At 34.9% G+C, this 142,249-nt stretch overlaps 16 protein-coding genes and 2 pseudogenes across 20 annotated transcripts; 10 read left to right on the top strand and 8 right to left on the bottom strand.

The window, feature by feature from the left end:
- Positions 1–7,445: 7,445 nt before the first annotated feature.
- On the top strand, positions 7,446–8,592 carry LOC140840583 (uncharacterized; annotated as a pseudogene).
- Positions 8,593–9,238: 646 nt separating this feature from the next.
- Positions 9,239–12,930, top strand: LOC140841770 (PHD finger protein MALE MEIOCYTE DEATH 1-like). Its single transcript, XM_073209433.1, has 3 exons — positions 9,239–9,898; positions 10,051–10,294; positions 11,116–12,930. Exons 1-3 carry the CDS (start codon positions 9,604–9,606, stop codon positions 12,695–12,697), a joined length of 2,121 nt encoding a protein of 706 aa, XP_073065534.1. The 5' UTR covers positions 9,239–9,603; the 3' UTR covers positions 12,698–12,930.
- A 6,110-nt stretch (positions 12,931–19,040) lies between these two features.
- On the bottom strand, positions 19,041–22,116 carry LOC140841769 (uncharacterized). 2 transcript variants are annotated; one of them, XR_012120268.1, is made up of 3 exons: positions 21,653–22,116; positions 20,351–20,748; positions 19,041–19,468 (listed from the first exon to the last, which is right to left on the bottom strand). XR_012120268.1 is itself a non-coding variant. In XM_073209432.1 (3 exons), exons 1-3 carry the CDS (start codon positions 21,950–21,952, stop codon positions 19,317–19,319), a joined length of 690 nt encoding a protein of 229 aa, XP_073065533.1. In that variant the 5' UTR covers positions 21,953–22,112; the 3' UTR covers positions 19,041–19,316. The 2 variants fall into 2 exon arrangements, 1 of the variants encoding a protein (XP_073065533.1); XM_073209432.1 differs by having other exon boundaries at positions 20,511–20,748; positions 21,653–22,112.
- A 1,628-nt stretch (positions 22,117–23,744) lies between these two features.
- LOC140840582 (ubiquitin domain-containing protein 7SL RNA1-like) lies at positions 23,745–24,684 on the top strand. The gene has a single exon (XM_073207764.1). The coding sequence runs from the start codon at positions 23,790–23,792 to the stop codon at positions 24,582–24,584; it is 795 nt and encodes a 264-aa protein (XP_073063865.1). The 5' UTR covers positions 23,745–23,789; the 3' UTR covers positions 24,585–24,684.
- A 1,696-nt stretch (positions 24,685–26,380) lies between these two features.
- Positions 26,381–31,361, top strand: LOC140841768 (transmembrane 9 superfamily member 3). Its single transcript, XM_073209431.1, has 7 exons — positions 26,381–26,660; positions 27,537–27,577; positions 27,694–28,279; positions 28,364–28,501; positions 28,606–28,762; positions 29,867–30,351; positions 30,973–31,361. The coding sequence occupies exons 1-7, from the start codon at positions 26,515–26,517 to the stop codon at positions 31,190–31,192; spliced, it is 1,773 nt and encodes a 590-aa protein (XP_073065532.1). The 5' UTR covers positions 26,381–26,514; the 3' UTR covers positions 31,193–31,361.
- Positions 31,362–33,062: 1,701 nt separating this feature from the next.
- Positions 33,063–34,393, bottom strand: LOC140840581 (HMG-Y-related protein A-like). Its single transcript, XM_073207763.1, has 2 exons — positions 34,248–34,393; positions 33,063–33,744 (listed from the first exon to the last, which is right to left on the bottom strand). Exons 1-2 carry the CDS (start codon positions 34,296–34,298, stop codon positions 33,316–33,318), a joined length of 480 nt encoding a protein of 159 aa, XP_073063864.1. The 5' UTR covers positions 34,299–34,393; the 3' UTR covers positions 33,063–33,315.
- An 8,536-nt stretch (positions 34,394–42,929) lies between these two features.
- Positions 42,930–48,496, top strand: LOC140840580 (uncharacterized). The gene is made up of 17 exons (XM_073207762.1): positions 42,930–43,161; positions 43,245–43,391; positions 44,936–45,002; positions 45,155–45,276; positions 45,381–45,434; positions 45,531–45,647; positions 45,726–45,845; positions 45,954–46,089; positions 46,247–46,417; positions 46,516–46,671; positions 46,766–46,872; positions 47,036–47,129; positions 47,226–47,367; positions 47,448–47,604; positions 47,704–47,820; positions 47,890–48,016; positions 48,097–48,496. The coding sequence occupies exons 1-17, from the start codon at positions 42,956–42,958 to the stop codon at positions 48,340–48,342; spliced, it is 2,286 nt and encodes a 761-aa protein (XP_073063863.1). The 5' UTR covers positions 42,930–42,955; the 3' UTR covers positions 48,343–48,496.
- A 3,618-nt stretch (positions 48,497–52,114) lies between these two features.
- LOC140840579 (uncharacterized) lies at positions 52,115–55,541 on the top strand. The gene is made up of 12 exons (XM_073207760.1): positions 52,115–52,169; positions 52,347–52,469; positions 52,896–53,015; positions 53,115–53,250; positions 53,380–53,550; positions 53,669–53,821; positions 53,914–54,111; positions 54,198–54,339; positions 54,408–54,564; positions 54,657–54,773; positions 54,896–55,022; positions 55,187–55,541. Exons 1-12 carry the CDS (start codon positions 52,129–52,131, stop codon positions 55,424–55,426), a joined length of 1,725 nt encoding a protein of 574 aa, XP_073063861.1. The 5' UTR covers positions 52,115–52,128; the 3' UTR covers positions 55,427–55,541.
- Positions 55,542–65,303: 9,762 nt separating this feature from the next.
- On the top strand, positions 65,304–66,619 carry LOC140840578 (dof zinc finger protein DOF5.7-like). The gene has a single exon (XM_073207759.1). It carries the CDS (start codon positions 65,535–65,537, stop codon positions 66,522–66,524), a length of 990 nt encoding a protein of 329 aa, XP_073063860.1. The 5' UTR covers positions 65,304–65,534; the 3' UTR covers positions 66,525–66,619.
- Positions 66,620–71,101: 4,482 nt separating this feature from the next.
- Positions 71,102–74,924, bottom strand: LOC140841767 (AP2-like ethylene-responsive transcription factor AIL7). The gene is made up of 10 exons (XM_073209430.1): positions 74,600–74,924; positions 74,271–74,497; positions 73,597–73,999; positions 73,407–73,489; positions 72,734–72,742; positions 72,556–72,644; positions 72,218–72,291; positions 72,083–72,133; positions 71,886–71,962; positions 71,102–71,796 (listed from the first exon to the last, which is right to left on the bottom strand). Exons 2-10 carry the CDS (start codon positions 74,395–74,397, stop codon positions 71,387–71,389), a joined length of 1,323 nt encoding a protein of 440 aa, XP_073065531.1. The 5' UTR covers positions 74,398–74,497; positions 74,600–74,924; the 3' UTR covers positions 71,102–71,386.
- Positions 74,925–79,395: 4,471 nt separating this feature from the next.
- On the top strand, positions 79,396–82,904 carry LOC140841766 (protein ecdysoneless homolog). The gene is made up of 5 exons (XM_073209428.1): positions 79,396–80,615; positions 80,821–81,153; positions 81,771–81,904; positions 82,094–82,254; positions 82,513–82,904. Exons 1-5 carry the CDS (start codon positions 79,501–79,503, stop codon positions 82,684–82,686), a joined length of 1,917 nt encoding a protein of 638 aa, XP_073065529.1. The 5' UTR covers positions 79,396–79,500; the 3' UTR covers positions 82,687–82,904.
- A 503-nt stretch (positions 82,905–83,407) lies between these two features.
- On the bottom strand, positions 83,408–87,166 carry LOC140841765 (kinase-interacting protein 1-like). Its single transcript, XM_073209427.1, has 2 exons — positions 86,698–87,166; positions 83,408–86,189 (listed from the first exon to the last, which is right to left on the bottom strand). The coding sequence occupies exons 1-2, from the start codon at positions 86,789–86,791 to the stop codon at positions 83,569–83,571; spliced, it is 2,715 nt and encodes a 904-aa protein (XP_073065528.1). The 5' UTR covers positions 86,792–87,166; the 3' UTR covers positions 83,408–83,568.
- Positions 87,167–87,498: 332 nt separating this feature from the next.
- LOC140841764 (MLO-like protein 8) lies at positions 87,499–92,844 on the bottom strand (annotated as a pseudogene).
- A 13,067-nt stretch (positions 92,845–105,911) lies between these two features.
- On the top strand, positions 105,912–112,979 carry LOC140841763 (mechanosensitive ion channel protein 2, chloroplastic-like). Of its 3 annotated transcripts, none has more exons than XM_073209425.1 (13): positions 105,917–106,065; positions 106,167–106,226; positions 106,639–106,796; positions 107,776–107,899; positions 108,055–108,152; positions 108,230–108,343; positions 109,143–109,200; positions 109,609–109,758; positions 109,888–109,998; positions 110,256–110,423; positions 110,543–110,656; positions 111,244–111,300; positions 111,872–112,978. In XM_073209425.1, exons 1-13 carry the CDS (start codon positions 105,988–105,990, stop codon positions 112,661–112,663), a joined length of 2,082 nt encoding a protein of 693 aa, XP_073065526.1. In that variant the 5' UTR covers positions 105,917–105,987; the 3' UTR covers positions 112,664–112,978. The 3 variants fall into 3 exon arrangements, with proteins under 3 accessions (XP_073065527.1, XP_073065526.1, XP_073065525.1); XM_073209424.1 differs by having other exon boundaries at positions 105,923–106,065; positions 106,161–106,226; positions 111,872–112,979; XM_073209426.1 differs by lacking the exon at positions 106,167–106,226 and having other exon boundaries at positions 105,912–106,065.
- A 1,237-nt stretch (positions 112,980–114,216) lies between these two features.
- LOC140841762 (histone H3.3) lies at positions 114,217–116,338 on the top strand. The gene is made up of 5 exons (XM_073209423.1): positions 114,217–114,283; positions 114,840–114,911; positions 115,013–115,089; positions 115,172–115,262; positions 115,950–116,338. The coding sequence occupies exons 2-5, from the start codon at positions 114,840–114,842 to the stop codon at positions 116,118–116,120; spliced, it is 411 nt and encodes a 136-aa protein (XP_073065524.1). The 5' UTR covers positions 114,217–114,283; the 3' UTR covers positions 116,121–116,338.
- Positions 116,339–117,682: 1,344 nt separating this feature from the next.
- LOC140841761 (14-3-3-like protein 16R) lies at positions 117,683–119,601 on the bottom strand. Of its 2 annotated transcripts, XM_073209422.1 has the most exons (5): positions 119,022–119,601; positions 118,456–118,578; positions 118,109–118,225; positions 117,960–118,023; positions 117,683–117,701 (listed from the first exon to the last, which is right to left on the bottom strand). In XM_073209422.1, the coding sequence occupies exons 1-4, from the start codon at positions 119,496–119,498 to the stop codon at positions 117,973–117,975; spliced, it is 768 nt and encodes a 255-aa protein (XP_073065523.1). In that variant the 5' UTR covers positions 119,499–119,601; the 3' UTR covers positions 117,683–117,701; positions 117,960–117,972. The 2 variants fall into 2 exon arrangements, with proteins under 2 accessions (XP_073065523.1, XP_073065521.1); XM_073209420.1 differs by lacking the exon at positions 117,683–117,701 and having other exon boundaries at positions 117,716–118,023.
- Positions 119,602–120,013: 412 nt separating this feature from the next.
- LOC140841760 (uncharacterized) lies at positions 120,014–127,241 on the bottom strand. Its single transcript, XM_073209419.1, has 12 exons — positions 126,764–127,241; positions 126,318–126,521; positions 125,968–126,113; positions 125,578–125,846; positions 124,954–125,042; positions 123,532–123,679; positions 123,019–123,458; positions 122,349–122,860; positions 122,204–122,264; positions 121,848–122,120; positions 120,744–121,005; positions 120,014–120,564 (listed from the first exon to the last, which is right to left on the bottom strand). Exons 1-12 carry the CDS (start codon positions 127,148–127,150, stop codon positions 120,224–120,226), a joined length of 3,132 nt encoding a protein of 1,043 aa, XP_073065520.1. The 5' UTR covers positions 127,151–127,241; the 3' UTR covers positions 120,014–120,223.
- Positions 127,242–128,971: 1,730 nt separating this feature from the next.
- On the bottom strand, positions 128,972–138,974 carry LOC140841759 (uncharacterized). Its single transcript, XM_073209418.1, has 7 exons — positions 138,672–138,974; positions 138,513–138,601; positions 131,009–131,184; positions 130,507–130,594; positions 130,352–130,415; positions 130,120–130,189; positions 128,972–129,382 (listed from the first exon to the last, which is right to left on the bottom strand). The coding sequence occupies exons 1-7, from the start codon at positions 138,745–138,747 to the stop codon at positions 129,280–129,282; spliced, it is 666 nt and encodes a 221-aa protein (XP_073065519.1). The 5' UTR covers positions 138,748–138,974; the 3' UTR covers positions 128,972–129,279.
- Positions 138,975–142,249: the final 3,275 nt, after the last annotated feature.

Here is a 142,249-nt window from a genome sequence, read left to right as displayed (position 1 = left end):
AATCCGAACAAACTTAAATGAATCGAACTTAAGACATAACTTTTTTTTAATGTTAGTATTGATTTTTTAACTAAAGACAAAAATAAAAAAAAACAACGTCTTGAACCTACTTTAATAAATATACTTTCTAGAATATATTGTATATTTTCTGATTAGTGATTAAAATATTTCAAGAGAACCGAAAGGCAGCAATAATCTCAACCCCATAATTATATTATATTTATGTAATAAACATTAAATGTCGATGCGCGGCATTATACAATATTTTTATCGTATGTGTGGAAATGGTCTTGAATAATTTAGCATATCTTTCAAAACATTATTTGGATGATAGCATATGGTAAAGTCCAGACAAAATGACTAGATCTAATTATTTAATGATGACTAGATATATCTACTTTTTATTATTATATTTTTCTGTCCTTTTCTTTCTTTCTTTTTTTTTTTTTTAAAAATCTTTTATTTATGTAGATTGTACATCGGTTAGAGTTATATATATATGATAAATATGAAAATTTCAAAGAATCAACTTGTTTCTTGTTTCCTATGTCATATTTCAGCATTAGATTGGATTATTACAATTGCTCAGGATACTTTTTTTTAGCTTCTAGGGTATATTTCTTAGTTCAAGATCCCTCTTACTAATTGGAATCAAAGAATTAGTAGATCTGTTCCGACAAAAATAAGAATGAGATGAACTTATAATCTGATGATCGAGTCAATTCTATACCAGACCAGACCGGAATAAGGTTATATATATTCTCAAGGGATCGTTCGAGTGTATCTAAATAGATACAATGTTTACATATAGATCCCTTATTTCAACAAAGGAAGCACGTGCGAACAAAATTGAAATATATTTAAAATGGATCGTCCAAAATCTTATCTTTAAAAATAAATGAATAAATTAATATTTTGTGATTTTAATTAAAAAATAAAAATTGACTCGGGTTTACATAAAAGATTAATGGGCTCAATGTTGGGCTGGGGTTACATAAAAGATTAATGGGCTCAATGTTGGGCCTTTTAACCCCGAGTCAATTTTTATTTTTTCATTAAAATCACAAAATATTAATTTTAATCATTTATTTTTAAAGATAAGATTTTGGACGATCAATTTTAATCATTTTTTTTTTTTTTTTTGAGGGGTAAACTTGTAGTATTACTGCATCAAATCATCCATTACAAGTTGAACCAACCAAAAAGGAAAATTCCCATTCACCCATACAACAGGTGAAGAGGAAGAAAAAGCAAAACGAGCCATAATGTGTGCTACTTTATTAGCTGATCTATGTTCATGAGCAATTCCAACGATCACTGGTGCTTTCATATGCTCTATGATATCTGCCGTACATCTACCAGTGTAGCCAAGATCCTCCTGATTGGTAGTGACTGCTTGCACTGCCAAAAGGGAGTCCGTTGCGACTTGAGCATCTCGTAGGTCTTTCTCGTACAGGAGCTTGATACCTTCTCGGATGGCTAGGAGTTCACCGTGTACTACAGAGAGTGGTTGGTTTATTTGTTTTCCAAATGCCAAAAGCAACCGACCCTGAGAGTCTCTGACCACTCCTCCAACACTATATTGATGCCTCGATTGATTCACGGCAGCGTCAACATTAAGTTTGAGGGAGCATGAGCTTGGTGGTTTCCATTTCTTCTCCTTGCTGCCGCCCTCAATATGAGGAGTAATCTTCTCCTTCAGTCGAGCCCTTCGAAAATCCGTGAGCATAGCGGTGCTCCAAGATATATTCTCGGCCATTTGATACCTCCCATCTCCATGTAAGAATTTCTGCTTTTCTTTCCAGACTGCCCAGGAGTGAATTGCCATTTCCTCAAACTCTTCCTTAGATAAGTTTTCTTTCAGCCACAAGCAGATTTCCAAGGTGGTGGTGTGTCCTGCCCTTCGCAATAGGTGCTCGAAAGGGGTGTTCTTCCATAGGTGTTTAATAGCAGGGCAGAAAAACAGGCCATGGCAGGTGGAATCCATAGAAGAATTACATAGGCTGCAAGACTCACTTACCGGTACTTGATGCCTCATTAAGTTCAGTTTCGTAGGGATACAATCGTGCGAAATGCTCCACCAAAACAGTCGGATCTTAGGAGGGACAGCGAGGCTCCATATGAAAGCCCACCACGAATTCAAAGGGTGCGTCGACTGGTGTTCGGGGGGAGAGAACAGCCCCCTTTGGAGTCGGCAACCATCTCGCACCAAGTAATGCCCTTTCGCGTCAAAGCGCCAGAATAGCGAGTCGCTCTTGCCCCCTGCTGGTATTGGTATTTTGAGGATTTCTCCTGCAACATACGGGTTAAATTTAGAAGCAATTAGATCCACATTCCATTCACCGTCCCTTATTAAAGCATTCACAGTATGTTCATTTTCCCACGGAAACTCCGGTTTATTGATCTTTCCCTGCATTGTTGGAATCCAGTAATCCTCAAATATATGTATTGATTTTCCATCACCAACTCTCCATAACAGTCCCCTAACCAAAACATCCCTACTCCAGTGGAGAGATCTCCATATGTATGAAGGGTTATTACCGATGCCCGCTTCCAATACCGATTGATGCCTGTAGTATCTTCCCTTTAGCACTCGGGCAGCTAGCGATTCAGGGGAGCGAACAAGGCGCCAAAGCTGTTTAGCCAGTAAGGCTCGATTGAATTCAAGTAGCCTCCTGAAGCCAAGGCCACCTCTGCTCTTTGGGTTGCATAAGAAATCCCATGACTTCCAGTGCATTTTTCGCCTGCCATCCTCTGTTCCCCACCAGAAGTTTGCACATTCTCTTTCGATATCCTCACAAACCATAGTCGGTATTCTGAAACACGACATCGCGAAGCTGGGGATGGCTTGTAGGACTGACTTGATTAGCACCTCTTTCCCTCCTGTCGAGAAGCACTTACTGTTCCACCCTTGGATCCGTTTCGCCACCCTTTCAACCAGATATCTAAATTGGAGCTTTTTACTTCTCAGAGACACTGTTGGTAGTCCCAAATAGAGCTCATGCTGCTGTACGACCGGAATAGTCATAATGTTCTTGATTGTATCCACAAGCAAAGGGCTGATATTCGGGCTAAAGGATAGGGCTGATTTATCGTAGTTTATAATTTGCCCAGATGCCTTCTCATATAAAGAGAGACAATCTTTGACGCGTGCCCCTTCCTCCATGGTTGCTCTGAAAAATACCAGACTATCATCTGCAAAAAACAAGTGAGATACCGATGGGCTGCTTGTCGCTATCTTAACACCCTTAAAAAGGCCCCTGGCCTCATAACTAGCAAGGAGAGTAGATAATCCGTGGGCACACAGAACAAAAAGATATGGCGAGAGTGGGTCTCCCTGGCGCAGCCCTCTGCTGGGTTTGATTGGCCCAGCTACTTCCTGGTTGACTCTGAAGTAATAAGAGACAGAAGTAACACAATTCATCACCCTTGCAGTCCAGTAGTTATCAAAGCCCATCCGTTGCATCATCTGTTCCAAGAAACTCCATTCAACCCGGTCATACGCCTTACTCATATCTAGTTTTAGGGCAGCATAACCACTACGGCCGGTTCTCCTGCTTCTCATCCAGTGTAGGATTTCGAAGCCCACAATGATGTTATCAGTAATTAGACGTCCAGGAATAAAAGCGCTCTGTGAGCTTTCGATGATTTTTGAGAGAATAGGTCTAAAGCGATTAGTAATGGCTCTAGAGACGATTTTGGAACACACATTACACAGGCTAATTGGTCTGAAATCTTTCGGAAGGAGTGGATCTTTAATTTTTGGAATCAGAGTAACTAGAGTTTGATTCCATTCTTCTAGGGGAGCATTCTCATTGAGGACCTGGAGCACTGCTCTTGTAATATCATGTCCGACCACTTCCCAGAATTTCTGGTAGAATAGAGCCGGCAAGCCATCGGGGCCAGGAGCTTTATCAGGATTCATGTCAAAGAGAGCCCGTCTGACTTCCTTTTCCGAAAAAGGAGCGAGCAGAAGTTGATTCATATGAGCATCGACTTTTGGTTCCACCGTTTCTAAAATCTTTTCCATCCCTTCGGCCGTAGGGTGGCTGGATGTGAATAAGATTTCGAAGTAATCCATTACAACTACTGACATCTCCCGGTTATCTGTGCACCAGTCACCGTGGCCTGAAACCAATCCAGTTATAGTATTCTGGTTTCTGCGGGAAGAGGCTTTAGAATGGAACAGTTTTGTGTTACGGTCCCCATCCTTCAGCCAAGAGATTCTGCTTCTTTGTTTCCAATACATCTCTTCCTTAGTCGCCAGCTTCTCGATTTCTGCTTCCAACATATTGATCTGGACTGCATGGGATCGCCACAGTTCGCTTGTCCTAAGCCCAATTAATTTTTCTCTCTGAGTCCTAAGCTTTTTGGGAATCTGCTTTATCTTGTTGTTATCCCATCTGATTAAAGCATCTTTGCATGAGAGCATACGATCCAAAACAGAAGAGGTAGGACCTTTGGCTCCCCATCCACGTTCAACCACATCCTTGCACTCATCTTCCAATAACCATCCTTTCTCAAACTTAAATCTCGAGTTATATTGGCCATTCCTCGCTTGATTTTGAGAACGGTCCTCTCGTAGTTTCAGGCATAGAGGTCTGTGGTCGGAGTGAAAGAAATCCAAAGAAGTTACTCTGGCTGTTGGGAAGAGAAGGCGCCAATTCAAGTTTCCCACATATCGGTCCAGACGCTCAAACACAATGTTGTTGGAATCTCTTCTGTTCACCCAAGTGAAGAACTCACCATGACAGTGTAAATCCTGCAGTTCACATACTTCGAGGACATCTCTAAAGCTTTGCATTTGAGCCGGAGCCCTTTTGTTTCCTCCCAACTTTTCACTATCAAAACAGATTTCGTTGAAGTCTCCGCCGACAAGCCAAGGCAGCTCTCGCATCTCTAGGATACCCCGAAGCCGATGCAATAGCTCCCATGAGAAATGGCGTAACTGAGTTTCGGGTTGGCCATAGAATCCGGTGAAGCGCCACGCTCGATCAGTTTCTTGAACAAGACAATCAATGTGGCCGTTCGAATATGACTTGATCGACACAGTGATTGACTCTTTCCACAGTAATGCTAGACCACCACTTCTTCCTCGGCAATCGACCATAAAACATCCCGCAAATCCCAACTTATTTTTCCACCACCTACATTGCAACTCTCTCATTTTGGTTTCACAAAGAAATAAGAGAGTGGGTTTCTTTTCGGCGATAAGTCGCCCCAATTCCCGGAATGCCCGTGGGTTCCCAAGCCCCCGGGTATTCCAAGTTATGATATTCATGGTTGTCGGCGGGGTTGCAAAGCACACCCCGCCGATATATCAAGAGGACCCAGCGTCTCCTCTCCACTCTTCATCTTTTTCTTTATAGGACTTGTGTGTTCGTGGGATAATGAAACACCATCTGCTTGTGGTGTTCTCTTAGTTCCTGTTATAGAATTAGATTCCGAAGCTTCCATCTCCTCTACCCCTTTCTCTCGAGCCCTTCTCTTCCACTGTTTCGGACCAGGGGTTTTAGCATGTCTTAACTTCGGTTCACTAGCGCTCCCTGCAGCTGCTTTCGGGTCTGTTCTTGGCATGGCCGGTCTAGCGTGTATTGGGAGTTGGATGTCCTCCAGGGATAATGACTCAGCGTGTAGTGTTCTATTGTCAATGATGGGCTGTGTCTTGTTTGATTGGGTTACCCCTTCCTCCTGATGCTTGTCCAGATCATAACCATCACTTTGCACTATCTGATTTTCTCCCCCTTTTCTAATACTCAATGCAAGGCCCTCGGTGTGTTCCGTACCGTCTTGATCCCCCATATCTCTGTGGTTATTAGCCGATCGAGTCCCACTTCCCTTAGAACTTCTCCCGCCGCCTACATGCGAGGAGGCTCTCATCCAGTTGCCAAAAGTGAGGTTCTCCTTGTTTGCTAGTGGATCATCGCATTCTCTATGAGAGTGGCCCAGTCTTCCACACGCATAGCAAAAGTCCGGTAGTCTTTCATAAACCAGAAGGATAAACAAATCCTCCTCATCTTTCTTCGCATTAATGCGGATACACTTTCGCAGAGGCTGTGTAATTTTGATAATAACTCGGATTCTGGCAAATCTCCCCAGGAAAGCCCCGTTCTCACCCTTATCTACCTCCACCACTGTACCAATCGTTCTTCCCAATTTCAATAGCAGTTCCTCATGCAAGAATGCAAGAGGGATATTATGCAGTTGTACCCATATAGATATCTCATCAAAGGTCATAGATCTTGGGTTATTCCAGCCAGTAGGCTCCTTGAAAATACTAAGGTTTCTCGAGAAGTTCCATGGTCCTTCTCTTAACGCTCTAGCCCGATCACGTAATGACTGGAATTCAAATACAAAAGTATTGTCCCCTGTGGCTTCAATAATTATCCGTCTCTCTGCTTGAAGAACTCTTGGCATTTGTTGTCTGAATGCTTCCCTGTTAACGGCTTTCGACGATATCACTTTTGCCACCAGGCATCGTGACAGCCGTTCCTCGCCTATCTTGATATCAGCTTCTTCCAGGTTTACAATTTCATCCGGATCATTCTGGGACAATTTCAAATCGTTAACCAAGCGGGCAATCTCGTCTGGGTCCATGATAATGAGGAAAGAACAGCCAACACACGAATCAAACGATCGTGCGGATCCACCCTGTAGAAGCAGGCAGCCAACCCTAATAGGGTTCAGAAACTTGTGTGAGACGGTCTCACGGGTCGTATTTGTGAGACAGATCTCTTATTTGGGTCATCCATGAAAAAATATTATTTTTTATGCTGAGAGTATTACTTTTTATTGTGAATATGAGTAGGGTTGACTCGTTTCACAGATTAAGTTTTGTGAAACGGTCTCACATGAGACCCACTTTCGATGGCAAAAACTTGTGTGAAACGATCTCACGGGTCGTATTTGTGAGACATATATCTTATTTAGGTAATTCATGAAAAAATATTACTTTTATGCTGAAAGTATTATTTTTTATTGTGAATATCGATAGAGTTGACCCGTCTCACAAATTAAGATCTATGTCACATGAGACCCACTCTTTATCAATTAGATTATACTTTTAGTAAATTCATGTTTCATAATAATATTAATTTATATTTATCATATAATTTATCTGTGGTTCTAATCTATTCTTGATTATAAAATCATATATTAATTATGGTAATAACTTGTGTGAGACGGTCTCACGGGTCGTATTTGTGAGACGGATCTCTTATTTGGGTTATCTATGAAAAAATATTACATTTTATGCTAAGAGTATTACTTTTTATTGTGAATATGGGTAGGGTTGACTCGTCTCACAGATTAAGATCCGTGAGACGGTCTCACATGAGACCCATCCATTAATTATACATAAGATATTACTAAAATATCGTAAGAACAAAATAATTTTTTTAAAAAAATTAAATAACGAACTTTATTGAAGAAAATAATATTGAGAAAGAACCAGTTAATAATTGTGTAGAAAATATATAAAAATATCTCGCCGTACATTTTTACTAATTATTCTCCCAAGAAAAATTGTAGCGAATCAGCAGAAGAATTGAAATTTCTCTTACTGAAGGCGGAGAAATCTCAGTTTCATAGTTAGTCCCTTGTTTTTTCTTAATCTTATTTGGTCATTAATTTAGTTATCAATGTTTGTTTCAGTTTAAATTTCGTGTTGTATAATTTTCTTGATTCTGCAATTGAAGCATGTTTTATGAACTGTTACTGTTTAAATCAGAGAATCTGAATAGATTTTATTTGCTTTTAGCTTTGATCTCCTTCATTATCTGATGTGTTTCTTGATTTCTAATAAAGAATAATGAAAGCTCTGTTCTTGGCCAAAAATGAATCTCCGTCATCAACCTTTGCTGTTCCTGGTTGTTGATTTCTTTTAATCCCCGCAGTTAGAAAATTCTAAAATGGACTCTGAGATGACTTTACACAAAGGTGGATGCCACTGCAAGAGGGTAAGATGGCAAGTACGTGCTCCAAAGAGCGTAGTGGCCTGGCTATGCAACTGCACAATTTGCTCGATGAGAGGGAACATCATATTCATCGTCCCGTCACAGCAGTTTGAACTTGAAGAAGATTCCAAACAGTTCCTAACGACCTATACTTTTGGAACACACACGGCGAAGCACACATTCTGCAGAATCTGTGGCATTACTTCATTCTATATCTCAAGGTCAAACCCGGATGGCATAGCTGTTACATTCACATGTGTAGATCCTGGAACACTGGCACATATTGAGATCAGGAAATTTGATGGGACCGATTGGGAAGGATCATTTAGTCGGACAGGCATATCAGCATGTTCGAAAACGGATGCACCAAGTTAGTCGAAGAATGTTTATATAAGGACCTACATAATCATGGGCGGATTCCTACATGTCTGAATTTCACCGCTGAAATAAAATGTTTGTCTTCTGTTCGTATGAAATCCTGAATCTGCCTTGCCCCCATGATTGTATTGCTTACTTAAGTGCATCTGGTATTTTGTCCTTGTGCTATATACTATATAAGATTTGTAAGTGTAACCAGAATTTCACCTTAAATAATCTGATTACATATCATAATATACAGGTTTGGAGGTGTTTGAAAAATGGGAAAAGAGATGACATTTCAACAAAACTTTAGATAGAATATGGATTTTTCAAGATACACTATATGCAAATATATACACACACACACATATATATATATATATATATATATATATATATATATATATATGTGCGTGCGCGCACATAGCTTTTTTAAATCAGCCCGAATATCAACCCCGTCAAAGTCGCAGGTCTTAAATAATATATTGAGTAGGTCTCATGTGAGACCGTCTCACGAATCTCAATCTGTGAGACGGGTCAACCCTACCCATATTCACAATAAAAAGTAATACTCTTAGCATAAAATGTAATACTTTTTCATGGATTATCCAAATAAAGATCCGTCTCACAAAATACGACATGTGAGACCGTCTCACACAAATTTTTTTGTAATATATTATATATTAGAGTGTTCTTGATAGTATATATTTATTTACAAAATATATCAGTTGACTATAGATTCTGTGAAGCATACATTACATGTTCTTAGCAATATATTTTTATTTATCGATTAAACAATAATATCATAATTTTTTGCGCACGTTTCAAATTATAAGATCGGTTTCTGGTCGTAACTTCTCACATTTTTGGATAATTCTCATGCTAAATTCTTCTCACATTTTTGGATAATTCTCATGCTAAATTTTCTTTTAATCTCTGGTTTAACTGGCCACGGACCCGATTCGTCTCGTAAAGACTATGAGCTACAGGAACCGTACAAGCTTGCCTTAACCTCCTGTTCAAGATGAGTCTGCAAATAAATGGCCCATTTCTTGAAATACTATCATCTTCTGACCTCAAACTCAAATCAACCGCGCAATGCAGTTAAAATCCAACGGAAATTTTCAGAATTCGACTTCTTTACCAACGACTTGGACTACCCAAATCTTTTAAATCCTCAACCGTTTACCAAAATTTATCATTTCTGAAAGATTTAGAGCTATTTTTTTCCAGAGCAAAGCAATGAATTCTTAGGGAGAAGGGAAGGCACTTTTCACGAGCTTAAAGAATGGAGCCTCCATTTCTCGGTCTTCACACGAACAGAAAGAATACCAAAAAGTTTTATGGCTTCCACACGTTCGCGGAACCGGGCTGCCCCGTCTCTCTTAAAGGTGCCTTTCGCGATAATGTTCGCCACTTTCTTCGAGAATGTGCGGGGCTCGAGGATTACGACGTGGAGGGAATGCCCGTTTGGTGTACATTTTTGGTGTATGAGAGCAAGGGCGTTGTACTTCCTCTGTTTACAGTTGAAGAAAATGTGAAGCATTCTAACAGGCCCTTCTGTGATTACTGCCGCTGCGCTGGTTGGTTAAAAAAATGGAGTCCCTTTTGTTCATTCTATTGATTTTAAACCAGGCTTCGGTTAATTTGATCTGGGTTTTGAGTGATTTATGTTTGTGCAATGTGTATCTTGAGTAGGGTTTATGCTGTTTTTTTTTTCCTTTTCATAACGCAGGGTGGAGCAATCATTTCGTGTCAAAAAGAAAGTATCATTTTATAATTCCAGTTGATAATGAGTGGAATAAGTCACTTGACGATGGTGCTTTTGATCTTCAATCTCACCTCCTGCATGGTTTGATTCATTGCAATGGATTTGGGCATTTACTCTGCATTAATGGGATTGAAGGGGGTTCTAAGATCATCTGTGGTAGAGAACTCATGGATCTCTGGGACCGTATCTGCACAAGCTTTCGTGCTCGGTGACGAGATTTCTTTACTTTCAATTTATTCAATTTTACAATTTCCATTATGATTGATATGTGATCTGTATCTGAACAAGGTTACTTGATTGTGACTCCACGGCAGTGAACATCCAATTCTGATTGTCTTAAAAATATTGAGTTATGTATTTATGAAATCATGATAGATTTTACCATTCGAAATCTTCTCAGTTATAGGATTGATAATTGCATATAGCTAAAGTAGGTTGCATAGTTTGCTAGTTGTGAATACCAAGCTCTATAACAGATGTTAAATAGATAGAACATAATTCTTATTTATCTATGTCGGATCCCATAAGAGATCAAATGTAAGATTTTAGTTGATTGATATTGGATGTTCGTGTTAGGATCTTATGAACTGTTAATGAAGGAAGCTTATCATTGATTTATTCCTGATTATTCGAGTAGTACACAGTCCGCTAGAGAGATCATGGTTTCAACCTTTCCAAATTTACGGCGGATATTTTTGTATGATGTGATCAGACAAGGAAAAAATATAGAAACCAAAGAAATGTTTTGTTTCAGCATCATAATATGTAAATCTCAAGCTCCTGACAGAATTCTAATTGCAATAAGTTTGGCTATAGGATCACGAAAGCATTTATTTTTTATATGGTTTTAACTGTTAAAATATGTTCCAGAAAACAGTTGTCATATTGCAGAAGTGTAGTCATGCGACTTAATTGCTTTCGAGATTTTCAGAGTTCTCAATTGCTTCAGAAGATACAAGTACTTCATTGTCATATCAAGAGAACTTTTTCAGTTTCTTGGATGAAACATTCTAATAATTTGTTTTGTAGGAAAATCTCAGTGGAGGATTTGTCCAAGAAGCATATGATGGATCTCCGCCTGCTTTATGGAGTTGCTTATGGACATTCCTGGTTTGGTACATGGAAATACCAATTCTGTCATGGAAGCTTTGGCGTGAAGTGGCATAACTATGAAAAGGCTATAAATATTCTCTGCTCGTTAGAGCTGGATCAAGTAATTGATGATTTCAGTTTCACAAATGGATGCACGCTTATTAAACAGATTATCCACCGATACCGAAATCTTAGTGAGGCCAGTTTGGTTACAGTTCAAGATCTCTTCAGATTTATGCTTACTCTCAAGATGAAAACTCCTGCCGAAAAACGTGCAACCATTTCTGCAGCGATTTCACCATGTTCTGGGAAGAACTCACGCCTTTTTGCACGGGTCAAGGCTTGTTCCTGGAAAATTTCCACCGGAACTCCTATTAAGAAGTGCCCCTTTGCAAAAGAAAAATCCTCCAAATGCAGAAAATTTTCCAATCTTGCTGCTAATATGGATAGTAGATGGCCGTTTAGGAGACTCGAGCACGTTGCAGATGTCATTGTTGATGCCTTGAAGGAAAAGAGAGAAGCGAACAAAGGCTGTCGTATTGGGATGACCAGACAAGAGGTTCGTGATGCAGTCCGTCTCCATGTTGGTGATACAGGGTTGATAGATCATGTGCTGAAAGCCATGAATAATGTCATTGTTGGAAAGTACGTTGTTCGACGAGCTGTGAACCGATCCACTAAAGTGTTGGAATATAGCATTCAAGATCTCAACAGTGTCAAATTTGGGGAATCTCCAGCAACAGTTCCAAAGACGATTCATACATTTGGTAAAGTTCCTGGAAGAAATGTTTATGAAGATCTTTACTTGTTCTATACCTGTTTGTTCAGGGACTATCCGGAGTCTGATTCGGTGCAACTCGCTGTTCAAATCGTTCTCTGTAGTAAACTTTTTGTGAAGGAGTGGCATTTTAGAGATGAAGAGGATGACTTATTAAGGTTTGTTTGCAGATTAACGACTAGTTTACTTGACTTAAATACCGAACTTTTTCCGGATTTTCCTCCCCAGGAGTTCATTGTAGTTCCACCCTACTCTACCATTGGTGATCTAAAGCTAACAGTGCAAAATGCATTGAGGGACACTTACTTTGTGACAGAAAGACTAGTGGTGACTGATGTGGTGGAATTGGAGGGAATGGAGGATGATGAGGTTCTTTTTGGGATTATTGAGTCGGGTAGTGAGCTTTCGGTGAGGGGTTTTGGATTGGACAGTGAATCGGATTTGAGATACGAAGGGGGAGCTGAGAACTGGACAGTAAGATGCAAGTGTGGAGCTGAAGATGATGATGGAGAAAGAATGGTTTCATGCGACATATGTGAGATATGGCAGCATACTCGTTGCAATGGTGTCGAAGACACAGATACGGTGCCAAGATTGTTTGTATGTGATATTTGTTGCAGTAACCTTGCACCGGTACAGACACAATGTGGGCTTGGGTTCGAGTGGGATCAATCGTACAAGGTTCCAATGTTGCTGCCCCATATGCCTGACCTTAGCATGGGGTCACTGTATTGTAAATAGTTTTGATTCTTGAGAAATTCCCGAGTGGAAGATCGAAACCATTTTCGGGGACCTAAGTAGGCTTTTAAGACAAGTAACTACTGCATAGCTCATAATTTCTTGAATGACATCTTGTATGCATTAAGACTAGTAATTACTGTATGGCTCATCAAGTTTCTTGAATGTACATTTGTTTTGTAATAACAAAATTTCCTTTTAAAGGGAAAGAACGGTTTTGTTCGATGTTACCCGAATTAGTATACTATCCTTGAGGTACATCGATGGACAGAACAGTGATTTGACCCATGTGGCCAGTCAGGCCAGATCGTCTAACTCGCCTACCGGCATCGACTAGTAACGGAGGAAGATGTATGTATGCATCCTCTATTGGAATATTAAAATATTCACGTGGTCAATTTATTTATACGATACACTGCTATCTTTTTTATTATTATCATTATTATTATTTTATATTTTAGTTAAAAACTAGAGCTCCGACGTGATTCACATGTTTTGATCTTGAATGTATTAATCAAGAAAAACTCAGAAGCCAATTTTTATTTTAACTGCGGAATTAATGGCATATTAATATATCATGTCAAACTTTCTAAATTATTAATTATTAATAAAATTTATTTATTCAAACTTAAATGTAAAATACTTGATCGATTATTTCTTCCATTAGCAGTGACAATTAAATATATTCGCTTGAGGGGAAACAAGATTAATCGACATGTACATTGTGTTATCGTTTTTCTTGTGTCTAAATCGTAGCAGAAGTTTTAAATTTTATTTTGACAATCAAAATATTTGGATACTCGTATTGTTTAAATAGAATAAACATTATTCCAAAAATAGAATAAACATACATAGTATGTTGTTTGGTACATATGATATGATAAGTAAGGGATATACAGTATAAGGATAAATCAAGGATAAATATAATGATAAGATAATATGTTGAATGTTTGGTATGATTTTAACAAGAGTGATTAAATTTATATATTGACATGTAATGACAAAATTAACCCTATCACAAAAACTTATATTTCATTGTTATCTCAATTCTTAAATATATATATATATATATACATATATATATATATATATATATATATATAAGAATAATTTTCGTTTCTTTTGTCTTATTTTGGAAATTATTTAAACAATTTCTTTTCCTTTTTCAAAGGTGATCATCGATCAAATTTGATTTTTGCTTTTTTCTTTATTTTTTTATAATCTTTTTCATATCAAAGGGGCCTAATAACTATTTGTGTGTGTATATATATGTATTTATATATTTGTATATATGTATGTATTTAATAAACATTTAACATTAACTTAAATGCATTGAAATAAATGGGGGTAATTAATTAATTAGTAGTATATTTTATCATTAAATTAAAACTATCACACCTCTTACTAAGGATGTTTTATCCTTCTAAAAATATATTTATCAAGGACCCATGATATCATCATAGGTTTTTTAAAAACGTACCAAACGTGGGATAAGGCAGATAATTTATCAATCCCACCCTTATCCCGTGTACCACTTGGTTCCAACTACTACGACGGTATATATAAGCGGACGTAGTTCTTGTTGTAAATTCCTACGTACGTTCTTCAAGTCTCTTTTCTTCAATCTCTCAATCTGGTCAACGACTAGAAGATTAGTTCCTCTTCTAAATAGGAATAGAATATTTATAAGAAGTTTTCGTTGAGATCAAAAACTCGAGAGGCGACTGAAACCCTAAACTTTATTTAGGGGTGACCGAAATCTTGGAGGAGTGGGTTAAGGGAATTTCGAAACTCTTGGAATGAATGGAGGCTAGGCTAAGGTAAATTGGATGTTTGGGTGGGTTCATCGGGTGAGTTAATAGAGATTTTAAAGATGCATAAAATGAGAAATTAAGGATTTGAGAACTTGAAAATTATGATTTAGTTTGTCTTATAATAAAATTATAACACCCGAATATAATTTTTTTTATCATTCTTTAGAAAAAAGTAATTTATAAAAGATATATTTACAATAAAGATTTTTAAGAATTAAAAGTTCCGAATAATCAAAACAAAGAAATCATATGATCATTTCAACGTCTACGAAAGTAAAATTTATCGAATTGGCCAGGCGCGAATTTAACATCTTGTATATAATTCTCAAACTCAAAGAAAAGTCAAAGCAAAAAAATAACATCGGGGTGGGTCCAAAAGTTGGTTAGTTCGATTATGGGTGTGGGGGCAGTGCCCACACCCCATATGAGTGGTTGAGATTCCACCTCATGGGGAAAAAAAAAATTAAAAAAAAATAAAATTGGGCCAGAAAAAATTCTGACCCTTGGATGTACCCCTGCAGGCAGTGCCGGCAGGGGTAGGATGAAATAATCCCCAAAAGTTGAGGAGAATTAACGTGAACATTTAATAGGGAAAATATTTCAAAAAATTATACAAGATTATAATTTTTAATATAAGCAAGAGATAAAGTTAATAACTAATTTAAAAAACATATCTACTATTTTATTAAGTTTGAGACACCTAAATTAACTAACTTTGGTGTCATGGTCTGTTTTAATGATTATATATATTAATAAAATGTTAAAAACTTTAATACAAGTTATATGTATTTCAGCAGATAGAGTCATTGATTCTCAGGGTTTAGGCTATAGGTTCAATTCTCATTAAGATTTTTTTTATTCTTTTATTTTTTAATTTATATATCAAAATAGTCTTTCACTATTTCTTATAATTATATTTTGATTTTCATTTAAATATAAATCAAATGAATTATAAAAAATATTATACAAACACGTAACACGTGTGTCGGTGCACTAGTAGATATAAAATATATTTAAGAGAGAACGATGCAACTTCTCCGAAGCTCCTACCTGTCCGTTTGCAATTATTTGAACCTTGCATTTTGAAAGTTTATAATTTTCTCGTTATTATTAGGAAAGTCCCCACTTGATCAAGAAAAGCTAGAGGTTTGGTGAAGCAAAAATAATTCAATCGATTACTATTAATATTTTTTATTTGGATATAGGGAAACTTTTTCGAACCTTTCTTTGTATTATTATTAACTTGTAAATGTCAAGACATGGCAACGAGTGGAACAAATTTATAAAACTTTGAATTGATGTATTTGATTTTAGAAAGATTTTGATATATGAATCTTAAATGACACTCACCATAATTACTAATGAACATGGAGTATATTTGAAATGCACTTGATTTTTGTTCATCCAAACAAGATAATGAATAATTTGAAATCGATAGATTTGAAATTCATCGATCCAATCACAAGTATATTTGCGACATCATGCATTGATTTCTTTAGTCAACATATATAATATAATGTATATCATAATATATATATATATATGTGATTGTGCATATAGTTACGTAATAATGGAATCCATAGATGATGGCAACCACATGACTCGTGCATGAAAATATAATATGACATAATCATAAGGTAATTTTTTTTTAAAAAGTTCACAATGGGATGATATGTTTGAAGATCTGCCTTATAAATTGTCGGCCACGTTTTATTAAAGTGGCGGGACAAAATTAATTTCGTCAAATAGAAATGCAAGCTTTCGGGTTTGAACAAATATTCTCGCTACAAATGTCTATATAGTATCAATTATTAACTGATCACGTAATTTTCAAAAAAGGAACCTTAAATTGAATATGGTTTTGTAAAATGGTCGAAATGCTCTTGTAAGTTTGCTCATTTTGTGTTTTGATCGTAGAAGTATTCAATTTTGAGTTTTGATCATGTACATTATGTTATGTTTTGGTTTTTAGTAATTTTTCATTGAGTCCTGACGCGACACTGAAAATACTGATGTGGAATGCCATGTAAGCATTGCGGTTACAATGTAATGTCAGTATTCAATGACAAAAAAGCTAAAATCAAAACATAAGCTAGCTTATGACCAAAATCAAAATCGAATATAGGACTAAAATATAAAATAAGCAAACTTAGAGGACCATTAATTTTTCTAATTAGTAGTGATTAAAATTGAGAAAAACGAATTAATGTGCATGTATGCGACGTCGGTTAGACTTGACGCCGCCAAACAAAGAATAACGTCTTCACACTAGTAGAGAGATTTGAACATCCTTAGACTTTTCAAACCAAATACATAACCTCGTCAAAAAAGACTTTGTGGAAACATGCTATGAAGTTCACATGAACTTTGATCGAAACCCCCACCCACCTCCCCATTTTGTGTATATATAAATATTTGTCACATAAAACAGCACAAGATATCGGGGAAAAAAGGGAACAAAAACATGGAAAGGAAACAAAAGATTACGAAGTTAAATTACAAGAAACCAGGAAATTTCATGGGCAGTCAGCCCTGCAAGAAGCACCCCAAACACAAACAATCACCCGGGGTTTGCTCCATTTGCCTAGGAGAAAGACTTTCGAAAGTATCTAGTAGTACCAGAAGCTCTAATCTTGCAATATCAGCTTGGTCATCTTCTTCTAGTTCCTATCTTTCTTCTTTATCTTCGTCGAGTGACTCCTCGTATTTGTCTCCGGTAGGTGAATTATACTTGTCGTTTAGACTCCGAAGCTAGAAAATCCCTATTGGTTTTCAAGTATGTAGGCCAAAATGTCATCAAGAGTAGGTCGATGAACTTTGGGTTGCGAAGACGAAAAGAGGAGGGACGTTCCATTGATCAAAACAAAGGTATGAACATCGATATTAAACAAGGGTTTTGGTCGAAACTGTTGCAGAGAAAAGGATTGATGCACTCTACAACTATGAGAGAAAGGGTGATTATAAAAGAAGTTAGTTCTATAGTGTAGATTAATTAAGTTGTGGTTGACAAGTTTCTTTTTTTTTTTAAATAAAAAATCGATTAACTGTCAAGGTCAAAAATATGTGTAGATGGGTAAGGAGCCGAAAGAAACAGGATACAAGTACAGGGAAATCTTATACGTATTCATTAATTATTCTTTTTTTTTTTGAAGGAATTATTCTTTCTATTTGAAATTGATGTATTTATTCGTAAAAAAATTGTGTTGGCTTTGTAACATGGATGCCTGAAATTTTGATCAAGGGAAAGATTTTTCCTATTCTGTTATTTTTTATTACCATTTTCTTTTTCCTGATCTTTTCTTTATGGGCGCTAGCTATATTAACCTGATGAGACGCAGGGAAACTTTAAACCGTCGCTTCAGGAAGGCGATGCTTAGTTCCAGTTACGGTTCGTTAAACCGTCGTCGCTTTACTCTTTTAGCGATGGTTTTAGCAACGGTTTGACCGTCGCTAATTTTGTTTTTTTTTTTTTTGGTAGTGTTTGGATACAAATAAATTGCAATTCAGAAATTAACACTATTTTATACATGAACATGACCTAATACCTAATATAATAAGGTAAAAACTCGTGTGAGACGGTCTCACGGATCGTATTTTGTGAGATAGATATTTTATTTGGATCATCATGAAAAATTATTACTTTTTATGCTAAGAGTATTACTTTTTTATTATAGAGATCGGTAGGGTTGACCCGTCTCACAGATAAAGATTCGTAAGACCGTCTCACAAGAGACCTACTCATGAAATAATATTTTATTTAACATTACACAGTTTTAATATTATGTCATCTGTAGCATTCCCCAAACTTAAAAAATCTGTTTTTAAAAAAAGAAAAGAAAATCAGGCCTCGTGATCATAAACCATCTGTAAACTCGAGTATTTCTAATTGTAGTCGATACACGAATGAAACTTAAACCACTAGCAATAGCCATAGCTTGTCTCGATCGAGAGAACCAATTACATCCCAAAATTGATCGGCGTGAATAGTATGAGGTACAATAATTTAAACAAAAACGAATAAGTTATGCTTGAATTAATATGTTTCAAATTTCTTAGTTTTGTTACACAATCAAGAAAAACTTCTCTTAATATCAAGTTATGCAATTTGATGGATTTCAAATATACTCATGACTAATGTCGTTAGAGTTTCATCCATTAAATCTTTTCGCAAATCAAATCTATAAATTCCACCGCATAGTTTGAAAAGGATCCGATTTAACAACAGAATTTATATCAATGCGTTTGAAGCAGTTCTAGACAAAGCTACAATCATAGAATGAACGCACTAAATTTCATGGTTTTTCAGGGCTGATCATATCAGTCCCTTAATTAAATCTCAATATTAGGTCATGAATTAAATCTGAATAACGATTTTCCTTCCTATCACGAGGTTCTCGAGTGTGAGTTGGGTGGTTCTTTTGGAAAAATTGGAAAAGTTGTGAAGATTTTCACACCACTTCAAGAAATGGATCCTATGGGTACTTATTTATACAAGTAAAAAAATAGTGGGATATTAATTATAGGAATGCAAGTAACTAAACCATGCCTTAAGAGGCCGGTGATAATTATCTTAATATTTGTCACACATTTACAAGGACAAAAGTTTAAGAAAGAACATGGAACAAGTACAATTTTTATCCAAGCGCAAAACACAGAGAGCTGTTTTTTCCCTCGCATTTCGTACATAAAAAGATGAGCCATTTCACCAGCAGTATTATTGGCAAACGATCAAGAACACTGCAATACGAAGATAAATCTTACATATTGCATGCACATCCATATCCACACGATCATAGGCTAAGAGATCTTCAATCGGCTTTCTTGGATGAATTTTGGCTTGGGGCATGCCGACTATTAGAGTAAGATGAAACTGCAGAACCCGTTATGTAGAAGAATCGCTTTCCCAGACCGAGGCTTTTCTTAGCTGCCAGCCACAAGGTCCAAAAGAATCCAATCCAACCTGTTCATAGAATGATCAATGAGTATGAATCATACATGGAAAAAGATACAGATTCACTCCTGATTAAAACGCGAGTGAAATTGCAGTAAAGTCTTAACTTCGATCCAACAGAACTAAGCCGAGTGTTACCAAATGTAAGATATTATACGTCGTAAAGTCATCCTGTGATAATAAACTTGATTGTGTGCTCTCTACAATGATCTGATATGTTGTGTGAATTCAGTATTTTTTTAGCTAAATAAACCTGGTTGTATGCTCTAGAATTCTAGAGGACTTGAGTGCATAGATTTCAATGTTTTCTCCTTCCTCCTACAATCAAAACAAAATACTGTCTTCATCAATTGTCCTTACTTTGTCATCCAAATTTATGTTTTCACCCTCGGAGTATGAGACTAAATTTTGGCAAACTACCAATGCTGTGCCCAACAATTCAGAAATAAATAAGTATACATAAATACGAAAAACTTAACTCAGATTACCACTTAAAATACAAATATGTAATATGACATGGTCTGAGGTTCTCATTTATCACAATCTGAATATTTTTCATGAACTTCATTTCACTGACATAAAAATTGCAGGTCCCATTTTCTCTTCTTGTGGTTTTTGCAAAAGCTAGAGAGGTCGCTATATGCATGTGTATTTATCACGCAGTGATATGAACAGTTGAACTGATTGAGGATTTCTAAGTTGGCCAAGTAACATGCTATTGATGCCACAATGATTGGCAGAAAGGGCTAACTTAACCTATTTCAGCTTTATGTGATTTTTCCTACAATAATCTATCCAGGAGTGAAGAAGATCAATAGCTAATATCATGTAAATAAGCCATTTGCAGAATTGCCATTCTCGCTTTCTAAAATGCCAAGTATAGGTAGATACCTGGCAGCATTCATGACAGAACCTATAAATCTTCCCAAGTTTGCTTCATTCTATTTCTTAAGACACGACGGAAGGAGTGCAAAACAAGACTTGCTGTCTGCTGTCATTAGCTTTACTCAAAGTAATATAAAAGACAACAAAAACAGAATTGTACCAGTACCTGTAGCAATAAGAACAGCAATAACCGCAGTAATTGTGGTTGTGGAAATTACAAATACAGCCACAGCTAATGCCCCAACATAAATGGCTGCAATGCAGGTAAAAAATAGAGCCAAGAATCCTCCAGCTGCTGCTAAAGACATAAGAAGAGAAATCACAACAGCATTGAAGGTTGCTGCAACAAAGAAAAGGAGAAACACCGACAATCCTATCAAGGAGAGAAAAGCAATTGTCCCAACCTGCAGCAATTCAGCATCCAAATGAAAACATCATACTGAATAAAACAACATATTCTAAAAGTAATGAAACTTTTTTTTAATAACACGGCCGAGCAATAGGGAACAGGAGTCTAAGGGGACTCCAACGTTTATATATGTAGCTGAAACTCAGGTACTTTGAGGGGAATTGAGCCTTTCCTCTAAGATAGTATAAATCTAATCAAACCAAGGAAAGTCGTGATGAAGACTTTCCCACGAATGAAGTTTACTTAAGAACACCAGCTCCAGAATCCTATCATAAGCTTACTTGTTGAATGAAGTTTTGATAGAAAATACCAAATGACGCAAAAACAGACGAGCAATTGTCATGAGATCAGACAAGCTAATATTATTATCTCATTTAAATGTTAAAATACTTCTCAGCTCATGGAATTAAATAATAGAGTGTAGATGATGTAAGGATAATAAATTGAAACATATGAATATCATAAGGATATTGTAGAACTCCCAATTTCTGGCAGAAACAATGGTATGAAAACAATCAATTGTTGGGCTGCCAAAAGTTACAAGGTTTGTAATATCTACAGTTTTAAAAGTTTAGATTAGTGAAGTAGTAATTTTACCAAAAAAATTGAACAATAACTGCAAAACAGATTAGATGGTAGTGGTTGACTAAATGGAGCGGCAATCTGATACAATTAATGAAGCGATTGGCAAAGTCGTCACGAGTCATGGTCTGAGGGAGTAAAATGCAACGAACCCATTCTCATAAAAGGAAAATCACGAGTCTTGATAGCTTCTTACTAGAAAATTGCTAGACAGTCAATGAATTAAGCTAGCTAAACAATAACAGCGGCAAGATCATTAATTTAGTACCCAAATCCGGAAAGCAGCAGACAGAATGCTTAGGAACAAATATACTCACGGAGACTACGAAAAGCGCACGGAGAGGGCTGCCGCGGCGAGTCCAGGCGAGAATATGGGCAGCAGTGTTCCTCGACGCGTCGCGAAGCAGAGGGATATTATCGGAGAGGGAGGCTTTGATCCTCTGCAGCAGCGGTACCGAAGCGTACCCCGAATCTGAATCGGGGAAGAAGATGGCAGCAATCAAACGGTTGACAACTGTGTAGAGGGTCAAATCCGGTGCTTCTTGTTCACTATCCCGTGCATCGTCACCACCAATCGAGATCCCATTGGGCGTTTTAACATCATCGTACTCCGTCATATTTCTTCTCACACTCGCTGCGTGGATATCTGGAGACTAATAATCAAGGGTCATCAGTGTAGGATTGATTCCATTTTGGTGGAAATTTGGTTTTGCGATGTCTGAGAGATGAAATCGGAACACGTCGTTCAAGATCATGAACATTTATTTATCTTCTATGTTCTTGATCCTTCTCGTCACGTGGCATATTTTATTTATTTAAATAATAATTAAATATCTAAAAACATTATAAATAGTACATAAATATATAATAATTTTATTATCCATAATATTAGATTTTAGAGTGTGTCTCATGTGAGACCGTCTCACGGATACTAATCTGTGAGACGGGTCAACCCTATTCATATTCACAATAAAAAGTAATACTCTTAGCATAAAAAGTTATACTTTTTCATGGTTAACCCAAATAAGAGATCCGTCTCACAAATTCGACCCGTGAGACCGTCTCACAAAAATTTTTGCCTAGATTTTATAGGTTCAACTGCACCATTGAACAATTACTTTCTACGTGCATCCCAAACTGAATACATATACAATTTTTTTTTCAAACAATAAATATACATTAACATAAATTACAACACCTTGAAAATTTTTGTTGGAGTATTGATGAAACGTCAGTATTTTTCGGTGATATGTTAATGTTTTGATAAAAAAAAATTTAAAGTTAGGCATTCATAACATCAAGTCAGTAAATCTCGAGTTACAGAAAGTAACTAGAGGTGTCCATGCGCTTATCATATGTAATCTCGGTAGTGTCCTTAGACCTTAAAGCTGAAATTTTGGCTATTCGTTAATGTGATATGGATCTTTGTCTACATATGGTTGTTTCTTATGTTTGTATTTATTCTGATGCCAAAGAGGCGGTTCGTTTAGTTCTCAACCCATATTTGGACACCGGCCATATTGGTGTATTAGCTATTGAAGTTAATTCTATATTCCTAGTCATTCATTTTGTGTCGATCAAGCAAATATATGTATCGTCGGTCATTCACACTTTCTTACTCATACAACATTCAATAGCTCTTTCAATTTACTTTGGCTATATGTAAATTGGCTTTCTTGTTTTGTTAATGTTTTGATAATAAAAAACTTAGAACTAATAAAAAAAATAATCCACGAACTAAGATACATATTTAATAAGTTAAATGACGAAAATAAAAAGACAAGTCAACATACGTTTGAAAAATTGAATAACGATGGCCACAATTCGATTCGCAAATCTAACATGATTATGTCTTAAACACAACAATAAGCTATTTAGTCCATTTTATTTGAATGCACTTTATTCTAGAAATTGTAAATAACATAACAGATATTACACTTTGAAAATTGTAGTAATTAAATTTGTTCAAATATTCAAATAGCATAAAAGTAGTCAGAAATAAGTCTGATTGACTTGTAATATAGCAAAGTGAGAATTGACAGTGGAAACAAAATAAATGAATCATATCTTCGTTAGCAGTAGTACTTTTCAAATTAAATTTATCATTTAGTATATAATATCAAATATAATAATTCAAAAAAAATTAAAATAAAATATAATTTGATACATAATTTCTTGAAAAAATCCAAAATCACGATACCATTACCATAATATATATAAACATTTAATTGATTAATTGTAATTTAGTAGTATAACATCTTCTCTTTTGGCACGTGATATTACTGAAACGCTGCAATCTATATCTGTATCTATCTGTTAACTCGTCCATTAATCTCGGGTTCTGTTGCAACCATGCATATATATATATACCTGTTCGATTCGATCTCTTTCAACTGCCAGATAAAGCTCTCTTCCCGAGCAAATCACACAAATTTCTTCATCAATGAAGGATTGATGGATCTGTTCTTCGTACCAAATAGAGGCAAACCTTTCTTCGTCGAAGTGGGCTACTTCGATACGGTGCTGGAAATCAAGGAAAAGGTTGAAAAATATCAAGGAATCCCCGTAGCCAGGCAAACCCTAAGTTTCGACGGCGACGTCCTGAAAGATGAACTCAATGTACACTACTCCGAAATCCTTGATCGATCCCGGATCGAGCTGCTGATCGCTCCGGATCCCAACGTCATGAACGACGAAAGCCTTTCGTCGTCCAAGATCCACCTCTTTCTGAAGATGCCGGCTTCCAAGGTTGGGATCACGGTTAGAATGAATGTTACCGAAAGCATTCGAGGGTTGAAAGAGAAAATCCAGGAGATTGAAGGCATCCCGGTTAGTAGACTTGTTATCCATGCGAATGGGTTCGAGTTGCATGATCGTCGATCCCTTCAAGATTGCGGGCTCGGCGATAATTCAGAACTCAACGTCCTCGTCCAGGCATCTCCGGAAACCACTTCAACGGGGTCATCTGTGCATGCTGTGACTAGACCGCGGAAGTTGAAGATCTTCGTCCTCACTAAACATGGCACTAAGAGAGTCACGTTGGAAGTTAATCCGTGGGAAGATGTTGGCGAGCTGAGGCCAAAGTTGCAGAAGCTGGAAGAAGAAATGAAGCTTGATCTTCCCAAAGACGGGTATTTCTTTATCTACAAACAAAATGTGATGGACGATGATAAGTCTTTCAGGTGGCATCATGTTGGAAAAGAGGATACAATCGAGATCTTTAGTGGGAGTGTTTCCGGTGGATCTTGATTTTGAAAAAAAAAAACAAGTTTTTGGTCGGGTAATGATCTGTGATTTTTCAGACTGTGGTTGAATTTTTTTTCCTGAGATTTTTTCTGTGTAAATTATAATGTCGACATTATCCATATTCTTTGATACAGAAAGGAGAATTCTTGCTAACGTTTCAATCTCATGCACTAGTTTTATTGATTAATGGTTGTCATATTTAAAAATTATCGTATGAAATATGTTAGTGTTTTTAATTTGGTCTTTGATCTTTGATCTATATTGTGACCTAAAACATGTAAATCGATGGAACTATAATAAAAAAAATTCATCATGTATTTTTAGGTCGCTCTTGATTGAAGAATCTTAGATGTTGAATTTCAAATTGATTTCTAAATAGATAAAATTAAAGTAATTTACATATCACAAGTTATATAATTTTAATGAGTATGTCTCTTATAAGACGGTCTCACGAATTTTTATATGTGAGACGAGTCAACCTACAGATATTCACAATAAAATATAATACTCTAGCATAAAAAGTAATACTTTTTCAGGGATGACTCAAATAAGATATCCGTCTTACAAAATATGACTCGTGAGATCGTCTCAAACAAGTTTTTGCCTATTTTAATAGTAAATAGCGTACGCAATATGTAACAATCTCAGTTTTTTTATATATTATAAGTTTAATAAATGTTTGTTTATAAAGTTTCGCTTAGTTGAAGACTGATAATTACATATCAAAACAAAATATTTGAAAATTAAAAATAGGATGATATTTATTATAGATATGGTGGTTTATAACCTCCATGGATTAGTGATATAATATTATTAGAGATAAGTTTAAGGGGAGTTCAAAATAAAATAAGGATTTAATTAGTGATATTTCTGGAAAATTAATTAACCAAATTGAATAGAATAGATAGATTGTGACAAGTTTTAAAACACATTCAAAACACTTGTAATTTGAAATTCATCCATCAAATCTATTTTTCCAACTAAAATACATCAATGATCCAAATTCACATATCATCAATTCGATCATTACGAATGAAATCCATCAATCAAGCATATAATAAATATTACCTATTGCGAAGAGGTACGTGTTCCAGGACGAAATTATTTTGTTTGATATTTCTCGAGTCATTCACAAATTTTTAATATTTTACGAAATTTAATATATAATATATTAAATATACATATCATTCCGAGTTTTTTAACTCTTATTTTCGAATAATAAATTGAATAATGATCATGTTTGAATATTTCGAGTCGAAATTGAACTTAAGCTACAATTTGACTCAGATCCGACCAAAAAATATTTAACAACTCGAATGTAAAGCATCCCACTTTTTTCCACGATAAATATGATGAATATCAGTGTTCCGTGACACATGATATATATCATATAAAATTTGTTTGCGTGACAATTTTTGTGTAAAAAATATATGTATTTTATTAAGATGTGATATTTATAAATTAATAATTAGATAATATATACTAAAATATTTTGAAGTTTCAGATAATCTAGAGATAAGTGAGAGAAAAAATCAGAAAAATATAAACATATATACGAAAATTATCAATACATATACACCAGCAAAATTAACCAACAAAGAGTACAAAGATAAAATAGTAAAAAAAATTGTGTCATATCTATATATAAAAGTTATGAATATGAAATGGTATGTTTTTTTAATAATATAGTATAGAATAAAATTAAAATTTGTAAAAGAAAATGGTTTGCTAAGGGAACAACCGAGGGGTTCCGAAGTGTTAATTACCTGCCTAATTCCGTTAATGAGCCCCTAAGTTTTTGTCAACTCTTCTGTGAGAAATACCGAAGCAACCCTCTCATTCGCCATATATCGAGATCTCCTTTGTCAACTCGCTACTTCACTATCTCAACATTGAAATCTTGCGATCCTCCTTCGAATACGCTCGCGTGAAAATGGAGAGAGGGGCTTGGTTCGCCGTCGTTTTGCTCCTGCTGTGCGCCGTGGTCACGGTGAGGTCCGATGCGTCGGATCACAAGTACAAACTCCGAGATCCGGTGCCGCTCTATGCTAATAAAGTCGGGCCATTTCATAATCCTAGGTGAAACCCTTTCTTTCTGATTGATTAGTTATTGTTTCGGCAGCCTTGTGGGTTATTTGTATTGGGTTTGTGCGATCTGTTATTGGTCTTCTTTTCGGGGATTTGATCACCGTTTTGCTCTGGGGTTGGGAAATTGGCGTTAATTTGTATCGATTGAGTTTTTTGGGTTTGTGAGGTTGGAGTGGAGTAGGATCTTGTTGTTCGTGACTGACATTGCTGGATTTAGATTGTTTGTTAAGTTGGACTGACTTCTTTTGTTAAGGAAGGTATTCTTCTGATTTTTCATTGATAGATTATTTTGCCCCGTCAATTTTCCGTTGATTGCATGAGAATATGCTTACGGTTTGTGCATTTGTATTGAGTTGCGGAATCTGCTGCAAGATTTGATTTTGGAGGCTGCCTAATGGATTTTATTTTTTGTTCTTTTGGATTTGGTTTCTATTTCACTGCATTGCCGAGGGATTGAGAAAAATTCCTGGATTGATCATACAGAGGCCTTCTCTTTAATCATCAATTATCACGGTTCCTGAAGTTTTAAAACTTCGTGGGCACATCGTGAAGAAAATAGACAAGTTCTATGGAATCTCTTAAACAGGAGATAGCTATGAAAACAAACATGAGTTTTGAATGATTGCATTGTCATTTATTTGTTAGGAAAAACCAAGATTATATTTAACGCATACACTGTCTCCAATCAAAATATAGGTGAAAACACTTTGGAAGCTATGATATGTGCGGTGCTCCAATACATGATCGTTTTTCTTCATTTTGTCAGCGTTCTGACTTCTGAGTGGAGTTTGATCGGGAATATATGTAAATATAAAAACTATTTTATTATGATGCATCAGTGACTGATATATTTGTTTCTTGTGCCAGTGAAACATACCGGTACTTTGATCTTCCTTTCTGTTCCCCAGGTTTGCTTCTTATCATTTAATTTCTTTGTTTTCTTTAATTATGATTTGCTAAGATGTACTGGTTGGAAATGTTTTTATGAACTAATATCTTGTCGTTGGTGGAATCTCCTTGGTAGGTGATGTGCAAGAGAAGAAAGAAGCCCTGGGGGAAGTTTTGAATGGCGATCGACTTGTCAGTGCCCCATATAAGCTAGATTTTTTGCAAGATAAAGACTCTGAAGTTGTTTGCAAACAGAAGTTAACTAAGGACGAAGTTTCGAAATTCAGAAGTGCGATATCAAAAGACTACTATTTCCAAATGTACTATGATGACTTACCCCTCTGGGGTTTCTTGGGGAAAGTTGATAAAGAAGGAAAATCTGATCCCAGCGAGTTCAAATATCATCTATTCAAGCATCTTCATTTTGAAATATTCTACAATAAGGATCGTGTTATTGAAATAAATGCACGAGCTGACCCTAGTGCCCTTGTAGATGTAACTGAGGATAAGGAAGTTGACGTTGAGTTCATGTACACTGTAAAATGGAAGGAAACAGAAACTCCTTTTGAGAAGAGAATGGAAAAGTATTCACAGTCTTCTTCACAGCCTCGTCACTTGGAAATACATTGGTTCTCAATAATCAATTCATGTGTGACAGTTCTTCTTCTGACTGGTTTTCTCGCTACTATTCTCATGCGAGTTCTTAAGAATGATTTTGTCAAGTGAGCACATTCTAGTTATCTATTTCTCAGAGTTGGAATATTTTTCGTGTTGAATGTTGTTTTTATTATTCTATCCTTGTAAAGGTATGCTCATGATGAGGAGGCAGTTGATGACCAAGAGGAAACAGGTTGGAAGTACATACATGGTGATGTATTCAGGTATCCCAAGTACAAATCTTTATTCGCTGCATGCCTTGGTTCTGGGAGCCAGCTGTTTACTCTGTAAGTATATCAATTAGCTGCATTCTTCTCTCAGACTTAAGGATCAGTTTCAGATTGTTTATCACAAAATGTTGAAATCTTGTGTTTGTTTATATTATCCGCAGCACGGTGTTCATTTTCATACTTGCATTGGTTGGTGTATTTTATCCTTACAATCGCGGAGCTCTATTCACTGCTTTGGTTGTCATTTATGCACTTACATCAGGGATCGCTGGCTATACGGCTGCCTCTTTCTATGGCCAACTGGAAGGGAAAAACTGGGTATGTAAGGGTTTCCGTGTCCTTTTGAAATTGACTTTGATTCAGCTATACGATCAGTTTAACGACATTAGCACAGATTAAAATCTAACTGAAATGTGTGTAGTAGTAAATATATTTAACCGATTAAATATTAAAAGAAGAAACTTTATCTTTTGATTTCAAGGATTTGTTGTTATTATTGCATGCCTTACAATGTTGAGTTTTTAGTCACATATTAGATGTTACTGTTAGGCGTCCAGTAAGGATTTGCATCCATATTGACTCATTGTGACTTAGTTGATCCGTTCAACCTTCAGTCTACTTAACTGAATAAAGGATACATAGTTGCGAAACTTTTCAATGTGAATTTACCTAAAACAAGATATAGTTGCTAAACTTGTCAATGGGAATTGCTGGGCCTATGATTGACATGTTTCTGAACGTGACGCGTTCAAGCCTAGCCGCCTAGGTCAGTAGGCCCTTTAGTTTGTGCTGAGTGAACTTGTTCAGCCTTATGAACGGGCAGACCAGAAATTGTTCTTTTTTGCAATACTTAGCACAAAAGTAAACTTAGTCTTTCGTGACTAAACCTAGTATATCATGATGGAATGATCAAACTAGATGCTAGTTACTTTATTGGGATATACAGCTTCACTTTTTTGTGTGTGGTTTTTTTAATCTTTTATTATGTTGACCCAATTTGACTAGAACGTGAGGTAGCTTGTTTGACTAAAGAACCTATTTATTTGTATAATGATTATTTAAAAACCTACTGGTGCTAGGGTGGGGTATTGGTGGGGGTCTGGGATAGAAGAGAGTGTGATTTGCTTGGATTCTGGAGGTAGATCTGCATGGTAGAGCTGCTTTAATATTTTTTCTCTCGTCCTATGAAAATTCATTCCGGTTATTTAGACTCCATTTTGTTGGCCATCACTGGAAGCGAACTACAGATTAATTAAGATTGTTAATGCCTGCAAGTTGTTTTGGGTTGATTTTAGTTTTGTTTGATGGGAAAATGCCTCTTTGATTTGTTTACAATTAAATTAAACAAAGAAAATGGAGAAAGACTCTGATGTTATAGACTTCAAAAGATGTTGGTCTGATGCCTCCTCTTTCAACCTATAGGTTCGGAATCTTTTGTTGACTGGAAGTCTATTTTGCGGACCACTATTTCTTGCATTCTGCTTCCTTAATACTGTTGCAATTGCTTACAGTGCCACAGCGGCACTGCCATTTGGTACCATTGTTGTCATCTTTCTTATATGGGCTCTTGTGACATCACCGTTGTTAGTCATGGGAGGGATTGCTGGAAAGAATAGCAAGGCTGAATTCCAAGCTCCGTGTCGCACCACAAAATATCCCAGAGAGATACCATCTCTACCTTGGTATCGTGGGACTCTGCCTCAGATGGCTATGGCTGGATTCTTGCCTTTCAGTGCCATATACATTGAACTCTATTACATATTTGCCAGTATATGGGGCCATAGGATTTACACCATCTATAGTATTTTATTTATAGTCTTCATCATCCTTTTGATCGTTACAGCCTTTATCACTGTGGCATTGACTTATTTCCAGCTTGCTGCTGAGGACCATGAATGGTGGTGGAGGTATAACATGCTTTCTTTGTTTTCAGGTTTTTGTTATATTTATTGTTGGGATTTGTTATCCTTTATGCTTATACGCATCAATTGCTAAAGTCAGATCTAATCAGCCACAGCTAAATAGTTCTCATTGATATGTAGATCATGTTAGTTCGCTAGAATAGCGCATCAGTTTAGATGCGATTGTGTGATCAAAGTTCAAATTACTAATGGGCTTAATCCATATGAACCCTATTTTTATCCTATTAAGAAGATTTTAATGCTTCACTATTCATTACTAACTCGATGCATGGGGATACCCTAAACTCGTCTTGAAACCACCGATAATATGAAATGTGAGGAAACCCTGTATTATGTTTTGTGAATCTCTCATTTATCATTCATTTTTCTCATCCACATGATTGAGCAAACATTTTAGGGTTGATTTTGGTGGTTTCTCCATATTATTAGGTCTCGTCATTGTATAAGGATTTCTACTCGATTAACCTGAATTATTATTTTATATCAACCTACTTGTGCGTGAGTTATTCATGAGATTACCTCGTGAGAGCCTCATCTAAGTTATCTTACCATAGTTTCTTACCTATCGAGAAACTTACTGATTTGATTGATGGGATAATTTTGCAGGTCCTTTCTGTGCGGTGGATCTACTGGGCTGTTCATATATGGATACTGCTTGTATTACTTTTATGCACGTTCAGACATGTCTGGCTTTATGCAAACTTCATTTTTCTTTGGGTACATGGCTTGTGTTTGCTACGGCTTCTTCCTTATGCTGGGGACAGTCGGATTCCGTGCAGCACTGTTTTTTGTCAGACACATTTACCGCTCGATCAAATGCGAGTAGCTGTAAGTTGAGTCATTGGACCGTGTCATTCTACGTAATGTTTGATAACTATTGCAAGTCAATTTACAATGAAAGAGTAACGTTGAGGACTATGGGCCTTCTCAAATGGGAGATTCTAGTGTCGTCTTTCAGAGTCACTCTTCAAAGGTTACTTATTTCTGTTAGTTGTCGCTCTTGATCATAAATATATAAGAAATTAATATTTAACACACAAGTATAACTTGAATAAATAGATATCAGATTTAAATTATGCACAAGTATGAATATTTGTGCAATGTCTCATGACAAAAATTCGCTAGAAAAATACGTAAACGTTTACACCAAAATAATATTAATCAAAATAATAAAACCAAATTTTTTGACACTCCAAGAAATTAAAATGTATCAAAATAAACAAAAATCAAAACTAGATGCATAGACCGAAATTGCTTAAGAACAATAGAAGAACACTCTTCGATCAACACTCTGTCTCAGTATTGTTTTTCACGTGTCTTCAGCACCAATCAGTTGTATCAAATCAAACTAGTGTAGAAATACAAAATTCTTAATTTTTAATTTAAATAAAAGATAAAGATTAATTAAGAATAAAACGTTCATTTCAGTTCATTTCAAGTTCATTTCGCAATACCCAGTTTTGCTACCCACTGGAACGCGTTTCTTTGAACCTAATGCCGCTTGCACTGCCTTATTCCAAGATAGAAATCTGGTCTTTGAAAGTTGTGTGTTTGAGATTTGTCAGAGCCCAACTAGCAGGGATTTAAGGCTTGCCTTTTATCTTGTTGGGTTGGCTTGATTTGTGCTCGAGCTTCTGGTTTTTGATAAATTTATCCTATATCATATATGAGCTGAGTATATATAAGCTCTATTCGAGCTTGCAGCTTGAGCCTTTTTGATAAGCGAACCCCAAGTTCAAGTTCGCCAGCTGCACATCGAAAGGCTCAAGCTGAGCTCATTAAGTGGCTATTCAAGTTCACGAGCTGCACATCAACTTAAGAACTAAAGCCTGAAGTTAAACTTGTTATAATTAGAGCTCGCCGAAATTCATGTGCTAGGTTGTTCATCTACATTCCCGCTGGTTTTCAGATCATGTTGATCCATGATAATTTGTTGAAAAAGTAAATTTATTTGTCTACCTAGCTAGAAAAGTATTTCTATAATCGAATTATTATTATATAAATTTTCTACTATTATTATTTACTCAAATCAGAAGTAACGAGAGTTTAACTCGTCAATATGTATATATACATGCTCTGCCAGTAAAATATTTCAAGTACTTTGAGTTGGATGAAGCTCATCATGATCCCGAATTATGATTATATACTAAAATGAAATCAAACATTCCATAGTTGATTTAGTTCCGATCGGCTATCTTTGCGGAGGATCAAATGTGGACGACAGAAAACTGAAACATAAACGACATGACGCTGGACAAACATCTACTTCACATGTAAAAACAAAAGGCTTCAAAATTTGAAATCTTCATTTAATGCTTATTGGCAATCAAGATTCCATGGTGGACCAAAGTGCATAGCACCATAAAAAGGAATGTTCTTGTCCAAGGAAACCATAACCACATAAATGTTGTCCAGAACTTTTGAAACTACAATCCCATTAGCTTAAATCAAACTTCAAACAGTGGTTCTTGCAAATAGAAAATATTTTGTTCCCAAGATTGATGCCATTCCACGACAACAAAACAAAACGATTTTTAACATTCTGATCCAATTTTGATATATTGTAAGAATAGAAATTTTGAAATTCAACATCCATCACAACAAGATTACCATTTACTTAGCACTGATTTATTTTATAGGATCATCAAATGAACTATTCCTTGGATTAAGACAAACCTGATCCACAAGCAACAGCGTCAAGAAAGACATTAAATTCATCACGAGTACAAAAATCATAAAACCAAGTCAACCCCATAAACTGCTGCACTGGACCTCTCTCCTATTAAAACAACTACAATTAAACAAGAACGTACCTGATGTACACTAACCATAGCCAAATACACAACACATAAACATGGAAATCTAGAACCATCCTCCAATTAAAACAGCTATCGAAGTACATAAACATCTAAAGTTAAAGAACCAGAACAAGTCGACCTGCAAATTTTCTCAAGCCTCTACACCATTCTGCATCAGCTCGGGATTCACCTTTCTTGGCCGCCCCCTTGGTTTTCCAGACTTGGAAAGGTTTGGTGGCCCTGGTGGAAGCTTTGGTTTCTTGGGGGCAGGAGGCGCATTGGGATCTTTTCTTGGGCGGCCCCGTGGTCGAGGAGGAGCAGGGACAGCCCCTTCCGGTAAAGGATCTTTCGGCTTCGAAGGCCTGCCACGACCACGTTTGGGCGGGGCATCAGGGCCCGCCTTGATGTAGTTGTTCTTGATCAGTAGAAGCTCCCCATTGTCTTTCATCCTGTTCAGGTGATCCGATAGCAAATTAGCATGCCCAGCTGGCATTTCTCCGTATTTCGACTCCATGAATTTCGTTATAGATGACTTGTTTGCTCCTCCTTGTTGCAGGGCATCCAGTGCTTCCATAATTATCTGAGAAGATGAAAATCAAAATCCCTTATGTTAGCAATATCTCTGAACAATTTTTCACTTCCAGAAGTGCAACGACATGATAGTACAATCAGAAGGGTACAAAAGTTGAAATCTTCATGAACACTCAAACTTGATACAAAGTAAAGGTCCTTCTTTTTCCTAAAAAGTTGAGCACCATTTTCAAGCCAGGACCAAAGATCTAAAATCCATTTCTTTACGAAATATTGAGTAATCATAACCAAGATTCGGTTAGAAGTGCATGCATATGCACATACATTCATAATTACCCCAAGTGCAAATAAAAAAACACTCGAAAACACAAAATGATGGTTCCAAGAACAATCGAAAAAAACGGGGTTCTCCAAAAACATGAGAATCGCCAACATTCTTCCCAAAACAAAAGAATCAACAAATTATTAAAGAAAATATTATAAGCAGGAAGAAAAGTATATTTTAAAAATTAAGAAGCAAAAGCGTAAGAGTACGAAACTCGACACTTTCACCTGTGGGTATGAAGGCAGTGACGGTGGTTTGCCGAGCTCCTCGGTTGCCATTGAAGCGAAAGCTTTGAAGTTGGAGAGAAAAAGCAAACAGACGAAAGGGACAGCTTTACAGTGAAAGAAATCTGTTTGAAAGAACTTATCGACAAAATTATTCCGAGGGTTTAATACGTGAAATATGAATAAAATAAAATAAAGTAGGCTTATTATTTTTTAAAAAAATAATAAAATAAAATAAAGTACACTTCCAGTAAAAATAAATTTTTTTTTACAAAAAAAATAGTGCTGTTTTTGAGAGCAATGGACGGTTGATTTGCGTAAAGGTTGTGATGATCAACTGATGAAATGCGTCGAAATGGTTTCACGAGAATCGATGACATGGAGGGGGACAGGGTGTCGGGGGTGGTTTGCTGGAGGGAGGGAAAGAGTATTATATTATATAAATTTTTTTTATCGAGTATTTCTCGAGAGAAAACATTTTTTTTACAAAGCTCCAATAAATTAAGAAATGTTACGTTTATGTATAATAATATTATAGTAGATTTTCGGTGAGATGGTCTAATAAATCTTTATCTATTAGACGCGACAATCCTACCGATATTCACAATAAATAGTAATACTCTTAGCATAAAAAGTAATACTTTTTCATGGATGATCCAAATAAGAGATCAGTCTCACAAAATATGACATGTGAAACCGTCTCACATTGTGTGTTTTTCCCATAACATTATTAAATATGCGATTTTCTCATTTTAATCCCATTACTAAATTTAGAAAATAAATTGTTCTTAGGATTGTAATTATACACTATAACTGATTTTATTCTATTTCCTGGTTATGATTGTGAGTGTGTATTATATATATACATATATATAAACAAAATTCATTTGCTTTTTAAATATATATTTTTATGTAATAAAATGAAACCAAAACGTACCCATGCAATCATACAAATTTATTTTTCTCCACAATAAAATTAAGAATGGGAACAATACAACCCCAGAAAATAATATTTTTACGAGGATTGGAGTAGTTTCACAGATATTACAGAAGGTGGGATTGAAGATGTCATGCAATCCAATGGAGTGCATTTGTTTCAGAAACGGGAGGCCCTTTAAAGCAAGAGCTCACCTCCCATGTCGGATTCACTATGCTTCCTGTAAGTACTTTGTTTTACACCAATTTCTACAATAACTCAATGGTGCGGGATAAAAGTTTGAATGGTTTTTTTAAAAAAAAAATTGTACCCGTAGTTATTTATTAGCCCGCATTATGCGGGGGGATGATATTGCTCCCAAATTTCAGGAAGCAGAATACTGGAAAAAGCTGCTTGGCCCTGTTTTTGTTTCCCTTAACTCTGATGTTGCAGCCAAGACCAACCCTTCCGTACTCTGGAACGAGGCCGAGCAGAGGGTACACATATCCATATTTTCCGTTCATCCGCACTTAAATGTGACTGGCCGATATTGTGACTCACCGGGAGATATTCGCGCGAACATCTTGTATAACATGCATCAAGAGTCATACTTTCAATTTAATATAGAACTACGTCGATATGTAGAAGAAAACTTGAAAGTGCTTTATGTGTGATATTGTGCGCAGATGTTGAAGGAAGTCGCTGGCTGGCCATATAATTTTCCTCTTTCGAATGACTTTCTCAAATCCAAACAAAGAGGTGCACAGTTAGTGGCCAACTACTCGTTCATGACAGGTAAATTATCCAATTTTTGTGGAAGATAGTCCTCTCCAAGTGCAATTAGAGAACCAAAATCCAGTTTCGGACCAATTTATTTTTCAAATTTAGAGTGTTGATTAATAATCACGTACTTTTAAAGCTGCAAACTGTTAATTGTCCCACATCGGTTGAATAAATAACCTTTGAGTGGTATATATGAGATTGGATAATCCTCCCCTTTGAACTTCCAATCTTGACACAAACATTGCAAATTCAATGTCCTTGACCCCGAGACTGTACAACTTACAATATGTCCTCTTCTTTAAAAGAATCCTAGTTTTGAATTTAAAAACATTTCTTTTTAAAAAAACCTGAATGTATTTTTTGTCGATACATAAATAAGCAACCTGTGCCAGCCGCTGCTGGTTTTATGAAGTTGGATTGGCACCCGCAGGGTGTCGGGGCTCATGGCAAACTGAAAGCAAGGTCACATCTCACTTTCCTCCATCCAGATTATGAAAAAAATTCTATAGAAAAAAGCTATTTTTAAAGATAAAAATTCACCTCCGCACTTTACAACCACAATGATATGCAAGGATAATGCACTCGCGAGGCATGGAATCCATAGCACTTGCCATTTTTACAGTACCGGCGTTGCGGGAAGTCGACTAGTAGATGGCATGAATACCACTTTTTTAACTCAAGAAGTAAACTTTGGGGCCATTTAGAAAGGTTATGTACGTTATATATGTCTAGAATGACCAACGGCTCAGGATGGCTAGCAGCACAAATTTTTCTAAATTTTTAATTTGTATGCTATAAATAAGCTTCGTATTTTATGGTTGGCATATCGTGATCAAATAAATATATACATGATCGATTAAAACAACATTTGTAAATATACATTAATGACGTAGGAACAGTAGCCTCTACTTTTCGGTGTGCACTTGGTAAATCGCGGACCAACACAATAACATGCAAGTTAGTTTGCTAAGATCATTTATTGATTAATAACATGACAAAAAATGAAAAAACATAAAAAGATATATGACCAAAAATATATTTTTTTCTGGTATGAATTCATCACGTTGGTTGGTTAAGGTTACGACATAGAACAGATGAGACTTGCAATTATCTACGATATTTGCGTATTAATTTCAAGGAAATTTATGTAGATATTTATTATTTGGAGATGAGTTTTTAAATTAGCTCTTTATTTGTTAAAATAAAATCATACATGACTAAATAACTGCATGAAGTAATGGAATGATGAGGTATCACCGATCAGTATTGACATAAGGCTGGACATTATTGAAATATTATCAACAATTCTGTTTAAAAAAACCACTAAAGGTACAAAAACAAGCCAATTTATTCTACTGAAACCAAATTATGACTATCTAATTAAATGAACGAAACCATATCAGGCCAACTTAAGAATGAAAATGGACCAAGTTATCTGTTAGTTATTCGAAACTCGATTCGATAAAATTTATATATTTTTCTCTAAATATATAATTTAGTTTTTAATTTTAATTAATATTTAAATTTATATATAATTTGTATTTTAAGCTCGTTTAGGCTCGAATAACCTCGAGAGCTATGAATATATTCGTTAAATAAAGTTCGAGCTCGGCTTGATTATTAACAAGTCATACTCAAGCTTTCAAAAATTTGTCACTGCTGAATTATATATATCTCCAGCTGAATATCTCGTAAAGAGACGTGCTTTTGTTTATGTTAATTTTGAAGTGTTTCTGTCCCTATGATAGTGACAAATCTTGTACTTTGTTTGGATTCAAGACTTCCATAGGAATATAATGGGCTCGCAACATCCAAAGAAATTTTTACTCCAGAAAATATTATTTAATTTCATGCCAATCTTTTCTTAATAAAGTTTTTGGTATTCGAATCCTCTTATACGATAGTCAGGATATTGGAAAAAACTCGAATGAGATAATCTCACTGTCGTATTTTGTGAGATAGATATTTTATTTGAGTCATCTATGAAAAAATATTACTTTTTATAATAAGCTATCGTTTGGTTCATGGTATGAGATATATAGTATGTAGATAAGTAATATTTTGTAATAATAAAATAAATAGAAAATGATAGTTAATATAGTGTTTGATTTAATTGATTTGATTGATTAAATTTGAGATAATATGATATTACCATTTTGTCATTGTTGAAAATATTAATATAATATTAATAATATTATTTATTAAGGGTAATATCGTAATTTTATATTATTGATTTGATTGATGTGAGATAAATTATTACGAATTTGATTGATGTGAAATAAATAAGAGTGAGTCTCATGTGAGACCATCTCACGGATCCTAATATGTGAGACAAGTCAATCCTACCCATATTTACAATAAAAAGTAATACTCTTAGCATAAAAAGTAATATTTTTTCATGAATAACCTAAATAAGATATTTGTCTCACAAATACGACCCGTGAGACCGTCTCACACAATTTTTTGCCAATAAATAATTAATAATTTGATTGATCGAGATGAATAATACTTGTACAAAACAAGTGATATGATAAGACTATTTATATTAGTACTTACAAGTATTTGAACCAAACAATACCTAAGAGTATTATTTTTTATTGTGAATATCGGTAGGGTTGACTTGTCTCACAAATATAGATTCGTGAGACCGTCTCACAAGAGACTTACTCCAAAATATTATATGATGTTGTGTATTTTTTATATAAAATGATCAATTCATGTGACAGTAAAAGAGGTTTCCAAGACAATAATTAATCCTCTTATATCTACAAAAAAAATAAATAAATAAATTATAAATTAGTCGAGTCAGAACCCACGACTAACAACCGCATCACTAAACAAGCTTTATCAGTAATGATACTCACGGAAAATCTAGGGTCCGATCCCAACGAGCGTCACTAGTTCAGACGTGGGCTTTAAGATGAACCTGAGCCTGAAATCAAGAAAAAGACCGTTAAGAGGGGGCCAGGAGGGTGTCCTGGCGTAGCTCCTCCGACGCTCAAGTCAGTGACTGAGGATATATGGGGGGAGCAGCTAAGGGTGCTGCTGAAAACAATATTCAATTCCTTATCATACGCTCAAACCTGGTATTTATAGGAGAATACCTGGGCTTGTCATGGGCCAGTCACCTGTGGGCCTCAGAGATGGGCCGGGAATTTGGGCCGGATCTTGATGGGTTCATCCATGGGGTATCAAGTAATAAAACAAGAAAGGCAAAAAAATCAAATACTTTATTTGCAATTATATTCTTATTTCCCTTATTAATAATACTATGATATTATGACTACAATATTTAGTTATTTTATCATTCATTTCACTTATTCACTTGATTTTACATATTCAATGACCAACAAACAAACAAAAATTAGAGCAATATTTTAATAAATTTAAACATATTTCAATAATATTATAAAGTATAAGGGCCTTAAACTTATCTATTTTTTTAAAAATTAATTTTATCATTAAATTTTAGATATTATTTATAATAAAAAAATGCAAAAATCAATGACAGATATTGTAATTGTGTAAGCAGTTTATTAATAAGGAATATGATCTCTTTAGTCAAATTGTCCATAATAAAAGAATTGCAAGAATTGAGGCAATTAGTTGAGTTAGGATATCTAATTTTCTAAATTTAATTAATGTGTAGCACAAAATTTAGCATAATTTGTTGTAGAAGATTTCCTCCCGAATCTCATGGTTGGCGTAAATTGTTTTTCCTTTTTTGTTTATAAGATTGTTCATGAAAAAAAACTAATAAGTAGAAAATTTGCCAACTTAAAGAATTTTTATTTGAAAATATCACTTAACTTCTATAACATATAAACAGTTGCTGTCAGATATGGAAACTTTCATCAGTTTTTTCCACCAAAAATTCTAACTGAGCACTATATGTAATACATAAATTAATTCGGATAAAAACTCTTGTAAGATCGTTTTACATATTAATTTTGTAAGATAGATATTTGACTCAATCTAGCTCATAAAAAAAAATATTTTTTATATCAAAAATATATTTTTATTAAAGATAGATCGCTTAAACTATTCTTATGAATATAAATTAATGAGATCGTCTCACAGAAGGAACAAAATAACCTAATTTCTATTTGTTGGAGTCACTCTTTTGGTCATGTTCCAATTTTCAAATTCCATTAACCTAAAACGAAAGCCCCAAATTTCCAACAAAACATAGTTTGTCACATGAAGTTTCTGTTGCTTTTGTAGCCTTTTCTCAACAAATCATGCTTGCAATATCCGAAAATTATTATAGAAAAGTTATTAGAATAAATGCGAGAAATACTAAAAGGTTACTTTCCTGAAAAATTATAATTTACTGTAATAAATAAAACATTACGTTTTTCATATTTGAAAAATTAATTATTTAAAATTATAATTTTACTTTTTCATTTTGCAAAGCAAACGTGTGTAGATTTTTAAAATTTTCCAAACTTCTATTTATTATTTATTAAAAGTTTAAATAGTTCAAAGTCTTATAAAATGAAATTATTTCTAAATTATGAATTTTTATATCTACCTTATGTTACATGTCTCACATCGGTTGGATATAATACCGAGAATTACATATATGGGCTTGGACAACCATCCCCTTTAGCTAGCTTTGAGGTTGATTTAAATTAAAATTTCAATCTTAACACCTTATGAGTGAAATTGGAAATTGGTCCATATAAGAGTCCCTAAATTTAATTAGGCCCACCTATAAATCTGTTACCCTCTCTTATTAATAATATTCAAATGTTCTTTTTTAGGACATTCATCGGGAAATTACGGATTTAAGGGTTGGATTGATTGTTTTTTTCGCCGAACACTCTCCGACGTCTCTACTTTGTTTTGTAACATATGTGACAACCCACGAAATGTGTTTTTAGATTTTCAAGAGTATTAATTAGCAAATTACGCGAATTGACTAATTATTCGAACCATCTTATTTCGAGAGAGGCCATATCTTAGCTGCATATACAATTATATATGATATGAATTACAATTTGCGCACCAAAATATTGGCAAGTGACGACGATGTGATAGCGCAATAGCTTGTCCAACTTGTTTAAAATTTCTCGTGGGTAAGCTAGGCCAAAAAAGTCAGCCACTACCAACCAAAAGACCTTTTGTTTTTTTTTTTTTTCCTAGAGTAAGAATTGAACTCGGGGTTTATAAAACAAGTCGGAATAAAGTTTACTTACTAAATCAATAAACTCGAAGAAATGCGATGGTAGATAGAATAAATAAATCAAGAATTTAAAATGTACAATGGGGGGAAATTATATTTTTTGTTATGTACTTTTCACTTTCTTCACGTCTAGTCAACGATAAATTTTTATTTTTAATCTTGTAACTGGCATGTTTTTTATTTTTATTTTTGGCCGTGTTAAGATGAATTTTTAATTTTGGTATTATACCTTGCATGTTTGCTTAATTTTTACATTCGCAATTGTAGTCATGTAACTTGCATGTGTTTTTTTTTATTTTTGAAATTTTTTTAACCGGAATCCGTTTATTTTCCTTCCAAATAATATTCTAAAAAATTCACGACATATATGGAAGTTTTATTTTAAAAATTCATGTCAAAATCTATGTCCGCAAAAAAGGCTAAAAATTAAAAAATATATATATACAAGCTACGGGATTTAAATTACAAATTCATCGTTAACATAACAATAAATGTAAAAAGAAAGCAAATTACAAGAGTAAAAATTGAAATTGACTTAAACATGACCAAAAAAAAAATCATACAAATTAGAGAACTAAAAATGCAAATTCATTTTAACATGATCAAAAGTGAAAAAAAATAATTAGTGGACTAAAAATATAATTATCCTGTACGATGACGTAGGTTAAAGTAAGTGAAATATATATCCAATAAATTAAGTAAACTCGATACCAAATGAATCGTGAGAAGTGGATTTATTGGCCTTCAATAGTGGTTTGTAAAGTCAAATTAATCCAACACAAGTCGTAACCTAGTTTATAATACAATTTACTTTATTTCTTTTGATTTCGAACAATTTGGACTATCAAAAACTTTTATTATTTAAAATTACTCTACTACATAAAATTTTAGTCACGGCCCAACCCACTTGTAATATATTGTCTGCTTTGGCCTAAGCTCTCACCGTTTTAAAACGCATCACAACGTGCGGCGTCCACACACGCTGACTCTGATACCAAATATCACGACCCAACCCACTTGTGATATTATCCGTTTTGGCCCGAGGTCTCACGACTTTAAAACGCTTACAACATGCGGCGTCCACATACATTGGCACTAATATAAATGTCATGACCCAGCCCACTTGTGATATTTCTCGCTTTGGCCTGAAGTCTTGGACGCGTATTAAAGTCGTGAGGCATTGGGCCAAAGCGAACAAATTAAATCATAGGTGGGCAGAGCCGTGAAATTTTGGTATCCGAGTCAGTGTGTACAAACTTCGCACGCTGTGACGCGTTTTAAAGTCACGAGGACTCAGACCAAAGCAGACAATTTCACAAATCCATTGAACCGTGACAATTCTTCTTTTCAGTTCAAAAGAAAATATTCATTTGACTCTTGATATATATTTTTTCTTGCTTTTACATTAATATATAAAGTAACAATCGGTAAAGTGAATTAAACAAGTGACATACACTACGCTTTGTCCTAAACCAACCCACTCCAGAAGAGCCAAATAAAGATGACAACAGAAATGACCGAAAGTCCAAATGCTAATCTACATGTCAACAGATTCATAAATGCTAATGGATTCTTGGCACTAATAATATAATTTATGATATCTATATATATGTCTATGCAAAGTAAATAAATATTTATAAAAATAAAAAATTAAGTTGGTATAGTTTTATCTTATGATTTTTCCTTCTTCATCTCCGTGAACGTATAAATTACAAATAGAGTTTGGTGAGTATTTGCGAGACGAAACGTCTTTTTTTCAATGCTCCTCCTCCGTATGTAATGTGAAATAGATATTTAAGGCATAAAGTGCTTTGGAAAGAATTGATGTACCAGCCTTTAGTTGGTAATTGTTCCCACAGATTCACATATTTCCCTTGTAAAAACTCTTCAGCTGCCTCACGCATTCACTACTTTTTGAATATATACGTGTCCACCAAAAACACTACACTACACAATATTTCTATATCTGCGCTAAATTATTCTTCAATCAGCGAAAACAACAGCCATTCCTCCGTCTTCGATATTCGCAGGTGATTCTTCTTAAAGATATATGCTGTGAAACCATTTTCACCAGAAATGTAATTGGGATTGTACGTTTTTAATGGGCATGCAGATATATAAATATATATAGATATTTCTTTCTTCTGGTGAATATGAAGAATATGGGGATTTGGAGATGGAAGAGACAATGGGGTTTGATGTTTGGCTGGTTTTGCATCGTTCTTCAGTTACCACTACCCACTCATTGTGGGAGAACACAGTTGAGTTTGCCCTTATTTTTATCTATTAAAGTACACACACACACACACACATGTATATATATTAAAGAGTGAGTTTGCCCTTATTTTTATCTATGGTTACTGGATGTGTGTTTGTCTTTTCGATCCAGTGTTCGTCCCCTAATTGAGACGTGAGTCCCTGTGATTGACTTTTCATTTTGATCACTCGTTTAATCTTGTTCAAGATTTCCTTTTATTTTTATGACGAAGAACTCATAGTCACTACTATTCGAACTCGGAATCTCGATCTCAAAACTCACACAGTCGACCAAGTCAGTTATAATTAACGCCCAAGATTTTTTGTTCCTAGCTACGGATGTATTTTGAGTAACTTGAGGATGTTATTGATAATTAGGTGTGTTGATTTTTTTGGTTAAATGTAAGTCAATTTGTTGAAGATCGAAGGGACCAGTCATTATTCACTGGTCAACATAATTTATTATTTAATCGATTCAATTGTCTTGGTCAAATCAAATTACACATCAAATATAATATCATAATTAAATACTATTTTTCAAATTATAATATCTTTAATTAGCACTTAAAATATAATTTATCATTTCCTAATTCTATATATAAACCACCCCGTGATCGAAATTTCAAAATTAAAATTAAATTTCATATTCGAGATCCAATTATAACATTTCATTCCTCCATTTAAAAAAACTTTGCATATGACCTAAATTTAAGCACCCGTGATCATGTCCAAACAAAAAGTGTACTCGGTTTCTCTTATAAAACAATTAAGTAATATATATATATATATATATATATATATATATATATATATATATATATATATATATATATATATATATATATATATATCAGGGCCGGTCTTAGACTTTGAAGGGCCCTGTGCAAAAAAAAAAAAGGCCCTTTGTATTTATATAAAACTAATACTAAAATCAATAATATAAAGATAATTTCATTATTTGATTACATAAACTAATATCTATAATAAAAAAAACATTATATTCCACATTGCTAATAATCAGTATCGTTACTCTATTTTAGTGGTTTTTTTTAGATGTAAGGATCAACATGAAAATTTGCAGTGTCAGATTGATAAACACACTAACCACTATTAAATTTTAAAATATTTGATTTAAAAAAATTGAAGATAATATCCAAAGCCCAAATATTCAACCCAATATACCCATAACCCCAATTTAATTGGACCCTATTCAGCCCTATCCCGTTGGGGGCCCTGTGCGGTGGCCATGGTTGACCACCCCAGGGCCGCCCCTGATATATATATATATATATATATATATATATATATATATATATATATATATATATATAAAATTAATGGTTTTGTAATTTACCAATATATATATATAATTAATTAATGGTTTTGTACTTTACCAAATTTATCATGTTCTTACGCTTCTCTGCACTAAACAACACTTTCATTCCCCATGCATTATATTTTCGGTACTGATGATAAGAATTTATTTATTATTTTATTTTCTATACTATTCATGATTAATTTAATCTTATGTTAATTTTGTTGTTGAAGATTTCAGAAGAATATGGATGATGTGATGTACTTTCCACCAGTTCAATTGCATGTACTGGATGATCAAGTACGTTGGATTATATAACAGTACTATATTTCTACATTTCATTTTATGACACAATTATATAATTTACTCATATATTATTATATGAACACTTTTTCTAATTTTTCCTCGAAAGTCTGATTTTATGACTAAAACTAAATCCAAATTTTGGACAGGCAGTTGTAAAAAATGGCATTTTAAGTGTCACGTTGTCTATTCCCGGAGGTTATGTAACGAAAATTCAATATAATGGGATTGAGAATTTATTAGAAACACAGAATGAAGAAAATAATAGAGGGTAAGACATTTTCAGTTGTTTGTGCATGTTAATTATTCATGTTCTTTTTCATTCATTTCTGTTCGAAAAGTATCGTTCCAATCATAAAACGAATACTAATATAGGTACTGGGACATAAATTGGAGCCATCCTGATCATCCTAAAGACATTTATGATAGGCAAGTTTTCATGTTGATTTATATGTAATTTTAGTCCTGTAAGTTATCCGGTTTTGCATGTAACGAACAACTGATTGAGGAGTGGATGTGATTAAGGATAGAGGGGGCTAGTTTTGATGTTGCAATGGAAGATGCAAATCAAGTAGAGCTCTCATTCAAGAAGACATGGGATTCGTCGCAGTCGAAGGAACCACCACTTAACATTGATAAAAGGTGCAGTGTAAGTCCAAAATCATTTCTATTTTCGTCATCTTATTCGATTTTTTATGCTAACATCTATTTGTTGTAAAGGTTTATAATGCTGCGTGGTTGTGTTGGATTTTATGTGTATGGGATTTTCGAGCGTCTAGAGGGATGGCCTGCTATGAGTATCTCCCAAGGAAGAACAGTATTTAAGCTACAAGACAAATTGTAAAAGCATTCTTACTTTAACATGTACAAATTATTTAGTATGTACATATGAATTAGTACTCCGATTAAGATTCAAAAGCATGATTTTCCTTTCTTATTTATGTATAGGTTTCAGTATATGGCAGTATCTGATGAAAGGCAAAGAATCATGCCAACATCGAAAGACAGGGAGAAAGGTCATGTTCTTGCCTATCCAGAAGCTGTTCTTCTAACTGATCCAGCCAATGCGTTCCTTAGAGGAGAGGTATTTTACTGAGGGGAAAAAAATTAATTAATTTCCATTTCTGCAATCTAAGTTGAAAATTACATGTGCAATTTATTATCTTCCAAATGGTAGCTTGGAAAATTTTTAGAACTTTCCAACTTATATATGAAATGATCATTTTACTATGTTTAAATAGGTTGATGACAAGTATCAGTATTCCAGTGACAACAAGGATGGTCGAGTCCACGGGTGGATTTGTTCAGATCCTCCGACGGGGTTTTGGATAATCACTCCAAGTAATGAATTCAAAACAGGTGGTCCTGTGAAGCAAGATCTAACTTCTCATGCCGGTCCAATCTCCCTATCGGTAAGTATATACTTTACATTATATCTTTTAGGCTTACTGCACTGGTAAAAAGTAATCTTGTATGTACTTTCTGCTATGTACATTTCATTTGCATGCAGATGTTCTTTAGCACGCATTATGCGGGGGCGCCTTTGATCTTGAAATTTCGTGATGGTGAACCATGGAAAAAGGTTTTTGGTCCTCTTTTTATCTACTTGAATTCAGCTTTAGATGATGAAGATCCACTTTCTTTGTGGACAGATGCCAAAGAACAGGTACGGGTTATGGTTTTTAGTAATATCTTTAGTTTCTTGGGTTAAAATTTACAAGTAATTTCAATGAATTCTGATAATGTGTATACTTTATTAGATGCTCATAGAAACAGGAAATTGGCCATATGATTTCCCGGTTTCGGAAGATTTCCCTTTTGCTGAGCAACGGGCCACAGTGAGTGGTAGATTGCTGGTTCGTGACAGGTATTTCTCTAGGCTAAAGTTTAAGGTCTCAGTATTCAAGAAACATGTAAAATCGAGTCTACAAACTACGCATGTACATGTTCTATGAACTAAAGTTTATACTCGGTGTCATCACTTCTTTCGGGTATAATTCTAATTTTTTTTTATGCATGCATGGTACCAGTTACATCAGTACTGAAAGGCTAATAACGGCAAATTCTGCACTTGTTGGATTGGCCCTGCCTGGAGATACAGGATCATGGCAAAGAGAAAACAAGGTTAATCACTGATTCTTGCATGTTTTTTTAGTTCAAAAACATCAAACGATTTACCAGGTATCCATGAATTCATAGTAGTTCAACTTTCGTTGACAGGGCTACCAATTCTGGACCCAGGCTGATATTTCAGGGTATTTTGTAATTACCGGCGTTCGAGCTGGGAACTACAGTCTCTATGCTTGGGTTCCCGGATTCATTGGTGATTATAAATGTGACATTAGTATCAACATTATACCAGGTTTTGAAATACTTTTATGTAGAAGAATGATACATATTTTTTACTATATGGTTAACTTTCCATGTTTCATGTATGACAAGGAAGCGAAATTAAGCTGCGGAATTTAATATTCGACGCTCCAAGAAATGGTCCTACGCAGTGGGAGATCGGAATTCCTGATCGTTCGGCTGCTGAATTTTTCGTGCCTGATCCAAATCCGACACTAATGAACCAGCTATACGCTAACCATGGAGAAAAGTATGCAAAGCACGAAACTTTTTCATTCTGATGAAATTTTCGCTTACATTTCTGCACCAATAACAAGTTGTGATCCATATTTGGAACTTCGCGTGACAGGTTTAGGCAGTACGGTTTATGGGATCGGTACACGGATTTGTACCCGAATGAAGATTTAGTTTTTACAGTTGGCTTGAGTACCTATCAAACAGATTGGTACTTTGCTCATGTGAACAGGTACTTGTTTAATTCTAATAATATATTGCTTCCCTTTTCTAGAACTGGTTGTAATGTGTTGCAGTATAGGAATCTTGGAAATGAAACATACGTGCCAACGACGTGGAAAATTTTGTTCGATCTTACAAACTTGGACGTGTCTGGAAATTACACTCTTCAACTGGCATTGGCATCGGCCAACGATGCAGAATTACAGGTTAGACTAAGCAATTAGTCATGCCAGTTTCACATCTAATAGAGTAAGCATGCTCATGTGAACTTCACTCAAATTTTTAGGTTCGAATCAACGATGAAAGAACAAGAACACCTCATTTTACAACGGGTTTGATAGGCAAGGACAACGCAATTGCAAGACATGGAATCCATGGATTATATTGGCTATACAGCGTAAGTATACCTGGTTATCTACTTGTGAGCACAACTACAACTAACACAATCTTTTTGACTCAAACGAGAGGCTTGAGCCGTTGGAAAGGAATTATGTACGATTATATTCGTCTAGAAGGTCCTGCCGGGACGTGAAAATTGCATCGATTTGTAATATTTCGCTTCGATCGCGTTAGCATATGCTGCATAGACAACTGGTTCGAGTTGTAAGAAGTTCAATTCTCCTTGCATGTATTGTCACTGGAAAAATCAACAAATATTGAGAGAACTTCTTCATGTATAAAGGGTCCATTCGGATGGATCAGTACGAGTTTAAACGGTCTTCTAGACAAAAAACGAACTAAGAAGTTGAAATATCAGTTATGCCGTCCAATTGATTCTAAGAATTTACAATTAAATCTCTATTTTAAATACATTCTTAAGTTTTATATAAATAAAAAAACTGTAAAAATAATATGCGCATGCAGAAGGCTTTTTATTCTAGAAAAATTATCAATGGTCAAAATGGAAATAAATTGATAATTTGTGCTATTTTGACTTTTGACGCAAACATTGTCATATGTCATAACATATCTAACAAGATAAAAGGGTAAAATAAGCAATTAGGGAAATACAATAATTTATTTTTAAAAATAAAATAAAATGAATGCGCCCTTTGATCCGGACACTAGTTTAGTTCTTTGGTTACCTTGGATGGTGCATGACACAAAATTTTCAGATAAAATAAAATATATATTAACTGATATCCAATGGCCTTTAATAATAGAGTAAGTCTCTTATGAGACGGTCTCACGAATCTTTATCTGTAGACGAGTTAATCATACCGATATTCACAATAAAAAGTAATAATTTTAATATAAAAAGTAATATTTTTTCATGGATGACCCAAATAAGTGATCCGTCACACACACACATATATATATATTTATTTGTCCAGACATTTGTAAGATATCAGGAAACCCTAATGTTTTTTTATACATTTCTGTTTCAATTTCTCTTTCGTAAAACACATTAATTGCTAATAATGTCTAAATTTATAACAAATTCTGCTTTCGTTATAAAAACACTTAAATATCTTTTAATACATTATCAGTTTGGGATTTTTATTGTTGTTTTGTTTTCTTGGTTTCTGCATATTGGATAAGCAGTTATACACACACACACACACACACTACACCTAGCTATAATCCTTGAAGCTTCTATGGTTTGATTCATCTCAAAAGGTACGTTTTCTCTCTATTCATTTCAGAATTTTCTTGATCAATTTTGCAAACATACATACTTTCCCATTTTTTCGAACTTTTATATGTTCTATACTAATATAACGTCACATTGCATGATGCAACTCAGTTGTGCATAGAAATCTAATTTGAATGCATGTTTTTTCAGTGCTCACTATTAATGGATTCATACAATATGGCTACAAGGCACCCGAATTTCGTGTGGATTGGAATCGCATTTTATTCGTTGTTGCTCGTCGACTATTCCACCAAGAGTACTCCAGACGCGAGGTAATTTTCTCATTGCATTGCATTGCATTACATCGAATCTCCGGCGTGCTTAGAAACGTGCTTTGTATCAACCTATACTAGGAGGGCTCCATGCTCATGGTCTTTCTTTTCATTTAGGGTAACCCAGCTAGATATCCCATTAAATTTAGATGGCGTTGCAAATTTGACAACCATTGATAAAAAGAAAACTGGCTAGCTGTTGCGAAAGGGGGATATTATTTGCATAAAAGGAAAAATACCCCATTTTCAATTGGATGAGTCCATTTCAGTTTCTTTTTTTCATTTTTATTTGGAAATTGGATCACATAAATTTCTTTGGGGAAAATTGAAATTTTAGTCCACTAACTTCGTCTATTTTTTTCTTTTAGTCTTGTAACTTGACGATATTTGGTTTCATAAACTAACTTAGAATTTTTTTGGTTTTCGTCATTCTTCACCAGAAACCACTATATTTATCAAATATTATTTATTTGGAACTGATACATTCCTACACAACTCATATAGTTAGAAGAAAAAGGTGTTTGACTAAACTTATTTAAAACAACTTATAAGCTCTTATATATCTTATAAGTTGTTTTAGGAGCTTATAAGCTGCGAGATCTTATTTTAAAAATAAGTTATGAAAGTATTTCGATGAACTTATTTAAAACAACTTATAAGATGTAACATCGTATAAGTTGTTTGAAACTTTTTTTACCAAAAATTATGAGAGTTTATAAGCTATAAAACAGCTTATAAGCTGTTTTTTTAAGCTTATAAGCTCTGCCAAACATTCTCTAAACCTATATTATTACATTTTCCTTTGCTTTTGTTTAAACTTATTTTGATGTATGTAAAATGCGTTTATTCTCACCACAAGATATATAACGAAGAACATCAATGTAAAATAAACAATATTCGAAGGAGTTAGTAGTTTCTGGCCAAATAAAGAATCAATAAAAAAATTCCAAGTCACTGGATGAAAACCAAACATTGACAAGTTAAATGACTAAAGAGTGTCTCATGTGAGACCGTCTCACGGATCATAATCTGTGAGACGGGTCAACCCTACTCATATTCACAATAAAAAATAATATTTTTTCATGGGTGACCCAAATAAGAGATCCGTCTCACAAATACGACCCGTGAGACCGTCTAACACAAGTTTTTGCCATGACGAAAACCCAAAACATATCAAGTTACAAGATTAACACTATAATTTTCTCTTCCTTGTACAAGATAGAGAAACCTAATCTTTATTTTTTTCTGAAAAAAATAAGTAACCTAGTTGTAGATGAGCTTGATAATATAGGAAATTTTTAAACCTTATATTTAATTATAAACTGATATTTACTATATTTTTCCAATCCACAAAATATAAGCTATTTTTCGTTATTCATTTTTCAGTGCTCATATTAGTGCTCATGTGCCTCATGAGTTAAAAGGTGTGTGAAATAAGATGATACGTGACATCTATTAAAATTTCATTAATTCATCCCGTCAAGTTTTTATTTGGGTTTTTATCCTTTAAATAGTCAAATTTTGGTTTCCGTATAATAAATATATTAGTTTTTTATTTAAACAATTTTGGTATGTTTTGAAGTTGTTCCACGCCTACAAAATGATTTTGTTAATTTCTCTACATTTGATAAGGCGTATTATATATAAAAAAAAATAAATGGTTCCTTGGAATTTCCCGATCCATACATTTTACTTTTGTCAAAACTTGTGTGAAACAGTCTCATGGGTCGTATTTTGTGAGACATATATGTTATTGAGAACTACTCTTTTATTTTTTTATATAATACATGATTATTACTGGAAAAATGCTTTTTTTTTTCTCGTTAATTTTTTTCTCGACTTTACTACTTAATCAATGCAACTACAGGCCCACTTCAGAGGGGAATCAACGCTCATATCCAGTCAAGCTGAGTGTAACCGATCGCTTGGTAAAGATTAAGTGAAGAATTGATTGTTCAAATTCTTTAAAGATAAAAAATAAATACCTTTTATGGATTATTTTCTTTCTTTAACATTGTTTGAAAAATAAATAAATAAATAAATAATTACATAAAAATTAGACACACGTATGTTTTAATTTATAAATTTAATTCGATTCGAAATATATATTTAATTATGCAGGTGGAGATGGACAACGGAATTGTCAAACTCCAATTATCAAAACCAACTGGTCATATGACGAGCATAAGATATGATGGAATTGATAACATACTTGAAGATGGCAATCCTGAAACGAATAGAGGGCAAGATCAATATGCGCCACTCTTCTCTTTTTCTTTTCTTTTTTTTTTTTTTTTTTGAGTGATTATGTCATGTCATTTTTCAAATAAATATAATACAATTCATATCACAAATAATTCAATTTACACATGCAAATTAATCATATTGTTAATGCAGATATTGGGACATCATGTGGAGCAAGTCGGAGAACGAAAAGAGTGTTTTATTCAAGTAAATATCTATATTTTACATCATATCTGATTAAAATTTTGTGGTGTTTATTTTTTTGTGTAAAAAAAAACTACGAATATAGAGTAGAAAAATATTTTGAGGTTTTGAAGAATTTTTTTTTTCCAATAATTTAGTCTCGATCGATGCCTCCTCAATCAATTTTCCGGCACCTTGCAGGTTGGATTGTACAAATTTCAGGGTGATTGCAGAAACAAAAAATCACGTGGAGATTTCATTTACAAAGACATGGAATGTTGCGTCCGTTAAGGACAATGTTCTTCCGCTAAATATCGACAAAAGGTGTTTATATAACTATTTTCCAACGTAATTTATTAATTCTAGAAATCCTATGTCATGAATCTTGAAAGTGCGAAGGGTGTCCTCTAGACTAGTAAAGTATGTGCAAAAACTAATTATTACATTCGATTGAAAGATTTTCAGTAGAATTTGCACACAGATGATCAATCTCCACTAAGAGGGTTGGATGAGGGTCGTAAACCATCTCTCAAATCTGACGATGACACATCAACATTCCGGTGGAAATTTAAAAGAATGAAAATTGAAAACACGAATCAATTTATTGGACTAATAAAAACTTAAACAAATTATAGGAATATGAGAAAAAAATTATAAGTGCAAACTTATGAGATGAAAATTGTAAATTTCCCAAGTCGAAATTTATCATAAGAAGAAGATTAGTAAACCCTAATCTTCACTATTTTGCAGATTTATAATGTTAACAGGAGTTTCGGGTTTTTATACATATGCAATCTTTGAACACTTGAAAGGCTGGCCGGGATTACACATCGATGAAGCGAGAATTGCTTTCAAGCCTGACAAAGACCTGTAAGATTATTCAGAGGGAACAATTTAGAGTCACTTTAATTAATCTGATTTCATGCTATATTTGTTAAATTCGTTTTCCATGAAATTGCTTGATTATAGGTTCCATTACATGGCTATCTCCGATAATATGCAAAAGATTATGCCAACCGAAGAAGACGTGAAAAGGGGAAAAACTCTTGATTATAAAGAAGCTGTTATATTGACAAATCCAACAAATCCCATACTCAAAGGGCAGGTACATGCAGTAGGTTTTAATTCAACCTAATCCGATTTGTACACACAAGATTATGACCACTTGTAGCTCGGACCAGATGTTTCGCGACAATATCGTTCGTGATGTAATGGAGAACGATCTGATTCGTAGGTAGACGACAAGTATCAGTACTCATGCGAGAACCAGGAGAATCATGTGCACGGTTGGATTAGCTCGCAGCCACACGTCGGGTTTTGGGTTATAACACCGAGTGATGAGTTCCGATCCGGTGGACCTGTCAAGCAAGACCTCACCTCTCATAGTGGCCCAACTGCCTTGGCTGTAAGTACTATTTATTTCTCATTAAAGAAAATAAACTACGTACGTAGTACATCACGTGCAAGCTTCATAATATTTTACATATATATATATATATATATATATATATATATATATACAGGTATTTTTTAGTGGACATTATGCTAGTCCGGAATTCAGAATTAAACTCCACAATGGAGAGCCCTGGAAAAAGGTATTCGGCCCCATTTTTATATACCTGAACTCCGACTCAGGAAATAAGCCTGTCACACTTTGGAAAGATGCTAAACAACAGGTAAATTATTGATTTACGATGATGCAAAAAATTAAAATATATGTTACAGTATTTCACGGTCCTTCTGATAAACCTCTATGCAATCTTCTCAGATGATGATAGAAACCAAGAAATGGCCATACGATTTCCCATCATCGAAAGATTTCCCCAGTGCCCGTCAAAGGGGTTCCATCACAGGTCGACTGCTAGTCCGCGACATGTATCTAAATAAAAAGATCCATCCTGCAAAATCAGCATATGTAGGATTGGCTACGCCTGGAGATGTTGGATCCTGGCAAGAAGACACGAAGGTCATTCATATATACATACATATTAGCAATGATTATTTCATTTTCTCCCTTCTGAAGTATAGCTCGATAACTATATTGTTTTCCAGGGCTATCAGTTTTGGACACGAACTGATGCAATGGGATATTTCACAATAGAAAATGTTAGAGAAGGCATATATCACTTGTATGGTTGGGTTCCAGGGATCATTGGAGACTACAAATACGACAGAATGCTAATCATCAAACCAGGTAATGATTAAATCAATAATGTACATATATATACACTTCTAATTAAAAATATTTTTTCATGTTACCAGGAAGCAAAGTCAAAGTAGGTAACATCGTATATGATCCTCCAAGAAATGGTCCAACTCTCTGGGAAATCGGGATCCCCGATCGTTCGGCTGCTGAATTCTACGTGCCTCATCCAAACCCCAGGCTTGTGACCCATCTGTTCATCAACAACACAGAAAAGTAAGTTAAACGTAAGATGTTCTATGTAAAAATATCTCAATCATTAAGATAAGATCGATGCAGTTAACAGCGTAAATATTGTTTGAATCCAGGTTTCGGCAATACGGGTTATGGGAAAGATATGCTGTTTTGAATCCTACTAAAGATGTTGTCTACAGAATTGGTGTTAGCGATTATCGAAAACACTGGTTTTTTGCCCATGCAAATAGGTAATTAACTCATCTTCTTCTTTACAATGTACAAATGAATTATGATCATATTAACTCCAATTATAATTTTTTAAATCAGTACTTACGATCTCACTTATTCTAGGATTTACTTTATTTTCCAGGAAAACAGGAAAGAATATGTATAAACCCACCGCATGGAAAATTGTCTTTGATCTGAAAAATGTGATCGAGAAAGGAACCTACACTCTCAGGCTAGCACTGGCATCCGCCAGCCTTGCCGAAATACAAGTATGCAAAATAACATCATCAAATTTTGCATAATATCTTCGTCAGATATTAATATATATGTTGTTTGAGTAACGATATTGATAGTTTTCATTTAAAAAAAAAAAAGAATAAAAGCTTCATTGATAGTAATACGATTTCATCTTATTTTCTTGCACAATTTACAGGTGAGGATCAACAACCCATCCGCGAAGCGTGCCGAATTTACGACGAAGCAAATAGGGAGGGATAATGCAATTGCAAGACATGGAATTCATGGACTTTACTCTCTATATAGTGTGAAAATATCAGGTTCCCGATTTGTGAATGGAAGGAACACAATATATCTAACGCAAACAAGAGTACAAGGTCCATTTAATGGGGTTATGTATGATTACATCCGCCTAGAGGCGCCACCTCCACAATAATACGTCATAATTAATTAGATAGAATATATAGATGTATAGTTTACGAGTAAAATGTTTCTTATGCTTTAATTAAATTGATATACAAAGCATTGAAACTATTCAGATTATATATGCATGTTTATTTAAAATTTGTTAATTTCACTATATATATATTTTGTAACTCATCTACCATACGCAAGGTATAATCAATCGGGCCAATTCCGGCTTTGATGATATTGAGCCATGGGGACAACCCAGGGAACTTTACATGTTTCATTTTAGTTGGAATCAATCAGAGTGTAAACGAACTAAATTGAGTTGATTATCATCAAAATTTTAATATTTTTGCTCGAGTTTGATTCAAATCAATGCTTAAGTTCTAATTTGGATCGAATCAAGGCTCAACTAGAAATAATCGAACATGTTCGCGGGTTATTTCAAAATAAAGGTCTAAAAGTATCTATTTAATATGTAAGTATATTTTTTTAATAAAATATTAAAGTTCTTTGAATGGTTTACAAACTATCGAACAATATAATTTGATATTGAATTCAATTAAAAAAATTTTTTTGGAACATATTCGAGTTTTGTTCAAATTAGATAATTTAGAATATATATTAAATATTTTTTGAGTCAGCTCGAATCAATATAAGGATGACAATAAATAGGGTAGCAGACCCAATATATTTAAAATTTGGAAAACTCAGACTTGCCCCATCCAATTTAAATCCGTTTAAATCCATGGTTGTAACCCTTTGACCAACTTACCCACACAGTGTTTGTCCCCTCCAAGCACTTCACCGGGCACAGTACGCAGCATGTATAATTGTCGGTGAAAGTTGGTAACTTCATCAATAAAATTTATCATAATAAAAAAATTATAATTACACATAACTAAATGTTAAAATATATATATAATTAAATTTGTTAAAAAAAAATCACTTAATTAAATTTTAAAAATATATATAAATAAAGACAAAAACTTGTGTAAGACGCTCTCACGGGTCGTATTTTGTGAGACAGATCTCTTATTTAGGTCATTCATGAGCTTATTATTTTTTATGCTAAGAGTATTAATTTTTATTGTGAATATTGGTAGGGTTGACCCGTCTCACAGATAAAGATTCGTGAGATCGTCTCACAAGAGAGCTACTCATAAATAAAAGACAGGTGATTAAAAAGTTGTTGAATTCCACTATTCATCCTCATGTGAACTACAAATATGTTTGATCTAGTCATTTTGAAGCCTACGATGCAATTCTCGGTTCTGAATATTTTTTTCTTTCATTTTTATCCATGTACTCGAATTGACTCCTCTGATTGAAAAGCACACATGCGGCACACACAATTAATTGTTGGGTATTAAACTATCAAAGATCAAACTAATTTGAGAGAAAAAAATCAATCTATTCAATTCATAGTTTGAATTTACAGAAAGAAATAAAAACTCTCAGATTCTCGCAACACTCTCCTCTACTTGGGATTGGGATTCTTCAACTGGGAATGTGATAATTTAAACAACAAGATGAAGCCTCTATTTATAGAGGATATTCTTCACATGTTAACGGGTGTGAACGGTAGTTGCAGCCATTGGAGAATCAACAATGGTTGCACCTACCGTAGACCTTCTAGATGGTGACTGGAGAATTCCAATTTGAGTTCTTCAATTCTCCCCCTCCAGCCATATTCAAAACAAGCATTCCAGCTATATCTCTGCATAGCTCTAACTTTTCTGGAGTTTCCACTTTTGTCAACATATCTGCTGGATTCTCCTTCGTATGAATCTTAACTAGTCTCAACAGTTGTCGATCCATAACTTCACGTATCCAATGATATCGAATATCAATATGCTTTGTACGGGAATGGTACATGGAGTTCTTGCTTAAGTCGAGAGCACTTTGACTGTCACAATGTACCTTGTACTCTTTCTGCTTGATTCCAAGTTCTTGAAGATATCGCTTTAGCCACAACATTTCTTTCCCAGCTTCAGCGACAACAATATACTCTGCTTCTGTTGTGGATAAAGCAACACACTTCTGCAGTCGTGACTGTCATGAGACAGCTCCCCCCGCGAAAGTGTAGATATATCCTGAAGTAGATTTGCTACTATCAATATCTTCGGTCATATCTGAATCCGTATAGCCCTCCAATATTGGATCAGCTCCCCCGTAACAAAGATTTAATTTAGTAGTAACCTTTAGATACCTGAGAATCTACTTTACTGCCTCCCAATGCTGCTTCCCAGGGTTGGAGAGAAAACGACTCACCTTTCCCACTGCATGAGCAATATCTGGCCTTGTGCATACCATTGCATACATCAAACTTCCAACAGCTGAAGAATATGGTATTGATGACATTTCCCAGATCTCTTTCTTGGATAAAGGACATGCACTCTTGCTCATCTTGAAATGATTGGCAAGTGGAATGCTGACTGGTTTGGCGTTGTTCATGTTGAACCTCTCGAGCACACGTTCAATGTAATTCTCCTGAGATAACCATAACCGTTGGTTGTTTCTGTCTCGAACAATCTGCATTCCCAAAATCTGTTGAGATGGTCCTAAGTCCTTCATTTCAAAAGACTTACAGAGTTCATTCTTCAACTGACTAATCTTCGTTGCATCCTTTCCCACGATCATAATATCGTCTACATAAAGTAGAAGAGCAACGAAACTCCCGTCTGAAAATTTTTGAATGTAAACGCACTCATCTGCAGCAGTTTTCATATAGCCTTGACTTGCCATGCATGAGTCAAACTTCTTGTACCACTGCCTTGGTGCCTGCTTTAGTTGCAAACGAGGTTATCACGTGAAACCTCAAAACCTTCTGGCTGCTCCATATAGATTTCTTCTTTTAAATCTCCGTGAAGAAAAGCTGTCTTCACGTCCATCTGTTCAAGCTCCAAGTTCATACTTGCTACCAAGCCAAGTATAACTCGGATTGACGTCATCTTGACTACTGGTGAAAATATCTCATCAAAGTCAATTCCTTTCTTCTGTTGGAATCCTCTGACTACCAAGCGTGCTTTGTATTTCACTATTTGTCCGCTGTCATCTTTCTTCATCTTGAACACCCATTTGTTTCTTAGTGCCTTCTTCCCTTTTGGAAGTTCTACGATCTCATAAGTGTGATTCTTCTGCAGAGATTCCATCTCATCTTGCATTGCTGACAACAATGTTTCTTTGTCCTTATGAGATAGTGCTTCTTGGAAACTCTCTGGTTCTCCATCTTCAGTAAGCAGAAGGTACTCGGATTCCGTATATCTTTTAGATGAAATCCGTCCTCGTTCAGACCTACAAACTTCTGGAATAGTCTGAGAAGATTCACCATCATCTGGGCCTTGTGATGGTCCTGGAACATCTTGTGGAGTGGGTTGTGGCTCCCCCTGCTCAACACCCCCTTCTTCCTCAGCTTCTGCTTCTGGCATGTATTCTGTCACTATATCGAACGGTTTTAGTGCTGCATCTGAATTTAGAGCACCAACATTTGACTTCTGAGACATTGTAGATTTTTCAATATCTTCTATTGTCTGGCTTTCATGGAACACAATGTCCCTACTTCTGATCACCCTTTTCTCCTTTGGATCCCATAGTCTGTATCCAAATTCTTCATCTCCATAGCCAATGAAAATGCATGGAGTGGTCCTTGCATCAAGCTTTTGTCTGAGCTCCTTGGATATATGTGCGTACGCCAAACATCCAAATACTCTTAAGTGTGAGTATGATGGATCCTTTCCAGACCACAGTTTCTCCGGAACTTCAAAATTCAGTGGTACTGATGGTGATCTGTTGATCAGGTAACAGGCGGTTCTGACTGCTTCTCCCCAGAATGACTTTGGCAGTTTAGCCATACTGAGCATACTCCGAACACGTTCCATGATTGTCCGGTTCATTCTTTCGGCTACACCGTTGTGTTGAGGGGTGCGAGGGACCGTCTTCTCATGTCGAAGGCCGTATGTTTTGCAATACGCATCGAACACCTTGGAAGTGTAATCGCCTCCATTATCTGACCGGAGACACTTCAATTTCTTCCCAGTCTCACGTTCTACCATGACATGAAACATTTTGAAGTATTCGAATACCAGGTCCTTCGTTTTCAGGAAATAGACCCACACCTTTCGAGAAGCATCATCAATGAACGTCAGAAAATATTTATTTCCGCCTAGTGATTCATCCTCCAGGGGACCGCAAACGTCAGAGTGTACCAGACTGAGCAACTCTGATCTTCTCGTTGAATAGGAACTGAAAGAGACTCTGTGCTGCTTACCAAATAGACAATGATTGTAAGGATCTGGCGCAGCATCTTTGTCAACGATGATAAGCTCTTTCTTTATTAGGGTAGACAACCCTTTCTCACTCATATGGCCGAGTCTCTGGTGCCACAAATTTTGAGAACCCTCCTTCTCAGCTACGTTGAGGGTGTCTGTACATATCTTCATGTGACTCTTGTACAGTGTGCCACAAATGTGTCCTCGAGCGACTATCAAAGCACCCTTTGACATCTTCCATGTGCCATTGCTGAAATGATTATCATAGCCATGGTTGTCAAGGGCTATTCCAGAAAGAAGATTGAGCCGAAGATCTGGCACATGTCGGACATCCTTCAATGTGATTGTACTTCCAACACTTGTCTTTATTTGGATATCTCCAATTCCTACAATCCCAGAGGAACTGGAATTTCCCATCTTCACTGCTCCAAAGTCACCAACTTTGTATGTCATGAAGTATTCCTTGTGCGAAGTCACGTGGTAGGAAGCTGCAGTATCTACCACCCATTCTGTGTCTTCTTTTGAAACGTGAAGGCATGTCTCACTATGGGTCGAACAAAACGCTACATCTCCAGGAATGATGACTAGCGTTTCTCCACCCTTGTTCTTCGATTGGGAACTGCTCTGGCCTTGCTCCTCGAGCCATTTGTAGCAATTCTTCTTCATATGACCCTCTATTCCACAGTGATGACATTTATACAAAGGTTTTCTGCCATCTGTGGATCTGCCTCTGCTCTTGCTTCTGCCTCTCCATTTACCTTTACCCCTTTGTTGTTTCTCTTGTTGTCTTCCTCGGGGTTCTGTGACAAGGGCATGAGTCTGGTCTGTGCCCATATCCTTTCTCCTGGCCTCCTCGTTGAACAGGGCATCCTTAACCATGGACATGGTAAGTTTGCCATCTGGAGCCGAGTTGCTGAGAGAAACTACAAGTGTTTCCCAGCTATCAGAAAGTGAACTGAGAAGTAGGAGTGCCTGCATCTCATCTCCAAGCGGCATCTCTACAGACGATAATTGATTTACCAGACTCTGGTACTCACTGGTATGCTCGGCAACAGAAGTTCCACTTTTGAACTTCATATTGACTAACCGCCTCATCAACAGGGCTTTATTCCGAGCGCTCTTGGCCTAGTACATGTCCTCCAGCTTCTTCCAGAGAGCATATGCGTATGTCTCCTGTGCAACATGGTGGAAGACACTATGATCAATCCATTGTCGGATTTGACCAATAGATTTTCGGTTTAATTTCCTCCACTCTGACGCTTTGGTTGGATCAATATTTTCACCTTTCAATTCTACGGGATCGAACAAATCTTTACAGCTGAGGAGATCTTCCATCCGAGGTTTCCACAGCGTGTAGTTGGTTGCCGTGAGCATAATCATAGCTCCAGAATATGATGTTGACTCTTCAGTGGTCATCTTCAATATTTATTTATCAAAATAGGAGCTGAATCTCGTAAAATGGAGTACACCGTTGTGTCCGGAACGGCCGAAAATGGTGGATTAGGCACTTCGGGGTCAGAAATTCTATTGATGAAAAATTTTGAGATCACTATATAACTTTCTGATAGTTCAGGGGTCTCTAAGTCATTACCAAAAGTTCAGGGGCCATTCTGTACTTTAGGAAAGATAAAGGACCATTTTGAAACGAACAGAAAATATAAAGACCAAAATGCAATTTTCAGAAAATTGAATAGTGCTGATGACGTGGCGCTGACTGGACACTTACGTGGCAACACCGTGGCGTTGACTGGACGCTTACGTGGCAATGACATGGCGAGCACTATTCATCGTCTTCTTCGTAAAGAATTTTTGAAAAATCACAGAAAATTCGTTTGATGTCTGATTTTCGATCTGAAAATACCGGTATACTCGTGGGAACGAGAGCTACGTCGTGGTATAATCAAAACAAGATTTCAGACAATTTCACGAAATCGAATTTTTCACAGAGAGCTCTCCTTCGATGGCTAATACCTCTAACCAGGCTCTGATACCACTTGTTGGGTATTAAACTATCAAAGATCAAACTAATTTGAGAGAAAAAAATCAATCTATTCAATTCATAGTTTGAATTTACAGAAACAAATAAAAACTCTCAAATTCTCGCAACACTCTCCTCTACTTGGGATTGGGATTCCTCAACTGGGAATGAGATAATTTAAACAACAAGATGAAGCCTCTATTTATAGAGGATATTCTTCACATGTTAACGGGTGTGAACGGTAGTTGCAGCCATGGGAGAATCAACAATGATTGCACCTACCGTAGACCTTCTAGATGGTGGCTGGAGAATTCCAATTTGAGTTCTTCATTAATCTCCAGGTCGATGTATATATTGTCGACGATAAATTTTAAGAGTTGTAAGAAATTTATCGTCGGGGGCAATTTGCGGGTAAAATTTTAACAATTTTTCAAGTTACTCTGTAGGATGACATATTTCACAAGCTAGGAATAGATTTTTTAAAGGATGGTGTCACGCCGTGGTGAGAAAATTACATTATCAAAAGGCCTTTGATTTTACATTTTCTCTGAAAGTGAGCAAAATTTATTAAGTTTTCCATAATTGTTTTTAGCTGGTCTGATAAATAAACAATAGAGATAGAAAATTATTTTATGTTACATTTGTAATATTTCTTTCCTTATAATATGGTCAAATATTAACTTTTAGATCATCAATATATATATATATATATATATATATATATATATATGTTAATTTGTATAAAAATATAAAAAATTCACTTGATTTGATATTATTAAAATAAAAAAATACACTCCCGATATTCCGCAGCAAGAGAAGAGAATATGGAGAAATATAGAATAATATATTATTCAAATAAAATCACGTCACGTCAAATCAAGACTTCCATTAAAATCCAGAGGGCATGCCTGACAAATTGTGTTGATTCATGCATGCTAAATTAACCAACTCCGCCCCCGCGAATAATTAATTTAGAGGGTGTAGATTGATTCACCCGAGCCATATTTTCTTTCCACATGGTGTTTCGCGGGACACACACACACATATAGATATATATATATATATATATGTATATGTATATCCCGAGCCATATTTTCTTTCCACATGGTGTTTCGCGCCGAGCCATATTTTCTTTCCACATGGTGTTTCGCGGGACACACACACATATATATACATATATATATATATATATATATATATATATATATATATATATTTGATATGCTGTACATCTATGTGAGTACCGATGTAGAATTTGTTTGGTCTAAACCAAAAATAAGGAATTTATGAAATCCGTTCTTTTTCCATCTGCGTTTTTTTTCGTATCAATTTTGAAATGATTTTATATACATTTTTCGAATTCATGTATTTTACTTTGAAATATCTTCCCAAATCAAAATCAATTGATCCAAATGGACTCTTGGGTCGCGTTTCGATGAGTACTGTTTTAAATGAACAAAAGGGATTTTGAATTCAAATAATTTATTGCAAATTATATGTATTTATTTTATTTTCTTGAAAAAAAATAATCAAGTGGAAACCCAAAAGCCATATTTTCAACCTTTTTTATATAAAAATGTATTAATGAAAAAAAAAAGTATTGACTTCTGCATAAAATACCTTGCTTGATTATAAAAAAAAAAAAAAAAAAAAAAAAACATTTTGAAATGAAGATATTACATAAAATACATAATTAATTATTTTCGACAAACCTTTGGAAAACAAAGGATGCAAACATACAAGGAGGAAATCCATAAATACAACACAAATTAAATTTGTCACTTTAGGGGGAAAAGACATATAAGTCTACATCTTAAATAATTTGGTCCTTCATTATTGTCTCCTCGAGTTGAACCATAATAAGACAAAAAAAAATTAAAAAAAATTATGGCTTAGTACTTTGAAGTTTTAATTTGTTTCATTTTGCATCATTAATGTGTGTAATTATATATGATGATGTCTATCGATCGTATTCATCTACGTGCTCATCATTGAGGTGCCACGAGAACTTTAATCACATGTGGATTTGTAATGGAAATTTGGCCATCTTATCAATGCATGAAGCTTATCCTCCATACGTTTCGTCTTTTTTAGTAATCCTTTAAGTTATAATACAGAAGACAGAATAATTGTCAAAAATAATAATAACAAAAGAAACACTAAACATAAAGAATAAACTAGGGATGACCATGAATTTGGTTCGAGTAGAGTTTCGTGGGACTCGAGACTGAACCCGTATAAACATAAACTCATATCCGCCTCGACCCAGATGACCCGTACCCTAAACTTAACGTGTTCTACTTGTCAAACCCGTTTAGACCCATCAACCAATTATAATCATAATGTTTTTTTTTATATTTTAAATTTTGAACTTGTATGTTTGTAAGTGTAACATATATTGTATAATAAACATCCAAAAAAAGTCTGTAAGACACTTTCAACGAAATATTAAAGGCAGAAATTCTATGAAATCTAATAATTCATATGAATCTCACAAAATATTAGTTGGATATTTAAAGTACATATAAACAAAAAAAAATTCTTATAAAAGAAATATTTTTAAAATAGCAGGGAAGTTGTGTATTTATAATTGAGAAAATGATATTTGTCATAATAAGCCTAAATGAGTCAGGTATGTGCAAACTATTGTAAAAAAACCTATCACCTGATCCATATCCATGAGACCGTCAGGTTATAAAAGTTGAATATCCATTACCAGATTCATATCCATCTAACATTAACCAAACCCGACCCAACTGAGTTAGGTTCGGGTCGAATACATGTTCTAGCGTAATTACTGTCATCCCTGATAAAACCTTTCTCAAATCAAACGAGGGGAGGAAAATAGGGGAAGTCTTTATTTTTTAAAATAAAGATTAGATTATCTCAAAATTATAAAAGTATATATTAATATTTTTATTTTATTAATTTCCCCAGTCTCTTGAACTACAGGGCTTACATATACATAGATAGTACAGCTAGTTTCTTTTCCATTGAGATGCTCTCTGAGTTTCACACAACACAATCACAATTCACAAATATGGCAAAAACTTATGTGAGTCTCACTGGTCGATTTTGTGAGACGGATCTCTTATTTGGATTATCCATGAAAAAATATTACTTTTTATGCTAAGAGTATTACTTTTTAGAGTGGGTCTCATGTGAGACTGTCTCACGGATCTTAATTTGTGAGATGTGTCAACCCTACCCATATTCACAATAAAAAGTAATACTCTTAGCATAAAAAGTAAGGGCAAAAACTTGTGTGAGACGGTCTCACGGGTCGTATTTATGAGACGAATCTCTTATTTGGGTCACCCATGAAAAAATATTATTTTTTATGCTAAGAGTATTACTTTTTATTATGAATATGGGTAGGGTTGATCCGTCTCACCGATTATGATCCGTGAGACGGTCTCACATGATATCCACGCAAAATTAATATTTTTTCATGAATGACCCAAATAAGATATACGTCTCACAAATTCGACCCGTGAGACCGTCTCACACAAGTTTTTGCTTACTTTTTATTGTGAATATCGATAGAGTTGACCCGTCTCACGAATAAAGATTCGTGAGACCGTCTCACAAGAGACCTACTCAATATGTATTACAACTACATTATTCTAGCTAACCTCCAAAAAAATCCTATTTATAAATATACTTTTGCTTCTTGAAGAAGATCACAAGAGCCCATCAATCTTGCAATCTCATGCATGAAATCAATGACCTCATCAGCATGTTTATCTTTGCCTCTGCCATAGGAAACTGGACAAAACCAAGAAACTAGCATAAATGCATCCACAACTCAATTTCCTTGTTTCTTCACCTGTTTTTACAATTATATATTATCTACCTTCACATGGTTTAAATATATAGTTTCTTCCATGATGTCGCATGATGATATCCTCACCGGGAAAGATGAGAGCCAGAGATCCACCATCCGGAGAAGTGCTGCCGCCAAGCTTCAAGAGGCGTCCGCCGCCGCCGCCCTCAAATGCCCGAGGTGCGATTCCACAAACACCAAATTTTGCTACTACAATAACTACAACCTTACACAGCCAAGGCACTTCTGCAAGACATGTAGAAGGTACTGGACTAAAGGTGGTGCTCTGCGCAATGTGCCGATCGGCGGAGGCTGCAGGAAGAACAAGAAAATGAAGCCGTTTCAAAGGGTTCCCGGGGATCCAAAGGAGGAAAATGGATCATCTGACATCGGAGGGTTCCGATTCTTTCAGGGTATTTCACCAGCCATGGATTTTCAGCTAGGAGGGCTGAATTTCCCGAGGCTCCAGCTTTCAAATACGACCAATCTATTCAACCAGTTTCCATCTTGCGGAAATTTAACAAACATTTGTTGCAGAACTTCTTCAGGCCCTCATCTTATCCTTGATCCTTCACCAAGTTCTTCTCCTCATTTGGGATTGATCACGAGTACTACTCAAGGGTTTCAAGAAATGGGATCTTTGAATCTCCGCAACAATCTTACATCTTCAATTGAGTCTCTGAGTTCTATAAACCAAGACCTCCACATGAAGTTGCAGCAACAAAGATTATCCACGATGTACGTTGGAAATAATCAGAAAGAAAACAGTGCAAATATCCCATCAGAATCAGATAACATTATTCAAAAACCCCAGCCCATTTTGTTTCAAAATCTAGAAAAGCAAGAATACTCAAATACAATTGGGATTGCAAGGAAAGAGGGTGTAGATGAAAATTTATCTACTGAATGGTTTTTTGAGAATTCTTATGCAACAGTGACTCCTAGTGCTCCAGCAACAAGTAGAAGCTACGCAAATCATGAGAGTACTAGCAATTGGAGTGGGAGTCAAGCATGGAGTTCTGACTTGAGTCATTACAATTCACTGCCGTAAATCAAGATTCAAGATCATATATATATCATCAATGTTTTTGAATCATCTGTTCTTTTGTCTTATTAGTTTTGTGAAGATGAAGATGAAGATGAAGATGAAGACGAAGACGAAGACGAAGAGGGCTCGAAAGGGGTTAGTTATCAACATGCAAGAGTACTAGTTTTTAAAGTTTCTTGAATATTGCTATTATTTAGCTTTCTGTATTTCTGAAATGCTAATTTTAATATTACATGTAATTTTTTTTTCTCAGTGTTTAATGCAATTGCATGCTCAAGCTTGCTTTTTCATCTCACCTTATCAATAAATACTTATGCATAATGATTCGTTTTTTTAGCTTTTTCATTCGTTAAATGGTCTGTAATGCATTTTAATATTTTATTGAATAATGATTTTGGGGACATTTTCAAATCAAATGAAGCAAACATCTTTAATTAATAAAGTACCACAATTTATCAAAATGATTCGACATCATATATAACTAAGCAATAGGCCATTTATTAGCACAAAGAAATTAATCTTGTTTACTTTTATTGTATTCCCTCTTTCACATCTGTCTTTTTTTCCCATTATGTTGCAAAATTAATGGACATTTTCCCTCCTCAATATTTCCTCCATCATTTCGGGATTGGTGATTGGTTTGGACCATTATTAATTAAGTGTATTAATGGCATATCTTTGATTTGTTTCATGTTGAGTCGTCAGTATTCTGAACACTTCTCATTGTCTCAGTGCCTAGCTCTCTCCATCAGGCAGCAACCAATCTCCGAATTTTATCAGCCATTAACACTGAATAGTAATTGCTATATCATATACTAAATGTCACGTACGTGAACTCATGCCTCGCAATATTAGTTATTACATGTACTATATATATAATTATATATATATATATATAATTATATATATATATATATAATTATATATATAAATTAGATTAGATTCTTTACTCGTACACGAAACTACTAGCTCGTTCATAATTGAGTGCAGTACACATATATATTGTCTACAATATTATAAATGGGTAAAAGTAAGTAGGAACGAGTGTTTGGGTATGTGACATTTTATCAAAAAATATATTTAATGATAACGATGTAATTATAATATTTGAAATTGTACATTAGCTCAAACTTCATGTTTTGATAGTTCTTTTAGTAGGATCAATTGTTGCACCGCATCCAATAGGCTCTCCCAACAATCGTATTTCTTACGATCAATGAAAATCAAACTCGTGATCTTGACTCTGATACCAATTATCGGACCGAACGTTTGTCGTTTTATCAGAAGATATAGCTAGTGATAACCGTGTAATTTTAACATTTTAAATCATACAAAAACTCAAACGTCATGTTTAGATTGCTCTTCTATTAATTATTACACCCAACAGAGTATATATTATTATTGTTATTTCATGATTCGGGGGTGTCCGAAAAAGTGGTGACTTGAAAGTGTATGGCATGTAGGCTGTCAAAGTTAACGTTTGAGTAGTGAATGGAAAAGAAACATGAGAAGAGAGCAACAAGAGAAGCATAGGGTTTGTCCTTTGGCATTGCAAGATTGTCACTTTTTAAGCTTTTGTGTTCGCCTTGAATTGTGAGCCGTAACCACTCCCACTCTTTACATATTGCACCAAAATTATTTTATTTTCTTGATTAAAAAATTTGATTTTTTTTTTATTTTCTAGTAAATTACTTACTGATCTATTATATAATAATAAATTTTAAACCGCATCGTCATAGAGTAATTAGTTAACAGGAAAATTATAAATTAAATTTGGTTATGGTATATATAAATTAAAATAATATCAAAATATGATTTGAGATTATTAAAAAAATTATATGGGGTTTTATGTGCATGGTAGGTGGATAGGAGAAGAAGACATATATGTATGGTTTCATGATTAACGTGATAGCCAGAGTAACGGGAATAGAACCTAATTGCCCGTTGGAATATGGTGAATGGGCTTCCAACTGTCAATTTAAATCATGCGAGAATTTCATGACCCGTCACAACTAACATGCCAAGTCATTGCAAGTAAATAATTTGATAACTTCTTAACATGTGGATGAAAAAATATATATCATCTTGGTCATTGAAAATTTAGAGTTCGATTTCAACATGTGATATTAGTCTGATTGCAGACCTCGAATATAATCTAAACCTAAATTCCCAAAGGAGTTAAAAGAGGTCGGGAGGGTGTCCCGGCATAACTCTTTCGACGCTCAAGTCAGAGACTCGGTATATACCGAGTCCAAAATCTGGTTTGAGCCTGATCTTGATGGGCCTATTAATAGGATATCATATCCGCTACAAAATATGATGACTCGATCGATCAAATAATTAATCACATAAATCCTGGGATATTAACTTTGAATTTAGTTCTCGATTTTACGACTTATAAATCTACAGATAATGTAGCTGCCTTTATTTTCTTCAATTAGTAGCAGTGGACTTGGGCCTGAATTGTCAATTTGGGCTGCCTTTTGAGCTTGGGTTAGTTGGGGATGAGGTCTGTTAAATTCGGGTCTTGATTATAGCCGTCAAAATTGGTAGTTTGTCTGGTCAGTTCATCCCATAAATAAATAGACGAGTTGAGTTTAGGGGTGTTCATCGGTCGGTTTGGTTCGATTTTCGGTTTTTTATTTCGGTTTTTTCGGTTTTCGGTTTTAGAAATATATAATCCGAATCCGAACCATTTTTCTTTGGTTCGGTTCGGTTTTCTACCAAAACGGTTCGGTTATTTCGGTCGGTTATTTCGGTTTTGATATAATTATTTAAATTAATAATATAAATATATTGTAAAATATAATATGTTAACTTTCTATATGCTTTCTTAGTAAAATATTTAAATATAAGGTCTAAATTAATTAAACAAACAACAATCAACTAAAAATTGTTCAAAATGGTTTTTGATTCACTAAATATCATATCAAGATATATAATATAAATAAAAATATAAAAAAATTTATTAATTTAATGAAATTTCGGTTTTTTCGGTTTTGACATATATAATCCAAAACCGAAACAAATAAACTTCGGTTTTAACATTTATATCCGAATTACAAAATTCGACTTTCGGTTCGGTTCGGTGTTCGGTTTTTTCGGTTTGGATTTTCGGTTTTTTCGGTTTTATCCGAAGTTTGAACACCCCTAGTTGAGTTAGTAGCTCATTTGAAGGCGGGACAAAACGGGCCAACCCATTTGGATCCAGGGTCAATGCTTGCTATTTTTTTATTATTATATTATTTTAATAATTTATATATGATTAATGATTTTTAAAATATTTATAATGATTTACTATGTTATGATTAAATTAAATTTGAAAATTTTAAATTATTATTAATGATTTATAATAACAATATATTATTTTTTAAAAAACAAAAAAAATTGATAATTTTTTAAAAATTTGACCGGTTGACCCCACTAACTTATTTCCTTCATTTATTTTAATCTCATATTTATTCCATTTTATTAGGACCAATGGAATCCGATAACTCCACACTGGTATAATATTGTCCACTTTGGATTTTACCTTCATGGTTTTATTTTTGGAACCACCCAAAAAGCCTCATACCAATAGAGATATCATTCCATCTTATAAACCCATGATCTTTCTCTAGATCTTTCAATGCGGGACTTTGGTTGCATCCCAACACGTTTGAATCTTAGTACTGATAATCTGATTTCCATTATTCGACTCTCGTTCGGAGGATCCGGGAGAACTCAAAATGGAATCCCAGGGACTTATGTTGGGTACTTTTTGCTTAAGTGGCAATGTAAAGTATAGCGATTGGAATGATCAACATTCCCGAACCGATTGCCGATGCCTTTGACATCTGACGACTGGTAATCCATCCGATGAGAGTTGAACCTAAGAAATACATGTTGATGGCGATTGAGCAGAACCTAAGAAGCCACAGGACGATAATTATCTGCAAGCGAAAACGTTGATCGTTTGATGAAGCTAGGCTGGCTGATACGCCCTGTCCGAAAATTTCTGTGTTTCGCCATGAGGAGAGAAACAAAAAATAGGAGAAGAGAATTAAGTAGCTAGAGAGCTGAGTGAGCTTGAAGAATATCTGCTCTCTAAATAGTTAATTTATATTGTATTGTATCAGCAAACATGATACAAGATTCCTTTCTTGTCAAAATATTTGGTTTCTTGTTTACAACATGGTTTTTGATGCGGCCAAAATTAACGAGTCGCGTAGATTGCACACGCGAGATCCGACTTGTTAGTAAACTGATTCACTTGGCCGGTAAATGAGCTCACTTGGCTGGTAAACAGACCTACGTACGAAATATACAATTAATTTGTGGGACGTCACCTGCGTCATGAGCGCTTGTTAAATGGGCGCCGGGAGGGTTTTCGAGATAGACTCTCTGACGTTCAAGTCAGTAAGCATTTCAAAGTAAACATTTCAAAGAAAACTCATAGAACTCGAAAACTTTTTATAAAAAATGACAGCTCCTTGAATTGTGTGAAAGTTCCTCTATTTATAGATTTTTAGGAATTTTTAATGGGCTTGAGCTTTCGCAAGCACCATCCAAATAAAATGCTCATACAAACCACTTCCAGAACATTATATTTATTACTTGAGCAGCAGCTCCTAGGAACGGAAAACAGATCGAAAATTAATCCAATACCCAGTAACTGCTCCAGCATCATTGTTCAGCACTGAAAATTGCTTACTTTACAGCATTCCAGCATCAACCTAACCTGTAACGATTAAAAACTAATCCTAGACCTTATCGGGTCACACCAAGAGTCGGTTAACAACGAATTGCAAGAAGTAAAATTACGGTTAAACGTCAGTAGAATACTGGTTTCACCTAATCTAGCTAGTTTAACTGGCAATGTCATGTTAATTGGATTGATTAGGCCAAATGAACAACTCTGGCCCCATAGAAGATCCTGAAGCATCGGGAACGAGGGGATTGCTAGCATGGAGGTGGTGGAAGAGGCTGTGATGATAAAACGGGACCGGAAGGTCTAACGGCACGCCACATGGGATGTGGGAAACTTGTGGAAATGTGGCAAAATCAATGCTGCCGCTGCTTTTGCATGGAGGTTGAAGGATGTTGCTATAAGGCATCCTTTCTTGGGGTACTTCAAGAGATGATTTTAACCGTTTCGCTGTTCCTCCAATGGGTAGGGAGCTTCTATTGATTGCTTCAACATTGTAACGACTCATCTCGAAATTGGTCACTGCGTTTACTCCCCGAAACTTTATTGCAGCTATGTCATATGCTTCTGCTGCTTCCTCCTCAGTTGCTGCCAAATCATAAACAAAATTCCGTTTAGCCTTAATCTCAGATTGATTTATTCGAGTAAAGTTTCAAGTACATTAAAAGTTGGCATACCAAATGTTCCGAGATACAGATCTTTATTCCCAGCAACTCGACCAATCCTTGCCTGCCAGCGACCTTGTTGATGATGCCTGCAAGTTCAAAAGACCAGATCATATATATAATTGTTCATTGTACCATTAAAGATGACCAAATGAATAGGATAGTGCTAAGGAATTAATTATTTTATGATAAAACTTGAGAGATCAAACCTGGTAACACCCCTGTAGATTGATGCTCCTCTTGAGAAACCACTACTCTTCCTAAAGATAAAAGTTGATAACAAATTACCTCAAACAAATAAAAAATAAGCATTTTGTTCAAAGTGATTTATGATGTGCACAAACCTTCGGATCGAGGCGATAAACTCTTGTTTAGTCGAGTGCTTCATCTCCTCCAATTCTTTAGCATAACTGGATATCTAAAATGAGAATTTCTATGAGACTCGGACGATCATGCATAGGTTTAAACAATTGTGATCGATAAGAGTGAACTTGAAGATCAAGGATCTAGAGTCCATTATTACAGATTAGACGCATAAATTCTCACCCTTTCAGTCGACCAAATGTCGGCGTTACGTCGTCTAAATTAAAATCCAATTCTCAAATGTGTTTATCATATCAAATCTCACAATTGCAAACACATCTTAATCGAGACCGATGACGAAGAAAACAAAGATAATTACCGGGAAGTTGGTGGTGGCATTATGACCCCAATATTTTAGAGCAGATAAATCGTACGCCCTTGCGGCCTTGTCTTCCTTGTCGTAGCCGCCTGCACGTCAAAAAATTCGATGCAAATGAGACGGAAAATTTATAAATATATACATATAGAGGAAAATTGTAGCAAACAAAGCAACTTACCCAGGTACACTGCATGTCAATCATAATCCACAGTTTCGTAACATCCAGGAATTAGTATCCAAAATCATGCAAAAGATCATGAAGCTATCATTAGCAAAGCACCCATGGAAGAGCTCAAGATACACACGTACGTACGTTCAACAACAACAAGCACTGCTACCTAGTATGGGTGCACAAAATATTCAGAAAAATCAAATTAAGATAGCTTTGAATTTGTTCAAATATACAAAAGTGGGCATGGCCGCATGGATAATTTAACATGATATTCAATGACTTTACTGGGTGGTGGGGGCACATATGTTGTAACAAATGTGTACAACTGGACAAGAATTTCAATTACACCAGATCCATTCGATTTTTGTGTAGAAAATTTCATCCGAGTTGTTTATCGAGACATTCAGCTAGGTCAAAAATTTTTCTGGCTACTGTTGCATAGCACCAAGCAAATTGGCGGTAAATCTCATTGAATGAAATAAAGTACAATTTGTACATCAATATTTCACTCAATCAGTCAATCATCACTATAAAAAGTTTGATTGAAAATAAAGTAGCTAGTTGAAAAATAGAATCTCTTCTTCTAAATATATATTTAAATTAAGTTTCTAAACTTTTTTTTTCTCATTTAACGCGATAAGTAAAGTTTTTCAAGACCTATGGCCGCATTTTTAGCTACCTTGACGCCCTTTTCTAGCTTGGCCTTCTCTTCTACAGCTGTTGTCCCATAGATGGGCTTCATATCTTCCCGTCCATCTGTGTCTGCATCGAAAGTTCAATAGTTTAAATAAATAAAGTAGAAAATTTTAAAAATAAAAGCATTTTTCTAGTAAACTAATTTCGAATAATTTAACATATAAAGTACGTACCGGGTAACGCCTCGATAAATCGAAGTTCTTTGCCCAAAAGTATCAGCAATTTTCTTGCAGCTTTCAGATTTAACAGAAACGATGGCTTTGTTGTTGCTATTGTTATCTCCATTACCAAGTCCAAACGAAGACTCGTCAACTTCCGAACCCGAGTTTGCAGAAAATGCTTCGAACTCAGAAATGGCCTTGAGATCTTGTCGGTCCCCATGGCTAAAATAGGCGGCGGCGCCGGTTTGATGGTTGTCGTAGATGTGAGTCAAGGTTGAATCTTGAGTCTCTGTCGAGTCGCCGCCGAAGAAGTCCTCGAGCTTTGGCGGCGCTTGTGTTGATGAATCCATGAAGCTGCTAAAGTAGTGGTTTTCTGCTTCGGAGTACATGGTCTGAGATCTTTGGTTTGGCCACCCTATAATAATTTTTTTTTTTTTAAAAAAAAAGAACCAGTAAGTGAATAAAAGTCTTGAAATAAATGTTTTTTTGTAAATTTCACTTTTGCTTTCAAGCAAAATGTTGCAGCAACAGATCGTGAATTAAGTTCAAATGTTGGGTGCATTTTCTTGTCATTTCTTGCTTTATTCAATAACTTGGTTGAAAAAGAAAATAAATGAAATAAATCCCAAGAAAGCTGAACAACAAATACATAAGAGAAATGTAATGTAATAAATAAATGCGGTCACCATTGACTGCGTAGAAATTATCAGCAAAGCCGTAGTAGTTTTGAGAATGATCAGTAGAAGAAGACTGCAGCATTTGATCCATGGAAGACTGTAGTGAGAATGATAGCCAATTACTTTCTGGTGCCATTTCACCCAAAAATTCTTCTGATTTCTCACTTTTTTACCAAGATACACGAGTAAATATACAAATCCCCACTCCGACTTTTCAAATTAATCCTACAAAACCACTTGAAATGAACGAGAATCGTCAAGATTAAAGAACATGCATGTGAAGTGTAATAAAATTCAAGAACTAGAAAGAGACACTTATATATATAGAATAGATATACCTTTATTAATGATCAGAAAAATGAAAACAAAGGTGCATATGGTACACTTGGAAGGTGAAGTCATATATATGTCTTTCTAACTTCTTTCCTCAAATCGAAGCTTAAACAAAAAGAAATTAACCCAGATGGGATGCTCACTCATTCAACAAATTATTAAAACTCTTAAACAGGAAAGAAATACTATATAAAATAGTAAATAAAGCGCATGCAAAGGTGAAAGAAGCAAGAAAATTTGGCAAAGAAACAGGGAGCAGACGCAAAGCTTAAAAAGGTAGAAAAGGGTGTGGGGACATGTGGAGGAATATAATGGGAGAAAGGGGCGGTACTCTCCGCCATTCGGCGTAAAACCTCAGAGGAGATTCACTACTTTATTATAACGTATAATATAATTATTGATATTATATATGATAATGGGGAAAATATTGAAAAAATAAATTTTAAAGAGAGATGAATTAAGGGATGTTTCGTTCTTGCGGGGAGCATATTTTGGGCGGCCAGCACGGTCGCGAAAGATCCGGCCCGATGCTTATTTTCATTGAACAAGATTTGAAATCTTTTCGTTTTAGGGTTTGGGGTTTGTTTCCACTTTTTTGATAAGGCATAAAATACATTACTATATATATATACATGCAAATATGCATTTAATATAACCAAAAAACATTTAAGTTGTTAGACACAAGATCTTTTGTTTAATAAATAATAGATCAATAGAGTATATAAAATAAGGTAAAAATTTACGTGAAACGGTCTCACAGGATCGTATTTTGTGAGACAGATCTCTTATAATTTGTGTTATCCATGAAAAAATATTACTTTTTATGGTAAAAGTATTATTTTTTATTGTGAATATCAGTAGAGTTGACATATCTCACAGATAAAAATTCGTGAGAGCGTCTCACAAGAGACCTACTCATAAAATAAATATAGATTAAGTTTTATTTTTAATACGAAATTAGTTTGTGTACTCTTGCCTTATAGGTTTACATATATTAGTTTATAATAATACATTTAAATTTTGAATACATTGAAAATTAGTTTGATATATTGAATATGTGTGGTTGGTGTCAAAAAAATTAAATAACTTTCAACACAAAAAATACATACGGCCACTTAATACGCATGCATTAATTAGGTTATACAAATATCTTAATTGATTGAGATGTTTGAGGTGTGGATTTTGGCATTTAAATGGTTACTGGGTTTCATAATTAAATAATATGAAAAAATAAATAGACACAAATTGAATGGCTTTTACGCTAACCGTAAATAAAAACACATTTGACCAATTTTACTTTTTTTATATAAATAAAATACGCGTGTAATTACTAATAATAAATGTTTGATTAACAAAGAGAAATTGTATTTCAATTACATGCATGAATGAGCAATAAATATCTTTGAAAATAAAGATTACGAACGACAAGATAATTGTTGGTGGCACCCGTGAGAGAATGGAACTTTTGGAAGTATGCAATGTAGCCAAAGCAAAATGCATGGTTTATGAAATCCAATTTGTGTTATTTTAGCCGTGAGCTTTGACTTGACTTGAGCGTTTGAGTTATTATGCTGAAAAACTCTTGTAACATACTTGTATCTTTCATGAGTTCGTTGTTTGAGTGTGTGTAAGAACTGCTGCTAGAGTTTGGTTTTTGTCGAAAACTATTTCTCGGAGCTCGGTTCTTTTTGCCTATTGACTATGATCAATAAATGGAATTTAAGTTCTTGTTCCAATTTGGATATCCCCTTGAGTATTTATCGTAATTATTCACAAATAATGACTTTCGATATATAATATATACACGTCGCATTCGACAATGATTCCATGTTTTCGACATAACTTGGCCCTCACCCAGTGTCTGCTTGCCAAAATAAGGAGCATCTTCACACTTTATACAAGATAATCTATATTGCTTTCACTTGTGAAATATGAGACAAATTCCACTTTAATAGGTCATAACTCGAATTCCATTGACTTATGAGTAAAACTAAAGTCCCAAATTATCGACTAATAACTCAAATTCCCTTCACCTATAATTGAAGTCTCAAATTTCCAACAACTTGTTACACGAAGCCAACCACAACCTGTCAAAATTTTGAATCGTATTCTAATATTTTATTCTATAAACTTATACATGGTGTGTTTCGTCAATCTACAACGGCACAACAATGGGAAATTCAAATAATTAAATTATTTGTCCGATGACATATTGTGAGGCCCGGGGTCGAAGATGGCGGGGGTGATCGCCGGTGTCATGAGGTTGCACGGACAATGAGCCGCTCCTGGCTGACTTCTAGGCGGAGGGAACATGAATGAACCGATCTTACACCAGAAAGAGAGGGATTCCGAAACTGTTCAGGTATGAGACTGTGCAGTTAAGAGGGCTTAAAATATTTGATTGGTACTACTCATATCAAGAAGGTGCAGATATATGTAGAATTTTTGTATGATACACATCAATTGTATTCACATAACATCGATGAAGTGATACTCACGTATTATATATATATATATATATATATTATATATATATATATAGTTTTGATATTATGTACATCAATCGTATTCACATAACATCCATAAAAGTGACACTCACGTATTATATATATAACTTTTTTTTATATTTCATCATAATTAATAAATGGATGTTATCTCTTCGATATTTAAATAAATACATACTATATATGTGTGTCTCTATATATATATATATATATATATATATATATATATATATATATATATATATTACTTAAAAATTGAGTCATGTAGTAAAAAAGGCAGGGGTCCATGTGGAGTTTGGTGGATTGCGCCAGAGGACGTGGCCTATCGGACGAAAGTGATATATTTTGTTCACATTCACCATTTCTTCCCTTTGTCTTTATGTATAATATAATCTAATTTAATATACTATAATATATATTATTAAAATAGATCCTTTCTTGCTTAATTTTTTTTTTTGGCTGAATTATTACCCTTTTTTTTATGTTATCTTGTATCTTTCTCAAGTGACATAAGAAAAATATGTATGTTTAAAATAATGCTTCCAAAAGAAGAATGCAAACTCCACAAATTAATGGCATGTCCAGAAAACAAAATCTACATTTTGTACAACACATGTGGTTATGCCAATTAAATATTTTCTACGATCGATTTTGAATTAGACAAAAACTTATGTGAGATGGTCTCACTAATCGTATTTTGTGAGACAAAAATCATCCATTAAAAAATATTACTTTCTAGGAGTCCGTCTAACAGATAAAGTATTAATATGTGGGACATTACGCAATAGATTATTGATCCGTCTCACAAATAAAGATTATTGAAACCTTCTCACAAGAGACCTACTCTTTAATTTATACATTTTCATAGAGAAAATTTCTAAAATACTCGTATGTAAAGTTCATTGAATCTAAGTGCAATAATCTCTTGCGTATTGTCCCACATATTAAATCTAGTATTAGAAATAAAAGTAAATTTAAAACCGAACAAACTATTTTTTTTATAGAAAATGTAAGCCAAATTAAATTGGCTCAGCGATCTGTTTTTTTTTTTTTTTAATGGAACATTTATTCAAACAATTTATGAATTTAAAATTACAAAAATCATTTAAGAACGTCTCATAAATCAATTTTATGATATTTATATCACGAGTAAATGTTTTTTTTATAAATATGAATCGAATCAATAATCAACTTTAACCATCCGTAAAAGTAAACGCTTAGGTTTCCCATTTGCAAAGTTATGCATAAATACTTATTTAATTACTCATATGTGATTATTGTTAATTAGTAGTAACATGCAATCAACGGCTCATATTGGTCAACATAATCAACTTAACCATCCCAATAAAGGAGAACGTACGGTGTGGATTTGATTAAAATTGGACCGTTTGTTCTTATCTTAGGGTTAAAGAAGGGGAACTAATTATTTACTCTGCAAATGTAAATATAATTAATTATAACCTTTTGACCGTTGACTGGGTGTCACGTGCGTCGTATCTTTTGACTTCAATTAAGTCTGTAATTAGGTGGGACTCACACGTGCGTTTTGTGTCTCTTTCGGCTACCGTACGTGACAAAATATGGAGGTGAGGATCATTACGTTTTTACATGATTTATTATTCGAGATTTTTTTTATTCTTTAACGTATGGCCGAGCATTTGTCGTTTTACCAAAAGCTATAGCTGATGGTAATTGTACAATTCAAATCTTTTAAACCGCACAGCAACTCATGGATTGATTCCAAAAGCTTCTTGATTAAACACGAGCTTAATACATTAAACACGGTTTGGTTTATGAAATGAACTTACGATGTAGGAATAATAATCAAAATAATGACATATAACTTAAGAAAAACATTAAATAAGACAAATATATGTAAGCATCTGAAATTTTGTAATTATTTATATCAAATGATGTCTTAACGAACTTATTATTATTTTATAGCTTTGCCCATTCAAGAAATAAATTCAGGTAAAATTTATAGGGAAAATTGTGATTTCTTATTTCGTATGTTCGGTCTTAGTCTTTTATTTACTTTTTTCTAATATGAAAAGATTATAAACTAATTTCCAACTTCGGTCAAATTATGTGCGATGCATGATCATATTTGAGTCATTTTCTTTGCTTTAATTTAATTTTAAAGATCTGAAAGGCCCATCCCGTATATTCCAAGATTTGAAGATTGGGCCAGATACATAGACGGGCTTGGTTTTTTATATTTAATAATATATGGTTCTCTTTGGGCCTTAACGACAGCCCAGATATATATTGTGAAAGTAGCCCATTCTCCAGCTGCATGGAGGATTCTTCTTCAAAACCCAGAATCTTCTTCCGTACGACACCGTTCCCAAAAACACCAACATAAACTGCCGAAGCTGGTTGCTATTGGCGGACCTACGGCTATGGCAGAAGAAGCTTCGTCCTCTTCCTCAATCTTCTCTCTCAAAGCCACTCGGCCCCCTGACGACACCGTTTTCTACTCCATCTACCCGGACTCCTCCTCGGCCACCTCTGCCGCCGAACTTGGGTCTCTCCACCGCCGAATTCTCGACCAACTTCACCCGCTAATAGCCCCTTACATATGGCAACATCAACCCTTTACTCTCTCCTTATCCAGTTTTCCGTCAATTCCGCATCTCTCCGGCCATCTTCGCTTCGGTGACAACCTTGAAGACGAATGGTTCGTGGTTTACCTTCTGTTCCACATCTCCAGAACCTTCCCTAACCTCTCTATCCGAGTTTGGGATTCAGACGGCGAGTTCTTGCTCATCGAGTCCGCCTTCCACCTCCCTAAATGGCTCAACCCAGATACCTCTCTGAACCGCGTGTTCATCCGCCGCGGCCTACTACATATAATTCCGAAATCCATTCTTCCAGGCACACCTGATTTGGAGGACTCATTGCGGGTTTTGGTGAGCAGAGATGATGATCCCAGATTGATGGCACCTGATGCCGTTCAGTTTCATTTGAGCAAGAGAATTGGGCAGTATCCGGAGCATGCTTACAGGAACGTTCATAGAGTAAGAATTGCAGTCCCCGTGTCTGTAGCGTGGGTGTTGAGGAAAGAGCCGAGCTTGGTATCGTTTGCTGTGGAGGGGTTCTATGACAGGGATATCGACGGTATGAAGTTTGCGGTAAAAATGGAGAAGTTTTTGCCCACTGGGAAGGAGGAAGAGATGGTGGAGGTGGTTGTGAGGATGCCTAGGGCCATGTATGCGCAGTTGGTGCAGCAGAGGTTTCAGGCGCCGCGATGCTATCCCATGCCTGACAGGAGCAATGTGGGGAAGTATGTGGAGGCGGAACTTGGGATGAAGATCGCCTGTGGGTTCGAGATGATGTATCAGCTGAGGAAGAAACAAACCGATGAAGGGAAGGGGAGTACTTGGGAGGTTTATAGGGAGAGCTTGGAGAGGAGTGGGCTATTTGAAGGGCTGTTGCAGGGGTCGAAAGAATATAAGAGATTGTTAGAAAATGCTGAGGAAAATTACAAGAATAGTTTTTTGCCAGGTAGAGCCAGGTATATTGCGTGCGTCGATTCTGTTTTGATTTGTCTTCTGTTGTTAAAAGTTGATTGGTTTTACGTTCTGGCCCTTCAGAGTAGTGATAAGTTATCATATGCCTAATTTTATATGTGTGAATTATTTCTTATTTTTCAACAGGTTTCTTTTCTCTCTCTGTATGTATTAACCTTATTTTTATGTGGCATGTATTAATTTCTGCAGTGAAGTGTTGAATGCTCCCGTGAGATGCATAGATGACATACTTGCTCTTCCTTATTCGGTGGATGATTTCAAAGGTCTGGAGCTTCCTCAATCAGATGATGATTCGTGGCTGTATGGTGGGGAAGATGAATTAAATGCTGCCCTCCAGGAGAGGCAAAAGGAGGTGGAATTCTATGATTTGAAACGGAAGAAGAAACACAACTTGAAAGAGCAGAAGGATGGAAATTTGGACAAAAGTTTTGACGACTATGATCTTGGGGATATCACTAAATCGATGGATGCATTTGTTAAAAAAATTTCAAGTTATGAAGGAGCCGAGGTTCCTGAGGACAGGTAACATGTCCACATTTTTCCATTTGCCTTTTAGAGTCATGATTTTGCTTTCATTTTTCCTCATCTCTAGGTGGAAATTAGTGGTCCCTTCCCGTTAGTGTTTTGGGCAACGATGAGACAAATTTGAGTATTGGTCTTTTTACCAGTGCATATGCATACTCGTCAGTCTCTACATCCAGAAACCAACGTTTGATTATTGCAACTTTAACTTCTGTTTTGGTTCTTAGCTACTGAAGATATGATTATAATAAACATAATTTGGAATTTTGGATACAAGGTAATCCTACATTGTCAAATTTGTCCTTTCATTTGTGGGGTTGGGGGGAGGGGGGGGGGAACCGGGTGGATAACTAGAGTTGAAATGATGGAAATTTAGGGATTCTCGTGAAAGTAAAATGAAGCAGTAAAAATATTGGTGGCTTTTTTTGCAGCCCTTTTGTAAACTGAAGGTGCTTTCCTATAATTTATGCCGATTTCAGTTTTTTTGCCATGTGCTCTAGATGCCGAATTTTACTTAAGGTTCTCTTTGTACCTGTCCATGTACATGTATTTCCACACCGCAGAACTGGTCAACATTACGCATCATCTTTTAATATCTTTTACTCTGTTTTTATCAGAAACCTAGAAGATTTGGATTTTGATGCGGATCAATTTATGAAGCACATAGAGTCGGCTATGGGAGTGCATGGTTCTAAAGATGATGGAAGTGATGTTGATCTCGAAGAAGAGTCTATGTCAGACATGGATTTTGGTAATCTTTCAATTCATCTTGTGAACTGGGACGTGTTACATGTGCAAACATGATTATGTTTATTTTTTTAACTCTTTTTCAATTCCCGACATCCCATTATATTGCCTCGCGCTTATCCTAACTAGTTTTAGTCATATTTCTGTACCACGGGGTCTGAGGATATTATCTGATAGAGAGTGTAACATGCAGATGACTATGAGGACAAGAGCGACCACTCAGAGGACATTGAAGATGGTGGGGAGGCTTTCATGGATTCCTATTCGGATGCCCTGAACCAGGAATTGAAAGCCACAACGCTGAACAAAACTTTTGTACATGCAAAGGAACAGTCTTCAAGAAAGAAAGATGAGGTAATGATCAAGAAATTATTTTATCATCTGCACAATTTTTTATCCATATGCTTTACGTAGTTGATTTGTAGTTGATTTGTTGCCGAAGACAGAGTAATTTCTATTATATGCACTACTGATAAAGAATAAATTGAGGATTATCCACGAAGACGTACGCCTTGAGCATTTTGCAGATTCCCTTAAAAATTGAAACATTTACTGCTATTAAAATCCATTATCTCTAACATGATGGAATAAACGTGCCCTTTGAATGTGCAGGGAACTTCGGGTGTGAGCGATGAGATGGAGTTCACTCCCGTTGACGTTGATTTCAACCTAGTAAAGAATTTGCTCGAGTCTGTTTCATCTCAAGAAGGACTTCCCGGCCCTGCTTCAAACCTTCTTGGACTAATGGGTGTAAAACTGCCTGATGAAGCTGGTAAAGACAAATAAACATTTCCCAGAGCCGAAGTTATTAGCAACTCATGGGGTAAGGTGAGACCTGGTGATGTACCTCTATCAAAGTGGAGCTCTCGAGGGGATAATATGACAAATTTTAAATATTGGAAGAGAATTTTGTTATGATGTATACTTTATAGGAGTAATTTAAAGGACAAACAAATCGTGAATAATCCTAAAACCAAAATGAATTGCTATTGTCTTTCATTTCATTTTGGAGTTATTGACCCTGCCATTCAATGTGTTTAAATTCTCACTCCGATGTTTTGATGTGAAAACTGTTTGATTAGACGCTACAGTGAGTATTGTGAGAGCCAAACTACCATTGATCTACATATACGGGATTTATCTTTGATCTTACTCGAAATAAGATTATTCACTCCTGTGCAATTAAATTCCAATTATCGAGCTCGAGAGCTTAATGTTGACTCATTTGATAAAAATTATGGTCCACGGAAGTGTTGGTTGTACGCATCAGAGTGATTATGTGTATATTCATTGATGTATATATTCAATCGCATTTGTAAGTTTGTAGGCTGTTTTTCATAAATGATGGATGGTGATTGTATTCAAGATATTAATAGAAAAATTAAGAAATTTAATTATTGGGTGATGTTTTCTCCCTTAAATCTGTTGTAATTGAATTATTAGAAAGATTCAATGAATAGAGAGACAAAATAACTACCAAACTTCCAAAGTAAACAAGTACAACGTGACCAACCAGCAGAAAACACGATAAACATCTTTACACACCTGTAAAACTAGATAGTTTACAGCTCAAGCAATCTTGCTTAAAACAAAGGAAACAGAAGGGTAAATACATTGTCATCTACATTGATCATGAGGTAAAAAGAAAATGATCAAGTGTAGAAGGTTTCAGGGAGGCGCACCACCCCTTTGGAGATGGAATCTTCTAGTCGGATGCATACAGGAGAATATAGAATGTTTCTGCTTCTTTTGTCTCGTTCCGAAGATAAATGCACGTAAAGGGATCTTCGCCCTGCTCATGGCTTGCTTCAGTTGTGGTTGATCACTAGAGATGCCAAACTCTTCGTTCAATTTTCTTAGCGATTTTTCTATTTGAAGTTGAAGTGTGCTTACATTATCTAATCCAGTTTGTAGCTCTTCTCTAACCTTGTTATTCTCTTGTTTCATGTTCAAAATCTCGCCTTGAAATTTTGCAGCTTGATGACTACTAAATCGGATTTCCTCTTCTTCAACACCCTCCTTCAAAGCTTTCGTGATTTCCTCCTGAATGTTGCACAATGATGAGAACCTGCGTTTCAGCTCATCTTTTAAGGGTACGCTTTGCTCCAACCAAGCGGTAAGTTCAATCTGTATCTCTCTCAAGTGCTTGTAGATTGGCCAGACCTCTGATTTTTGCTCACTTGTAACACTTCCCACTTGGACCTTTTTTCCTGAAAGCTTCGATATTTCATCCTGCAGATCTTGAACTTCGGTTTTGAACTTCTGAATCTGATGAAAGGCGGTGCTAAATCTTAACCAGAAATCCAGGTTCTCATCCAGTATCGCATCGATGTTTGTACGAAGCTTCTCTTCAACAGCACAAATTGATGGAGTTCTATATATGAAAACCGACTTTACATCTTCTTTGACTGTAGAAGAATTTTCTTCCACTTCTGAATTCATGGTTTTTGATTCAGGTTCAGATAGCTGAGTGCTATCGTCATTTATGTCATTTTCTTGAGGTAGATTCAACTTTTGGCGCAGACAATGAATTTCTCCGTCCCTTTTGGCTATACCATTCTTAAGCTCTCGTATTTGCAATAGGATGTCAAATTGGTCCTCTCTCTCTCTTTTCTCCATGTCACTGAGCTTTTTCTTAATGTCCTTGTAACTCCTCAGGATCGTCGTATACTCTTTCAGTAGAATTTTCTCTCTATCCTCCATTCCACTCAAGAGCATCTGCTGCCAATTTAGCTCTTCTTCTTTTTCTGTTGATCCTTTCCCTTGAGCATTTATAAAATCACCTGAATGATCCACAAGAACGAGTTCCTTCGGCTTCTGCTCCGAAAATGTGACTGTTGTTTTATTCAAACCATTACCCTCAACTGTCGTATCCATTTCCTTCACATCCTCCACATTTTCTGTTTTTGAAGCACTATTAGATTTTTCAGCACCACCTGGACTTGGCTTATTTTCCTGATCTTGCGATGAATTTGTCTCCTCGGACTCCTCATCTGGCCTAATGCTACTTAATTTATCGGACAGGTGATCAAGACTACTGTGGGCTTCTGTAAAGTTCATTTGCAGATTGCTGTTTTGGCTCTCAACATTCTTGTTTAGTTCCTGAAGCTTTCTCAATTTCTCCTCCATTTCTTTCAACCTGGTGGTCAAAATGTGTGTTCCATCTACCAGTGTCTTTTTTTCCTCTTCCAAAACCAAAATCTGCGCATGCAGATCATCTGCTTCAGTCTTTAGCGTGTTAATAAGAACCGTTTGAGACAACACCTCAATTTCTAAGGTTATCACCTTGTTGACAAGTTTGTCAATCTTTTCTACCAACTCTGTCACTGTGAGAGATTCCATTGATCCCATATCCAATTCGTCTCCAACTTTCTCTATTGATACCTCAGCACCCTCGATCTGTTGTATCACCTTGACCTCTTCTTTAGTTGAGCTTTGCGACTTATCATCCACATGTCTACATTTAGCATCATTGTCATCATCATCAATTTGTTCCAACGGATACTCGTGCCTCAGGGATTTAAGGCGTTCTTGAGCAGATTCTATCTTAGCGTGTTGCTGTCTGGCTTCTAGAACAGACCTTTTTTGTTTCTCCTCCAACTGAGACAACTTTTCATGACACGACTTAAGTGCTGTTTCAGCCATCAACTTTCTTGCCTCATCGTCCTCGATGACCGCATCCACATTGAATTCATCTTGCAACCTGCACACTTTCTGCTGCATTTCCATAATCTGGTTTTCGATTCCCCAATATTTCGCAAGCCCACTTTCATATGAACTCTTAACAAACTCTTTAACGGTTTGCAAGGATAGAATATCTTTCTGAAGCCTATCAATCTCCTCGACAGCTTCTTCCTCGGTCAAGCCAGATTTTGGAACAGTTTTACTGGCGTTTGATACTTTCTCAGATTGCAGTTGCTTTGAAGCAGTTGTTAACAACACTTTTAAATTTTTGACTGGCGCCTTAGGAACTTTTGGAACATCGTTACCTGTATTCATTCCCGGTATTTGAGAATTCTTGACTGCTTTCGCCATGGCAGATTCATCATCTTCGTCCATAGCAAACTGGACTTGTTCTGGGAAAACTGTTGCTATTGTATGGTTGGCATTTTGCAACTCTTTGGATAAGAGGTCGTAACGATCGGCCAACGCTCGGAATGCCTTGAAGGCTTCCTCCACAGAGCTGATGAGCTCTGGCCTCCTCTTGTAGTACATCTCAGCTCTTTTGGCGAAAGAGTCTCCATCTTCTTCAATGAGTTTAAGCATATTCTGCACTTTTTCTTCCATATCTGCAGTGTAGCATACCATATCATAGTTGCTTCTAATCTCCAAGTCACATAATAATGCATTTGATAGGCATGAAATGTAATTGATGTGATATCTCTTCCAGGTGACTCAAACCAAAGACTCTGGTATATTAACTCCTGTTAGGCTTTTACTATTTAAAATAATCGGGGACATAATTTAAAGATTGAAATGAGAGGTTTTAAGAACATTAAAATCATTAGCAAATCAGTCGACATTCCCTAAAAAGATTGTTTTTTTTCTACTTTTCTGCATCTCCAATACAATCTTCATGCTCATGTATATCAAATTGTGGATCCAATTCCCAAAAAGAAGAGGAGCTAACATATTAACACGGTATCTCTATTGCAAAGTTTGTAATAATGCATACGTGAAACTAACATAAACACAAAAAATGAGAGCATCTTGCATCAGAATTTTGCAAAATAAAATCAATCTCCATAGAACTATGAAGGAATTATTATGATAATAATCGAACACTCGCTACTTTACCTTGAAGGCTTTGATCCAGCCATTTGGATTGCTTTGTCCTAATGTGACTAGCCCACCACCATGAGTATGCATTGTTTGCAGCTTTCTGCAACATCTTTCCAAAATTATATTTTTTCAAAAAAATTCGCGCTTGTTATATTATTTAATAATAATATATTTAACTATATATTGTGAAATATATAGTTAAACAGCTCACATGGCACTAAATCAAGATTCAAGACTGAAGAAGGGAAAAGGGTTTCCAAGAAACCAGAGGAAAGGAAAAGAAAATTCAGTTTTGGTTTTGGGACAAAAGAACGTTGAGATTTTGAACGAAAACACCATAGGACAGATTGATTGGTGAAGAGGTTGTTTTGCTCCAAAATCGGTGTTGGGCCATTCACTAAATAGAACCATAAAGAAAGACAAAGCATTCGGCAATTTCTATGGTAAACAGCGTGGCGTCCACTGGCCTCAGACAGCTTGGCATTCCTTGCTTTTCTCACTTAGGAAGAAGTTGTCACCTTTGCACTTTACACCCCCATCCTTTTACTTTTGAATTAATTTAATGTGTGATAAGATATTTTTAAATGTCAAATCTTTTTAATTTTAGCACATGAAAGTGAGAAAGTTTGCCGTAAATTGAACAAATGAAAAGAAACATACTAATAAAGTGTGTATATAAAAGAGTGTAAAAGGGAACAAATATGACGCTTACTCAATATATATCTATATATACTCGCACATTCTTAGAACACGTAACTGAAGTATCTACTTTGAGAAAAAAATTTATCCAAAAAAAGAACCATAGTCCTATAAACATTAACACAAGAAACTCCCATTATTTTTTTTGTATTCTGTCATCTGATATATTTACAGAAATCTGAAATTCAAATGAATGAAAACCAGACTACATGGTACTGATGGGAAAAATAATACACCGGGACTACCAGTTTTTACCAAGCCGAGACTGCCGACTTATCTTCGATTCACTTCTTTGGGGCAGGCTTCGCAAATGAGAAGTCCTCGGATCTATCTTCTGGTCCATCATGACTATGTACACTCACCTCATCCTCTTTATTATCATCACGATCAACTCTTATGATTAAGCTGGACGCCGCACCTGGCTTGGAAGACCAGTGATGTTGATCATGATCAGATTCATCGTAGTCTTGATATTCGGTCGTGTTCAATTGTCCTGTAGTTTTGAATTTCTGAAGCCTGCTGTGTGTTGAGTTAAATAGCGAACCCAAAGAAGATGTCGGGCTTCCACCGCCACCACCTAGAATTCGTGTTGATGCCTGTCCTCCTTGTTTTCCATGCTTTTTCTTTGCACCCATATGCCAATTCTTAAGGGCTTTGGACGTTTGTTCGTCGAAGATGGATTGCTTCATATGTGATCCCATCTGTTTTTCAGCCCAGAAATAGTTGAAGTGGTCAATATTATAAAATGATGTTAGTTGAAGCAGGAAGACTAAAGCTTCTTTTTCTTTAATATATTTGGGGGAAGGGCATGAACTTAAATTTCAACAGACGCAAACATTGGGTGCAGTTGAAATTCGTTACATTTATGCTTGCAAAAGCTTAGATTTAGAGGAATGAAAACTGAATCTTTCATTTCAAAAGTATCCAAACAACTAGATTAAGTTTAAAATCAAACTCCTGATTTTATGTCACTCAATCCAAACATAAGCTATTTCATTTCTTCCAAACACAATTGAGGTCGGATGATCGATGGAAAGGTTCTACTGCATTGTTGTCTAAAAAATCTCGGTTCTCTGCTCTTGCATGAAGAAGAAATAGTGAAAGAAAGATGAACACAATCAAGCGATTAGCTTGAATGTACATATGCCATGCCTGGTTTATGGCACAAGGATCCATGCAGACGAGACTCTACAGTGATTTTCTATGGCAACTTCTGTAACTATTTTCGTAATTTGAAAACAGAGCGTGTTATCTCCTTTGTATAGGCTTGAGGGAATAACAAAATGGTACGAGAACACAAGATGCACCTCTTGAGTTCACAGGATCATTATCTAAATTATAATGAATATCATAATACGTAGTCCGATATATTGTCTGATCTATTATTACAACTAGAGCCATGTATGCCAGAAAAATCGCATTAACATTACGATTTAGTAATAAGAACTTAATGTCAACCAAGAAAAATAAAATGGTATCGGTACCTGCGCAACAAGGGCATATAGTGGAAGTGTAATATAGCTGCAGAAGAATAGGAGTGCCACCCTGAAACAACAAAAGTAAATTTATTATTTTTTAACATATATTCCTATTAAGCCATTGTTTCTTCTGTGGCAAATGTTGAATTAGGACTTACCCCAAAACAAGTTTTGTTATTACAAAGGCCACATCGCCATTATCTTTGTAGGAGCAATAAGAAATACCATCTTCATACTGTGCATGAGAAGAAATTCTCTTTACGTTAATGATTTTGTAAGGGGAAATTTAACACAATATCAGTAAATAACTCGAGGAGAGTCATTACCCAAATCCACAGAAAGTATGTTATTTGGAAGGCATTCTGCAAAAAAATGATTTTAAAGATCAAAAGAACTACTTATAGTGATTTTTTTTTTATTTTAAATTTTGAGATATGGGACAGTTCTTTGTCAACCAAGTTAATACCTGAAACAACGCAAAATGTAAAAGCTGTAGAACCAGCTTAGGACTACCAAACCAGAAATGTTTATCCGAAACTTGCACAAGAGGCATGCCTTGAACCACTGCGCTTCTATCTTTGATCTCAATGGCCATTTTAGTCAAAATGCTCTGTAGCTCTGTGCCAATGGCTAGGATTATCTGGAGAAAGTTAAATGATGAGGAATTCTTTCTCAGAAACTTGAAATTATTATAATGACAAAAATAAGGACACTTACAACTAAAGGAATTAAGGATGCCCAAAACAGTGTCTTCCACCCTGATTTCGACAAATTTGTAAAAGAAACATGTTACGAATGAATTAAATATAGCAATAACGGGTGAAAGAAAGGGACACAACTTGCAACTGGCTTACCGCTGACATTTAGGAGCAGGAACACAACAAATGATGCCCATAACACCGGACTGCAATCATATAAACAACCGGATAAATCACAGCCATTCACCTATGTTTAATTTGGAGATACAAGAATTTCATATGATTTAACTGCATGCAAGTATTGTCACCTTATTCCGGCGATATTCTTAAAATCATCCTCTAGTGACCTTTTGATATACTTTTGGAAGTCAAATTTACTTCCGGGTGCCAAATGAACCTAAAACAGCAGGTAAAATTTGTAACTTAAATGGGACACAGAGTAAACATTTACAAACAGGTAAATTACGAAGATGTGAAATCTACAGTAATGAATCCATGGCGCAGGGTCAAGTAGTCGGATCTGCTGACAGACCGGAAAAATTGCCTAAAAAAGCATCCCTGCATGGAAATATAGAAAAATTTATATATTAATGTGTGGTCCAAACTAAGCCATGCTCCTGATTGCAGTTTAAGACGACAATGTAATCTAAATCTTACAATGTAAAACCATAATGGAATCCTGGTCCAGAAACTGGTGTGTAGCCCGCACAAAAGAGGTTTCATGAGCAAGCCTGAATCTTGAACTATCTGTCAAATTTCACAGTTAAATTGCCTAAGGAATGAGGAACTAAAAATAAGATTTCAAAATCTATAAGAAATGTTCACATAATATACATGAAATGACATACCATTAGAAAACTCGTAGCTGTGGGATGACGTCTCCTGCTCCCATTGCTTCCAGCGACGAGTCTGCACCGAAAGGTCTGTCAATCTTTGGAGTTTCGAATAAATATATAGCAAACTATGCAGTGAGGCTACAATAGGTTATCAGAACATATAAAGTTATTCACAAAAGGTGCAAGAGTGATCTTGTTAAGGAACTTAGAATTACCTTAAATCTTCCGAGGACCATAATAATACCACAGTAAGCGACATGCAGGACTGCTAAAAAGAATATAAGGACGTGAATCTGATGCAGTCCAGTTACAGAAATAAGAGGTACACGTCCCTGTTAAAACATTTACGTCAATGTTGCCAAAAGCTCGTTCAATCTGTATCTTCCGTATTGAAGAGAAATACAAGTGAAATCTCATTAAGAAATTTCTAATGAAGAGCAAAATCTAGATATATAATCCAAGAACTGTGACAATGGTTGATTGAAGCAACAGTTTCTCCAATAAAAATAGCAAGATTTGAAGAGTTTGAAAGCAATAATTACCTCCTTACATTTAGGCTCTTTTTTCGCTGCTAAACTTCTACGCTCATTAAACAACAGTCTACGTTTTGGAGTTTGCGCAGGACAAGGCAACATGGTGTCAGCAACATTGACTGGTATGCATATGGCTGCAATACGATACTGACTGAACACAAGGATTAGGGAGATGAAGCCGAGTATCATCAACTCTGCCATTGGAAAAAGAAGCAAAGTTATAAATCAAGAAACATTATTTTCATATTAGAGATGGTGTGGACGGACAAAGGACAATTACCGGCTTTAACTTTCTCCAATGCCTCATATAGGGCTCTCTTGTGCCTATCTGTCAACCACTGTAGATAGCAGTATATCGTGTTATGTTCAAGGACGGGTTTTAATACAAGCAAACATTCTGATGTAGACGATAGTAGATAAGGGCTGAGCCAGGACTCCATTATCAGAGGGGACATAACTTTTAATCAACCATTTTCATAATTTTTTAGGAGGTGCAAAACTAGAACATAAATCTAAAATGGAAGATTTTTAATAAAATCGGGAATGGTTATCTAAATCAGGGCCTGACTTGAATGCAGCTTTACTACAGAGTATAAGGAATCAAGCGAAAAAGGACTATCTAAAATAATTTATCAAAATAGATACGTTCCTTTTAACTAAATCTTAGAGTTTGCACATAGATTGATGCAACAATCATGATCAAGTGTTTTTAATATATCAAAGTCAGGTGAACATTTCATGCAAGACAAACACAACAGTATGATCATTGCTTATTTTATCAATTCCAAACACATCTCCATTCTTTAGAATATATCAAAGAAGAAGTTAACCACATATCTACACATACGAAGAATCAGAAAAGCACCGATCCTACAGATTATACCTTCCGGACTCTTTCCAATGTTACCAAAAAATTAAAAGAAAATATGATTTCACTTAGCTTTCAGAAGAAAGTAACACCAAATGGGTCCCCTACTTTCATCTAAGAATCTTTTAGCAGGAATCACATATATACTGCTATTTTAAGACAGTTCTAAAAAACCAACCTGATCGATGATACCTTGAAATATTCTCCACAATAAAGTAAGAAAATAGTAAAATAAATACCCAAAAAAGCGACCAAAGAAAGTAACTTGACTTTGAATTTAGTCATCAAATATTGGCAAAAACTACGATCTCACTGCTCGTAATTTGTGAGACAGATATCTTATTTGAGTCATGCATTATGCTAAGAATATTATTTTTATTGTGAATATCGGTACGTTGATCCATCTCACATATAAAAATTCATGATACCGTTTCACAACAACATACCTAGTCTTAAATATTATGTAATATTCATGTTTGGCCTCAAACGAAACAAGAAGAAAATTTGCGAAAACCCAAAACATAAACTTTACTTAAAGAGTAATAATCAGATACTAAAAAAAGGAAAAGAGAAAAACAAGACCAAGTGAAGTAAGCTGCATACCGTTCCAAGTTTATGGAGAAGCTTTTCGAGCCCAATAGAGATTACTATAATGACTGCACACACACCAGCAACAGCCCATGTCGGAGTCTGATCCAGATCTCTGGGGGTTCCGGTTGTACTCGCCATTTATTTTCTTATTTACCAAAACAACACAGATCCTTTAATTACTGAAGACAAAATCCGAAAGCACAGATTTGAGGAAGAAAAAGAGAAGACAGCTATTTGCCTTGGCGCCAGGTGATTCTATGTGATATTGAATGATACCCGAATTTTGTGAAGAATTTATGGGCTATTAATGCTAAGTTTCGGTTGAATCTTCGTTGATGTTGAGATATTTCAACGTAGAATTTAGTTCTACAACGTGTCCGACCGAGACCGTAAGACAAGACAAGACAGCTCTTTTTATAATGAATTATTACACACAATATCTGTGGTTATTATTAAATAAATGAAGTGAAGAAGACAGACTAACAGTTACCCATTTTAGACCATCTTCGTCCGACGATTGAATTAATCAAATCAATGCAAGAAAATTTTACTTAAACATCAGTACCCCTTCTTTGAATTCTTTGAACCCCGCCACGTGTCAAAAATTACAGCATGTGCACAAATTTCAATCGGTATCCATTATCATTTGAAATATATATTTAAAATTTTTTAATTTTACTGTTATCTGAAATAAAGAATTCGTTATCTCAAACTACATTACTTTGTTGAGATCGAGTTTGTAGTACAGTGATTTTACTTCCTGTCAAATAACTGACTCCTGAGTTCGAATCCCGCTCCTGCGTGTGTTGTAATAAAAAAAATACATTATTTTGTTACTAAACTAAATTGCCCTTTATCAATCTGATAAAAATCAATTTTACTTTAGAATGCACCATGTTATTAATTTAAAATTGATCAATTTTTTTAATATCTATGGCCACATAATTTGGTTCACTGTTGCTGGACCACAAATAGATAATATTTAATATCAATTTTGTTTAGGATGCACTTAATTAAGTTTTTTTATATTAATATAATTTAATATATCTCCACGTGGGATTCTTTATATACTCTTGCGGGGTTGAATTTGCCGTTTAATTCTAACCGCCTTAATTTAAAATGTAGGAAAGACACAAAATAAGAGAGAGATAGCAAACACGTATAACTGTGGTTGACTGAAAAATGTTGACGAATTGGATGATTAGACCAATTTGTTTGGTCAACTTGACCCTTTGTAGGGATATTTTATTTATTTATTGATTTTTTCTTTCTTTCTCTCTTTTTTTTGAAAATTTATTGATTTTTTTTCAGCTTCCTTTGCAGGGAAACTTTCATGTGGCATTGGATGTAAAACACCCAGGACACCAAGTTTTCGTGACCAAGGCAAACTTTTCTCACTGGGTATAGATTTCGAACCTATTTTGTTGGATTGACAATAATCAGGGAAGGTTCGATCCTGGGTGTGGGGGCAGTGCCCACACCCAAGATCAAGGGTTGAGATTCATATCATGGAGAATAAAAAAATTTAAAAAAAATAAAAAATTGGGTCAGAAAAAATTCTGACCCTTGGATGTACCCCTACAGGCACTGCCTGTAGGGGTAGGGTGAAATAATCCAATAATCAGAGCTGCTAAATGATAGTTATGATGGGTTGTGGGCCAACTCATCGGTGATTTTTTAACACGTCTCCCTAAATGACGAGTTATAGGCCTACCAGTCTGCGGGTTCATTTAGATGACTATAACTTTGAATAATACTTTGAAATTGTTGGATAAAAGATAAGATGTATCATATGGCACATCTTGGATCAAGATGGTTGATATGTCATGTGTGGTATAAAATTTATTTTATCCACGAAAGAAAGATAAGATCATAGTTCATGCAGATTCATTTAGAATGTTCATATCGAAGAGTAAACTATGATAAATTATACGTAATTATAGAAAAATAAACTATAATACATTAAGTCATTTCAATCTAATTCAAAATAAAATTGCTTATGCATTTTTTTTTATTCATTTCTTAAATGATTTTTTTTTTTTTTTTCAAAATTACAATTTTAATTTTTTATTCATTTCTTAAATGATCTTGACTAACGCAGATAATATTTCATCCGGCTCGCTGGCGGCTGGCTAAGGGCCAGGTTACGGAATTTAAAATTTGATAATTTGGATTTTGTTAAAAATATTATTTTACTAATAATATAATTTATTTAATTCATTGTTTTGTTTTTTAAAAATATATAACTATAATTGGTATTTTGAATATATGTATATAGTTATTTAGGTTTTAAACTTTGGTAAATATAATTTTTTTGTATATTTATATACATCTTATACGTATGTTTAGATTTAAAACTTGGATGTGTATATGATTATTTAAATCCGAACCAAGTAAAATCGTGTGTGTTCTTGTTTTGGTTACTTATTATTATCCGATTTCTTGTTGATTATTTTGGAGGGCTCTAAACAAGGTGAGAAAAAATTGTACCGTTTCAGGTGGATCTTCAAAATTTTAATGGTTGGTTCGAAGCTGAAGTTACATGAAACCAAGATCAAGGAGGAATATGCCACCAATAACCTAAAAATATTCTTGATATGTCCCAATATGATGAAGAAATGAATGAAAAAAAATTTGGAATGAAGTTGATCAACATCTTGATAATTATGTTATTTCTAGAGATCGTACAAGGAGACAATTAAGACAATCATCAATGCTCGCAAATGCAGATATCATTGGTTTTGCTCTAAACATGGCTGATTTGTTAGAACTTGAAGAACCAATTAGCTACAACGAGGCTAAAATAAGCAAAGATTGGCCTAAATAGAAGAAAGATATGAAAGAAGAATTTCAGTCACATATTAAGAATCAAACATGGATTTTTGTTGATAGAGCAAAAAGTAAAAATATTATTAGTAGCAAATGGGCTTTAAACGCAAACCAGGAATTCCAAAGGTATAAGTTGCCGGATTTAAGCTATATAGTATTGAAAGGCTTTTCCCAATTTGAAGGTTTAGACTATCATGAAGTTTTTTCTCTTGTTGTTAAACACATCTCAATTAGAGTTTTATTGGCGATTACTGCAATCCAATACTTGAAATTGGAGCAATTAGATTTCAATATCGCCTTCTTACATGACAATATTGAAGATGACTCAATGGAGGCTTTTGTGAAAGAAGAAGCTGAAAAAGTCTGTATATTTCAAAAATCTCTTTATGGGCCTATGCTGGCTCCGCCCATGGTGGTATCGATGGTTCGATGATTTTATACTGCAAAAAGAATTTCATAGGTCCAAATATGATAGTTGTGCTTATTATTCCAAGCTACCAAATGATTCTTTCATATATCTAATGATCTATGTAGATAATATGTTCATAGCATGTAAATAATTGAGGGAAATAAAAGCTTAAAAGGATTTTCAATTCTGAATTTGATATGAAGATCTTGTCCCGACAAAATGAATTTTAGGAATGGAAATTGTCAGAGGGATGGAAACTCAAGGATCTTAACTCCATCTCAAAAGGATACGTAAATAAAATTGTTGATATTTTTGGCATGAAAGATGCTAAAAGTGTCGGTACACCAATTAGTGCACACGTTAAGTCGGTCTCAATTAAAGAGGATGAAGCTAAATTAGAATCTGTACATATGAAATCAGTACCTTATTCAACTAGACCGGAGATTGCCTATGGTTTGGGTTCAGTTAGTAGATTCATGTGTAAGCCCAATAAGAGCATTGACAGACTGTTAACTAACTACTAATACATATTAAAGACATCTCTAAACTGAAACTTTTCTACTCTGGCGAGGCGCAATCTAACTTGTGAAGTTATATAGTATTGTGACTCAGATTTTGTTGCTGATCTTGACAAAAAAGACAACTTTCTGGATATGTTTTTAATGTCGGAGGAAATATAGTGAGTTGTGTTACGCCTTAAACGCATACAAATTTCAAGGATGAGATTAATGTTTTTAATGCTGTAACATATCCCAAAGTTTTTGTTTTGATGATACCAAAACTTGGATTAAAAATGTACTAATGTTTTATATTGAGGCATGCAGGAAATTAAGAACAAGGTTACGTTCGGAAGATCCGAAATTTGGTTCGGACGTTCCGAAATTGTGCAAATCAGAAGCAAATTAGAAGCTGTTCGGAAGCTGCGAGGAGCGAGTTCGGACGGTCCGAAGACGTGATCGGACGTTCCGAACACAAGCAATCAAATCACTTCAATTCGGAGACAATTTGATCTGACTGATTTGATTGAGTAGATTTCGGATGCTATGATGGACATGATCGGAAGCTACGAAGTGTTGAAGATTTCAAATCTCCGGAAACGCGGGAATGTTCGGACGGTACGAACTGGAGTTCGGACCTTCCGAAGCTGTTCATACACTGTCTGAAAGAATTGTTCGGAAGAAACGGAGTTTGATCGGTCCCTCCGAAGCATATGTTCGGACCCTACGAAGTCAAGATCGGAAGATCCGAAGTCATTCCAGAAATTACGCAAATTGATTTCAATCACATCGGACGTTCCGAAGTATAAACAGAAGATCCGAACCTTGGCGTCCAAGACTAGTATAAATAGGCCTTTGAGGATGCATTCTCAATCATCCCACTCCACTCTCTCTTGTCTCTCACAAAGCTTTCTACTATCTCTTGTGTGCGTTGATTAAAAGAATTGTAATATCAAAAGAGTTGTAGAAAAAGAGTGAAAGTAATACTCTCGAGTGGGTTGAAAAGTTCGTGGCTATCCTTGGAGCCCTCAAGACCAAGTAGACGCATCGAGGCGTGGTTGTAAAAGCTAGCTTGGAGCTCCTAAAGCCAAGTCGTCATAGTGATACCTCGATCCTCATCGAGAAGGGGAGACATAGACGATTCTTCGTCGAACTTCCATAAACATCTCTATCCCTCTTTACTTTACGCATTTACTTTACTACGCATTTATTTTACGCACTTACTTTACGCATTCATTTTTATTTGTGATTGTCCCTCAAGTCTTCCGCTTGCAATTTTTGCAAACTCGTTTTAAAAACGCTAAAGGGCCTTAAAGAATCTATTCACCCCCCCCCTCCCCCCCCCCCTTAGGTTCTTCAAGTGGTATCAGAGCCAGATTTTTCAAAATCTTTTAAATGGCCAATCTAGCAAGCGAGTATGCCCAAGGACAATCCACAAATCGTCCCCCTCTTTTCAATGGTACTAATTACGGATATTGGAAGAATAGAATATCTCTATACATCCAATCCGTCGATTACGACCTTTGGAAAATAACGGTGAAAGGTCCCTATATCCCCATGAAAATGGTGGATGATAAGGAAATTCCTAAGGGAATGGATGACTTCACCAAGGACGATATGAAACTTATCTCTCAAAATGTTAAAGCTATGAATATTCTTCATTGTTCCCTAGATATGAATGAATACAACCGAATCTCGGCTTGCACCTCCGTCAAAGAGATTTGGGACAAATTGGAGATTTGCCACGAGGGAACCAATCAAGTCAAAGAAACGAAGATAGATCTTCTCCAACTCAAGTACGAGACCTTTGAGATGGAACCCAAGGAGGATATCGACACCATGTTCCGGCGGCTCACCCAAATCATCAATGAGCTTGCCCAACTTGGTGAGAACTACCCAACTAAACAAGTGTGGAGGAGAGCCCTTCGAGCACTACCGGCGGAATGGGATGCAAAGCGCACGGCTATCATTGAATCCAACAAGGGAGATGCGGCATCCTACGACCTTGATCAACTTCATGGGACCCTAAAGACCCATGAACTTGAAGTATCTACCCGAAAGGAGACAAAGAAAGATGACGACAAAGTAAAGGCGAAAGGGATCGCTTTGACCAGTCAACTTAAAGATAGCGACGATGAAGAAATGGCACTCCTCACTAGAAAGTTCAAAAGATTCATGCGGAGTTCCAACTTCAACAAGAAGGACAAAAAGATTGAGAAGGAAGTAACCTGCTACAACTGTCAACAAAAGGGTCACTATGCAAACGAGTGTCCCTCCAAGAAGAAGGCCGGCAAAGACAAGAAGAAGGCCCTTCTAGCCACGTGGAGCGACAGCGACAACGAAGAGGAGTCTACCCTATGCTTCATGGCGAAGGAATATCATCTGACCGACTCGGATGACGACGAGGTACCCTCTTACGATGAACTACTCTCCGCTTACACTAGTATGTACAATAAGGCTAAGTCACTTAGAAATGAGAATAAGCAACTTAAAACTGAACTAGAAGCTAGGATGCATGACAACACTAAGCTCAAGACAAACCTAAGAGACTTAGAGAAAGCCTTCAACAAGTTCAATGTGAGTAGCGGTAAACTAGAAAACCTCTTGAGCATGCAAAGGTGTAACTTCGACAAAGGAGGTCTAGGATATGAAAAGAAATCAGTCAACTTCGCTAGTCTTATCGCAAAGGCAAAACCAAGAACACCACCAACATGCACTTACTGTTGTAAGATAGGCCACATAAGACCTAAATGCAAGAAACTTAGACACCAACACAACAAGAATAGTTATTGGAAATGGATCCCCAAATCCCCAACTACTACTAACCTCAAAGGACCCAAAGAAACGGGTACCAACTATCAAACTGTATCTCAATCTTGTAGGGACAAAGGGGAGACAAGTCATCGAGCACTTGGTATCTTGACAGTGGATGCTCTCGACACATGACGGGAGAAAAGAAGCTGCTACAATCCATTCGACCAAAAGAAAAGGGATCGGTGACCTTTGGAGACAACAGCAAAGGGATCATAGAAGGCATCGGCTCAATAGGTATATCTAACTCTACTATTATTGATGATGTACTTCTTGTGAAAGGACTTAAACATAACCTCCTAAGCATTAGTCAATTGTGCGATAGGGGTTATGAAGTCAAATTCACACCACACGATTGCACTGTATCACTCACAACTGACAAATCCATTAGTTTCAAAGGTTATAGAAGTGAAAATGTTTACAAGGTCGATTTAAAGATTTCATCTTTTTCAAAAATAAAAAGCCTTGTAACATTAAATGTTGATGACAACATTCTTTGGCATAGACGACTTGGTCATGTTGGGATGAGCACCATAGAAAAACTTTTAAAACTTGACCTAGTTTCCGGAATGCCAAAGCTGAATTTAAAATTAGATTCTTTTTGTGATGCTTGTCAACTTGGTAAACACACAAAGGAATCTTTCAAAAATAAAACTTTTGTATCCACTTCTATGCCCCTTGAATTACTTCACCTAGATTTATGTGGTCCCTCGAGGACAACTAGTCTAGGAGGTAAATCCTATGCTTTTGTCATTGTGGATGATTTTTCACGTTTTACTTGGACATTGTTTTTAGCCCACAAAAGTGATGCCTTTGATCATTTCAAAATTTTTGTCAAAAAGGTTGAAAATGAGAAAAATCTGTTGATCAAACAAATCCGTAGTGACCACGGAACGGAATTTCAAAATGAAAATTTTTCAAATTTTTGTCAAAGCAAAGGCATTGGTCACAACTTTTCTTGTCCTAGAACTCCTCAACAAAACGGTGTCGTTGAGAGGAAGAATAGGACCCTAGTAGAGATCGCAAGGACCATGCTATGTGAGCATTCTCTACCAAAATATTTTTGGGCTGAAGCGATGAGTTCTGCTTGTTACATCATCAATCGCGTATCAATAAGGCCAATTCTCAAGAAAACTCCATACGAACTATGGAGAGGGAGAAAGCCTAACATTTCTTACTTCCGCGCTTTTGGATCAAAATGCTTCATCCACAACAATGGTAAGGACAACATGGGTAAGTTCGATGCTAAATCGGACAAAGGTATCTTTCTTGGTTACTCTACTTCTAGCAAAGCATATAGAGTCTTTAATAAACGCACTTTACTAGTTGAAGAATCTATTCATGTCATATTTGATGAAACTAACCCTTGCTTGCCTAGACCTGTTGTTTCTGATGATGATGATATAGATATCCTTAGCGAAAAGTTGGAGTCCACAAGCCTAGAGGATGTTCCTAAAGATCAAGATGACGCACCTCTTCCGAAGGAGTGGACTACGCACAAGGATCATCCCGTGGACCTCATCATTGGTAGCCCATCGAAGGGAGTATCTACTCGCTCTTCTAATATGTGCAATTATCTTGCTTTTCTTTCTCACATAGAGCCTAAGAACATAGAAGAAGCTTTACTTGATGATTCTTGGATTATTGCTATGCAAGATGAACTAAATGAATTTAGAAGGAATAAAGTTTGGAATCTTGTACCTAGACCCACTGATAGACCTGTCATAGGAACTAAATGGGTATTTAGGAACAAGTTAGATGAGCATGGTACAATCACTAGAAATAAAGCTAGGCTAGTAGCTAAAGGATATAGTCAAGAAGAGGGAATTGATTATGATGAGACTTATGCCCCTGTTGCTAGACTAGAATCCATTCGCATGCTACTTGCTTTTGCTTGCTCTAGAGACTTTAAATTGTTTCAAATGGATGTTAAAAGTGCTTTTCTTAATGGTGATTTGAAAGAAGAAGTGTATGTTGAGCAACCTGTTGGTTTTGAAGATGTGCACTTATCTGATTATGTGTATAAACTTGATAAGGCTTTGTATGGTTTGAAACAAGCTCCTAGAGCTTGGTATGAGAAATTGTCTACTTTCTTGTTGTCTAACGGTTTTTGTAGGGGTAAAGTTGATATTACCTTGTTTACCTTGACTAAAGATAATGATTTGCTGATAGTACAAATATATGTAGATGATATTATTTTTGGTGCTACTAATGAACACTTGTGTAGAGATTTTTCTAAGCTTATGCAGGATCACTTTGAGATGAGCATGATGGGCAAGCTCAACTACTTCCTTGGTCTCCAAATCAAGCAATGCAAGGATGGTTTCTTTGTCAACCAAGGGAAGTACATCAAGGAGATGCTCAAAAAGTTTGGGATGGAGTCTTCCAAAGCCTCATCCACACCTATGAGCACGACAGTCAGACTCGACAAAGATGAGGGAGGTAAACCTGTTGACCAAAAATTATTTCGTAGCATGATTGGCTCCCTACTCTATGCGACTGCTAGTAGACCTGACATTATGTTTAGTGTTTGCTTGTGTGCACGATTTCAATCATGTCCAAAGGAATCACACTTATTCGCCTTAAAACGCATTTTCAAATATCTTTCAAATACTCCAAATCTCGGATTATAGTATTCTAAGAACTCATTTTTCGATTTAAAAGCTTACTGTGATGCCGACTTTGGAGGATATAAGGTGGATAGAAAGAGCACTAGTGGTACTTGTTTCTTTTTGGGAAATTGCTTGGTGTCATGGTTTTCTAAAAAGCAAAACTGTGTTGCACTTTCAACGACCGAGGCCGAGTATATGGCTGCCGGTAGTTGTTGTGCACAAATTCTTTGGATGAAGTATCAATTACTCGACTATGGTGTTACTTTTTCAAAAATTCCAATCTTTTGTGATAATACAAGCACCATATGTCTAACAAAGAATCTAGTTCAACATTCTCGTACTAAACATATTGACATTCGACATCATTTTATTCGTGATCACATTGAGCAAAATGATGTTGAACTTCACTATGTTGACACCAAGAATCAAATTGCTGATATTTTTACAAAACCACTAGATGAATCTACTTTTACTCGTTTGCGTGGTGAACTTGGCATGATTGAGTTGTAAACATTAGTCAAATACTCTCGTACATATTTGTTAAATTGAGGGGGAGTATTATTAATGTGAGCATTATAATGTCGGATCATACAAATTAATTGTATTTATCCATAATTATGGCTCAACATTCTTTTATGTGCTAAATATTTTAAATTTTAGGTGTTCCTCATCTTGGCTACTTCGGAATCACCGTTCCTTATTCAGATGCTTCGTTTCACTTCGGATCCACCGAACGTGTTCGGATCGTCTGAACCGAGCCATATAGAGTCGCGAGATGCGGATTCTTAGCTTATGTTTTTGTTATCTTTATGCATCATTGTATAAAAGACTTGCATTTATTAGTGGATATTTTACATGTTTATTTGTCTCTCTTTATGCTTATGTCTTTTTGATTATCGCAAAAAGGGGGAGAATTTATTTGGTTAAAATTGCTATTAATTCAACCTCTTAGACTTGTTATTTGATTAAGGGGGAGTTATTTAATAACATTTAGATTGTTGATTATTTTTTCTCAATTTTTAACCAAGTTTTGTGATCATCAAAAAGGGGGAGATTGTTACGCCTTAAACGCATACAAATTTCAAGGATGAGATTAATGTTTTTAATGCTGTAACATATCCCAAAGTTTTTGTTTTGATGATACCAAAACTTGGATTAAAAATGTACTAATGTTTTATATTGAGGCATGCAGGAAATTAAGAACAAGGTTACGTTCGGAAGATCCGAAATTTGGTTCGGACGTTCCGAAATTGTGCAAATCAGAAGCAAATTAGAAGCTGTTCGGAAGCTGCGAGGAGCGAGTTCGGACGGTCCGAAGACGTGATCGTACGTTCCGAACACAAGCAATCAAATCACTTCAATTCGGAGACAATTTGATCTGACTGATTTGATTGAGTAGATTTCGGATGCTACGATGGACATGATCGGAAGCTACGAAGTGTTGAAGATTTCAAATCTCCGGAAACGCGGGAATGTTCGGACGGTACGAACTGGAGTTCGGACCTTCCGAAGCTGTTCATACACTGTCTGAAAGAATTGTTCGGAAGAAACGGAGTTTGATCGGTCCCTCCGAAGCATATGTTCGGACCCTACGAAGTCAAGATCGGAAGATCCGAAGTCATTCCAGAAATTACGCAAATTGATTTCAATCACATCGGACGTTCCGAAGTATAAACAGAAGATCCGAACCTTGGCGTCCAAGACTAGTATAAATAGGCCTTTGAGGATGCATTCTCAATCATCCCACTCCACTCTCTCTTGTCTCTCACAAAGCTTTCTACTATCTCTTGTGTGCGTTGATTAAAAGAATTGTAATATCAAAAGAGTTGTAGAAAAAGAGTGAAAGTAATACTCTCGAGTGGGTTGAAAAGTTCGTGGCTATCCTTGGAGCCCTCAAGGCCAAGTAGACGCATCGAGGCGTGGTTGTAAAAGCTAGCTTGGAGCTCCTAAAGCCAAGTCGTCATAGTGATACCTCGATCCTCATCGAGAAGGGGAGACGTAGACGATTCTTCGTCGAACTTTCATAAACATCTCTATCCCTCTTTACTTTACGCATTTACTTTACTACGCATTTATTTTACGCACTTACTTTACGCATTCATTTTTATTTGTGATTGTCCCTCAAGTCTTCCGCTTGCAATTTTTGCAAACTCGTTTTAAAAACGCTAAAGGGCCTTAAAGAACCTATTCACCCCCCCCCCCCCCCCTCCCCCCCCTAGGTTCTTCAAGTTGGAAATCAAGCCTATAACATGTGGTAGCATTGTCCACAACTGAAACTGAGTGTATTTCTCTTATAGAAGCAGTAAAAGAATATTTATGGATTAAAGGATTTGTTGGAGAAATGAGATTTGAGCATAAATGTGAAACAATTTCATGTGTGACTCACAAAGTGTTATCTATTCATATAAAAAAAATGTCGTGTTTCATTAAAGAACGCGACACAATGATGTGAAGCTACATTTTATGAGAACGTCATCTCAAGACAGCTTGGAAGTGTGAAGAAGTTCGACAATAAAGTTAATCCGGTTGACAAGCTCTCACAAAGGTCATTATAGTAAGCAAACTCAAAGATGCAGAGTTTGTTCAAAATTTAGGAGTGCTTGTCTCGAATGCGTAAGGGAACTCTAATTGAATCCAAGTACTTGCATACCAGAGTCAAGGTGGAGCTTTGTGAAAATTATTCCTACCTCTATATGCTGAAATGGAAAGTTGAGATTGCACCATTTCATTAGTGAGATATCTAATGGTTGTTCTGTCTCAATTTTGTGGGCCTTCATATTACTTAAAGACGAGTTGGCTATTAGTCCAAATAATAAAAAAATTCTGATACAGAGTTCAACCAACTTTTTCTTCTTCCACAGGAACGCTTCTCTACTCTATGAGAGGATAGGTTGTGTATTTTTCTTGTAAAATCCTGCTGCTGTGCTCAGAGATTTTGTACATTTTTTTATGTGAGAATCTGAATATTGTAAACTCATTTTACCGTAGACTCAATCGGAGTTGTAATTCTGAACTTTAGATGTTTGAATGTATGATTGATTATTCAAACCCGATGTGTTCTTATTTTGATCACTTATTATTTTCTGTTTTTTTGTCCATTATTTTGGAGGATTTCTCATCACTAGAGATAATCAAATCTTAATCAAAATATAATTTTGAAACTATGAGTCACATATTCTAAAATCTTAGTACATAATAAAAATAAATATATGGTTAGTTAAATGAGTCGACTGTTTTTTTCTTTTTTTCAAAATACCCCCTTCCTCACGATATAATTATTATTTACAAAAAAGCAGGTCTTTTGTGAGACGGTATCATAAATCTTTATCTGTGAAACTGATAACCATACCGATATTCACAATAAAAAAATAATACTCTTAGGCATAGTTTGGTACACATGATAGGATAAACATGTGATATATAATATAAGGATAAGTTAAGGATAAATAAGATGTAGGATATTATATTTAAGTTTGGTATGATTTTAATAAGAGGGATTAGATTTATATATTATATTGTAATGACAAAATTAACATTATCATAATAAATTTTATAATTTCAAAGTTGTTGCTTGAGTTCATATTTTTTATGTGTTTATGTGTCGATAGTACTTGCATGATTTATTTATTTTTACCTAATTTTATATATTATATAATATGATCATTGAGCCCTTGATTTTTTGAGTCAAGTCAAATATCAATTTTTAAGGTTAATCGAGTGATAATAATAATTTTATTGAAATTTATAAAAATTATTTATATAATTATCTCGAATTCATTTATATAATTATCATATTATATAATATATAAAAATAAATAAAATATTTATTTGATTTTAATTTCTAACTACTAACATAGATTTATAAAAAAATCATTTATAAATTGAGGGTAATTAAGTCATTTGTAGTGTATTTTATCATTAAATTAAAATTATCACACCTTCTATTAGGGATATTTTATCCTTTTAAAAAATTATTTATCAAGGGCTCATGATATTATCATGAGCTTTTTAAAAAGGTACCAAACATGGGATAAGGGAGGATTATTTATCAATCCCTCTCTTATCCCATGTACCAAACTATGCCTTAGTATAAAAAGTAATATTTTTTCTTGGATGACTCAAATAAGATATATGTCTCACAAAATACGACCCGTGAGACCATCTCACACAAATTACAAAAATATAAAGCAAAATACAACAAATGTAAATTCAAATATTAATGATAAATTACAAATTATTTTAAACTGGTATTTGACACAAAAGTTTATTTAATATTTATTTTTCAGATAGTTGGCTTAGTTATAATTTTTTACCAGATAAATATTTAAATTATGATAGTTATAATATAATTTGACTAACGATATATTTTCCGTTGGAAAAAAAGACATGAAAATACCCCTTTGGTCAGATTGTACAGAAAACTTTGCGGTTTTCATCCAAAAAAATGGCAGTTGCGGGTTATGTGTTACCGTCTGTCGAGTTCGGAATTCGCAGGAACTGTGGGCGAGGCAGAAGACCGTGGGTGAATACGCTAATCTTATGCTGCTATTCAATGCATTTCGCGTTTCGATTACGTTGATTTTCCTTTAATTACTTCTGTAATTTATCCATTTCAAGCTGCAGAATTCGAAGATTAGTGGAAAATTATGCTTAGGGAGAACTGATCCGTCGTCAATTTCATTTGTATGGTTTCATGTTTTTGCGAATTCGGATTTTGTGCCTAGTCCTGATAAATCCTTCCAAAAAGAGGAATTATGCTTTTTTTTGTTTTGCTTTTGGTTGTGTTGATATCAATTGTAGTAATTTATTCTGGAAATGCTAATTCCTTTGTTTGAGAAGCGAATAGTTCCCCTATGTTTATTCAGTCATGCTGAAATTCAGGTACGCGTGTGGAGTGGTGTGCATTTTCTTTGTAGAAAGAACTGAGCCACCATTTCTCAACATAACTTGTCAATTCTGTTAAACTGAATGCTTAGTGAGGAATTTTATTGTGGATTTTTTCTTTTTAAAATATTGTGTTCCGCTGAAGTTTTGTCTGTTCATTCAATCTTTCTTCTTGGTATGACTTGTCTTGTTTTTTTATTTTGTATCTCAGAAACAATTTTCTTGGAGTAGAAATTTTTCCAAGAGAATAGATAGACGAGTACGCGTCATCCCATGTAGATATCACGTGTTTAAGTGCCAATGTTCTCTAAATCCCGGCCCCTCTTTGGACATCACCTGTTTGAAGAACGCCACGCTAACTTTAGCACGGTAATAGCTTCTTTCTGGCAGGTTGTTATGGTCAGGAAATATTAATTTAAGTTTACTACCTTACTAGTTGCTACAGTAATATACTATTCAACTGGAACACTTGATTAAGATGAACAGGGTGCTCTCCATATATGTACACATGACATAGGTGATCTGTAAATAACCATAATGTGGTCAAATACTTTAATGGGCGAGTATGTACCCATGTTGTTTTTCGGTTGTTTAATCAAAAGAATTACACACATGAAGAACACATTATTTATTAATTTAATTTTTAGTCATCTTAATGATCAAGTTTTTTTCCCCTAGTCTATCAAGTTTCTCTTGAACATTTACTTGTTTCTATTCTACACAATCATTTTTACCTTCCAAACAGATTCCTGTTCTGATTTATGTCTTGAAATATGAAGCTTGCTTTCACGGACAAACAGTTGAAACGTAAAAAACAAAAACACACACACATAGTTGCTTTAAAGTGAATCCATGGCGAGAGAATATGAGAATCGTGCAGGTGCATGATTCTTGATGTCTAAAATTGCTGAATCAAAGATCGTTATTTTCATTTGCTTTAATGGGTATTTAGAAATACCAAACAGCAGATCTTGGGTAATGAATTACGGGAAACTGGCGAGTTTGTGAATACTTTTTGAAGAACAGTATTATAGTAGTAATCTTTAGCAGAAGAACTAATTCTTGCACACTTAGCTTTTAAATATGTTCTGCGAATTTGCAGAAATGAACTTCATAAAGATATAAAACTGAACAGAACCATAAATTGGGTTTTCGAAAATATGTATGTGACACGATCATATATGTTATTGTCAGGGGTATATAAGGACATCCGTCAGCTTGCAATTATAAAATTACAATAAGAATCCTGAATGTTTTAGATTCAATCTTGTGATGGGTGATATTTCCTCCTCTTTGGTCTTATGCAATCTTTTCATGGATGGACATTTTTTCTCTTGGTGTTTTCCAGACCATTTAAGAATTTGCAAGGAAGTCCTCTTGTGATCGAATTGGCTTCAGCAGTTGGTATTGTCATTTTTGCAATATGGGGACTTGGGCCACTCGTGCAGCAAACAAGGAAAATATTTTTGAATGTACATGTTTTTGTGAATTCAATTGTCTTCATATTTTAGTTCACGTATTTCCTTTTGGCCATCTCATTTCACTGATAAAGTAATGTCTTGTTGAGTCTGAGTTTTCTTTACATCAATTAGGAAATGAATTTTATCAGATTACCAATGACTTGCAGAAAAGTGACAGCAGTTGGAAAAAGAGTAGCACATTGTATGTAACAACCTCCTATGTTCGGCCTTTGTTTTTATGGGCAGGAACAATCTTCATCTGCAGGTTGGTATTCTCTCTCTGAATAAAAAGCGAAAAATTAGATTACGCATAATAAACTGAATGAAAGTGAATTCTTACAGAGCACTTGATCCAATGGTCCTTCACACAGAGGCTGGTCAAATTGTGAAGCTACGACTCCTAAATTTTGTTAGATCATTGTCAACGGTCACGGCATTTGCATACTGTTTGTCAAGGTGAATTTCTATTTTTGGGCTAATGTGCTGGTCTGATGATTTGCCTTAGTTTGGACTTATTGTTTCCTCTGAGATTAGAAATATCTTAAGCACTTAAGCTCAAATATTATCCCCAATTGATGTTCTCATTTGTTGTTCCTTGACGTTTCTCACTGTAAAATTTAAGTCATTAGACATATTCACAATCATGCAACATTCTTATACATGCATTTGAGTATCATCATGTTGATATACAAATTTATCTGGAATCAATCTGTGTATATATATGCATGAGGGCATACAAACATCAACATCATGCAGATGTTTCTGCATACAATACATTTTATCTATATATATGATGCACACATTATAACGGTACGAAATAGTAATAGTTATATGTCGATGCCAAGTAACCAGTTAAATGGAGGCTGGGACAGGGAGCGACAGTGAGAAACCCTTCATTCTTGATCTAAAATCTTCTTTTTTTATTATTTCTAGTAACTTCTTTTTTCACAATTATTAGATAACCTAAACAGTTACCTGGAATGATTATGGGCATTGTTCGAGTAATTTAATCCACCGCATTTTGTTGGCTTTCTAGTCATATAACATTTGATTTTTTTTTCCATTTGTATGTGGAAAATTTACTGTATCTGCTCATCTCCTTATTGAATATGAATATTATTTTTCTAAAGCTTTGTCGCTTTTGATTTCATGTCTATCAGTTTGTACTTCAACGACAAGATCTTTCTCTTTTATGTATTACACTTTATATCATGCACTTCTTGGAAGAACTAAGCATCTTGGTATCATTCTGCAGTGTGATTCATCAAGCTCAAAAAATATTGGAGACTAACGGCTCCCCCGATGCTAATAATGTATGTTCCAACTCCTTCATTCACATAGATGGTATTCTGTTTTCAGTTTTGCATCTGATAGCTAGTTAAGTTGTTTGCTATTTGCTTTTTATCATTTTTTCCATATTTTATTTCATATGCATGAGCTGTTTATGTGGGTGTGATTTATGACATTTTTCTCATAGACGGTATACCCGTACCCGTTGGTGGGATCCAAGAGAGGATGGGGGAAAGACAGAAATAATAGGGAAAAAAAACATGGGATTAGGAAGTTACAATTTGTGAAGAGATGGAGGAATGAACATACCCATTCTAATATCGGCACATCCATGCAGTTAGACCACCCCTGGAGTTTAAGGCGCACCAAGCATGTGCCTTCGATAACTATCTTCTGAAGATTAACCTCGTTAAATAATTTTCTTTGTGCAGATAGGCTTCCAGTTTGCTGGCAAAGCTATTTACACATCTGTATGGGTTGCATCTGCATCATTATTCATGGAGTTGTTAGGTTTCTCAACCCAAAAATGGCTCACAGCTGGAGGGCTTGGTACTGTCTTGTTGACGCTTGCTGGACGTGAGGTGTGTTTTACCGCTTGAATATTTATCATAATTTATTTAAAATTTTCACCTTTTTATGAACATATTTAATCTCAATTTCAGTTGTCCTTAGGATTCAATCAAACCCATTTTTTAAATGCCTAATTACAGATTTTCACGAATTTCCTTTCCGGTGCAATGATACAAGCAACTCGGCCATTTGTTGTGAACGAATGGATACAAATTAAGATCGATGGCTATGAAGTTTCTGGGATAGTTGAGGTTAGTGCTTGGTCTTTCTTTAAGAGAAAATGATGAAATGGCAGATGAAAAGTAATGTTTTCGAAAACAGAGTTTGTCCATGGGAAGAATTGGTTGTATGTGATCAAGACAACGTCTATCCACGATGAATGAACATGGACATAATTTATTGTCATCATATAATCAAAATAATTTCATTTGTCTTGTTTCCTGACTATCCCTATCAATGTTTATTGCACATTTTTATTCATTAGTGTCCTTGAATTTTAACTTTGCAGCATATGGGATGGTGGTCACCTACAATTGTTAGAGCCGATGATCGTGAGGCTGTCCACATACCAAACCATAAGTTCTCTATGAATGTTGTGAGAAATCTTAGCCAAAGAACTCATTGGCGTATTAAAACCCACCTGGCCATCAGTCACTTGGATGTTAGCAAAATCAATGTCAGCATCTTCATCATTCTCTCGTTGGTCTATATCAATGAATGTTGCTGAAAACATGTGTCTTCCTCCTCTAATACTTCGCTTTAATATATCACATTTTTTCATGTCTCTCGGTGCAGAATATTGTGGCCGACATGCGCAAGGTTTTGGCTAAGAATCCTCAAGTGGAACAGCAGAAATTGCACAGAAGAGTATTCTTGGATAGTATTGATCCCGAAAATCAGGCCCTCTTGGTCAGCTCTTATTCTTGAGTAAAAGCATATGTTATCCATTTCACTCAAAGAATGATTGTTAACTTATTGTTGAGTCTCATTAAATAGATATTTAATTTTATGTTTCTGTTGAATATTCCTGAGAAAAAAATATACTTTCCCATTCCTCACCCTATTGAAAAAGGAAAACATGAAAGGAAAAGGAAATTCTGTATTCTCAACAAGAATTCTGCAGCTGTTACATACTCCACCTTTATCATTAAATCTTTATTAAGCTCTGGTAATTCTATCACCGACTGTGATGCTTGGTCATAAAAGCTATATTTATTCCCCATGGTGGACACTGTCAACATTTTCATGGCCATCAGCGTAATGTGTCTTCTGAATACCTGTAATGTGTCTTCTGAATACCTGTTCTCAGAGAATGCAACTTTTACTAGTTTGTAAAATAATTTTATTTTAGAGAAAGTTTGTATATCTTGTTCGTTGGCATTATGTTTGTCATATAAACAAATTTTCTCATGACCACAGTTTAAGTTGTCTCCTCGTATCTTGTGATAATTTGTATTTTTCCTTGGTTATTCAATCTCACTTGTTCTAAAATACAGATCTTGGTGTCATGCTTTGTGAAAACTTCACATTTTGAAGAATATCTATGTGTTAAGGTGAGAATAGATACGTATTTTTGCACTGTACTCCCTCTGCAATGTGGCATACCTTCTATCTTGGTCAATAAGTGGATTGTTTGTTCAATCATTGCTTTGTGCATTACATGGGTATCGCAGATATGAATCTAGTAGAATCTCATGATTTTGTATCCAAACCAACTCATCCCAGCAATAGTTCTTTTTGTATTCTGTGTCTAGGTACTAATCTCTAGATTGCATTAGGATATATGTCTGTTTCGGTGAACTTTGCCACTTCCAGAGGAACTCGGCTAGTGGTCATGATACAGGTGTTTTGTGCTTCTACATGCTAAGGTCTCATGTAGGTGCTTTGTTTCTCATATAAATTAGGACGTACTGAAGAGATGAAGCATGGATTCTGATAGTTTGAATACTCATTTGTATCATTCATGCGGTCAAGCATTTGCCACTTCTCTCAGAAATTTGTTAGCAGCAACCAGATTTTATGCTTAAAATTTTTATTTCACAATGGTTTTATTTTCAATCGCCAATTTTGTCATGTAAATATTTAAATCTCCGAACTTAACTTGTTTTTTGGTTGGAGAAACAGGAAATTGTTCTTCTTGACCTACTTAGGGTTATTAGGCACCATCGAGCTCGACTTGCCACTCCTATCCGTACGTTTCAGAAACAATATATTGATGCAGACGTGGATAATGTATCATTTGCCGACTCTAATTTTAACAAGGAAGCAGCAGCTAACCGTGCATTACTCTTGTTGGAGCCCTCTTATAAAATTAACGGGGAAGATAAGATCAAACCACCTCAGGCTCGATCCACACAAGTAAACGCAGAGGAAGACAGCAAGGATACAGCCAGGTCAACACCTGATACCAAAGTGGATGCTAAAAGTGAAACAGCTTTGAACACTAATTCAAAATCCAGAGAAACTATGTCAAGCGATCATAAGGAAAATCAAATGTCAAAAGATGATGTCGAAGTCGGACAAGTGCCTGTGCCGAAAACAGACGAGAAACCCAAGAAGGATGCCCAAAAAGTCGGGCAGGAGGGTTCTTCAGTCTTATTACAAGAGTCGTCAAGTGGCCAGAGACTAGACAGTGTGCCAGTTGCTTCGCAGCCAAAACAGGACATTAAACCACAAAATAACCAGCCACCTGTGAGCAAACCTTCTCTAGAAGAGAATATACTTCTTGGCGTTGCATTGGAGGGCTCAAAGAGGACCCTCCCTATCGAAGAGGACACGGTTCCACGACCAAGTTCTGAAGATACAAAGGAATTGGCTAAACAACGTAGTGGAAATGGTTCTCCTGTGGCTGAAAAGGAAAAAATTGATGCTAAGCCGTCGAACGAGCCAGGTGATCGGCGAGATATGCAAGACTAATGGTATTTGGCTTCTTATACATTATGCACGGTTGACATTTTTACGGATCACAGATGAAGGCAATAGTGCAAGGGCGTGACACTGTACATAATGTTTCCTCTTAACTGATGATTATTTTGAGGATCCATCATGAAGTTTTATGTTGAATGGATCATCAATGGCAGAGCTTTGTTCAAACATTCTTTTCTAATCTTTCATTTGCACTGGTGGAAATGTATTTGGAAATAGATCGACTTGTATGAGTTCGATAATTAGGGATTCAGGAGTTTGAACTATTGTTGTTTTTAATAAATATTTTTTTACTAGTTGAATTAAACGTGGCCGACATTTTCAACCCATTGATAGCCATGACCCGGTTGGGTTTCTAAGGTATCTCTAACCCGACGCTAAGATATCGCCTCTGTTTCTCTGCTCCAAGGCAGTGCTATCTTCTGCGCTATGTTGGAGAGTCTTTGGTATTTTTTTATATTTTTGTTTTATTTGCTTTTTTGCAGTTGTTAATTTTGAGAAATTTGTATGTATTTTATAAAATATATTTAGCCTATAAATAATTAAATTATTTATTCTTTTTATAATTCAATATTCATTGGAAAAAAATTATGATATATTAACATGTTGATATTTTAAATAGCTTGTTAATAAATATTTTGTGGAATAAATTAGTTGAGTGAATAAAATTGATGATGAAGATAAGTGTTCTATTTGATATAAGAATTATACTATTTTGAAGTTTGTTTTATATCAAAATAATGTAATGGATTAGAGATGATCTGACTAACCAGCCTCATTTAAATCAAATCGAAGTGGGGCGAATTGTTCAATACGAAACTAAGATAATCTAACAGTAAAGTGTCGAAAATTATGGAATATTTGTTGTAGTGTACAAGACAATATCCATCAAATAATTTTTTAAATATTAATTAATATTAAAAAAGAATAATATGAATAAAAAAATTAGAGATTATGTTTAGTTGGCTATAGTTCCCCTCCTCATTGTTTAAACAATTGAGTGAGCTTAAGCATGAATTAAGGAGTAAAATGATGAATCCAATCTGGGTAGTATATGTTATATTTTCTCTTCATATTTCAATATCATTAGATCATATGAGTCGCTCATATTTTTATCAAAATTGACATATTGATGATCGAAGAACTAATATCTGATGATATTATAAGAAGAAAAACACTTCAATTAAACATTAAATAATCATGTTAGTTTAGTTATAAACAATAAAAAAAAGGGTCAAAGTTGTGATTGACTATATGAAATTCTTTCCGTGAAAAAAACAGATCTCATTTGTTTCCCTGATTCAAAATTTATGTATTAAATATATTTTAACTCTTATTTGGCATAATATTATATTAAAATTTTTTAAAAAAAAATTGATTAAAAACTCTTAAATTCGTAGAGCTTCTTCGGCTGCGTTTTGGAAACCTTAAATAAACACAAAACTGGTCGATCCGTGTCATTCCATAACTTTACATCACTGCCGTTCACTTATCACGAGAAAACACAATTTACCATATTCGATACCGTTGGATTCTTCGCCCTCATTATATAAGCACCAATCTCCACCCTTCCACGATTTTGGTTCGCTCCTCGGCAGAGAAGGAATACGGGTTGATCTTTCTCTTCTTCTCTTTTTTGTTTCAACTGTCGAATTTATTTTGATTTTTCATATATATGATGGCGTTTTTGTTGTATAGATGCTCAATATTAATGTTGTCGTGCTTTGTTTTTTCATTTTCCCTGGAGCTATTAGATTTGATTTTGGTTGTATTTTTTGTCAGCATTGAGAATTTTCGGAGTTATTCATGATCGGTACTACTACTTGAATTAGGGCTTTCATGGTTTCGGGATAGGTTTTTGATGCAATCAGATTTTATCTTCTTATCATAGATGCTCCTCCCATACGTAGATTTCGCGTTCTCGTTTCTGTTGTAATCTATTTTATCAATGGTTCTTGGGATAATTATTGGATGTTCTTGTGTTCAATTTGATTAATATGAAGATATTTTAAGAAATTTATTAACCTCTATAAAATTACACTTCCGCTTCGGGGGAGTTCACAATTTTCTCAAATTCACCCGAAGAAGCACATGACTATAGATTTTCGGGACTAACTAATCATCTTAATGTGCATGTGTTAAAGAAAGTGTTTTTTTTTACCAGCAGATGGCTCGTACCAAGCAAACTGCTCGTAAGTCCACAGGAGGAAAGGCTCCCAGGAAACAATTGGCTACCAAGGTTCCTACATTACTTACAGGATACAAAATTAAATTATGGGATTGATTTATTTTTTCATAATGTGATATTTTTCACTCATTGGGTACAATTTCTACGTGCAGGCTGCCCGAAAGTCGGCCCCCACCACCGGTGGAGTGAAGAAGCCTCATCGTTACCGCCCTGGTACCGTTGCGCTTCGGTAGGTTACTCCTCCTTGTGTTATGTGGTAATTAATATGTTCATGTTCAATTGTTGATGCCCACGATGATGTCGTGTTACAGTGAAATCCGCAAGTACCAGAAGAGTACCGAGCTTTTGATCAGGAAGTTGCCTTTCCAAAGGCTTGTTCGTGAAATTGCCCAAGATTTCAAGGTTGGTTTAATACTCTATGTTTGTATCATGATTAGGTATGTAAACGAGCCGAGCCATACAGTATTAGGCTCGAGTTAGACTCGCTTAAGTTATATATATATAGGCTCAAGCTCGTTTCCAGATTTTATCATGAGGTTCGAGCTCGATTCGTTTTAAAATTATTAAGCTCGTGAATAACTCGAGCTCGACTCGTTAATAGCTCGTTTATCATGTTTAACGAGTCTGGCTCACGCTCGACTCGTTAAGTTGGCTCATTTTCGAGCTTGTTAAATAAGATAACTTTCGAGCTCGTTAATTAAGTTTGTTAATGAGCTTGTTGACCATTCTTAGCCAAAAGGTCAAATAAGATATGATAATTTAAGGGATTATGTTCATCATTTTATATTCTTTCAATCATTTCCTTTATACTTTAATTTCGATATGGGCCAACGCAAGTTATCATTGTACAATCAAAAACCAATGAACTAGTTGAGCTCGAGAACAAGCTCGCTAGCTTAGGGCCTGATGTATTTAAGTTCGAGCTCGGTTGGATAGGTTTGACATACGTTCTCGAATGAGTTTTTTTACCTTAGTCTAGCTTTGAGTAGCTCGCGAGCATATTGATTTGTTTACATCCATAATCATGATGAAAATGCTTGTAGTTTATGTTCTGGGTTTTTGACTGATTGCCCTGATTTTTTGTTGCAGACTGATCTCCGTTTCCAGAGCCATGCAGTTCTGGCGCTTCAGGAGGCTGCGGAGGCCTACCTGGTGGGTCTGTTCGAGGACACTAACTTGTGTGCAATTCATGCCAAGCGAGTGACCATCATGCCCAAAGACATCCAGCTTGCTCGCAGAATCCGAGGGGAGCGTGCTTAGGTTTGTGTAAACGCCTTCTTGGAATGTGGCAGTCGTGGTTAATTGGTTTCTTTAATTTCGTTTGTGTCCCAGAATCGCATAATAGACTCTAGTAAAAGACAGGTTACCATAAACTTGGAGAATTGTCTGATATTTCTTTCTGTTGACGCCTTTGTGAATCGTTTGTTGAGAGCAACATTTCGGATTTGTCAATATTGCATGCTATATGTTTTCAAGTATTTACTTTGTTGGACTGTATACGCGCTTGAAGTTGTGTGTTTTATTTAGCGGTTCATTTTTTTATGAAATAATCTCCCACCGTCTTGTTATAAATAAAGCATTAAAATTTATATTTAACTACGAGAATTGTGATAGAGGTGTAACCAAATTGATTGATGGAAAATTTAAGACCTAAATTTGATCTGAAATAGACATTTTTGAGTTCTAAGGGATTAGAAGCTCGTTAATAAATTTGAGGTCGAAAATTTTTAATTTTTTGTTAGAATCTAGGGGTTTAAAGATTGATAAAAATTTGTGTGAGATGGTTTCACGGGTCATATTTGTGAGATCGGTCTCTTATTTGAGTTATCTAATGAGTTTTTATCCCAATGAGTTTTTTAGTTAAGGTTTTTAATCGGGCATTATAAATATATAGATCATATCATTACAAGGGAAATCCTGAAAACAATAGTTGAAATTATTGAATAGTGAAAATTAGTGTGACAGAAATATTTATTTTTAAATTATTTCTAAAAAAATTTTATAAATAAATCTCTCCATTTACGAAAAAAAATACACGATTGAGTAGATAATATTTTATAAAGTGTGTATTTTAATATATTTGTTGAGTTTAAGTTTTTGAGTAGGTCTCGTGTGAGACCGTCTCACGGATCTTAATCTATGAGACGGGTCAATCCTACTCATATTCACAATAAAGAGCAATACTCTTAGCATAAAAAGTAATACTTTTTCATGGATAACCCAAATAAGAGATCCGTCTCACAAATACTACCCGTGAGACCGTCTCACACAAGTTTTTGCCTAAGTTTTTTTATTTTTTACAGTAATTTTTTATTTTTAACAATAATTATATTTTTTATATTAAATAATAAATATTTTATTTATAAGTTTGTTTCATAATATTTTAAGATTGATATAACATGTGACGATATGTTTAATATAAAAATATATGATTATAGATTTTTTTCAATTATTAAAAATAATTGAATAAAAATGGATAAATTTAACTTGTAATATTAATGTGAAGATGGAAATAACTTTAACTTTACCGATATTAATTTTAAAACTTTCTTATTTTGTATCGAATAAAATAGAAAATTAATATAATTTTGATAGTTCTAATCCAAAGTGGATCCATCAAGTTCACAGGACGGGTGTAAAGTGAGAAACAGCCTTCTCAAATTTGACCAAACATGTCACGTTGACGTCCCTATATTTGAGTCTCATTTAAAATAAACTGTAAATCTTTGTTGTAAATCAAAAGGCGGTCGCATAGGATGAGTTCTAGTTGCACGGTTCAAAATGGCAGTTTGTAAGCCGCAACAAATGGAGGAGAGACCACTCAATGATCCCTGAGACTACCTGTACCAGGAGGGTAGCACCAACAATTCAAAATTCATAGCAAAATGTCAATGAAATGGATTGCATATATCTACAACCCTCAGTGGTGAAACTGAAACATGCACCACTGATATTTAAGTCTTTCCAAGCATTTAGCACAATTATTTTGTTGTGTTATACTCTAGTTTGGTTTTAAAACACATCAAATTCCTCTGACTGAAATTCATCAAAGAAGATTATTAGGAAGCTACAAACCACCAACCAGTAGCGTATTTGCACCTCAGAAAATTGGCTACTCCTTGTCGGGCTTCGATGCCAGCATGATCTCATCAGGAGCATCATCCTATATCAGGACAATAAATGGATCAACAGGCAAGTTCGTTCTATCCCTTATTATAGGTAGACATACATGTAACAGAGAAAACTACCTGCATATCCGAAGTCCACAAAGTAAGATTGTCACGGAGAAGCTGCATTATCAAAGTGCTATCCTTGTATGATTCCTCTCCAAGTGTGTCCAGCTCACCAATAGCATCATCAAAGGCCTTAGAAACAAGTACACATCACCCAAAACCAGTCATCAGAATCATACAAAATGAGACTCTTACCCTTCGCCGCAAATGACAAGTGAGCGCCTTATATGTGGAAATTCTATATCTAAGGTGAAACGTAAACTAGTAATCATTTGTATTCATATTTATGCTAATAAATCTTTTATTTCGTTATTAAACAGTTCATTAAAGTATATTGGATGAACATAAAGTTTCTGGCATACCTGTTTTGCCAGACTACAAGCTTTTTCAGGAGAATTCAAAATCTCATAGTGAAAGACCGAGAAGTTGAGCGCCAGCCCAAGCCTGATGGGATGAGTTGGGGTAAGTTCAGCAGTAGCAATGTCCTGCAGACAAACATAAAACCAAAGAACTAGCAAATCAAGAAATGAAATCGAAGCTCATCCAAAACGATTTTACATATCATCCAACAAATCAAGATACGCGAAACATGGTGCAGCATATGCATCAGATTCAATAGCTCAATCACACTCATAAATAATTCAATTGTTAAATCAACCAGATACACGAAGCTGTGCTCCCAACCTCAGTCAGCGGAAAAAAAGAAGCAAAATAAACACAATTCCCTCTCACTAGATCGGTTTAAGGCCATGAAAACCAAAAAAGTTTCAGTGACTGAGATCAAACTCCAAACACCACATAGGCAAATAAATAGAATAAAAAACTATGCATCGGTCAACCAAGAACTTGAACTCTACTGATGTATAGAGCGCGAGATCTTCCGTATTTCTCCTAAAGCACAACATAAAACAAAAATAAAAGGATCAACCTGAGCGGCTTGATAAGCAGACAGCGTGTTCTCTGCGGCTTCTTTTCGCCCGGATCCAGTCTTAAACTCCGCCTCGTAGCGATGATAATCTCCTTTCATCTTCAAGTAGAACACCTTGGAATCGCTGTTGGCAGCAGATCCGATGAGTTTGGAGTCGAGTAGCTTCAGAATTCCATGGCAAATTGATGAGAGCTCAGATTCGATCTTAGATCTGTAGGTTTTAATGGAAGAGACATGGCTGTGGTTGCCGCGGCTCTCCTCTTTCTGCTCAATGGAGGAAATGATCCTCCACGAGGCGCGTCGAGCTCCGATGACATTCTTGTATGCGACGGAGAGGAGGTTACGCTCCTCGGCGGTGAGTTCATCACCTTCAACGGCGACGACGACTTTCTCCATGAATTCAACCATCTCTTCGTATCGTTCGGCTTGCTCAGCAAGCTTGGCATTGTAGACGTATTCCTCCCGCTGAGGCGCCATCAATTTGAGCGCACAGAAATTTCGAGATGAATGAATTATTTCTCTTCCCTTCCAAATTCAACGAACCAGGTGAGAGTCAATGATATCAACTGTTTCTACTATCAATAATATATATATATATACACACACACACACACGATTTTGGTGTTTACACCTGGTCACATATATTTTTTTAAAAAAAGTACCCAACTTTTAAAGATATGCCTCTCTGGTATTATTTTAAGATCAGAAAGTATTATTTTTTCAGAAAAAATGTTTGATCAGGCACGCTTCCAATTATAATTTTAAGAAAATAATAGAAATATTGAAAATTTAAAAAGTCAATAAATACAATAAATTCAAGATATCAATAAGACTTGCCTTTATTTATCTTTATAAAAGAATAATTGGATTTAAAAATGTTCCAAGCATCAAATCACATGACAAAATTTCAGGTTTGGGGATGTCTGGTTATGACATGTTTCTTTCGATTAGAAATGACAATATGCCGAGTTGCATTAAGAGATATTAGATCAGCAAATGGCCCCTTGAGCAATTGCCCCGTGCAATAAAAGATCCAAGATCATGAGAACTTTTTATCAGAACGAAAATGGCTTACATTCATAACGACAGGACTGAGTGTGTATATGCGCTGATAAGATCATACAATCAACATCCATGCTAACTCAGTTCCACAAATGATGAGCTAAAAAAAGTTAAATTGACATTCGTGCACTTACAGACGACTAATTAATAAGTTCAGGGTCATCTTCAGATGTAACCTCTGATCCAGCTGCCTCATCACTCTCTTCAGTATCGAAATCGCCATCCTCGTCAATTGTTCTCGTTCTATTGGCTGTCATCCTTGTCAGAGCTACTGTCTTGCTTGCCCTCTGCGAGCGAGTGCTCATTGCAGCAAGATTTGTAGAAACTACAGATGTAGGAGAAAGTTCATCGTTTGAGGAGGATTCTTCGGCGTCCCTGGCTCGTCTCCTGGGACGGGAACGTCTAGTTGACTGTGGTGCCGGAGTTGGTGGCATAACTATAGACTCGCCCTCATCAAGGTTCATTTCCAGTTCCAGTTTTCCTATTTAAGAAGGCAGGATGTTGAGACCTTATAAATGACTTTATAAATGGTTGAATGAGATTTTGGGACATTCTCCCACTATAAAATATGTTGGATCTTTATGATTATTCCATAGAATTGCATGCGTGCAAATTCAATCTGACAATGCACCTCTGAATGAAAAGTGAAAAAAACATTACCTAGAATTAGATGAGCCTGCTCGGGACTCAATCTCTCATCTGGGTTGCTATCTATTGCCCGAAGGCACTCAGCCATCTGCCTCAACTCCTTGAAGATATCTTTTTCAACTGCCATAGATGGTATTATACGATTTAAAAGCATCCGCGTGAGCTTTATCGCATCTTGTTCCGTCGTCCGAAAATGAAGCAAGATGAGTATTCTACATAGTGCAGAAAGGTATGATTTCTCAGCAGCCGTCTTCTTGGGATTGAAGTTTGCTACCTATAGTTATGGTAGGAATAAAGAGTTTATTATTAAATACTAAGAGCAGCATCATGGTATTAAAAAAAACAGGATCCCCTTTGTTTTCACTTTATAATGTGCTCAGATATACCTGAACAAGGAAAGATACTGGTGAGACAAGACTCAACAAATTGAGAGAAGAAAAAAGGAGGTTGCCTTTGGATTGATTTATATGATTTGGCAAAAGGATTTGATTTTGGGAAAGAGTGGACGAATAGATTTCAAAAAACACTGATGTTGCGTTTATTTGGAATTCACTACAACTATTAATAAAATTGTTTAACTTGACATATAATGTATCTCAAATTCACTTGAATTTTGTCCGACCAAACAAGTCAAGTAACTTGACATCTTAAATTTGAAACCATCGTTTCAAATTTATCAATTCAATCACAACTGACATGATATCATTGGAATTCACTACCATGATTAAATAGCTGTTAGAAGCCATTTTCGCAATGGGGGTATAAATTCTAAGATGTTATTTTTAGCGATAAAATGCTAGCTTACACTGTTCCAGAGATCCAGGTCCCCAAGATCAGGAATTTTGCAAATTCATAAACTCATTGGATGTCCATTTGTAGGAGATAATCAAGCAACAAAAACAGGTGTAATGAAATGTGAGGGCCATTCGAAAAGCATGCTTCAACAACAATCATATTTTCCTTGCCAAGAACCTTATAGAGATACTACTCCATATTGTGAATGTGACCGATGATACTCTAGGTACAATTGAATGGCATCTTCAATATGGAAAAATTGCAAATCAAAAAATTAAAGTGATTCTTTTGTATTTCAGATTTTTTATTGAACTTGTATACCTCTACTGCAATGCGCATCGCGAGCCCTTCCTCTCCACTCTCCAGATCAAGGGTAGGACTTCTGTCACCATCTTGGTTTCCACCATTATTATCATGCGGAGTGGCTATCTCTTTTGCATACAAAGGAACTTGCATCATTTGCAGCATAAAGTGTGAGGCTTGTATTGCACGCTTACGCATGTTGGAAACCATCACTGTAGATCCCAAGGCATCTCCATTGATACCAGGCCATAATGAACGCATAACTGGCACAAAAGCCTTAGACAAGCATTTCTGCGATTTCATAAGTGGAGCATTTGTTAATGAATGTGTTAACTAGAAAATTATAATATGCTCAACAAAGTAGAAAATCAAACCTTGTGATTCGCTGAAAGGGCGGGATAATGCTCAAAGAAAACACATAGGCATTGTTTCAACCTAGGGAATGAATTGAAGTGATTAGTTTGATCCACACAACGTACAGGTTCATGTAAGATAATCAGGAAAAGAGAACTGGTGTACCTCTGAAGCACCCCACTCTCACTACCAAAGTACAGATTGATGAGCTTGGCCAAAATCAAATGATGTGTTGAAACAGATGTTCCTGGAAATTTGTCACTCAGAAGAAGAATCTTAGCTAGACCTTCTCCTAGAATGCCTTGAACTGATATATTTTCTTCAACATCTACAGAAGCACCCGAATCATGATTCTCAAGCCCCACGTATAAAAGATCAAGCAGCTCAGTACCCAGCTCATCGAATCCATCACATAACTTAACCGGAGTTGAGGGCGTTTCGGGGTGGAGTTGCGAGGACATATTACAGTTCATTGATGTATCAATTGCATCTACACCATGCCATATTCCAAGATCAAGCAAAGCCTTAGAAGCCATTATTGTAAGGGTAGATGGACCGTTGACAAAAGAACACCGTAACTGCTTTATGAGATCTGTTGATAGTTTCCTCTCTAACAACCCAAAAAGACCAAGGCACCTAATAGCAGCCCGTTGGACATCCAAGTGAACATTTTTTGCCTGCTCTGAACAAAACCAGGTAAATACTAAAATCAAGAAATAAAAGCAAAATAACCAGACTTTCTAGAAAAAGTAAATTTCCTCTCAAAAACTATAAAACCATAAGAGAATTTACTTAAATAATCTTAAGGGAATTCAAGAAAGGGAAAAAAATATACCCCAGGAAGCAATAGAGAGTGGAGAATTTCAACACCAGTAATGGCCCCTCGTTGCATATTATGGAAGGAACTTGTGTTCTCCAATAGAAGAGCAGTCACAGCAAGGCAGTGCAGCCACTGCATGCAGTTAGCTGTTCTCTCCCTGCATGGTCGAGCAAGTTCTTCAACCACTGAAAGAACAACATTTTCAAACTCTCCCGCTGCAGCATGTACTTTCTTTGTCAATTTCGCAGCTGCAACAGCCCAATCTCTCTCCCCTCCTAAATTGATGCCATCTCCGATAACAACCTCGTTTCCACTGTCATCCAATTCGTGATCAAGGGGTCTGTGCAACAAATCCTGAACAAAATCACTGGCCACCTTTCTATTGGAAGAATCAGAGAAGTCAAGCATAGCACCAAGCAGTAGCAGCTGCCGGGATGCAAATCTATAATTTGAACCTGTAAGGATTTGGTTGCATAAAAAGTATGGTACAAATTCAATGGAATTCAAGCAATTGTATGTTTCACCCACCAGCTGCAATGTGTGCTTTAACCAACTGAACATACTCAGAAATGGAAGGAGGAAGAATCTTGTCCAGGAGATCATTGTAATCTGAAGCTTCGGATGCATATACTGCTGATTCTGTGCCCATCGTCATTGCAGCATCAGAACCCTTAGTCTGATTGAACATCAACAGAAATCTTTATACAATATTGACAGACGAAGATCTTCAAAACAATTTATTAAAAATAGCAACAGTTTAACCGCATTGGTGTACAGTTAGTTAAAAAGAGCCTCACCTTCTCAAAACCAATTTATATGCTCAAACTATCCATTGTATACGAAAAACAACCCAACAAATTGCTGCCAGAATATAATCAACTACTATAAAGAACTTATGCCATGTCACAGCATTTGGCTATATGACATTTGGCTATATGATTTCCTAGACTGACCAGCCGATGAAGCAAGTTCCCATGCCTCCAAAAATAAATATAATGCAATTGGAGGAGGAACATTTAGCTTTAGTTTTAACCTCCAGCATGCAGTTTATGCTTGTCAACAACCAGCTACATTTACACACAAAACGTGTTATTTTAGGTTATTAAACACATAATTTGTAACCTTTTTATTTGTCCATGTGAAATCAGTTAGATGACAAAACAAAGAAATTTAGTTGTAACGTCATGAGAAACAAGATTCCGGCAATGGCACTCAGAAGCCAGAAAGATATGCCATTAGATCAGAGAATATTTTATAACATTTTCCAATGAAACTCTAATTAAGGGTGAGTCACATTTCAAACAAATGGGATACACTAGATATACCCAATAGAAGACATAAATATTAAAAAAGTATTACAAAATATAATGAATATTTTCAGCCTCAAAAACCAGACTCCTAGCCACCGAAACTTGCATTTTTCAAGAAAGATTTTAACAAAATTCCATCTCATTTTCGGTGTCATGCACAGTATCATATATTTTTTACGCGAGGTCGAATATCCTTTTTCATTAAAATACATATATTGTCTGGTGCCTCTATTTTCCAGGTGGATTCATTAAGTTCGTGCGCAAAGCTCAGCAGTTGGTTGGAAAAAAGAAGACTAGACTGGCATTCCATCCATGACAGACATTGTAAGGTATAATTCTTTTCACGCATGGAACGATGTACGTTGCTTATATTATTTGCATAAGTTGAAAGCAAATTGATTGTTCCTAAGACGCTAGTCTAAAAATTTTAAATTCCGCTATTGTTTGGGTGGTTTCAGGGAAATCCCAACTATGCATTACAAAGAGAGAACATCGATCAAAATGTAATAAAACAAAATGGAAAAGATAACGTTAACTTACATTTACAAACTTGGAATTTCCTAAACCTAGGCCAATAACTTGCGGTCATAAAAGTTTAAAAAATCAATAACAAAGTAAATAACTTGGGGAAACTACTTACGTGTGCTTCCACCTGTAGGTGCTTACAGACCATTTTCCAAAACAGAGCAACCTCTGAATCCATTAGCTCAATAGATTGTTGATGTTGTCCTGCTTTTCAAATAGGAAACCTTAAAAGCTGAAGTTCATAAATGGAATTAACTTTCAGTTATATTTGCATTAATGTGTAATTATTTACAAAAATTACTGAAGTATTAATATCCCAAATCTAATAAGAATAGAGTAAAAACATAGAAAAAGAAACTCCTAAATTCCACTTTTGTCCATTGAACAGTCACAGACAATTCACATAAGTTTTAATTTGCAAGCAACAAGGGTTAGCAATTTCAGTCACATGCTCGTCTGAAACACTGCTCGATTTGAATTAAAGCCAATTTCAAACTTGTGTTCTTGGTACTTCATCAAAGACCCACAGTATTATGTTTAAGAACTTTGTCACCAAAATAAAATGAAAAACAAATTTAGAAGGTATCCATTCCTTTTGGAGGTTAAGATTGCTAAAGCAGAAGTTTGATTCACAAAGAATTTATACGTAACCAAATAAGAACGATGGATTGTTTAGGCTTTTTGGGTTCCAAGTTCCACAAAGGCCTCAAACTTAAGCCAAAATATATGCCGCACAAACCTTCTGCTCCTTCATCCACTGATGCTAAGAATTTGCGAATAGTTTGCCCATCTTGCAACTTTATCAATTCTTCTTTCAGCAGTACAACCATTACAGATTCCCCAACTGATTCATAGGTTTCCACATCAAGATATTTAAGTAGTTCTATAGGGTCTCCATTACAACATTTCTCAAGCCACTCATCTTTCATCAACTTCAAACATTCCTTTGCAACAGCTGGAGACCGATCAGAAAGACCCCTCTGTAGAATAACAGTTCTGAGCTTGATGCTGAAAAAAAATTACAAAATCATAGTTAAAGTAAAGTGGCATTGACATATTATGATTTTTTTTCACTCTAAGAGCAAAAACAAAAGAATAAGATACTATAAAGAGTAAACCATTGATTGACCTGAGGCTCTGCAGGGGGAATTTACTACCTAGAACACAGTAAGCTGCCTTTCTTACTGTCTCATTCACATCCAGAGTGCAATCAATTATCTTCGTCAAAGTGTCACCTGAAGGTGGTAGAGACAACACAAACGTCTTACGAACGTCCTGAGCAAATGCAACAAACAGGACCGTTAAAGCAACTGATTTGAACAGAAATTTGGCTAATGTGCTAATAGAATTTTCTTAAATAACAATGATAATATAACTTTAGGTTCAACAGGATGTCCTAACTAGATGAGTAACCTCCAAAATGTGAAGAGAAGTGCATCAGTCAGGTGAGTAAAAACAAAAACAAGGAAAATAACTGACAGCATTTTGCTCCAAAGGAAGTTTCTCAAGGAACAAATCAAGAATGTCTCTGTTTTCTGAATCATTTGCGAAGCGTGAAAGAGCCCTGACCGCAAATGTTCGAACTGCTGATACTTTGTCAGCCACACGTGATTTAATGCATTCGATCACCTCATCCCAAAGTTCGTTGCTAACTTCAGCATCATCCGGCAACCGCATAATGATCTAGAAAGGAAAAACTACGCAAAATTATCCTATTTTCAAAGTAAACTGTAAATAGAAAAATCGACTGTTAAATCCCAATTCCACATATCTTTGTACTTCCCGAGACAAAAGTTTCCCAATTTTCCTGAAACAATCGGTTCTTTTCGAAAACCAAAAAGAAGTAAAAACCCATACAACACTCATATTCCTCCGCATGCACCAAAAAGAAGAAAAGGCACAACACCAAAAGCATAAAGCACAACCTCGGAGACAATCTGGCAGGCCCTAAACCTGGCTGTCTTATTAGACGCTCCAGAAGCCACAATCAGAAACCGCAGAAAATTCTCCAGAAATACATCACAATTGGCCGCATCTTTCGCGCTACGCGAGCAAGCAAAAACGGCGACGAACTTTATGATACGGTCTGCAGATGCTGTTCGGCGGTGAAAATTGAAAAGAGGGGTTATTGCTTTGGAAAAGGCGGCGAATAACTCAATCGACGGCCTTGAGGATCGAAGATCTGCAATTTCTTTGAGCTTACGGATGTGCGTGGCTTGTGAAATCCGAGCCTCATCCAAAACCTTAGCAATTTTTAACGATAATTTACACTGCTGCAGCTGATCTTCAGATTCTTCCCTTACCAATTGCATCTTTTTGTGGAGATTTTCTGTTGTGTAGATTTGGATTTCCGTTGAAATAAGTTTCTGCGCTGAAGATGATATTATAGTTGCATTTGAAATGGTCTTTTGAAGCGGGAATAATTGGGCCGTGAATTTTGATTTGTCCTGGACCAAGCACAAGTAGGCTTCCTGTGAATCCAGGCCCATTCAGGTGTTTTTACTAGATTTTTAACTCAAAATCTTGATGGTACTTTTGTTTTCTGTGATAAAGGAAAAAAGTAATGTAAATGAATTATATAATATTTTTTAAATGCGGGAGAGAATAAAATTCAGAAACTGTTTTTGTATGCTGAATTTGTTTTTTCAACAGCAATGAAGCTAGAAGGACGATCAGATTTGACGATTGTTCTTACCATACCAATATAGATCATTCCGACGAATTTGTCTTCACTCGCATACTTCTTGAAGAACTTATCAAGGATCACTTATCTTATAATTATCTCAAGTCAAAACTCCATGATTATCTCATAATTATCTAACAGTATGATCTATCAAATCTTTTTAAGATATTTTCAATTGTACAGTCTTCATGCTTAAACAGTCTTGAAATCTCTTAACTCCGATATGAGATCAGTTCATACACGTTCTTTTCATCTAAAAATCTGTCGGAAACCACACATTGTCCATACAACCTCTTATTTTTAGCCCTTGAAATTTGATCAAGTTGTATGAGGGATAGTACTTGCTTGCAAACAAATAATAATATCTCTTCAGTCTGTGTTTTAAACCATCCATATAAACTCTTCCAAAAGTTTTTTAGATGGTCATTATCAATTTTATCGTTATTACAATTGTTATAGTATATCTCTTATTATATGATCTCACGAATACATAGATCGACCAGATCATAAAATTTTCATGAAAAATAATATTTTTGTACATAAAAAATTGGGTTGAGTCGGAGATGTGTCACACAAACTTGACCCGTGAGACAGTCTCATAAGAGTTTTTATGTTATTATTATTGTAAAATAACATTGATCTCTAACATTTTGATTACTATTTTTTAAACATCCTATATGACGATTGCAATTGATATTTTGAACTAATTCATGCTAAGTGATATATATTAATCAACTAGATAATAATTTAAAAATAATTTAATTTAATATTGATATTGTCTATACTATATTATTAATCAACTAGATATATCACTTTGTATTTATACTCATTTTGAATTCAACCAAATCAACTATGAAGTAGCTCGAGGAGACAAATTAACTCGAACTTTAAAAACTCACGAGCTTAGTATAAATCGGGGAAGAAAAAAACTCGGCTCGTTGAAATCCTAGATCAAAGGAAAGGTAAATCGTTAACAAAATCAACAATAATAAGTCTTTATTCTTCCTAATGTGGTTAGGTTAACGATGACAGTGACCAGTGGCGGAGCCAGGAATCCGATTCTATCCGGGCTATAATTTTAAACTCTAAAATCTTTTAATATTTTAAATTGATCTACCCAGGTTAATATTAAATTTATCCAAAATTATACAAAAATTTACATATAAATTTTTTTGAAAAAATTTAGACGACCCGGGCCAACTGTGTCTCCGCCCCATGATGCCACGATTATTAGATTATAAAATATGGTTGAGTTCTTGCTTCCCTTAGGTTGATGGTGATGGCCGCAATGGTTAAAGTTCTTATTTTCCCGAAAGACAGAAACTTTTCGAGCACGTATGGTTCATCGGAAAATATCTGGAGCCCACGCGGCCAAAAAAAATTCCAGACGATTGGATGCACCATCACGATACTACACTAATACACAATCGAAGTTAAGAAACACGAGATAGATGCTATAGGTCTCTCTCTTAAGAAATAATGTACATATACCAAATGTTTACCAGACAAGAACCATGAAGATCGATTTACATCTCCAAACTGCAATTTAGCGATAAAATTCCCACGCAAAGATCGGTGGGTACGTAGAACACGATATGTGTGTTCTTCATACACTCTCCGGCAATTTCATGTTTTTGGTTGTTTAAACGTGTAACGTAAAGATATAAATCAAGAATATAGAGGTCTCTTGGAGTGTGCTGGAGTGGATTTTACCTTAAGTTTTCACTTCAAGGCCTCATACTGCATGCATGCTGCTTTTTATCTTCTTTGTTGCGTTTTGTAATTAAAGGTGGTATCGCAGGCCAATTCAGACCAATTCAGTGACCTTCCCATTAGATGGGATTTTATTCGTTGGTTCAATCTGCATAAAAACGTTGCCATATAATTAATTAGATGGAGTAACCTTATGGAAACCGTAGTGTTTTGGTGCTTACTTGAAATGAAACATTAAAGTAAACTAATAGAAAAAACTTTGCATGATATATGTAAATAGATGCAACACTCTTAACATCAAGTCCAGCACTTGGATGGAAGAGCTAAGTCAAATAGTAGAGCTAGCCATTCGAATGGTAGCGCCATGTTTTGATCAGCCTTAGAACCCGAATCCAATTGTTAAGAAGTACCTAAAACGAAATAGTTGATTCTCCTTAGCCGCTCAAATCGCTGGAGCGGAATTATGAACGGTAGAGAGTACCATTCCTTGCTATATGCAGTAAATATCACAAATTCATTTCAACTACTGTTGCAGAGATAAAAACTAATTTTTAAAACAAATTCACCCTCTCCGGGTGCTTATAGCATTCAAACCACGATTTTCACTCGCACCAGTCCAGATTATCCATCTGTCTCCTATACGAATATCAAACAAATAACATTCAATAGCAGGATAAGTAGGTGTTAGGTGTAACCATTTGAACCTCCCCGTTGAGAGTAGGCTCACTTTACCTACCAAGCGGTAGACATGATGTCCTTGAAGCTCATAGTGTTTTTTTAAACAAAAACATCTATTTTCTTCTCCATTTTAGAGCACAATCCTCCGTAAAAATTTTGAAGTTGTCGTGTTTTTAGAAAACAACGAAGAAATCAATCAAGATTTACCGGTGTGACCGCTTCTCAAGGAATCTGGCCAATGTTGCTTTCCTAGCCATAGCCACTGTTGGAGCATAACCTATTTTAAGACATAAACATGATAAATAAAATAAATCAATACATTATAAAGTAGTTTTCGATTTCTTTGATCAACAAGTCAGCCTTTTGTTTTTTACAACTTAATCAAAAGCCAACTTTTTAGTGCACTATCAACACTGGATAAGAAGTAGTGTCTTCATACCATGTTTGGACTTTCGGGTATCGTCGAAAGATGCATCGCCGGTAGCATACATTTTTCTATCAGCCTGTTAATTATGCATTGATCGTGAAAGAACACCAAAAAATATGAGGATTATTTAATACAATGCCTCAATAAAAAAAAATAAGGAGGGTGACCTTTTGTGCAGGAAACAAATTGGGTGCAGAGGTGGGACAGAATACGGTTGATGAAGCTGGGAGTGACAGTGTGCGCTCAAATGTGTTCCTAAAAATTATAAACAAATTATTCAATTATTTTTACATAATACTATCATGAAAAAACAAAGTATCGTGAAAATGTACCTCGATACACATCAATTCATAAACCTACTAATGCACCGACGTATGTGTTGCGCGATTGTACCATTTTTTTTTCTGTAATTAGTTTGACTTATATCCAAACAGTGGTAATATCATAATTGTAAAAATGAATAAAAACTCATACTGTAATTTAATTTGAAACGATAAAATGCAAATAGTAATAGATTATCAATCCATTATTCAAAGTTAGGTAGCATTAACGAAGCTTCCTTTATTCGACGTAGCCGTTTGTAGTCAGTTCGATCAAAATATACAACATCTGCCTAAGAAAATACACCTTACATGATTGAAAGTTCGAGAACTCACGAAATTTAATCACCTTGAGATCGACGATCTGTCGTTGCGATCATATCGAAAACCTGCGTGACTGATTATTGGTTTCCCGGTAAAAGATGGGCAAGATCGTTCTCCTAGTTGAGCATTTTCCCAGTCGTACTTACCAGCCGAATTCCGTATAGAAGTCATATTTTCTGCAGGAGACTTCCGTATCTTCTTCTGTGATCAACCAAGTTAATAATATAAGCAAGATTCATTGGGTATATGAATTTTTAAACCGTTTGCCAAAAGTTCGAATTCAAAATTTTTTTGGGTCCAAAACAACCACTATTGTGATGTGTATTCTAAGAACTGGTTCCTCTGAATCATCTTGTCCCTTTTTTAATTAAATGAATTGCATGAAAAAGTATAGATCGAACGTCTTCTCCAAAAACATTATTTTATTTCAACTATCTAGTTTTTTGGTTTGGTTTGTTATTTAGTAACATTGATTGACTTGATTTGGTTCAAATTTGCATTAAAAGTTCAAACTAAAGGGTTTTTTTTTTTACCAGAATAGTTAAAAGTTCAAATTTGAATTAAAAGTTCAAACAAAGAGCAGCGGAGTGGAATTATTTCAAAAATAAAAATCCACTCCCTCTCCCAACAAAGGGCGGGGGAATGAAATTGTTTAAAAAACTAAAAATACATTCTCTCATTTGTGCATGAGGCGGATGATATTTGGACAGATCTATCAAAGATAAATTTTGATTTGATATAAATTTGAAAAGATAAATTATTGATCGATCACATCCAATTTAAAGAATGTTTGATATATCAAAATATTATTTCTTATCATATGTATGAATTCCGCAAATTTCATAAAATAATTTATATATGAGTATGTCTCTTGTAAGACAGTCTCACGAATCTTTATCTGTGAGACAGGTCAATCCTACCGATATTCACAATAAAAAGTAATACTCTTAGCATAAAAAATAAAACTTTTTCGTGGATGACTCCAATAAGAGATCTTTCACACAAAATACGACTCGTAAGACCGTCTCACAGAAGTTTTTGCCTTTATTTTTTTGTTGTTATACATATTTTTTATATGTGAATTGCTATGTGAATCACATACTTTTAGATATCGATGGCACGAAATTTAGGTTGAACATTTCAACCAAATATTCGTATATAGACAGATCGTGTTTAGCACGAAATCTTTAGCTCTGAAATTATTTATATGTGGTAGAAAACACAATCATTTAGCACAATAAATTTGCCACACATGTGGCTTAAAAGGTCATCAACACCCGTGACGGTAAAGTCATTAGTATTTAGATTTCATACAAACACAACATCTTGCAACGTTTATTGTTGTCACACCATGCAAAGATGAAATGTAAGGATCTCTTGGAGTCATCTTTCAATAAGAGTTGTGATAAAATGATTATCATATTTGAGAAATCCACAATGAATAATGACATAAAATCTCATATCATTTAAACATGCAAAAACACGACAATGTATTACTTTATCTGGACACTATTTTGATATAATATTTTCGGATAGGCGCACTCTTAAAGTTTTATCCAAATTATTTGATGCGATCACACTTGATATATGAATTTTTTATCTATGTAAAGCACTATCATCTATTAGTTCAACATTAAATTCCATCATGTTTTTTATATAAAAATTAACTAGTGAGAAATAAAAAATATATTAATTTATATCATAACTTCTATTTAATTTGTATAAATATAATAATTATTACAATTTTAAAAATAAAAAATAGTTATGATAACGTTAAAAATTAAATTAATAATAATAATAGCTTTAATAAAAACACTTAATAATTTATTTTTCAAAATTTACTGCATCATATGTCATATATCATCATTAATAGAATATTAGTTATTATTTTAATTTTATAGTTATATATTTGTTTTTATGAAAAAATATTTCTTGTAGTTTATATTTATTTTATATGTTGCTGTATTTATTTGTTTTAAATTAATATATTAAACTAATGAAGATGTTGGGATTGGGAAAGAGTTTAGAGGCGGTGAATAAACTCTTTGAAAATATTTGTTTTTTAAATTTGTCGTTAGACAACAATAATGTTGCAACATATTGCAACATCAACACGGTGACAATCCAATATTTGTAATAGTAGTTTCAACCGGTTGGCACTCTAATCAACAATATATGGTTAGAAATGTAAGAGCTTGCGAAAAGTAAAGGCACAGAGTTTTTATGGATGTTCGGAGAAAATACTATTATGTCACCTCTTCTTCCTCTACATGAAAGATTCCACTAAAAAACTTTGGCTTTACAAAATTCTTTGCAACAGCCCACTCCAATCAAGACTTAACACACTGCCTGTTTTAGAACTCTTAATGATCACTCTACACTTCTAGCTTTTATGAACCCTCAATTCACTAGACACCACTATTAATCAAATAACCAACTTGTTATTGATGTAAGTAAAACAATATGATTTAGTAGCACAAAAATGATCTCGAATGATCAGATATCTTTCTGTTGAGTGCATGCTTGATGAGCGATGAATTATATGATCCTTGATTGCGCTCAAAATCTTAGGTATGCAAACTTGAATTAATCACGTTGTGAAAGTTTGATGATTATGTATCTCGTTGATATCTCACGTGTGTACTACATACATCCAACTCTGCTTATATAAGCTGTCATTCCAATGGTCGGAAAAAGAATTAACAACGTTAACATGCAACCTTGGAATAATGTGTCAATATCAACTTCAAATATATTAAATGTTCTTCAGCAATGCATTTAATGTTCTCTTTGCTTAGCATGACTTTGAATCTCGTTCCTTTAAGAGTTACTTCTGAGTATCCTTTTATAGCAAATGTTTTTCCATCAGAACTTTTAGGATATAAGTATCTTTATTTTCTGGGATAGAGACATAAATGCAGATCAATATTGAGACTGGTGCAAAATATGGTTGACTTATAGCGGTGCAAAACCATTTGAATGTTCTAAACCGGTTAGAGAATGTCTTTCATTAAGTGAGCAATAAATAGCTCTTTTAATTACTCAATAAAATTTTCGAACAACCGGTTGGGAAATTTGAACTTCTTCTTCTTCTTCAGACAATTGAAGACTCGGTGGTTCGAAAATTTTATTGAGTAATTAAAAGAGCTATTTATTGCTCACTTAATGAAAGACATTCTCTAACCGGTTTAGACGGTTGGGAAATTTGAACTTCTTCTTCTTCTTCAGACAATTGAAGACTCGGTGGTTTGAAATTCAAGCGGTTGAGCTGGTTCCTTTCTAGCTTCTTCTTCTTTAGACGATTGAATGTTAAGCGGTTTGAAGACTTGGCAGTTGAGCTGGTTCCTATTATACACAAAAGATTGCAGTTGTTTTCTGAAACAGTTAAGTGATGTTTTGATTGCGTCAATCACCAAAACTCTTAGGTAATTTCCTTAAGAGAAGATATTATTGTTAATATTATTGTTGTATTTATCTTTTACTTAAGAGTGAGTCTCATGTGAGACCGTCTCACGAATGCTAATTTGTGAGACGGATCAACCCTACCCACATTCACAATAAAAAGTAATACTCTAAGCATAAAAAATTATACTTTTTCATGGATTACCCAAATAAGAGATCCGTCTCACAAATTCGATCCGTGAGACCATCTCACACAAGTTTTTGCCTTTACTTAAATAATACTATCAAAATTTATAATTTTATCATTAATATAATATTTATTTATTATAGTATGTATTATTATTATTTTCCATAATTATACTTATTATTTTGAAAAGTAAAGTGTATATGTAGTAAATTTTGAAAAATAAATTATTAAATCTTGTTGTTAATGTTATTATTATTATTATTGTTATTATTATTATTATTATTATTATTATTACCTTTTTTTAATGTTATCATAATTATTTTTACGTTTTAAAATTGTAATTATTATATTTATACAAAATAAATATAAGTATAGTATAAACTAATATATTTTTTATTTCTCAATTGTTAATTTTTATATGGATTACACGATGAAATTTAATGTCGAACTAATAGATGATAGTGTTTCACATATACAAGAACCTCATATATCAAGTTTGATCGCATCACATAATTTGAATAAAACTTTAAGAGTGCTCCGATCCGACAATATTATATCAAAATCATGTGAAGATAAAATATGGTCGTGTTTTTGCACGTTTAAATGATATGAGATTTTATGTAATTATTCGTTGTGGATTTCTTAAATATGATAATCATTTGATCACGGCTCTTATTGAAATATGGCTCCGGGATACCCATGCATTTCATTTTCGCGTTGGTGAGACAACAATAATGTTGCAAGATGTTGTGCTTGTGTGTAATCTAAATATTAAAGGCTTTACCGTCACCATGTTGATGAGTCGTTTAAGCCACATGTGTGGAAAATTTAGTGTGCTGAATGGTTGTATTTTCTACCACATGTAAATAATTTCAGAGGTAAAAAAATTCGTGTTAAACACGATCTATCTATATACGAACATTTGCTCGAAAGGTTCCACCTAAATTTCGTATCACCGATATGTAAAAGTATGTGATTCAGATAACAAAAAAAAAATAATTTTACGAAATTTTGTGGGATTCATTGACCTAATAAAATTAATATTTTGATACATCAAACAGTCTTTAAAATGGATGTGATCGATCAATAATTTATCTTTTCAAAGTTATATCAAATCAAAATTTGTCATTGATAGCTCAATAATTTAACTTTTCAGAGTATATCAAAATTTTAATTTAATCAAAAAAAATCTTCCGCCTCGTACACGGACGAGAGTGGATTTATAATTTTTTATGTTAAATATTTTGAAGAAAACTAATTTTGGGAGGAAAAAAAACATAAGTTGAATAAATACATATTAGAAATAACTTTATGTGAAAATGTTTTGGCTAATAGTAAACGTGTGATCATAACATGTTTCTAACTACACTTTTTAGACTAATAGTATAATTATTAAAAACAATTGATATCATTTACTTATTTTTATAAATATAAATATATTTTTACTATAAATTTTATTTTTTTTATATCGATTAGAGGAATACAATATAAACATTTGTGAAACACGATGATTATTTATGATTATATTAATTTATGTTTGTCAAATCTAAAAATTACTATATAAATAATCAGTTAATTAATACATCTCTAAATTAATAAAATTATTTGGTTCCAACATTATTATTTATTAATTGATAAAAAAAAATTATTGTATGTATAGATGTATCATCCAGATTGAATCCGCAATTCTTTCTTTTTTTGTTTTTGATGACAAAATTATTCATAGATTTTTTAATTCTTCATTTGGTTGTTTTGCTTATTTAAAATTCATGCGTAGACAATTATTAATAGTATTTATTTATTAATAGAAGGCAATACAAATAAAAATAAGGGCTATGAATTATGTATTTATTATTTTATTTTAAAGTGGTTTAAATAATAACAGTATTTATTTAATAAATTAAAAAAATAGCGCTAAATAATATATTTATAATAATAGCAATAACAATTGTGGTATTATGATGTTAATAATAATTGTTGGTATTAAAATTTCAAGTCCAAAACATTTTTTTTTACTTATAAACCATTTTTCAATTATTAAAATGAAAATATCTAAAAAAATTCGACAAAAGTTTGTCACGTATTCTAAATCAGCGACAGACTTTTCGGATTGCACTATTTTTGTCCCAATTACTCTAGTTTTATAACTTTTTTTCAAAATTTCACTATTTGATTGATACCCCTGTAGGTCGGTTAGACCCAGTTCGGCCCCAATCTCGATGGCCAGAGGCATTTGGGCACAGTATTCAGAAAGTTTCGGAGAATCATCTTCGTGACAGAACACGTCTGGAGATCACCTCATTTATACGAAGCTTGTGGGAGGTCATCTCAGCCGACCTCCCGTATGTATGTTATCTCGTGAATCCGAGAGAGATGGCTGACCTCCCATCGTGACCCGAGCCGACCTCCACGTTTATGGTATCGTGTTGACGGCCAAGCTCTCGTGCCGAGCTTCCACATATTCGAGATTGTAGACGGGCTCCTGCCTAGGAGAGCTTCTATTCAGACATTAACAGGTAGCTCAAAGAAATAAATCCCACATAGGTAAAGTCCGGGAAGGTTTAATCTAATTTTGTCTAGAATTAGACTTGTCAAATTGGGTCAGGTACCTGGAACATGTCCGCCCCGCTAAAAAAATTGAGCGGATTGGGTTGATAAAATAACAGACCGTTTGGAGGTGGGCCAAACGGGTTGAGCCCGTTTGGGTTGTGGGCCAAGTTGGGGCGGGCAATTTATGGTAGAATTTTATATTTTTAAGTTTTATATAAAAATTGGAATAACTCTCATGCGCCTCCATCCCTCTCTTATCTTATTTCTTCTTTATTTTTCTCTTGCGCCTCGCCTCGCCTCCATCACTCACTTTGGTAAAATCTGAATCTATGTGCTAATGTAGAAGATCAAGATTGAATGTAATTTAATGAGAATTGACTTTATAATATTTGTTTAATTTTTTCATGTTTGGTTTAAGTACTTTACATTTTATGGATTATGTTGTATGCTTTCTCAATTTCGTATTTCAATGTTTTTAAGTATTTTATGAAACTATTTGACTGGAATATATTTTTCTTCTATGTTTACTGCGATATTATATAGCATTTTTTTCTTAAAAAAATAAACGGGTCGGTCCGTCTAACCCGTGACCCAAGGTGGGTTGGGTTGGGTTGGCCATTTAGAGGCTCGCCAAAATGGCGGGCTGGCTCGCCTCGCCAGCTTTTTTTGATATGTATATCCAAAATTATGAGAATCTTTACTTATCAAATCAAGACTTTATTCATCTCCTATAAATATCAAGATTTCATTCATATATTCACTCATTCTACACACAGTGTTATCTCAATTTTCTATTCTTTGACTAGAGCGTCGGATGTATTACGCCGGAGCAACCTTCTAGCTCCCTTCTAACCTTTTTGTTTGTACTTCAAGATTTCGAAAGTCCGAACCGAACTCTGTAGATGAAAATCCGACCTCCGAACTACCATCTTGGATTTCAGCAACATCATTGATCATTTTTATTTTTTTAATATTATTTTTAAAAAACCGAAAGTAGGAAAAGTAAGCAGGAGCATAAATTTTTTATATAAATTTTTTATAGAATAAAAAAAGTATTATTGCCACATGAATCAGGTCAAATCCGACATCCAAACAGGCGCAGGTTTTGACCTTTTCTGGTGTGTGGTGTACTAGAATATAATACATATATGGCTAAAGAACTATAAAATAAGTAATATCTGAAACTAGAATTTAATTAATTTAACTTTTTGTTTTTACCCAAAAGATCAATTCCGACATCCAAGCAGGCGCAGGTTTTCACCTTTTCTGGATGTGTGGTGCACTAAAATATATACATATATGGCTAAAACTATAAAATAAGTAATATCTGAAACTATAATTTAATTAATTTAACATAATTTTTTTTCCCAAAAAAAGTAAGAAATCTAACCCGGAGAAAATCTTGGAACACTGTTTTTCCATCCATTGGAGAGCTGGTACAAAGAGACAAGGACACATTACGTTCTCCACTTCCGATGCCTGAAGATTATAACACGAGTTAATTGATCGTAGAAGGATTCTGATGAAAAGATCGGATATTAATAATTACCTGAATCCACGAACGTATCGGGGTCGTAACTCGGAGCTGGGTTTTTGGAGTACAGACCCATGAAATCTATCTCCATGGAGTAATAAACAAAAGAAGATTCAAAAAACGGAAGCAGAAATCGAGAAGGGCGAGAGGCTGGTAGGGTTTGCGCGGAGTGAAGAATGTAAAGAGGAGAGGATAATTGTTGGGTGAGGGGGCCGCATGAGAGCCACTGTAAATACAGAGCGAAAAACACGTGCTTGCTTCCATGAATTAATGCAAAGGTAGGCCTCTCTCTGTTTTTCAAAACAGCTACCACACGTGAAAATTTATGGTTTCGGATTAAACATATATGACAAAAGTTTCCCACTCCTCGTACTCGTCTTTAATTATTTATTATATTAAATTTTACAAAAACTTGTGTGAGAGTCTGAGACGATCTCACGAGTCGTATTTTTTAGACGGATGTCTTATTTAGGTCACCAATGAAAAAGTATCACTTTTTATGCCAAAAAGTATTATTTTTTATTGTGAATATGGGTAAGTTGGCCCGTCCCGTGAGATGGTCTCACATGAGACTCACTCAATAAATTTATCATAACACGATCTCATGGATCTTTTTTTTTTTAAATAAATTATCTCGATTCTTATTTAAAATAAAAAATGATACTTTTAATATAAAAAATAATATTTTTTTCATGAATCGAGTCGAACCGGAAATTCATCACATATAATTTTTTTTTGTATATTATTTAATTGTAACGAAGCGTCTAACCAAACATTAATTTCACTACCTGTATACATGGTAAATGGATATTCCTTCCTATATTTTGCTACAAATAATTCCACTCATTATTTGTGGATTCAACCGTCGGCTCATTCAATTTTTTAATGTTAAATAAAAATTTTTAAAATCTTATTTACAATATATAAATCATTATTTAGAATAAATAATATGGATTAATAAATAAAAATTATAACTACTATAAATTATATGTCCTAATAAATAAAAATGTTGGATAAATGGTAAGAAGTGGATGATAGGAAGTGAGAGTTGTTTCACATTGGAAAATGTGCAAATAATATTCTTATTTATTAGCTCTAGGTTTGAGCTAAAAGACACCAGAAGTTTTTAGAAGGGGGAAAACTTTGATAGGCTGAGTATCGATGAAATACACGAGCAGCCGGCCCAGCCCGATGCTATGTGGTGTCCGTTGATCCGTCCAGAAGGATGTCTTTGATCCGGTGCATCCTTTTAGTCTTTCACAGAAGGATGCGTTAGTATCCAGAATGTTGTGTTTCTTCAACACAAATTGGTGGACTATTACAAATAATCCATTCATCTGCATTGCAAACATTTTTTTGCTCGCATCTTTGATGCATTCTCTTCTCGTTCACTTTGTGCTTAAAAGTTTTGCATATTTAGTTCACTGCTATCAAGAGTTGTTGTACTGCATTATCTTGATTCGAAGTCATTGTATCTTAGAGACGATTATCGTCAATGTAAAGCACTGTTATACCGACAATTTCGTCTTGCGGGCAAAATGATACATCATTGCCTCGACTTACTACTTTCTGTTGCTGCACATTATTCCACTGTCACTCACAAAAAAAATATATAAAAATCTAAATCATAATATATTAAGGGTATCTCCAACCTTGCGCCAAAATGGCGTTTTACGCCATTTTGGCGCAGGGTTTCTTCCCCAATGGAGCTGCGCTATTTTGCCAAAATAGCGCAGCTCCATCTCCTCTGCGCCAAATTTGACGCAGAGGAGAGCTCTGCGTCAATTTGGCGCAGAGCTCTTTAATTTTTTTTATTTTTTTTTGTTTTTATTTATTATAAATATTTATATTAAAAATTATAAATATTATTTAAATAATAATTTAATATTAATATATTATTTTAATAATCAGATATAATGATTTATAAATAATAATTAAGGAATAATTTGATTTAATAAATAATATGAAAAAATTAAATAAATAAATAAATAATTAGGAATAATTTGATTTAATGATTTTTTTAATGTTTTTTAATTAATATAAATATGTATTAAATATTTTTAATAATAATATTATATAAATGAAGAGTAAAATTAAATCGTGTTGATATAAAATATAATTCATAATAAAAATTCAAACACAAAAAAATTAATTATAATTATAATACTAATATTAACATTAATTATAATTATATTGTTAAATTTGTAAATAAATAGTAAACAAAAAGAATATTTTAGGAATATACTTTTTATTGTAAGATTTGAAGTAAATGGGTTGGAGATGGATGTTATATTTGGTGCAGAAACTGCACTATTTTGGTGCAGAAACTACACCAAAATAGATTTATGGGTTGGAGATGGCCTAAGTAGGTATTATATGCGATGGTGGAATTTCGAGCATATATATAAATACCCAATTTTGTTTACAATCTTTAAATCTTTATTATTGTTTAAAACAAATAATGTTATCGAAATGGGATTATACTAATTCTATGACTTAATATATAAAACTTCTTGCATAACAAATAAAAATGAGAATTACATTAAATAGTGTTTTATGTGTATAATAATAGCAGTAATTAACCGGTAAGATTTTAGTTTTTTGTGAAATAGACCAAGAGTCAAAAAAATACTGCAGACTGTACATGATCTCTACATCGCCACTTTGAAAGGGAAATATCAACAAATAAAATGTGACAATGAAAAAAAAAAAATCATAATATCCAAGAAGACTATCAGCTAGCTGGATAATTTGTACGACACTCGAAATTGGCTTTATTTATTTAAATAAAATTACGTAAAATTATTATATATTCGAATGTATCCATAGTTATTTTGATAAAATAACACGCATTTTGTATAGTGACTATTTGAAATCAAGATAAAAACTTGTGTGAGATGGTCTCACGGATCGAATTTGTGAGACGGATCTCTTATTTGGGTTATCCATGAAAAAACATAATTTTTTATGCTAAGAGTATTACTTTTTATTGTGAATATGAGTAGGGTTGACCCGTCTCATAAATTAGTATCTGTGAGACGGTCTCACATGATACTCACTCTTGGATCAATTCATACTAATTAAAGTGCTTACTGTATTGTCTTATATTTAATTTAAAAGCATAATTTTCAAATTAATTATGAATTGTATATTTTATTTTTGCATACTATATAATTTTCTAGCATACTTTAATTTAGTAGTATGATGTACGTGTAACGATAATGAGTCGTGGGCTGACCCAACATAAGTCTCAATGTATATATTCTCATGCACCACTATTGGTCAAAGACCCGTAGCATGGTTAAGTATGAGTCGTAGCCTATGTTCATGCACTGTCACACATAAAATATCGCACACTTTAAAAGTGGTTTCTTTCATCTCTCTCAATACTCGAACACAAAAATTCCAAACTTATTAAGTATCTAGATTCATAAAATGTTGGTACCAATTGGTACCAACATTTAATATATATATATATATATATATATATATATATATATATATATATATATATATATATATATATATATATAATTATTATAAAACATTAAATTAAAAATAACAAAAAACAACATACAATAGTGATATTAGGA

The sequence above is a fragment of the Primulina eburnea genome, chromosome 9 (genome assembly GCF_022965805.1).
Source record: "Primulina eburnea isolate SZY01 chromosome 9, ASM2296580v1, whole genome shotgun sequence".
Classification (NCBI taxonomy): Eukaryota; Viridiplantae; Streptophyta; class Magnoliopsida; order Lamiales; family Gesneriaceae; genus Primulina; species Primulina eburnea.
This window is presented reverse-complemented; position numbering and strand designations above follow the sequence as displayed.

Coding starts and splice junctions, on each gene's coding strand:
- LOC140841770 (XM_073209433.1), top strand. CDS start 9,604: ATGGAGCCTCCATTTCTCGGTCTTCACACGAACAGAAAGAATACCAAA. Junction 9,899..10,050: donor TGATTACTGCCGCTGCGCTG/GTTGGTTAAAAA, acceptor TTCATAACGCAG/GGTGGAGCAATCATTTCGTG. Junction 10,295..11,115: donor TGCACAAGCTTTCGTGCTCG/GTGACGAGATTT, acceptor TTTGTTTTGTAG/GAAAATCTCAGTGGAGGATT.
- LOC140841769 (XM_073209432.1), bottom strand. CDS start 21,952: ATGACGGAGTACGATGATGTTAAAACGCCCAATGGGATCTCGATTGGT. Junction 20,749..21,652: donor GTGCGCTTTTCGTAGTCTCC/GTGAGTATATTT, acceptor GAATTGCTGCAG/GTTGGGACAATTGCTTTTCT. Junction 19,469..20,510: donor TGCTGTTCTTATTGCTACAG/GTACTGGTACAA, acceptor TTCTATGAACAG/GTTGGATTGGATTCTTTTGG.
- LOC140840582 (XM_073207764.1), top strand. CDS start 23,790: ATGGATCTGTTCTTCGTACCAAATAGAGGCAAACCTTTCTTCGTCGAA.
- LOC140841768 (XM_073209431.1), top strand. CDS start 26,515: ATGGAGAGAGGGGCTTGGTTCGCCGTCGTTTTGCTCCTGCTGTGCGCC. Junction 26,661..27,536: donor GGGCCATTTCATAATCCTAG/GTGAAACCCTTT, acceptor TTCTTGTGCCAG/TGAAACATACCGGTACTTTG. Junction 28,502..28,605: donor GGGAGCCAGCTGTTTACTCT/GTAAGTATATCA, acceptor TATTATCCGCAG/CACGGTGTTCATTTTCATAC.
- LOC140840581 (XM_073207763.1), bottom strand. CDS start 34,298: ATGGCAACCGAGGAGCTCGGCAAACCACCGTCACTGCCTTCATACCCA. Junction 33,745..34,247: donor CACTGCCTTCATACCCACAG/GTGAAAGTGTCG, acceptor TCATCTTCTCAG/ATAATTATGGAAGCACTGGA.
- LOC140840580 (XM_073207762.1), top strand. CDS start 42,956: ATGTACCAGCCTTTAGTTGGTAATTGTTCCCACAGATTCACATATTTC. Junction 43,392..44,935: donor ACTCATTGTGGGAGAACACA/GTTGAGTTTGCC, acceptor TTGTTGTTGAAG/ATTTCAGAAGAATATGGATG. Junction 47,130..47,225: donor CATGGCAAAGAGAAAACAAG/GTTAATCACTGA, acceptor TTTCGTTGACAG/GGCTACCAATTCTGGACCCA.
- LOC140840579 (XM_073207760.1), top strand. CDS start 52,129: ATGTGGAGCAAGTCGGAGAACGAAAAGAGTGTTTTATTCAA. Junction 52,170..52,346: donor GAAAAGAGTGTTTTATTCAA/GTAAATATCTAT, acceptor GGCACCTTGCAG/GTTGGATTGTACAAATTTCA. Junction 52,470..52,895: donor CCGCTAAATATCGACAAAAG/GTGTTTATATAA, acceptor ACTATTTTGCAG/ATTTATAATGTTAACAGGAG.
- LOC140840578 (XM_073207759.1), top strand. CDS start 65,535: ATGATGTCGCATGATGATATCCTCACCGGGAAAGATGAGAGCCAGAGA.
- LOC140841767 (XM_073209430.1), bottom strand. CDS start 74,397: ATGGCACCAGAAAGTAATTGGCTATCATTCTCACTACAGTCTTCCATG. Junction 72,292..72,555: donor ATGCCACCACCAACTTCCCG/GTAATTATCTTT, acceptor TTCTCATTTTAG/ATATCCAGTTATGCTAAAGA. Junction 71,797..71,885: donor TCTGTATCTCGGAACATTTG/GTATGCCAACTT, acceptor ATGATTTGGCAG/CAACTGAGGAGGAAGCAGCA.
- LOC140841766 (XM_073209428.1), top strand. CDS start 79,501: ATGGCAGAAGAAGCTTCGTCCTCTTCCTCAATCTTCTCTCTCAAAGCC. Junction 80,616..80,820: donor TTTTTGCCAGGTAGAGCCAG/GTATATTGCGTG, acceptor TAATTTCTGCAG/TGAAGTGTTGAATGCTCCCG. Junction 82,255..82,512: donor CTTCAAGAAAGAAAGATGAG/GTAATGATCAAG, acceptor TTGAATGTGCAG/GGAACTTCGGGTGTGAGCGA.
- LOC140841765 (XM_073209427.1), bottom strand. CDS start 86,791: ATGTTGCAGAAAGCTGCAAACAATGCATACTCATGGTGGTGGGCTAGT. Junction 86,190..86,697: donor GCTGGATCAAAGCCTTCAAG/GTAAAGTAGCGA, acceptor GCTACACTGCAG/ATATGGAAGAAAAAGTGCAG.
- LOC140841763 (XM_073209424.1), top strand. CDS start 105,988: ATGGCAGTTGCGGGTTATGTGTTACCGTCTGTCGAGTTCGGAATTCGC. Junction 108,153..108,229: donor GGAACAATCTTCATCTGCAG/GTTGGTATTCTC, acceptor GAATTCTTACAG/AGCACTTGATCCAATGGTCC. Junction 110,657..111,243: donor CCGAAAATCAGGCCCTCTTG/GTCAGCTCTTAT, acceptor TCTAAAATACAG/ATCTTGGTGTCATGCTTTGT.
- LOC140841762 (XM_073209423.1), top strand. CDS start 114,840: ATGGCTCGTACCAAGCAAACTGCTCGTAAGTCCACAGGAGGAAAGGCT. Junction 114,912..115,012: donor GGAAACAATTGGCTACCAAG/GTTCCTACATTA, acceptor TTCTACGTGCAG/GCTGCCCGAAAGTCGGCCCC. Junction 115,090..115,171: donor CCTGGTACCGTTGCGCTTCG/GTAGGTTACTCC, acceptor GTCGTGTTACAG/TGAAATCCGCAAGTACCAGA.
- LOC140841761 (XM_073209422.1), bottom strand. CDS start 119,498: ATGGCGCCTCAGCGGGAGGAATACGTCTACAATGCCAAGCTTGCTGAG. Junction 118,579..119,021: donor CTGCTTATCAAGCCGCTCAG/GTTGATCCTTTT, acceptor GTTTGTCTGCAG/GACATTGCTACTGCTGAACT. Junction 118,024..118,108: donor TGTGGACTTCGGATATGCAG/GTAGTTTTCTCT, acceptor GTCCTGATATAG/GATGATGCTCCTGATGAGAT.
- LOC140841760 (XM_073209419.1), bottom strand. CDS start 127,150: ATGCAATTGGTAAGGGAAGAATCTGAAGATCAGCTGCAGCAGTGTAAA. Junction 123,459..123,531: donor TAAAGCACACATTGCAGCTG/GTGGGTGAAACA, acceptor AAATCCTTACAG/GTTCAAATTATAGATTTGCA. Junction 120,565..120,743: donor GCAGGCTCATCTAATTCTAG/GTAATGTTTTTT, acceptor CTTCTTAAATAG/GAAAACTGGAACTGGAAATG.
- LOC140841759 (XM_073209418.1), bottom strand. CDS start 138,747: ATGGAGATAGATTTCATGGGTCTGTACTCCAAAAACCCAGCTCCGAGT. Junction 131,185..138,512: donor TGTTCCAAGATTTTCTCCGG/GTTAGATTTCTT, acceptor GGTTGATCACAG/AAGAAGATACGGAAGTCTCC. Junction 130,190..130,351: donor TACCCGAAAGTCCAAACATG/GTATGAAGACAC, acceptor GTCTTAAAATAG/GTTATGCTCCAACAGTGGCT.